Source organism: Elaeis guineensis, chromosome 7 (genome assembly GCF_000442705.2).
Source record: "Elaeis guineensis isolate ETL-2024a chromosome 7, EG11, whole genome shotgun sequence".
Lineage (NCBI taxonomy): Eukaryota > Viridiplantae > Streptophyta > Magnoliopsida > Arecales > Arecaceae > Elaeis > Elaeis guineensis.
The window spans coordinates 103,190,037-103,300,168 of NC_025999.2; the positions used below are offsets into that span (position 1 = coordinate 103,190,037).

General features: G+C 40.1%; 5 protein-coding genes across 13 annotated transcripts; all 5 read left to right on the plus strand.

Moving 5' to 3' along the window:
• The first annotated feature begins 991 nt into the window (after window positions 1-991).
• LOC105047899 (heat shock 70 kDa protein 14) lies at window positions 992-10,219 on the plus strand. The gene is made up of 10 exons (XM_010927026.4): window positions 992-1,131; window positions 1,493-2,707; window positions 4,126-4,353; window positions 4,464-4,559; window positions 4,656-4,880; window positions 7,633-7,827; window positions 7,916-8,062; window positions 8,142-8,291; window positions 8,800-8,930; window positions 9,465-10,219. Exons 2-10 carry the CDS (start codon window positions 1,538-1,540, stop codon window positions 9,676-9,678), a joined length of 2,556 nt encoding a protein of 851 aa, XP_010925328.1. The 5' UTR covers window positions 992-1,131; window positions 1,493-1,537; the 3' UTR covers window positions 9,679-10,219.
• A 21,672-nt stretch (window positions 10,220-31,891) lies between these two features.
• LOC105047898 (FCS-Like Zinc finger 10) lies at window positions 31,892-36,759 on the plus strand. Of its 4 annotated transcripts, none has more exons than XM_010927025.4 (5): window positions 31,892-32,039; window positions 32,212-32,678; window positions 33,368-34,513; window positions 34,654-34,862; window positions 36,384-36,759. In XM_010927025.4, the coding sequence occupies exons 3-4, from the start codon at window positions 33,414-33,416 to the stop codon at window positions 34,802-34,804; spliced, it is 1,251 nt and encodes a 416-aa protein (XP_010925327.1). In that variant the 5' UTR covers window positions 31,892-32,039; window positions 32,212-32,678; window positions 33,368-33,413; the 3' UTR covers window positions 34,805-34,862; window positions 36,384-36,759. The 4 variants fall into 4 exon arrangements, with proteins under 4 accessions (XP_010925327.1, XP_073116692.1, XP_029121254.1 ...); XM_073260591.1 differs by lacking the exons at window positions 31,892-32,039; window positions 32,212-32,678 and adding exons at window positions 33,120-33,265; window positions 34,954-36,154; XM_029265421.2 differs by lacking the exons at window positions 31,892-32,039; window positions 32,212-32,678 and adding an exon at window positions 33,120-33,265 and having other exon boundaries at window positions 34,654-36,154.
• A 7,361-nt stretch (window positions 36,760-44,120) lies between these two features.
• Window positions 44,121-63,350, plus strand: LOC105047897 (coatomer subunit beta'-1). Of its 5 annotated transcripts, none has more exons than XR_832526.4 (26): window positions 44,121-44,368; window positions 44,652-44,672; window positions 44,810-44,871; window positions 45,013-45,067; window positions 48,773-48,809; window positions 48,888-49,213; window positions 49,321-49,452; window positions 49,536-49,684; window positions 53,219-53,287; window positions 53,457-53,607; window positions 53,697-53,762; window positions 54,573-54,761; window positions 55,615-55,755; window positions 55,861-55,935; window positions 56,176-56,352; window positions 56,457-56,548; window positions 56,631-56,747; window positions 57,232-57,346; window positions 57,474-57,545; window positions 58,056-58,252; window positions 58,354-58,447; window positions 58,664-58,770; window positions 61,135-61,267; window positions 61,442-61,631; window positions 62,416-62,483; window positions 63,047-63,302. XR_832526.4 is itself a non-coding variant. In XM_010927021.4 (26 exons), exons 1-25 carry the CDS (start codon window positions 44,366-44,368, stop codon window positions 62,433-62,435), a joined length of 2,715 nt encoding a protein of 904 aa, XP_010925323.1. In that variant the 5' UTR covers window positions 44,121-44,365; the 3' UTR covers window positions 62,436-62,483; window positions 63,047-63,350. The 5 variants fall into 5 exon arrangements, 2 of the variants coding, with proteins under 2 accessions (XP_010925323.1, XP_010925324.1); XR_832527.4 differs by having other exon boundaries at window positions 61,442-61,602; window positions 63,047-63,193; XR_832528.4 differs by having other exon boundaries at window positions 61,442-61,608; window positions 63,047-63,190.
• Window positions 63,351-69,873: 6,523 nt separating this feature from the next.
• On the plus strand, window positions 69,874-72,688 carry LOC140851015 (leucine-rich repeat extensin-like protein 4). Its single transcript, XM_073260593.1, has one exon. The coding sequence runs from the start codon at window positions 70,171-70,173 to the stop codon at window positions 72,226-72,228; it is 2,058 nt and encodes a 685-aa protein (XP_073116694.1). The 5' UTR covers window positions 69,874-70,170; the 3' UTR covers window positions 72,229-72,688.
• Window positions 72,689-78,227: 5,539 nt separating this feature from the next.
• On the plus strand, window positions 78,228-83,271 carry LOC105047896 (nuclear pore complex protein NUP50B). 2 transcript variants are annotated; one of them, XM_073260594.1, is made up of 3 exons: window positions 78,228-78,428; window positions 80,432-80,688; window positions 81,613-83,271. In XM_073260594.1, exon 3 carries the CDS (start codon window positions 81,690-81,692, stop codon window positions 83,013-83,015), a length of 1,326 nt encoding a protein of 441 aa, XP_073116695.1. In that variant the 5' UTR covers window positions 78,228-78,428; window positions 80,432-80,688; window positions 81,613-81,689; the 3' UTR covers window positions 83,016-83,271. The 2 variants fall into 2 exon arrangements, with proteins under 2 accessions (XP_073116695.1, XP_010925322.1); XM_010927020.4 differs by lacking the exon at window positions 80,432-80,688 and having other exon boundaries at window positions 78,231-78,428.
• The last annotated feature ends 26,861 nt before the right edge of the window (window positions 83,272-110,132 follow it).

Sequence of the window (110,132 nt, forward strand, 5' to 3'; positions counted from 1 at the left end):
TGCTGTGGCTGGCCCTGAAAGGCCGTGTCGGGTCTGGATCGTGGGTCACCAAACCTCTAGCCTAGCTCGGCCTTTAGAATTGGGCCATGCAATGCATGGCCTGCCAAAGGCCTGTCTATAGTGTTTGGCAGGCCGTACTAGGCACTGCCCAAGCTATCCATATCATTTTTATCTTAAAAAAATATAAGAATGTGAATAATTTGAACGTCGAGAAAGTTGATAAATTTTTTTAGAATATTTATTTTAAAAACAAATCCTTAGCTTTTTTTTCATGCTTCAATTCCAACATTCAGATGTTCCCAAGACATGATAGGATTGCATGTTTCATATGAAAGAATGACTGATCATAGTGTGCAACTTCAACCGTTAGATCCCGTTTAGCACAGCTCACAAAGCACTCCGAACTCCCCCTTCCATCCATTTGCACAGCTCTGAAGCGGCCATTGCGCGATCCAACGGTTTATTTGCATGAACGAGGATGAATTCTTCTTTCGAGAGAAAAATACAATCCCTGGCCTTTGAAGACTCGATGACGGAGTTCATACATGCTTTCAGATGCGCGCCTTGCATCCTCAAGTCAGTCACGTGTGACCCCGCAAGCGTGTGTAGCGTGCACCCAATCTAATCTTAGATTTATTTATTTATTTATTTTTGTTCAAATCGTAGATCTTTCTGGAACCGAAATGCATTTTCCAGAGCCCTCCACCCGCTTCGCCAATGCCAGGATCAACCCCGCCTCTGCAAAGCGAAGGGTAAACAATCGAGCATTTCAACCGTCCATCTGCTGCACCCTAAGTCATTCAACGATCACCATCGTTGTCGTAGGATTATCCAAATGAACGGTTTGGATCGATCAAACAGCCATCGGCCCATTTGTACGCCGTCACTATACGATTGAATTTCTGTATCGGACTCGCACGGCTTCACTTGGGTCTGTTATACCGCCCCAGGCGCTTGCATCCGAGGGTTCTAGAAAAAGCCACGCTTCCCACGCCTATATTTATCCGTGTCCGCCCGACGCTAGGAAAACCTAAGACGAAATAGGAAGGGAGTATTTAACAGAGGTTGGATCCAGAGCGCTCAAACAGACTTGGGAACCTCTTGGCGTCGGAGCTTCGAGGCTTCCGAAAGGTACGCGATATCGTCTCCCCTCCAGATCTGTTCGGTTTTTCCTCTCCAAAACCCTTTTTTTCTTGTGGCCATCGGATCGATCGAGACTTAGAACCCTAATATGTGCGCGTCGATTCTGTTCGCTGTTGTACAGCTCCTTTTTTTTTTTTTGTTAAATCTTTATGAAGGCTTAGATCTCGTGGAGCACTCTCTCCGCCGATCTTCCGTTTTTTTAGGAGTATATTGCAACGTTAATTCCATAATTGGATTAAAAGATATCATTTTCGCGGGCGTTTATTATTCCATTCTTTGCTTTGGGCGAAATCTTTAGCTTTTGAGGGATGGTATGATCAAGATTTTCTTCTATTTTATTGATGCTCAGATCTCCTCGTTGGCGCACCGGAGATAGTGTTAAATCCGGGAAAAGATGAGCGTTGTCGGTTTCGATGTCGGAAATGAGAGCTGCATTGTTGCAGTCGCTCGGCAACGCGGCATCGATGTGGTTCTCAATGATGAATCCAAGCGAGAGACTCCAGCGATCGTGTGCTTCGGTGAGAAGCAGCGGTTCATTGGGACTGCTGGAGCCGCATCCTCTATGATGAATCCCAAGAACTCTATCTCCCAGATAAAGCGTCTGGTGGGCCGGAAATTCTCTGATCCCGAGCTCCAGAGGGACCTGCAGTCCCTCCCCTTCTTGGTGACCGAAGGTGCTGACGGGTTCCCTCTGATCCATGCTAGGTACCTCGGGGAACAAAGGACCTTTACTCCGACCCAAGTTCTTGCAATGGTTCTTTCTAATCTGAAGAGCATCGCCGAGAAGAATCTTAGTGCGGCGGTTGTGGATTGCTGCATTGGTATCCCGGTATATTTTACTGATCTTCAGAGAAGGGCTGTTTTGGATGCTGCTGCTATTGCCGGATTGCGTCCTCTCCGGTTGTTCCATGAGACCACGGCAACTGCTTTGGCATATGGTATCTACAAGACAGACTTGCCCGAGAATGACCAGCTCAATGTGGCGTTTGTTGACGTTGGTCATGCAAGCATGCAGGTCTGCATTGCCGGCTATAAGAAGGGGCAGCTGAAGATTTTGGCCCATGCTTATGATCGGTGTCTTGGTGGGAGAGATTTTGATGAGGCCCTCTTTAAGCACTTTGCTTCTAAATTCAAGGAGGAGTACAAGATTGATGTTTACCAGAATGCTCGTGCCTGCCTTAGACTCAGGACAGCATGCGAGAAGCTGAAGAAGATGCTGAGTGCAAACCCTGAGGCACCGCTGAATATTGAGTGCTTGATGGATGAAAAGGATGTGAGGGGTTTCATTAAGAGGGAGGAGTTTGAGCAGATCAGCATCCCAATATTGCAGCGGGTCAAGGGACCATTGGAGAAGGCACTTCTGGAAACTGGGCTGAGCACGGAAAGTATTCATGCAGTTGAGGTTGTTGGATCAGGGTCTCGTGTTCCAGCTATTATTAAGATATTGACGGAGTTTTTTGGAAAGGAGCCTAGACGTACCATGAATGCGAGTGAATGTGTTGCCCGGGGTTGTGCCCTTCAATGTGCCATTCTCAGCCCCACATTCAAAGTGCGGGAATTTCAGGTATCATTAGTTTTTTTCTTTTTCTTTTGGTTGATGCATTTCATGTATATTTCTTGCTGTGAGGTATTTGGTAGAGGTCATGCTTGGGGCTTCATACAGAGTATAAATTTTCATATCCCTTTAACTTGATGAAGCTGTGGTTTTAGTAGTAAAGCATCAAAAATTATCCTTGCATGTCAGGCCTTGACATTTTATGCATTTACAAAAGCAATTTTTTTATTTCTGTCCATGCACTGTAAAATTCTAGTTTTGTTATCTGTAAGTGCACGTGAGTTGGTGGTAGAGTTGATTAATCAATAACTGATGTATAATATCTGCTTTTTTTGTTGTTGGAGTTTATATCCTGTTACTTGTGTAGAAGTTAAGCCTGGAATTCAAATTGGTCCAATTGGAACTTTTATGCTACCTTGAGGAACTTCTCGTAGTTATTATTCATCGGGTTCAATGGGCAATAGCCTAGAAGGGATGCCAACCTTTTTCTTTTCAGGAGTTAGCAATGATTCATTTCTTGGCTTTTGCAAGATTCATCTGATAGATGGACATTATTTCATGCATACCTCAAAGTCTTTTCTTTTCTACTGTAAAGATATTTGATTTTGGCTTTGAAAAATTAGCTAGATGTCAAAGGAAAAGTCGTTTTATACTTCAAATTCTTTAATGCCTGAAAGCCTATCCTCTTTTGATCAGTTGTGGACCTATTCAAGATAAAGACTTATTGAGGCAGGGTGAGTCCACGCTTAGCAACATTAAATGAAGAAACCAGCTAAAATTAACTTACATTTCAAGGATACGATGTTACCATGGTATGCATATGTTTCTAGATTTATTATAATTGCTGTATAGAATGAGATTCCTAGTGAGCTCCACATGGGTATTTTATTGCCCAAGTCATCTTCTGCATGTAATAAATAACCTAAATTAGTTTGCTTGTGATCATCTGTATATTTCTCTGTGCATCTTAGGTGAGTTCATATTTTTCGTACTTAAGACTGTTTTGGTGTGCTCTGCGTGGCCTAATTTGCTTATTTCAACTATTGGTGTAGTCAATTACTTTCATATCTAACAGTGAAATATCAGTTAATGGGAAATATTGCAACATTCTCCTATGATGTGAAAGGCAAATGTATTTTGTCTCTTGTCATGTCTATGAGCATTTTTCAATAGGGTTATTTTTTTTTCTAATATTATTTCTAATACCTAGAACCATGATCCAATGCTGCAGTTTGATTGCTAGTGCGATGCTTCTATTTATGTTTATTTTAAATTATGTTGTTTAGGAGTTTAGTCATTTCCTTTTGTTTTACTACTTATTGCTGTTTTCTTCCTAGAATGTACTGACTGAACCATGTCTTATTTGTTGTTTCTTCATACAAATATATAATAATAATTATAATATTTGAATCTATCCATGTGTGAAGGTTCATGACAGCTTTCCTTTCCCAATTGCCTTGTCATGGAAAGGATCTGCCCCAGACTCGCAGAATAGTGCAACAGAAAACCAGCAGAGTTCAATTGTATTTCCAAAAGGGAATCCAATTCCCAGTGTCAAAGCACTGACATTCTACAGATCTAGTACGTTTACAGTTGATGTGATGTTTGCCGATGTGGGTGATTTGCAAGTTCCAGCAAAGATTAGTGCATGCACGGTAACCAATGTTTATTGTCATTCATTTATATGATTGTCATATTTTCCAAATAATATGCTCATAAAGCTGGCCTTCTGCTGTTAATGACAATCATGGATTCTGTGGGACAGATTGGCCCTTTTCAATCCAGCAAAGATGAGCGTGCTAAATTGAAAGTTAAAGTTCGCCTAAATATCCATGGGATTCTGACTATTGAGTCAGCAACTGTAAGTCTGCAGGAAGTCATACATATTTATCTAAATTTTATTGTCTTCTTCCCCTATTTAACTCCAAGCTCTGAAAGATAAACTTGTGTTGTGCAGATGTTGGAGGAGGAAGAAGTTGAAGTTCCAGTATCAGCTGCAATGGAGCCTCCAAAGGAGGCTACCAAGATGGAGACAGATGAAACAAGTGACTCGTCCAGAACTGAAGCCGATGTAAATATGCAGGATGCTAAAACTGCAGCAACAGATAACTCTGGTTCTGGGGTCGAAAATGGTGCGCCTGAGGCTGAGGGAAAACCTGCGCAGATGGAAACTGATGCTAAGGTTTGTAAATCATCGGCTACTTGTTTTTTCAATATGCTATGGCTTGGATTGGAACTTTGCACTGAAGTTATGTTATGCTTCCTTACCCCATTTGAATGAATTTTCATTTGAGAGTTGGAACAACATATTTATAGAGGGCGGGACTTGGTGCAATGTAAAGTTGCTTCATTGTGACTTGGGTGTCATGGGCTCGAAACACTAAAACAGCCTCTCTGCATGAGTAAGGCTGCATACATGGGATCCTCTCCATACCCTAATGTTGGGAGCTTCCTACACTTGGATACCCTTTTTTTCTGGATTGACATATTTATAATTTTACCATGCACACCCTAGGTGGAGTTTGTTGCCTTATCTGCTATTTTCGAAGATAGAATTGTTCTTTACAAGTTTTGAACTGACAGATGCTATTCTTCTGTTCTTTGGTTTCATGTTGGCTGAGGAAAAAAACCTGTCCCATCTAGGGATATCTATGGTTATAGGATTGAGGTTGGGCGTAATGTGTTTCTTGTTTTGTTGAGGATTTTTGCCAAGAAATTGATTGTTGACTTGGCTTGCAGAAATATTTGGAAAGTTCTTTGTTCTAGTGTTTGTTTTGAGCTTGTCAATGTTTAATCTATTGAAGGTTGTAATTTTGCCTATGTAAGCTTTCTTACATTGTGCTTCCTTGTTGTCCGTGGCAACTTGGTCTTTTCTAAATGGCACTTACCTCAGCTTTTCTTGCTGGCTTTTCTTGCTTAGCATGCCATCTCATTTGGCCATTGGTTGCCTTTTCTGACATTCTGAGTCGTTCAGTTTTTATTTTTATTTTTATTTTATTTTATTTTATTGGGTCACTGTCATTTTTTCATGGGAAATTTGCACAGCCATTTAAGTTGATATTGTCTCCTGTAGATCTATCTTTATGCCTGTGATAAAATGTACATAGTCCCCTGCCATACCTTCTTCTGCTATTAGCCATCACCTACAGCCTCCACGAACACAAAATGTCTTTTACTGAGAACAAAAAAATTTGACAACCACTAGTTGTCACTGACCCCCGTTTTCACTTGTCACCTTGTGCTGGGAACAAAATATAATTGTTTATCTTTACGTAAACCTTTGAAAGAAGAGGAAAAAAGGATGTAGAGACAGAAAACTATTGTGAATTGTGGTTCGACTCTTCTCCTAGTTTTGATCCTTTTTGGTGGCTCTATGTTTGGATTAATTATCCTTTTGTTCTTCTGGATGCAACTCTGGTGATCTTTTTGGTTTTGACTGAATTATGTAGCAGGTTTTGTGGTTTGTTTCCATCGTAAAAAAAAAAAAACACATCCAGAAGTCTCTACTTTTGTTTTTTTCACTAGTAAATGACTATATGGTAGGTATACCTGGCTGTGGCACATGCATTGCACACGAGAAGAATGGATGGGGTTGGGATGGGAGGATGTGTTTTATTTGGTTTAGTAATCATTATTGTTTCTCATGGATGGTTAATTGGTTGGATGCCATCCTTACTGTTATTGTACGAGCTTTCCCTCCTTGTTTGTGGTGCATGATTTCTTTCTGATAGATCAGCTGTGCAATAATTGTTATTATAAAGAAAGTTTACCATGAGTTGTTGATACAGAACTATTGTATTTTTTTTTTTTTCTTGGTCGAGTCTGATACTAACTTCATGGCTAATTGATTGTACAGATCATCTATGATAATTGTATAAATCACCATAGTAACTAAATTGTATATGGGCTATTCATGAGTTTTTGCAAGGGCTTTATACAGCAGCATGGCACACTATATAACATTCTTTTCTCTTTGCATATTTTTTAAATCTCGCATAAATTTGCAATTAGCTTTTCATGGTGATTGCATATTCTCAATATTTTCATCTTTTATTTGAGAGGCAAACGGGATGTTAGCAATATCTATTATTCTTTCCGCAAATAAATTTTACATTATACAACTTTTTTTAAACCACCTCCATTCGTCACGGAACATGTTGACATTTATATGTTATATTGGCGAAAAGCTTGTTTCTTGTGATTAGTTGACAAAACAATCTCTGCATGCCTTTCTTAGCATGTCCTTTTTAATCTTTTCTTACCCAACAGAACTAAAAATGTTTTCAGGATCTTTACCCACACTTATAATTTAGGATCATTAAATGTAAATTACAATGATTAAATTGCATCATCTTGGAGCTCATAGTTAAGGATTCTGAATGATGCATTATATTTTACTATTTATTTATTTTAATGTTTCCCGTACAACACAAAAGTTGTGTGATTGAATTGAAATGAGCTAGCAATTGGTATTTTTGTGGATTTTTTTCAACTCATGCTTTATAAATGTTAGGAAATTCCTATGTTCCTAGTGGGATAGAAACATGAAGTGGATCTCCTGGCCTGTTCCTATCTTATAATGCACTTTTATATGTATTTTTTTATGACTCTTCTTCAGTGAGTTTGTTGTATTAGTTCTTAACAAATATGAAGATTGTATCTTACTTGTTGTCTCTGTTGACATCTGATGGAAGTCTCTTCTCTTCCTATGGTTGAAAATATATATTTCTTCTCTGATGGTGATCTACCAGATGCTGTAATCCCTAATAAAAAAATTTAGCTGGCAGAAACAGTAAGAAACATTATTTGGGGTGCTATATCCATATATTTTACAACAGCTTTTGTATATTACATGTTTTTTTTTTTTTTTTTCCATGTGGTGCAAAAACATATCTGAAGGATCATGAATTGTTCGTATAATGTTGGGCCTTCAGGTTGAGGTTCCAAAAAAGAAGGTGAAGAAAACAAATGTTCCAGTTTCTGTACTGGTTTATGGTGGAGTGTCGGCCGAAGATTTGCAAAAAGCAGTTGAGAAGGAGTTTGAAATGGCTCTTCAAGACAGGGTAATGGAAGAAACCAAAGACAAAAAGAATGCTGTTGAAGCATACGTTTACGACATGCGAAACAAGGTTCCAGTCATGCATCATAAACCTTGTGTTGTATTATTGTATTAATCTGCAAGGTCTGATCTCATTAGTTCCACATTTTTGTTTTCAGCTTTATGAAAAGTATCAGGATTTCGTGACAGCAACAGAGAAGGATGAGCTTATTGCAAAGCTTCAGGAGGTCGAGGACTGGTTGTATGAAGATGGTGAGGATGAGACAAAGGGTGTTTATGTTGCTAAGCTTGAGGAACTCAAAAAGGTGATTTATTATTCTATCTTGGTTTGGTTCTGTCAACCTGAGATTTTGAGTGCTTCTGATTTGGGCTGTCTGAGTGCAGCAAGGCGACCCTATTGAAGAACGGTACAAGGAGTGGACAGAGAGAGGTCCTATCATTGATCAACTTGTCTACTGTATCAATAGTTTTAGAGAGGCCGCCTTGTCCAAAGATCCTAAATTCGATCACATTGACATAGCAGATAAGCAGAAGGTATGATGCTACCTTGTACCCCACACCCCCCCCCCCCCCTGGCCTGATTTTTATGTTTATTTCTGTCAGTGAAAGTTGCTCCATTGTACTCCCCTTCTCTCTCTTTTTTTTTTTCTCCACCCGTTTGTGGTCCTTCACTATCAACATTCCACTGGAAAATATCCTTTTATTAGAATCATCCATTTATGTGCATGTGGTGCATGTGGTTTGTCCTCCTTGCATGTTTTTTCAATGGGCATACTCGACTGGTATTTTGTTTCCCTCTAGTTCTTAGCTTCCAAGAGTTTTCATTACCTCCAATATTGTGCATGCCGTAACACAAGCTTAGCATCCAACTGTTTAACATACTTGCAGCATTTATATCTGGCATATACTGCATATTTAATGCATCTCTTCCTTTTCCTGCGGTTGCTTTAGTTGAATTTGATAGAACAATGGTTGCTGTAATTCGTTTGTATATTGTGGAAATCTTGCAGTCATGTGCTTATTTGTTAAACATTTAATATAGGTCGTTAATGAATGTGCTGAAGCAGAAGCCTGGTTAAGCGAGAAAAAGCAGCAGCAGGATGCCTTGCCCAAACATGCCACTCCTGTTCTTCTTTCTGCAGATTTGAAGAGAAAGGCTGAAACGCTGGACAGGTAATAATTTAGGGCATTGGGTATTGCTTTTTTTCCCCCACTTTTGAAAACCTAAGATTTTTTGGGTAAAATTTTTAATAGTTTTGGTAGGAATTATTATCGTAGGAGGGTTGAATGGAGAGAGAGGAATAGTAGTAGTTTTCCGCAAATGCCATCTTCAGCATTGATCTCTACATTGTATTTCACTAATTTGAGAGACAAAAACAACAATGAAACAAAACAGGCCGCTAGTATATTTTGTCTGGTTGTGCGTGTGAATATTATTGAAATTAAAATTGATAATAAAATGACTGTTCCTTGGTAACTCCTTTGATGGAATCTTTGGCAACTTGATGTAGCAAAGATCATCTGAACACTGCTTTCAACTTCTTTGGCAACTTGATCTAGCAAAAATCATCTGAATCCTCCTTTCAACTTTTAGCTGCATGGTGCATTAAGATTTGGCGCTCATGTCTCCATTTTGTGGTACACAAATTTACCATCTCAAGTTTGTCATGTATTGTTGGCTAACTGTATAAGAAATTGCTTGCACAGGTTTTGCAGGCCGATAATGACAAAGCCAAGGCCGCCTCCAGCCAAGCCGCAGACCCCACCTCCAGCTGAGACACCAGCACAACCTGAAGCCACCGAGCAGGAGCCTCAAGGAGATGGTGCGCACATGGCTGATGAAAGTGGTCAGGCAGTGCCAACTGTGCCCGAGCCAATGGATACGGACAAATCAGAGGGTGTCACAGATCCTGGAGCATGAAAAACATTGTGGTCCTGTGGTTTGCATTACATAGAAGCTATGCTCGTCTTGTCTCAGTTCTGTTGTTTTCTTTTACAGTCTTGCTCTGGAATAGGTGAGAAGGTCAGGGATTTCTCCATAGGTGATTGAATATTTGTGTTTTAATATTTGAATCCACTCCCATTTTGTATTAGAGAGGCAAAATCCAGTTTTTGGAAAGTGGTTTACGGGAGGAAGGGAATTACATGCTGATGGATTTCGTTTCTCTATTGTTCGGGGGACAAAAATTCCGGCTTTTTCTTGGTCAGGACACATGGGCGTCTCCGTTTCGATCCACTTCAGTTGTCCGAAGTGGGTCTCAAATGTGTGGAGAATCTGGAGATGCAATTCAGGAGTCTCTTTTCCAACGCGTCATTTGTTGTGTTTCTAATAGTTCTCTTGGTAGACAATCTGAGTCCAGGAAGGTCGTATCGGCTGTATTCCTGCCATTACCAGTATTGTCTATGTTGGCTGACGTTTGTGCTGTTCTGCTGCAAGTCATACCGTTTTTCAGTTTGCGTAAGTTTCACTTTGTTGTTTATGATCTTTATTTTAACAGATAACTATGATGCGTGTGCTGGTAAGTCGCAGTTGCATGGTACTGCAGACAGGATGAGGTTGTGATTGGCCGGAAGTGTTCATCCGGTTGCGAGTCCTTTGCTTATCATAATTCTCTCTATTAGACGATAACTGGGCTTTCAGCCTGTTTGGTTTTTTCGGTGTATTTATCGATGGATTGGGGTGGGGGTGGTATGAGATTGGGGAGGCTTCAGCTGGGCCATTGCTACACTGCTGGTAAGTGGAAGGAGGTCTGATACCCGTGGCAATTGGATGTTGCACTCGATGAACTCTGGGCATGTTGGAGTCGGAAGTCCTGAGCAATGACATCTCTACTTGGTGAAGACTTGGAAGTATGACGCCATTTCAAGGCTTGAAGAGCGGACCTCTAAGCTAAAAGCGCAAGGGCAGGCGACTGAGCTAATGTTGAGGTACGGTGCTATTTAGATTTTAATCAAGAATCATCTGGGCAACTGCTGGGATGGTGTTATTTGGAATTTGATAGGATAGACATCTCTAATATCTTTCAAGCAATGATCCTTATGAAGCCTTGCAGGTCTGATTTGCTTGGTTGCTTTACTGTGATTTGGGTTGGGCCGGGCTTCATATTTTTCTCGGCTGATTTAGCTTTGGCCTCAGACTTGCGTGCTTATCCTCGCGTTTTTTGAGCCCCATATTTCGAGTTTGAAAATTGGATTTTCATCATTCATCATTTTTGTGTGAAGGTTATTTCATTTTTTTTAGAAAGATAAGACGGACGCTTCACAAAATTCATGCATTTTTTTTTATTTTCCATACCTCTGTGATCCATTTAATCCATAAATGAATAAATGTACATTATTTTTACCATGCAAAATAGAATAATTTATTTCAAAATAAAAATAAAGTTATTTAATCCGGACTAGCTTATTTTACCTTTGCAGTTTTTTTTTTTGGTAAATGATGGATTGTTAAAGCAATTTGAGGAACGTATGGATAGAGCAAGCGACTGCAGGCTTAATCGTCTAGTTGGTTTCACGAACAAGTTTTCATATTTTTTTCTCTTTTCCTGGCCTATATTGTGTTTTAAGGCACTTTTTAGAAGCAATTTTTTCGTCTGGCCCATTTTAAAAATAAACTAAAAATCCAAGTACAATTTTCGATTGGGCGAACTGCAATATTAATTTAACCAATCTTCCGAAAAAAATTAGATAAAAATCGGAATAAATAGACTATCTAGTTTATGTTGAGTTGATTATAATCACAAAAATGGTACCAATCCACTCTTTTGGCACGACATAGCCCGTGGAACAATGAGCCTTCATTTAACCACTGAATCATGATACCAATGTGATCAACCCCAGACCCGCATAGAATCTTTCAAGTCCGGTACGTTGTAATTTTGAAAAGATATCGCCTTGTAGGCACTAATCTCAATGCACAATAATGAATATAAAGTTGATAATTCCACTAACTTAATTTAAAATAAAGGGGAAAAAAATTCCACCTTTCTCAACTACGTCTGGATTCGACCAACATCACTGTTTCATATGCTTTTAAGCAACATTTTTTGCCATGTAATCTGCGCAAAGCACGGCCAAAGCTACTTTTGAATTATTGATTCCATCCATTTGCGAACTTCTCCTTGGCCTAAAAAGGTTATCTATATTATTGCAATTTTACTTTCCAATACATATTTGACGAGTCATCCGCTATTTAATACCGAATACTTGCAACTCATCGATTAATTATGTTTCTTGTCTACAGCTATAGTTGGTCCCAACTTGCACAAACTGGACATCTTGACATTGTTTGAATACCATCATTAATTACCTGCAAATAATTTGTCCAAAAATGCTGTGACAACTTGGAAATGTAACTCAAAAAGACAATTATTTAGCTGGTGTGTGGTATTCTCGGTGGTCCCTTTGCATTTGCATTATGAATTGCACTATATATTGAAGAAGCAAAGTGAAAGATGGAAGACAATTGAGTGGCTCTTTTGGGTGGTTTTTTGGAGTTAGCATAACATTGCTCTAATTTGCATACCTGGTGAGGTGGAGTATGAAGAAGACTCTGATTTAAGAAAATAATACCAACCAAGAAAGAGCGAGGGAACTTGTGACCCTTAAATTTGAGGGATAATATTATTTACGTCATATTCTTCAAATTGTACGCTCTAAATTCACCATCACACACCATTCATATCACATCTGCACCATCTGCAGCATAGCTCACACTCGCACCATTAAAAGGCTTGGAAGAGGCCATTAAGAAAATCATTGGAGCCACTTCGATCGCTTGGAAGAGTATAATTATTTTGCCTGTCTAGTATTTATGTATCTTTGATAGTTCTTTTCAATTATCATTTCGATTTTTTTCTTTTACTAGGTCTCAAATTATTCATCATCATAGCTACAATGTTAGATTTATGTCGTGGGAACAAACGCCTTGCGCATGTGCCCTTGACCCTTCTTGCACATCAAAAGATGCGTGGCTCTTCCAGTAACCTAGCCATGCCCCCCAACATGGGCAATTGGACCATTTGTACATCATTTAAAGAGGGCTTGTTTACTTGTAGGTTTATATAATTCAATGGAACTGTATCTTTGGAGATTTTAGGAAGAAAATTTAAATTCTTCTGGTGTTGATTCGATCTGAATTTTTTTTTTTAAAGTAAAATGGATTTGAAATTAATACAAAATAGATACATCTGTGTGAATCGAAAGACAAATTATTAAAGAACTAAATAAAAAGATTAGTTGAAAAAACTCATAATGTAGATCCCATATGGTTCGCCACATAAGATCTGATTTTTTTTCTTCTTTTAAAAAAAATCAATCAACATAGCGTATGCTAGTGCACTTGACATATTTTTATTCTTTTTTTTTTCAATTAATAATGCATTTGCATGAAATGATTATTATCGGCCGAGGAAGTAGGTTAGTCCGGCCAAAGCTTTAGACCACCCAACAAATAAAGGAGATTGGGCAGCTCATCATTAGATTGTTTTAGATCATGAAAATAGGGATATTGGGGATGGATTGAGCAAGTCCGGACAAGGGGATCACATAAGATATTCTTAGAGATCAAAGTGGGAGAATCAGGAGTTTTATGGACTCTAAAGTGAACGCAAGCAACGCAAAAATAGGGAGACACCGAGCATCTCTTTGCATTATTTTATGATGGGAGATGTTTGAGAGCATTGCCCAATGAGAGCTCAGTCTGTCTGGAATGATTCGAATCATGCCATCTTTTCCTGAGGGGTCCGACTCTACATTGAGAGCTAGTTGGACTGCTGGCCCGCCGTGTGTGGTTCCCTCGATAACGAGGTTGTTTGGTTCCTTTTTCCTTTTTTTTCTTGTTTTGCAAAGAGATGTCCCCTTGATCGCAAATTCTAAATAAAAATTATTTAATTGAGTTTAAATTTAAAAATAACTATCCACTTAAGTTTAAAAAAAAAAATTCTCTTCATTTGAAACATAACTTAAAAGCAACTATCCAAATAAGATGAAATAACCTAATTACTCTTGTAATTATAAAGCAATACTACACTATTATAAAGTAATACTATACTATTATGCATTATAATAAAAGTAACACTACACTATTATAAAATTATACCATACTATTATAAAGCAATACTGCATTGTTATAAAATAATATTATAATAAAAAAAAACTACACTATTATAATATAACTAGTCCTGCACCCGTGCGATGCACGAAAATTAGGATAAAAAAATTATAAATGATAATAAAAATAATAATATATTTATTAAATTATATAAAATAAAGATGAAATATAGTTAAAAATAAATAATAAATAATAAATAATAAAATTAAAATCATATAAAAAATTAAAGAATGAAAAAGAAGATCCATGTCTCCAATGTTAAAAAATACCAATATATTCCTATGTTTCAGAAAGTATTTCTTATTGTTTTAAGTCTCCAATACAAAGACAAATAGACATTTTTAGGTTCAGTATCTATCATTTAATTCTCTATGAGCAATTAAGCAAAAAGAAAAGATCTAATGGGGAAAGAAAACAGTGTTTATGCCCGATAGCTATTGTAAAGCAAAAATGAAAGATCCAATGAACATCACTACAAAAGAATAAATAATTAAGCAATTATTTGGAAGAAACAAAAGTAAAAAAAGGCAAGTCCTTTAATAGAAAATATTATCATTTTATGTTTAAAAAAAAAAATAAAGACACTCTAATAACAAAATCCTTCATGTTGCACCTCAATCTTTTTCTTACTTAATGAATTTTTTCTATTTGATACAATTAGAGGATAATTCAGTAGCCGAGCCTCTTGATAGGAGTAAGTTTCTTAAGAGGGATTATACCACTCTCATTTTTATCCTGTTCAGAAAAAAAGTCTGAAATAATTTTAGAATTTCACATACTAATTAATCATTTTGTCGTATATAGAAAAGATCTCAGACATAATGATAATAAATTAATTTTATTTCTAATTCAATAAGTAAGCACTATCAAATCTTATTAAGACTATTTTCATTTTCGAAATCATCATCAAAACTCTAAGACTATTTCTGCTCAGCATAATCTTGTTACAAAAAATAAAATAATTGAATATAAAAATTAATAATAATATGATGATTAAATAGATAAGCATGCAAAAATTATAATTATATAAGCAGAAAAAAATAATATTGTATCGAGGAAGAATAAAAAGCAGCACTAAAGCAATACAGTTAAAGATAAAAAAAATTAATAATAAATAACAAAATTAAACTCATATAAGAAAAGAAAATGAAGAAAAAACAAAAGATAAAAAATAAAATTGATTGTAGTTAAAAGGGCAAGTCATCTGAGCCTGATGTGTTCAAATCCTTTATACAACTCATGCTTTTAGTGTAACATGCACTTTCACCTGCAATGAATATAGATAATATATGCTTTCAAAAATAAAATTGTATTCGAGACATGCTATTTTTTTAGTGATTCAATTTTTTTATAATAATTATTTTTATTAATGAAGTCATAATAATAGGACCATTAGGATCTTTTTTAAGGAAGCAGCATCCACAGCTAATTTATCTCATAGGCACTATTTCACCTTAATTTTTCTGTTTGGAAGCAATACTCATTCATAATTCAGAATATATATTTCTAGGCAGATAACAAATTCTCATTTTGAAATACTTACCCCAAGCCTTCAATCTCAAGTTTTTTTTTTTTTTTGATTTTTCATCTTTTGTTTTATCTTCAATGTCTCCTATCCCAGTAGGCAAACCAATAGCATCTGAAACCATATGTAACTACATAAATTTTAAATATTATTATCATAATAGACAGATATGATTAGCATAACAATAATAAATACATAGATCCCATTATATATATCAATTAAATAAAAATATTTTTTTTGCTGGCATTTGAAGCAATATCTTCAAAAGACATGAATTAGTAGCAAGTAAGGGGAATCTTGAGATCTTCACATGGATGAACAATGGTTTTATATTGGAAGTTAATTTTGTAACAATTCATTGTAATTCTGAAATTTTCAGATAGGACTAACTAAATAATGATTTAGCATATATACATGGCCTTCAGTTAGCAAGGACTTAAACTTATAAATCAATATACTCTTCACACTTGCATGAATTTTCTCACCCTAATGAAGTAGTTAAAATGATTAACATAATAGAAGTTAAACCATATATACACAATGATAGAAATACATCAGATCGAATAGAAAAGATAAGAAAAAGAGAGAGAGGCTAGGGGTGTTAATCCGGGCAACATTGCTGATAGTTTATTAAAAACACTAATTTAACAATACTAAATCTTAGTAATTACTTAACAATTCATCAAAAAGCATAAGCAAGTATAGTATATAACTTGAATCAAAGATGAGAAACTTAAACACTATAACAAATTATTAGAGGGAAGGTCAGGCAGCGTGTGGGGGTGGGGGTGATGGTGTGAAGGCATGCAGAAAATCTCTAATGCAAGAAACTAATTAGAAAGAAATACTCAAGTTTTATATAACATTTTAAATAGTATCCACTGTTCTTAGGATGTGAGTTAGTACCACAGCTCCATTGATCAACAAAATTTCAAATTTACTCAAAATCTAATTGTGCCAATGAGGCAATGACTAGATTATTAAAACTTCATCAATACTTATAGTTTACTGTGTCCTTCGTGATCTAGATTTTTAGCATGAATATAATGAGTACAAAATTATCAGTATTTCTAATTGACTTAAGGGTGTTAACCCACACAATATTCATAATAGTTCATTAAAAACACTGATTTAACAATACTAAAATTTAAGTAGTTACTTATTAATTCATCCAAAAGCACTATTTCAAGGATGCATTCTTCCTTTTCATATTAGAATGGAATGGAACCTCCTATAATCTTATTATTCTAACCTTAATCTTCTATGGTTTATCAGCAGTAGATATATTCTTGATATGATGAATTTTTTGGGTCATCATCGACACTATAATTTTGCCAAGGGATCACCGACATTGGTAATAAAATTCTTGTGTGGTTCTCAAATATTGCCAAGGGATCAGCTTTATAGTTTTAAAGAATAATTTCAAATTTTAAAATATGATTGTTAAAAAAAATTAAATTTTAAATGTTGGTTGATGGGTTAGTAGAGGAGAATTTTAAATTGAGAGGATAATTTTTTTTAAGCTGGGATTTTATTGAGATTATATTTTTAGAAGAAAACAGATGGTAAGACTACTACCTGTAAGGAGCTGGGGAAGGAGTTAGAGATCGATACCTCGATGACCTACCGCCATCTCAGATCATGCCCGTAACCCAGCAGATTCATAAATCTATCCACACTGTACCTCGATCTCCGCCATATGTGCAGAAGAGAAAAAAATAAAAAAATAAAACTCACAAAACTCGTGCATACTTGCCCCTAGAAAAATAGAGATTTAAAGGAGGAGGATTAAAGATAGAATTATAAATTCAATATTAAAACCCTAACCATAACACCTATGAGTTAGAGAAATCAAATCGTCAAAGATGAAATCTGAAGTAGTAAAGAAGCGAAAAGCATGAGACAAAGGTGTTGAGAGAAAGAATGCTAATCAGATTGATATTGATCATTGGAAGGTTGCGTCGGAGGTTTCTCCACGCCTAATAGCCATCTCAAGAGACGGTCTATTTACTGATGAGTGAACCCTCATCTATTTCGAATCCAACGGTTCTCATAAAATCCCTCTTACTATCTTCATAATACCCTCGTCTTCGCACCACATTGGATTCGCACCCGATTTGGATTTTGAAAAAAAAATTTAAATCTGATACGAATATATAATTCAATATAATTTTAATATATTTTTTAATTATAATAATTTTATATTATTTAAATGTATTCGATTTGATCTAATTTTAAATTTTAATATTGGTTGATGGTTTGGTAGAAAGAAAAATTAAATTTTAAATTAAAGAATCAGATTTCAAATGATCAAATTTAAAGAGAGGATAAATTTTTTTTTTTTCAATTGAGATTATATTATTATTTATATGTATCCGATCTGATTTGATTTTAAAATTTAATATTGGTTGATGGGTTGGTAGAGAAAAATTTTAAATTTTAAATTAAGGAGTCAGATTTCAAACGATGAGATTTAAAGAGAGGATTAAATCTTCTTTTTTTTTTTTCAGTTGAGATTTTATTAAGATTATATTTCAAACGATGACACATGACAGATTCACAGCCATCATACCTTTATTTTTATATAATAGATTGATGCTACCTTATTGTAAAAGAATACTGTATTAATATAATATAATAAAGTAACACATATTATTATAAAGAAATACTACACTAATATAATATAATACTACCTTATTGTAAAGAAATACTATACTAATATAATACAATAAAGCAATACTATATTATTATAAAGAAATACTGTACTAATATAATATAATACTATCTTATTATAAAAGAATACTGTACTATGATAATGTAATATTGCAGTATTTTAAAGGATATAAGGATAATTTCAGTAAAAATGGATAGTTATTTTTAACTTATATTTGAAATGGATAACTATTTTTACATAAAACTCGTTTAGAAAACAATTTTTAAGTTGAAAACAGAGTTGGAGATTTATCTCTAGTTCTCTATTTTAAATATACACCTTAAATCGATTTATTTTAATAATTGAATGATTGCAGGTAGCATACGAGAAGTGGTAGTTATATGTGAATATGAACGGAACCTTCACTTTTTTATTATTTTAATACAAATATTATTTAAAAGATCTTATAGATGGAAATTATTGGTTAGAATATGTCCATCAGCTCAGCGGTAGAATAATTTAAGTTTTTGCTATGGTGCTCTGAAGGGCAGTTATGTCATTTTTCAGTTAAAAAAATTGTAATCGTCCAATTAAGAAAGGATGGCAAGAGTTGTTTTATCAAAAATTTTTCATAGCCAGTCACAATCATGGCCAGTGCAGGTAATTTTTTCAAAATCCAATGGCATTTTCAAATTTGAAATGGTTGGTGCGGTAATTGTTGAGAACGATAGAGGCATTTTCAAACTCATCTTCTTCCTCATTTTTCGATCATTTTCAAATCCACTTTCTTTCTTATTTCCTGATCCATTGTGGAAACCTTGAACGCACATGAGGCAGGAGGCTGCACAAGTCGCCGATGCAGGGGGTGTGCAAAAGCGGCGAGCATCGAAGAGGGCCCCAAGAGGGGTAGGGGATGGGGTGGGGGGCCGCAGAAGTCACTGATGCCCAAAGGGATGTATGGTCGAGGAATCGTGGGCATACGGATCGAGGAGGGACATAGAAGCAATTGGTGCCGAGGCATGGGCTGGGGGGTGGGGGGTAGAAGCCACCAACGCCAGGGCATGACTCGAGGGAGGGGGGGTGCAAAAGCCATTGATGCTGACAGGAGGGGGCATGTGGTGGGGGAACCCTTGGCGTGCATGGCCGACGGCGGAGGAGCTGCAGGCACTGTGGAAGTGGAGGCCGCATGAGAATATGAGAAAATAATAATAATAATAATAATAATAATAATAATAATAATAATAAAATATTATTTTTTTTAAAGACCGTCAATGTGGAAAGGCTGCTGGGATGTCGTAGATGAGGGGAGGGGGCGGCGAAAGAATATGGGGCACTAAAGTGATCAGGGAATAGTGAGGGATGTCATGAAAAAAAAATTAAAAAAAATAATCCTACGGATTATCGATTGATAACATATTGAGATGAATTTTTTTAAATTAATTTTACATAATTAATAGCTAAAATATCTCTTAATTTTTTATAACATATATTTAAGAAGTACCGTAACATAACCCAACAATCTAACTACAAAAGCATATGCGTGGGAGGGAAAGGAAGCAATACACGTTGCGTTATGTGTATCTTTTTGTGGTTCAATTGGTCCACCACTAAGCTGGTAGAGTGGATCCGATGCAACAAAGATTTCACCCTTGAAACGTGAATGCTTTGCATATATCAAGCAGCGACCGATTGAAAGGTTCGGTCCAACCTCTATCCTCATTCGTCTTGAACATAGAATAGGAATTTTAGCCATGAAAAAATTAAAATAGACAGAGATAACTATTCTATTTCATTCCTTTTTTTTTTTTTTTTGGCTGAAACTTCTTCATTCTTTCTAATTCTAGCCAAAATGTATCAGAGCTAACCATATTTTCGCTTATGTCAAAAGACAATAAAAAAAGGAGCGAGAACAAAGAAAGCCCTCTCTCAATGAATACTACTGTTTCTTCTCCTCCTTGATTGTTATTCATAGCTAGTCCCCTTGTATGTTCTTATTTTCTAAAATTTCTTTGCAGAAGTAGGACCGACATCCGACTGTGTTCCAGTTTATTCATGAACTACTCGTTTATGGCTGTATTTGCTTCGACAATAAGAAAAAGTCGAACAGGGACAGTTTTTAAATAGTTACCCGGTAAGTTCATTCATCTTTTTGTTTGGTCTTTATCTTATTAGAATTGCTTTAGGCTGCGACTGTATTTAATATAAGAAAAAAAGGGGCCAGACTTAAATAATGGCATTATGTCACAAATAACCGGTGATAGTTTTTCTTGAGAATAATTATACTTGGCATGAGCAAAATTGAATGAAATATTTATTTACAAAAATGATACTTGTAAGATACATAGGAATATAATGTGGGGAAAGATAATGAAAATCAAAGTATAATTTGATGATAATAAAAAATAACAATAATAAAAAATAAAAAAATAAAAAATATTATTAAATAATATATTAAATAATTATCGATTATGTTGTTATCAAATCTCACTAACATGTTTATACGGAGACATCCAATCTTTTTGATTTGATGTAGGAAATATTTATTTTTATCTTTATTGATATATCTATATATTTTTTTAATTTTATATAACTATATAATTTATATTTTTTACTCTATATTTATATAAATTATCAAAGAATTTTATAGTTATTTCATTATCCAATCCATTTCAAATAATAATTATACCAAGAAAAATATTTGATAATTTTGGAATCTTTTTTTTTTTTTAAATTCTTCTTGTACTGTGCGGGTATTTTACTTGGTACCTCATGTAAAACAATCACGAGTCGATGGTTATTTACTTGATTGATCGCGCGATATTGCAATTAGTTATGGACTCGATCCAACTGCCAATGGAAGGACGGTGCAACCTTGAAACTCCTCGAGTCGTCTGCTCATGGGACCACGTGAATAGGATCCAATGTATTCCACCGCCGTGTGACGCTCAAGGAGCTTTCTTACTGCATAACCGCGAGTAATAATTTATACTCTTTTATAATACAAAAAAAAATTTATTATCAAAAAAAAAAATTAGAGATCAAGAGATCCGATGGTAATAAGAAAAGAGGGCATTATTACTAATGAGTGGAAAGAGACTCTTAGTTACATGAAAAGAGCCTATTCTTCTCCGAATATGTTATTTTTAAATTAAAATATAAATAAATAAAATTATATATTTTATAGATCAAAATAGATAATAACTCATATATCAAATCATGTGCTTTTTATCGTAATATTAATGGCCATGTCAACATAAAAATAACAGTAAAGGTTGTGCCCATGATCATTATTATTGGGTTGGATCCTCGTCGCCTAGTCGATTAATTTTTTTTCTCACTTTCTGACCAACTAAGAGCGTCGTATCGACCAAATTTCTGTGGCCTAGTCTGATTTAGATCGACAAGTTTTATCCTAATAGACCCTTTACCGACTGAGATCGATGATACTTGACCGACTAGAGGCAACACACTTAATCAAGTCGGCACCAAGCCGATCCGATTCGACGTGCCGCCTATGATGAGGTATAATATTCGACATATGGCTGACTACTTACTCGGCGCTCTATCGACTATGGGAATCAACAACTAGGTGACATTATTCGACGGGCGTCAGCCGAATAGCTGAACGTCAGGTGTGGACGTCATGCCACCTCATCGGATCACATCAAGTTATGTCATTTAGGAGTCATACCCTGGACGGCTGGCTGTGCGCTATGATGGAAAACCACGAGATCATTAATTACACCCCATACACAATAAAATTCACCGTTACGGCCACCTGTGCGTTGAAGAAAAGGCATGTCCGCCGTCAAGACCATTTAAAGATGTCCCATGCGGCTCCGTATGATGGGATATGATCGAAATGACCTCCTTTCCTTCCGTCTTTGACCTTGCTCCCTCTATAAGTAGAGGTAAGAAGGGACCCCCAATAGATACGCACGCATAAAAATACAAAGCCAAAACTCTGCCTCTCTTGCTCCTCCATCTATTGTGCTAGAAACTGATTTGAGCATCGAAAAATTCTTTTCGAAATAACCTCCAGTGGAGACTTATCTTGTAGATCCTATTGCCACTTCTGAACGCTGCCAACCAATCCTTCCGTCCGATTATAGTTGATCCGATCTCTGTCCAGTTTTTAGTTCAACAGATCGTGAGCTCTTCGCTCTCATCTTCGGCCCTCTCGATTATACCTTCTCTTCGATGGTGAGCATCTTCTTTCGATTTTTCACGGTTTGATGTTCAAATACAACGATTCAGCTCCAGTCGACTATCCCACTAAAGATATGCCGCAACAATTATCTAATTATATGTTACTAGAAGATACGTCCATGACTACTATCTAATTTATACATCCCGCTCATCATTATTAATTAAATAAAAAAGGACAGGGGATCTTCAGTTGAGTTTCTCTTATTCTATAGCTCCAATTCTCTCACACTTCTCTCTCTTTTTCACAGTTCTTTTAATTTTGATTGGCTGGAGGATCGCAGGATTTCCATCCAAAAAAAAAAAATATTCGGCAAAAAGCCTTCCTTTCAGATCCTGCGATCGACTGAGGAGCAACGGCAATCTTATCGGTGTGTCAGCAACCATACATCCGCCGTGTTACCAGTCCACCATGCCATACGTGGACGATCGATATTGGAAGTTCCACTTACCTGCAGATGCTTGTACGAGCGATGGATGCTGCTACGTGTGAATGACCCATTGAAAAAAAAAAGGATCAGCAGCGGAGGGGAGAGAAGCATGCTTTACCTTGTTAGTGCGGACCAGTACCACTTGATGGTATCTTCCTTCCTTGTGAGGGGTCGCAGAGTGCTTATATTATTGCAGTGCAAGGTAGATTTTCAAATAAAGCAACAGAATTTTATTAAAAACAATAAATAATATTAAATTACTCTTAAATGTCCTTGTGCGCTGAAGAGGACTCCGAGACCGAGCGCGATCTGTTCGAAAATCCCAGCAAAATCCATTTAAAAACTATTTTTACTGCCGCTCATTTTACCGTTGCCCGCGCGAGTCCATTACGAACTTTCCAGTATTTGTTTTAATTTTATATGCATGTCATATTTATATTCCACCCCGCCATGAGTGTATCGAGCGGAGGTACAGCGGTACAAAATTGTATCACAAGTTCAGAAAGTATCCAATTAATTAAGAGTTAAGATATAATTAATAACAAATAATTTAGTCATATTAGTATTAAAGTATTTATTTACTTTAATATTTTTATATTAAAGCATATGAAATAAACATAATAGCATAGCAGAAACGAGTTAAGCGGCTGATAGTAAAGTGAACATATAGCGCCGTTCGACTAGAATCCCTGTCCTGGTTGTGACTACTTTTGTTTGCCAAACATGGTATCGTAAAGTTTACTATTACTATTTTGTAAATGATAAGTTTTAATACTTTGTAGAACGGTGTCAAGGCTCGGTAAAGAAAAGTGTTACCGTATCTTTCCGTAAGAAGCGTTCCAGGCGTCGGCGCGCTGCGGCGACTGCGACGTGAGAGCAATGTACGTTTGCTGGAGCCCGCGATGCTGCCCGGCCGTCGATGAGCCGGCTAACCGTCAGGGAATCTCCATGTTGGACCGTCGGATTGCCTAGAGATGTGAACCCGAAATCATAAAAGCTGAGTCACGCTAAACTGGACTTATATTATAATAATATAAAGGACGGTAGAAATTAAAGAACGGGTCCCGTTCAACTTTAACCCCGTCCGGGTTAAATCGCAGCTCGTGGCTTAACTGCAGGGAGATGGCGACGCGAAATAATGAGATGACGGAAAGAGAACGACGTTTGCTTCCCATGGCGGCGCGCAGCGCAACACGCAGTAAACCGTCCAACCGAGCGGTTTTGACCGTTAATATTCGGTTAGAACCAGGGACGGTCGGTTGGAAGGCAAGGGCGGTGGCGCGCGGACGCAAAGTCGGGGGGCGAGGTATGGTTTGGGGCGCCTACAGGATTATGAAAGGTTACGCGGCCATCAATTTAAAGATGCCATTGATCCCATATCATACGTAAAATATGATGCAAAATTTGCACTAATACAATGATATTAATACATGATTTACAAATGTTACTCTAGAATCACGAGATGTGATGAAAGAAATTAGTGGCATTATTTTTTCAGCTAATAATAGAGGGAGAATTTAATTTGCTAGCAGCTTACTTTGTTAGTGATGAATTATGCGCATGGCCACGGATCTTGTGCACATGATCCATGGATGAATGGTCTGCTTCTCTATAAAAATATTTAAAAATAATTTTTAAATTAAAGAGTGCTGAATCTCCGATTTCAAAAAAATTTTGGTACATATAAGATGATTTTGATCATTTTTACCTAGTTCTATTTCTTGGAATGTAAGATTTGGATATTTTTTCATGGGACTGCTAGTACTTTGTTGTTTGATGTGCTACTTCTTAAGCTCCTTTCATTTTCTAAAAATATTTTACCATTTATTTATCTACTGTAATCTCTTGTTAATGTTTCCCGATGTAATAATGCATATGTTGTTAGGCATCTCCCTGCTATTATGCTGTATTGGATTCAAATGATAAATAGTATTATTCCAATTTGCACCAGATTTGTACATAAATTTTTTTGGATCAATAAACAAGTAAATCAAATACCTTAAGATTGCTTGGTTGTTAGTAATTTTTAAATAGTTGGACAATTGTGAAACCATACATTATATTTGATTATGATATTAAGAAATTTTATGCCTTATAAATCAGGTTCTGAATATTAAAATCTTCAAAAATTAGATTCAAATTTTGATTTTATCATTATAATAAAAAAAACTATTATCCATCGCTCTCTCTGTTTGTGGTGTCAGATGAGCATTTTTTTTTTAATTTTAGATAAATAATAAGAATATCTTTTCGATTTTAGCTCAATTTTATTTATTACTCTTTGATTTTAAAAATTGTCACACTAGCTATTCAAGTTTTTAAGATATTCCAAATTCATTCTGCTATGCCCACCAAAAAATAATATTAATTTATCATTTCAATGGACGAAAATAACCTTTGCTTATATAGGGAGTTATTAGCGAAGAAATGATAGAGGTGGAGGCAGCCGCTGTAGAAGGAAAGGATAGGATTATGGAGATTGGTAAAGAGGAGAAGGATGGTGTTGTAGGCCTCATATATAGGATTGAAAGAGAAAAAGGATGATGAAGGAGATGAGGGAAAGGAGGGCTTGCCAGTAACGAAGGAGTAGAGTTGGAGAAAATCATCGAGGAGGACAGCTTATGGTTGGGATTGGAGGAGGACGACGATAAGGAGAGGGGTGTGAGGAGGAAAAAGAGGAGAGGAAAAGAGATTTTACTAGCGAGATGCAGACTATTACTATAATATATAAATTTTAGTATGTGAAAGTAAATAATACTTTTACCTTTGCTCGAGTATAAATCGAAAAACCCATAAAGTAAGGGACGCCTAATGCAAAATATGTTTCTTCTTAAACTATTTATAAAAAATATTTTTGAAGGACATGAAGGTAGTAAGGTACTTCCCACGGAGAGATAGATATGAAAAATATTGTATGGATAAATTTGTCAAATTTAAGAAAAATATTGAGTCGAGTAAACCAAGATAATATCGCATAGCATTTTTAACATGAGTAGATCGGAAATCTAGCTTCTATTTTGATAAATCATTTGTGCCCTTGCATATTTTTAAGCATTGGCATGAATTCATATAGATAAACTTGAATTCGACTTTGACAGAAATACCACGTACGAGAAGGGTAAGCATGTTGAGCATATCAACTGCACAAATTATTTATTGTATTATTTTGAGTTCCAACTCTGCTTGCATTACAACAATTTCTAATTCATGGAGCATCTAATATAATCTTATTTATAAAAGATAAAATTTAATGAATAGAGTTGGAAAGAAACATCGCATAGATCATAAAAAGGAATGCAGTGCAAATGGAAGGATATCTCTTTATTTAATGGTTATTGCAAAGATCATGATCGATATTACATATTATTGCTGTGAAGCTTCAGAGGAAAGAAAGCGAGATCGGTAAAGAATCAAGCTGGAGTTCTATAATAGGTCAAGTTGGCAAAGTTTGCTGGTGATCCTGCAAAAAAAGTTCTAAAATCAGTAAGAGACCCTTCAATGCTTAAGTCAATCAGAGTCTGAAAATAGATAGTAAAAAAAAAGGAGAAGAAAGAGTGAAGAGAGAGTAAGATGAAGTGGAGAGAACTCGAATTATCTTCAGTGAAAGAACTGGAGAGAGTTCAGCAAAGTTTTGACTTTATGAGTTATGATTTATCATCTGAAAAGATCCCTGCCCCTCTTTTTATAGAGGAGTTTGCTAGACTGTTAGGCCATTGAGAGAATTTGTTAGACCGTTAATAACCATCTGATTTGAAGGATCTTATTTTTTAGATGGTTATGGATAATCCATCTTATTTATTATAATAGAATAGCCAGCTGTAGGGGGATCGTGAATTATTTCACATGAAGAACAGCTGTAACATAGCTGGCAAATAATCGATTTGAAATCTTATTGACTAAGAGGGCGGTCGGTCAAATCCGACGTACTTTTGATATGATCTGAGCAGCGGACCGACTGTCATAATATCAGATTAGCAACAATCCGATTTGGTTTAAAGAGTGTTGGTGAGTCCTCAAGTTAACCAATATGATGTGATAAGTAATCCACAGATTGATAAGATGCTGATCTCTTCTAATGCTGGCATATGATCAAAGATCGGTTAGATGTACCAATACATTATCCTCCACTTTTCAACTTCGAAGTGATATTTTTCATATCAAGTGTGGAAGGTAGACCAAGAGATGTTCTCTTACCTCTATCGCTGACAATAAATATGTCGTATAGCAGTTGCAGTAGTATTAATTTTTTCTAATATGAAATGATATGCCGCTTTTCGAAAATGATTCATCAAAACCCTTGACAATTATGAGGGCTTGAAAATTTAGAAGATCATCATTATCTGAGAGGCAACACTCCGAATACTCAAACGCTTACTCACCACTTGTCAATATGCCATTGGCTGTTGTAGCTATCATATGGATAAGACCTACATGGCTTAATCGGGAGAGAGGTGCGCCAAATAGTCTTTTTTTTAGAATCACTGGATTAGCACTAGATGTTATCGATCTAACGGTAATAGAAATTAATCTGAGCCGTAGACCACTTCTATAAATAAGCTAAAACTTTGTCTCGATAGTTACTTCACTAATTGCTATATGGAAGTGCTGCTGAGATTTTTCCAAAGAGTTCTTCAGCCATTACTATCATCGGTATTGTCAGAATTAGAGAAGAGAACCCTCTTAGGGTCACAGGAATCGGAGAAGGAAGCCTTCAATACTAGCAAAATAAGAGAAAAAAGTCCTCATCCTCATTTCTTAGGTAGGTTTTCAGTTCTTCTCTCTTTCTCTATATTTTTAGGATTTTAGGTTTTCTATCTATATTCCCATTCCTTTCTATAGATTTTTTTTTTCTTTTCACTTATTTTCTTTCCTTTAGCCCATTTTCTTCTTCTTTTCCATATTTTCTTCATAAAAATGTCTTCTGGCAGTAGCAAGATGAGGAAAAAAATAAGTCGGGATGATCGCGTACTTTAGTCAATCTAGTCCCAAATCGAGCTTGAGATGACAAGTTCACCTCGAGCAACCATTGAGGTTAGTATCTCAGATCGGGATGATCCAGAATCTTCAATTCTGAAGTTTTTAGATTATTTCGATCCTGATACCGAGCAATCTGTTTTAACAGAATCTGATTTTCAAGAACTTAGAAAAAAATGCCAAATCTCTGAAGATTTTCAATTGATAGTTCTAACTCAGTTTTTGACTAATATTGCGGTCCAGGGGTCGGATGGCTCGGATGGATGGGTTAACTCCACTTTAGTATATGTGAGGTATTGTTCGTTTTGGCTCATGACTATCTTTGAACTTCAGTAAGCCTTAGGCTTTGGAGCCTCACTGTTGCGATCAAAAAATCTGATGGCTCAAATAGTTGGGTTAACTCTATTCCTGTGTATGTGAGGTATTGTCTACTTTGACTCATCTTTGGGCTTGAGTAGGCTTTAGTCATTTAAAGCCTCATAATTTTATCTTTTAAAAGGCATCTTACGAGGATGAGAAGATTTCAATCCATATAAGCCATACTCCGTTTTAACTCACAACCGATGTGATCTAAAGATGCCCTCTTTACACCACAACACATACTATGAATAGTTGATGGTACATTCCATTTCCATCTGATTTGGTAATATACCATATATAATGGATCGCATATACTATATATAGCTGATTGTATGTACTATGCATGGCTGCTAGTTATACATATGTAGAGGCCTTTATTCTTGCAAGAACACAGCAAGTTTCTCTCCTTAAAAATTTTTCTTTTGCTATCACCTCTTTGTATTCTCTTTTTGATATTATCAAAGATTAATTCACTAAAATTATCATGGTGTCATAGCAACTAGCATGTGGCTGTCTTAGATCCAAATTTCTTTTGTTTGAGCATTGCTTTATACTTCTGTCATCTGATTGCTAGTCTGATTTGTATTTTGCTTTAGTCATCATCTCATTAACCATTAGAATTTTTGGGTAAAACATTAGCTATTAGTTTCATTCAACTCCCAGGTGTGATCTATGTTTTATTTCTCAAGATCTTTTTGCTAGCTTTGGTGGGATAAAATTGGAGACCATATCTATTAAGTTCAATGAAAAAAATTACTCACTTTGGGAATTTTTATTGATTTTTGTTGAAGGCAAGGATCTTTTTGGAATCCTTGGTAGAACTATTTGAGAAAGTGATGACCAAAAAAAAGCTTGGAAGACAAAAAATGCTAGAGTTTTAGAACCAAGGGTTTTGAATTTAGTTGAGAAAGGTATTGTCTCTAGCTCGACACCATTTAAAATAATTTATGTAATCTGGGGAAGAAAATTTACCCTTAAACAAATCAAACTAGGTAATGTGAAATAGAATTTGAAATTACAAAATTCAATCAAGATGATATGGATATTTAGTCTTTTTATTCTGAACTCTTGGGATTATGGACCGAACAAGACATGATATCTAATAGCCTTGTAATAAATCTTGCCTTTGAAGAACTCAAGAAGAAAGAGATCCAAATGTGTTGTAATTTCTTGTGAAACTTCGTCGGCCAACATAATAAATCAATGTGTCTGATCTCAAATCTATTTTGACCGAACTTTTTTGGAAAAAAACCTGGCAGTGCACCTAAGAAATGTTAGATGCAATGACCAATATTGTAAGTATTGTATTTCTTACCACTCATCGCATGTCTCAACCAAAATAAATGAATGGAGATTTTTGAAGAAAGAAATCTGCTGAGTTCTTGCTCATTCATAAGGGTAAGTATCCCTATATATACACATCTCGACAGCTATAAATGACACGTGCAATCCTCTATATGTAGCTTATACAATCAGCTATAATGGTATATGCAATCCATTATTCATGGTATATAAAATCAGCTATAAATGGAATGCATTATCAACTATTCATAGCATATAGTATTGGTTATAATCTTTGCAATCATCACCAAATCTATAGATATCCATGCATTTACATGTTTGGCTTTGTTGACTACTTATGGAATTTGGTGTATCATGTTAATAATCAACACTTCTTCATGATGATAATATGAGTGTCATTCGAATTGCTACCAATCTTATGCATTATGGACGTGCAAAAAAAATGCATAGAGATGGACTGTCATTACATGTGGAAACTTGTACAAGATAAAACTCTCATCTCTCTCATATGTCCTATTATGATTAAATTGTAGATCTCTCCACCAAATCTGTACACAAGCACATTTGCTTATTTAGTAGGCAAATTAATCCTAGTATCAATTTGAAAGAGGATGCAAATGGAAGGATATCTATTATTTGACAATCATTGCAAAGATCATGGCCAATAATACATACCATGAATAGTTGATGATATATTCCATGTATTGCTTATTGTATATACCATATGTTGGTGTTATGGACAAGGGGTCTGATCTCCTCACGGTTTTGCTTTTTAAAAAGAGCCCCACGTGAGGTATTGTTCACTTTGGCTCATGATCATCTTTGGGCTTCAGTGAACTTTAAGCTTCAATGAACCTTGATCATTTAGAGCCTCACGGTTTTGTCCTTTAAAAAGCACCTCACGTGGGAGAGAAGATTTTAATTTATATAAGCCATACTCTAATCGATGTGAGACTAAAGAAATCCTCTCTATATTACAACACCATATATAACAAATTTTATACACATTATGTATGGCTGATTGCATATGCCTTGTATAATCGATTGTATATATCATATATAGAGAATTACTTCTACTATATATAGCTGCAAAGATATGTATATATAGGGTGCATACCCCGTGAATGAGCAAAAAAACTCACCAAATTTCTGTTTCTAAAAATTTTTCTTTAATTATATCTCTCTATTCACTTTATATTATCAAAGTTTGTTAAAGTCATCACAATGAATGCATCCCAGTAAGATAGAAAGGAACACGAATGATATGTAAGAAAAATATCTTACATAGAAAGTTCCTCGAATTCATGTCACCTTGGTGGAACAATCGATGGTCCAACCAAACCTTCGTGTTGCACCAAATTTCTTTCGAGTCATACCACGTCTGTCCTGTCTTGCAGCGGCATTAGGCAGCCATCAACTCTCAGAAGTAAATTACAAAACTATCGATCTGTCGTCGAGGGGAAAATAAAAAAAAGAACGGAAAGGAACCGAGAAACAAACGTGAATGCATGATGGTAAATTAGGTTGTCGCGCATCAAGTTGAAGGTTTGCCAACTCGCCTCGATTAGATCGGGAAGGTGGACGACCCCGCTACTAAACCCTTCCTATTACTGGCAAAATAAAAAAAATCTTTATATACCACCTATGGTGTGTAGAAGAAATACAACATCTTATTTGATTGGCCACGTAGCCAATACTTTCTAACGTTCATTTAATTTTTATAATTTTTTTTTATTTAAAATTTTAAATAATAAAAATATCTCATCTTTTTTATAAAAATTATGTCATTTTATGATCATATTATGATATTTTACGATTAAATTATGACTTCTCATTCATAATTTGTTCACAGAGAATAAAAAAATATTTTTTTATTTAAAAATTTTATAAATTTTTAATAATAAAAATATTTTTTTTATATATTTTTTAAAAAATTTATAAATTTATACCTGTAAGAAGTTATAATTTAATCGCAAGATGTTCTAATTTAATTTCATGAAGCCATAATTTTTTTAGAACATAAAAAATATTTTAATCATTCAAAATTTTAAATAAAAAAATAAAATTATAAATATTAAATATATTATTAAATATATATTAGAAAGTGATGAATATATGTCCTAAAATGATTGGATGGTAAGTTCTATGCCATTTTAATTACACCGGTGCACATCAAGTTTTTTCAAAAAAAAAAAAAAAAAAAAAAAACCCTACTCTAAGGTAGTGGATGCGCGTAAATTGGGCCTGGGCCCACCCGGTCAGCCATCGCTGATTCGCTGTCCTCAAAAAAGGAGCGGGGCCGAGCCTTTTCTTTCCACTCGGCCCCACCATCAACCAAGTATCCGCACCGTTCGGCTCCCTGGGCCATACGGGATTGGACCGTTTCTGATCCACTACCATCAGTTCGGCTTCAATCGATGATTTGGTGCCGTTAATCCGTGGATGGTCCATCCACTGAACGGTGATGGTGATGCTTAGCATCGAATGCTGATCGGGGAGGCCATCACCGTGCAGCTGCTTGGTTTTAAATTCTGAGGAATCGTTTCCCCACTCATGCGCACTCTGATGATCTCGTTTCTTACGTCCGTTTTCCCCCGGTAACGGAGCAAGGCACCGAGGCCCTCCACCGCCGACTCCTTTGATCATTTTTGGTGCATCGATGATCCGCATCGCGAACAAAATGGGGCTGAATCATTTCACTGCCACCATCACCAAACTGGTATTGGGTTTCCGTTCTGTTAGTTTAGTGTATACGGCTCCCGAAATATCGTGGAGTACAAAGAAGGGGTACACCCAACCCATGGACTAATTTTGAGCATTTTGTACTTACCAACCTTATTCTATACGTATGACTTTGTTCATTTTTTGATTTTTACATGTATTTCTGACAGTCATAAATAGGAGGAGTATTTCGCCACGCTGCCACCGTGATTTGGATGCATGCAACCAAACAAAAGAAAAGAAACCAATAGGGGAGAGAGAGAGAGGTAAAGAGAGGGGAAGGGGGAGAGTAGTGTTGTGTAAGCTTCGTACCTTTGTCAACCTAGTTTTACCGCACCTGGCTCTCTTGAGGGGCATCTTCTCGGATAGAGAGAGGAGGAGGAGGAAGGAGGAGGAGGAGAGAAGGCAAAGGTGGGTTCTCTGTTCCACCTTCTGGTCTCGGTGGTGCCAGCCCCCCTTTCTTTCATGACGTCCATGGGCTCTTGTCATATGGCCCCTCAGATTTAGCCTTGGAAACCCGTGAAATCTTCTCTTTTCCCTGTTCCCTTGTCCATTTATTCAATGATTTAAGGCCTCTTTTTTAATCCATTTGTGGAGGTTCTGCTTCCGGGTTCCATCTGGCTTTTGGAGGCATCAGGTTTGTTTCCTTTATTTTTCCCCTTCCTCCTCTTATTTTTTGTTTGTTTACTAGTTTTTTTAAAGGAACGTTTGTTTACTTTTTTTTTTTCCTTTGATCCTACGGTTTCTTAGTTTTTATGTGTCAAAATCGTGCCTTTACTCATGAAGTCATGTTGCCCTCTGGGTGATACGATCTTGAGCCTCTCTTTTTTTGATGCATCTATTCTCATTTTCCTGCCGTTAACGCATGTCTTTGGATGAACTGACCGTCAATTCCTCTGTTATCTACTTGCATGTATGGCCTCAGTGGCATTACAAGTCTCTTTTTGATGTCTACATTTGTTCAAATATCTCAATCCATCTTCTTCTTTTAGAACCACTTGTTTTTTTTGTTGTTATTCAATGTCTTTTCCGCGCATTCATGGAGTTCTTTTCTGATGTTTAAATTTATTACATCATGTTGGTTTCTTTCGTTGTCCCTTGTTAAATATAAGTCATCATCTAAACATACCTCTACATATGCGATCGTTGGTGACCGAATCTTTATATCGACTTACTCTTCTATATCATGTTTATGTGGACAGTCTCAATTCGTAATCTTTATCTGTGAGGCGATGGGCATTTTTCCTTCTTTCGTTCCTTTTAATCGATGTAATATTTCTTATGTTCTAATATTTTCTTTGCACTTTTTTTTTTTTTGAGGTACAGGAATCTTTTGTTCCCTAGGTGGGAGGAGGGAAGGAACTTCGAGAAAATGCTGAGGAAGAGGAGCAGGCCAGTGCAGAGCGAGCAAAGCAAAGGCCTCCTGATGCCTGATTCAGCCTCGGACTCCAGCTTCTCCGCCAATGGTGCGGTGCAAAAGGCCAGGAGCGCCTCCTTCTTCAGTGTCCCTGGCCTCTTTGTGGGGTTGAGCACCAAGGTCTTGCCAGATTCTGAGTCAGCCAAGAGCCCGACCTCTCCCTTGGACTCCAAGGTCTTTTCCAATCGGGGCAGCTCCTTTGTTAGGTCCCCAAGATCACCAGGTCCTGAGGGGCAGCCAAGGAGCTGGCACTGCAGCAAGGTGGGCCTTGGTCTGGTGGATTCTCTAAACGACGAGTCCAAGGCTGGTGGGAAGGTGCTGGGGTTCTCTGAGAGCAGCAGCATATTACTTGGGTCACGGATGAGGATTAATATCCCGACCCCCAAAACCCTCCTGGATGGTGGCATCAGAGACGAGCTTCTAGGAGCAGTTACTCCCAAATCTCTCCCTGAGAACGTCGGGACTTGCACAAAACCTGGCATTGGATTGCCTTCCTCTCGATTTTGCTGCTCGAAACTGGCCATAGGATCCAAAGGAGCTGAATTAGAGCCCGGGGAATTTGGAAAAATTCGATGTTGGTCAATCGATATCGGTAGCTCATCACTTCGGCCGACTCTTTTTATGTACCATAATCGCAGGTCCGGTTCTGAAATTTTCCCATCCGATTCGAAGAACTCTAAATTGGATTCTCCTGCATTAGTTCGAAAAGCCACCAATTTTGACAACTTTTCGGGGTCTCTCCCGATGTCCTTTGGCTCATCTCGTGGATTCATGGCTTCTCTGTCGGCGAGTGAGATCGAGCTGTCGGAGGACTATACCTGCATTATTTCACATGGTCCTAACCCTAAGACAACTCATATTTTTGGGGATTGCATTCTTGAAAGCCACAGAATTCCGTCACCAGATTCTATGAATAAGCTTGGAAAAGAAGGGGGAGGCTCTTCCTGGCTGGTTGAGTGCCCTGAGGATTCACCACCCTGCGCCTCCAATGATTTTTTGAGCAACTGTTTCTCCTGCAAGAAGAAATTAGAGGGGAAAGACATCTTCATGTACAGGTTAGCTTCAGATTTCATTAATATGTTACTATACTTTTTTAAGCATTGAGTAGTTTCTTCTTTCGCATGATCATGAGACTAACTGCCTCTTTCAGGAGGATTAGCTGCTATCAGTTTCTAAATTCTTCTATGTATTTCAGAGGTGAGAAAGCATTCTGTAGCTGTGATTGTCGTAATAAGGAAATTTTGATCGAAGAGGAAATGGAGAAGCCGGCGACTGATTCTTCCGATTCTCCTTGTTCATCCTTCCATGAGGAGATATTCATGGCTGGGATGGCTGTGGCCTCATAGGCTGGAGGATTGATTGATGAGTCCCAACCCATCGATCTGTGAGTGATGAGATTCCAAGGTAAACAATTTTACTGAATGTTTTGTGTGGGGGTCTTGGTGGCCATGGGTGATCACTATGTACATTCATCTGTTTGCTGATTTTGTTTCAGCCCTCATGGTGATGCTGGTGGGTTGTGGCTGGAAATTGCCGTCTTTTTTCTTTTCCCCTTCTATTGCCAGATATCAGCATTAATGGATAAACTTTGCATTCTCTTATAATTTTGATCACTATTAAATCATGGCACCAATAATAGGCTACCAGTTTTATGATAACTACCAATTCAAAATGGAAGGGCAGTTTTTTCTGATCACTACCAGAAAACTCCCGTATAACTTCAAACTCCCTTAAGAAAAGACTTACGTTTCTTTCAAAAAATTCTGGAGAACTCATCAAAAGACTTAGATAGTGGAAGGGGTATTTGGGCTTGTGATCTAGAGGGTGTTTTCCCATCTGGGTGATTGATTACACTCCTGACCACCAGGGACACCAAGAATTTGTGATTCAATTTTTCTATCAAAAATAAAGGAATTTCTGCGCTTCAAGATGTAATTCTAATCTTTATTTGTTTACAATCACAAAGGGTGGTAGCCACTGCACGGGCTCCCCATTTTTCCCCTTCTCTTCCTTCCCTTGCAGCAGTTAATGTATAATCTTCATGAACTTTATAAGTTAATGAATATGAGCCTATCTTATATAATTTATTTGCTTATATTGTGCTTGTTATTCATTGTTAGATATTGTCTTTTCATTGAAACATTGATGGAATTATTCAAAGCATGGATTGCTTCATTTAGGTGCGGATTCCATGGTATCATAAACCATTTGTTTACTTTTTACTGAAAATATAGACTTCATGGTAGCATCGACCATTTCAGAAGAGATGGAATCCGTAGTTATTTCTGATCTCTCTCTCTCTCTCTCTCTGTGTGTGTGTCTCTGCCTTATATTAGAACCGAACTGTCTTAATAATCTCTACGTCTCCTCTACATCTCTACTATGTGCAACTAGATCTTTCCCTGTGGTTCCCCCAGTTTAACGCAACTAGCATGTCCTGTAAATGCGATTCTGCTAAATTCTTGTATTAGAGAATGACAAGATCCTTTAGCATGGTGGTTCTAAGTTGTCAGAAAACCCAAAACTTGCTGCTTGGTGATCTGAACGGATGAGCTCCATTAACTTATGCTGCTTGGAGAGACTTTTGAAACATGACGAGGAATAATCCCCTTCCCTAGAACTCTTGAATGGCACCATCTTCAATCAAACTGTATATCGGTTATTTCTGAGGTTCTTCCATCTCTTTCGGTGTCCAGGTACCCTCCTATCATCTGTTTGCGTCTTCACGTTGGTTTAAAACTGCTATCATTTAGCTTCATGTTGGGGATCCAGTTATTGGAGCTCCATTCTCTGATGCTCTGCTGATCCTACATCCTTTCTTTACTTCGTACTCTTAAATGGTGCTTTGCTCCATTTGTGGTTTTTTTATACAATTGTCATGGCTCTATGAAACTTTTTCTCTGACATTTTCCTTTTGGATGGAAGGACTTGTGCTTGAATAGTGCTGAAGTAAAGGTTTCGTAACGCTGCGTCTGATGAAAGCATTCTTAGCATGGATCAACCGAGCTTTCTTATTTACATGTGACCGAGAGACGGTCAGCGAAGTTAATGATGGATGAGATCATTTTAATTTCAGATCTGAAGAAGGATGGACTGTAATTTTGGCCATTCCTTTTATTGCACACTTCTGAATGAATATATTCCTTGCAAACAAAATACAGAACATCCATCTCATGTTTCCATTGGCGGTGATTGCAGTGAGCTTGGTCAGCCCTCTGTGTGTAGCTTTCTCCTTGCCCAACACACACACAATTGGTATTATAAAATTTTGTGTAATAAGGAAAGATGGTGATTTTTGCAACTGTGTTCTTGTTGTGCAACATCGTAAACTGCTCCTGCTATATTGGCATATCATGCATGAAGTATTTAGATATTATCCTAAAGTTGCTGTCCATCCAAGTCTCCATCCTGATGGTTGATACATTCTAAGCACCGAGTTCTGCATCCAAGCACATCTATGAGCACTCTGCTGAGAGGCACAAATTGTTGTTTCTTGATAACCAAGCAATAAAAGTTGCCATCCTGATGTCCATCATTCAAATAAACGGGCAGGAGCCAGAGTGTGCTACCCTGAAACTTGTGCTCTTAGCTCTCCTTCCAAATCCCCCCCTCCCTTCAGACACAAGCAAATTATGTTTCGATGTCCTTCACCTTCAGATACGTATGCCAAGCCTCTATTTCTCTTATTTTTCTTCTTCCTTGGTACATATCTAATACTTCTTTGGATGTACATATCTTTCTTGATAAAACTTGGGTGTCTATGCCTCATTTTCAATCAAAAAAAAAAAAAAAAACTGATAGGCCTTACGGTTTTCTACCCGCATTCTCCATCTAAGCAAACCAACCATTGGTGTTTCGAAGGATATGTTAAGGCCATCGACAGGCAACCCAAACATACTAACTGGTTAGTGATAATTACAGAATTCCAACTGATCAGCATATTCATATCTTTTAGATGCCGTGTCTTAGGCTGCTGGCAAGCATCCTGGGCTCTTCCACCTTTGGCATACGTACCTGCCAAACTAGTTTAGAAAAATGGCATGCATTACTTGAGAAGCCATCTGGGAGCCAACCGTTGACTCCCTTCAAATTAAAACCGGGAGTCCAATCCGTGAGTCTTTCGGACGGATATTGATGGCGCCGATACAACGCTTGGATCGCAACGGCACCTTAGCCAGTTTTCTCGTTAAATCGTTGTCTGACAAGATGTTTCAAGGCAACTTGTTGCACCCTCTTCGCTTCTCTCTCTCTGGACAAACTAATTTGTTGTGATGTGATACGCTTTAACGTCTATTTTAGATTGTGCAAGTCGTGAACTAGGAAAAGATTTGCGATTCTGATCGCAGAAAGTTTTCCTAATCGAGATATCTGACAGATTTTATTGGCTTTGCAGCTCAAGCGAATACTTATTTATTTATTTATTGATAAATATGAGAGGCTGAAGGTCCCCCAAGCTCAAGCCAATATCTACTGCACGAGTGGTCAGTTTCTTTTGTTTTTTTTTCCCAAAAAAAGAAAACTTGACCCTTCGAACCTATTAAAAACAGGAATGATGCTTTCAGGAAGTGACGCGAAACAACTCGGGGTGCTCTCTTTTTTTTTTTTTTCGGTAGGGCGGGTTGCTCTCTGCTAACGCTAAGCAAGACAGATGAAGCGAATCCCTTCCGAACTAGCATCTCATTTCAATGAGACGTTGATTTGACCTTTTGGTTCATGGAATTATCTTACCACCTTGTGCGTTCCTATGTTTCGTTTAAGACGTATTAGTGAGTTAGATGAAAGGATTACCTGAAAGTGAAATCTCCATGGCTACAAAATCGAGATAAATAAGATACATTATAGTTTATCTTCTTCATACAAAGTATCGTCAGTTTTGTCAGATTGACTTTGGAATCGATTATATGTTTATCCTTCTATTAGATTTTAAACTTTTGAATCAATATGACAAAAGCTAAGGTACTTTTATACAAAGTATGGATTTCTCAAAAGTTAGAGAAAAAAAGATGGTGACTTCTTTTGTCCAGCTTAGGTTTCTAATTTCTGCTGCGACTTTTTTAGAACTTCTAGACTTACAAGTCAAGACATACAAATGTATGTTTAGTCCCATATCAATTATGCGTTAAGACAATCTTCCATATTTGTATAAGATCAAAAAATTTAAATAATATTATCTAATTATTTTCTCTAGATAAGATCTTTGGTTATCATAGATGAAAGTAAAGCAAACCCATTCCATAGCCCTTAAGTATTTCGTTCTACAATAGTGCACCAACAAAGAAACAAAGAAAGAAAATGGTGCAGCCATTATTCTTTCATGAATTAAACCATTCTTGACACCGAATCTTAATTTCAACACCCTTGATGGGCATCTCTCTCATTTCAGTTTTTCAGTGAAACGGTGGTGGTTTGCCATTGGTTTGCTCGCAAAAGGAAATATATCTCATGTGGAGACCCACCTTGTGAGCACATGAAGCCCACAAAGGTGATGTGTGATAATGTGGGATGGTCAGGTCCAGGCTCGGAATTGGACCAGTTCTGATTAAGGGATGGGCCCATCTCTCTTCTTAGTGAACCTGGAACGAGTCATACCAGGTGCCATTATCTCTCCAATCCAGAACTTCATGGAAGACTGGGCCCCATTTAACTTGAGGTTTAAGGATGAAATGGTCGTTGGCGACGTGGCGTCAATTGCGAGAGACCAATCATCAACAGCACATGACCTAACTTGGTGGTTGGTGGGTCTCCTCGCTACATTCAAATAGAGTCTAGAACTTGCTGGTCTTAGATGATTGTCGTCAGGTTTAGTTGGATTGTTGGTTCAGATCCACTTGTGGGAGATCTAAACCCTTATTTGCGGCGTATGACTGATAAAAGGTTCACATATAGGGCATGGGAGTGACAAGGCCCACAACTTGATCTGGCGAGATACAGATCCATCTGTGACTAGGGCCGGTAAAATATGATCCGATTCATTACTCGATTCATGTTTAATCTGCCATCAATAAGTTTGGATTTAAGCTAAAGGAGTTTGGGTCTTAAATAGGTCAACCTATTTAATTCATTTAATATTTGGATCGAATTTGGATTTTAGGTATCTAATCCATTTAATCCATTTAATATTCATATCGATTTGAGTCAGATAATCCATTTAATTTGTTTAAAACTTATTTAACCTGTTTCTGACTCATTTAGCCCGACCTGTTTAACCTGTTTAAAACCTACTTAACATATTTCTGACCCATTTAATCCAACCTGTTTAATCTGTTTAATCTAATTTGATCTATTTAATAAATGGATTAAATAGATCGGATCAGATTACTTATTTAATAAACAGATTTGGTTCAAATCTGAATTTTTGACCCATTTAATAAACAGATCGGATTTGAGTTGATAATTTTCTGATCCGATCCGCATTGATCCGATCCATATATGATCCGACCCAATTGCCAACCCTATCTGTGACCCAATCAGTGCCTGATTCGGAGAAAGGAGATAGGGGAATGGATATTTTAGCTACTTCAGCATTTTTGGTGCAAGAAAGCGCTGAAGCTTAAACCATCAGCCCAAAGGACGAAGGCAAGAATAGGGTGGAGATTATCATCCTCAACAATGGTAAAGCTGCCTGCCAATGCTTGAGTGGCTAAAAAATCTGCTATCTAATTGGCTTCCCAAAATATATGAGATGACAAGAAAATCTTTTGAGTGCATTTCCAATCGATTATGTTATGCAGCGGCGGATGATTTTTGCCTCCAGCAACCTGAAATTGGTTTATCTGCATGATAATAGTCGAGGAATCACCCTCAATACACATTTACATATATCGTCTGAAAGAAAGATCCTGCAACATTAAGATCCAACAAACTCCCACCAGCTTGACGTAGGCAGCAAAAGCTTGTCACTGGCTCTCAATAACCGGCCATCATGATCACTAATTATAAATATGTAGCTGCTGTATTATTTGTTACCGCACCATCAAAATTGATTTTGAATACTCCAAGAGAGCAGGGGCAGCCATGAAACAGATTTAGTGCTACATTGGTTCTTTGTTCAAATACAAAAAGCCATCCTAGTTCCAACTGACCAAAGTACTGAAAAACATATCAATGTGGCGCTTCATAATATTGGCAAAAGGCAAGTAAACACGCCTTAACCGAAGAGCAAGTAGCAACTTCTGGCCCAATTTAAATCCTGAACAATTTCTAGCGCAACCTGGAGTGAACCTTGATTAAATGGCAGCTTTTATTGTAGCCTAAGGCCAACATGCTTGGCCACCACCCGTGCTTGACTTCGTGTGCCACGCATCGATCGGTAGATTCAGGTTCCAGACTTGACCTATAAACGTGCAAGACTATTGTTAACCAAATGTGCAAAATATTGCCCAACTCTATGATCACTGTGGACTTCCATCACATTTTATGCTTTATGTGTTCAGGTAATCAGAAAAGAGAGTTTTGTTATGAACTTAATTTGAGTAGTACATGTTCATGAACCAATCACATTATGCCTTTGCGCGTGTATGATATATTGTTATCTTGCTTTATAAATTTGCCATTAGAGGCATTTTTGGCATTCTTTGTTCTTGTCTTCCCTCTCCTCCTCATTTTTACCCCTTTATTTAATGGTGGGGGAAAGTGAAGAGGGTATGCCAAAAAAAAAAAGAAAAGAAAAGAAAAGAAAAAGGAATGAGGAAGAATGCATGCTTTCTACCTCTAGGTTGTTTGAAGATGGAATTTGTATTTTATGTACGAAAGAAAAATTCACCTTTCTTCACATGAATCCACTATTAGGTCGTATAATAGTTACTTCAAGATCTATACAGATGATGAATAAAAGAGTTTAGAGTACTTTGAGTCTTGTGTAGAGCATGATCCAATGACTAATGTTTTCAAAAAAGATCAATCATTCTTTTCGTAAGAAAGATACAATCTGAATCAATTGTTTATGATGAAATATGCAAAATTTAACTTTAGATAATGATCCAATAAGAGGAATAACTAGGACTTTGATATCGAATTTATATTTGTATTCCATGTTAATTGCAAGTTCAATTGCATGAATATATATATATATATATATATATATATATATATAAAAGAATCTCTTCCAACCAATGGACTATACGTGCCGCATGTTGATAAAGCACAGGCTATTGATAGATTTGATGTACTTTGTTGCTTTACCATTTGATGCAGTGGATATTTTGTTTGATCTTGATAATGATCGACATAGATCCATTTTGATAGTGTCCGATCTCATTCATTTTAGATATGAATGGACCGAAAACTTGAGAATATTAGTGGCAGTTATGCCCACTCGATCATTATTATATGTTTAAAACGATTATAACTGTGAGGTTACATAGATAACTGTTGCCATGTAATTAAATACTATTACTGCACCTCCCGTCTATATTGATAATAGGTACCAAAATTCCTCTATAAATGGAAATGAGTAAGGGCTATTAGATAGATCATTTGGCTGCTCTCTCATACTTTCTCTCTTTGATTTTTAATCATCTTTTAAGATGGCTTGCTAATCGAGAAGTTGCAACAATCACAAGGTTGAGTCCTTGCCACACATCGGGAGAAGACCGATCTCACCATTGTCTCGGCCTCATCAATATTCTCAACAAGACCTCAAAGTTCAGCAGCAACAGCATCTATTCAAAATCATCTCTATAGTCCCAAAATTAATGTCTATTATTTCACAGTAATGTTGCCCTCTTTTTTTTTTATTTTTGGGTAGAAGTAATGTTGCCGTCTTTGTTGATGAAGAGGAAGTGCCTAAAGGTTGATACACATAAATTGGGCAACACATGGCACGCATAATTTGCCAGAAGGATCAACGCACTAATTAGTTATCTTCAAGTGCTACTTTGGGCGTCCTACAATATGGTAAAGGGCTGGTCTGAAGTTTTAGTATAGATGACTACCATGTCGTACTATTGCCTATTGCTGCTTTCTCAAGGGCCACCAAAATGGCGCTGCCAGATCAATCTCGAACATACCTTTTTAACAATTCTAGTTGCGAGTCCTCAAGACTTCACTGACGTCACAAGTGCTTAAACGGTGTCTGGAACACCTTTTTTTTTTTTTTTTTTTTTCTTTTTTTCAGAATAGTTGTCTTAGAATACATTAATGTTGAGTCCTCATAGGTAAGCTCATATGGATTGTCACTACGTTTCTCTTTTTTCCTTTTTGGACCAAGTGCATAAGGAATAGAAAAGGGCCGCAACATTTGCCACTTGCTGTCAACAACTGATCATTATGATCTTTAATTAAAAAGCCAGCAGCTGCTTTAGCAGGAACAATTGAAGCATCATCGAAGTTAATTTTTAACATTCCTAAGAAAAGGGGTTGCCCCCACACCTGAATAGTAGAATAGAAAACCAACCGTGTATTTTTTTTTTTTTTTTAGAAAAACCAACCTTTGTATTTACAGCATCTTAGTACTTCACTAGAGTATTAAAAAAAGAAGAAGGAAGGAATAAAATTCTTATTATGCTTCATAATATCACATAGTAAGCTTTTCCGATTAGCTAATTTAAAGGAAGAATAGTAACATGAAAAACACATTCATTATATGTTATTACATAAGCCATGCCACACTTGCAGCCATGAGTTAATTCTCATTCTCTATCTAGCCATCAGATAGATAATCTTTCAAAATTATCAAAAAATAAGGATCAAATTCAATTTGCACATATAGCTGCCACCAATACTTTAGCTACATATGTATCTAAAATAATGGCATGTTTGTAATTTTCAGTATAGTATCCACATACATCGTAAGATTTTTTAGCATAATTCTCTCCATGCATGCTAGGCTTTTATATGGCTAAGATGTTATTGCCATCCAAAGATTCATCGTATCTTTTACATGAAAAAATAATTTTATTTTTTATAATTTTAATTGTTACATCGTGCTGTGGATAAATGAAAGTCATATGTCAGATTGTTTTAAAATATATATAAAATATGGCCTAATGATTGATATTAAAAAAAAAAATCAATCATCCTTTTTTGTCCGGAAGATGCAACTCGATCCTTGCACCTTCGTAGGAACATTTAGTTTCCATATCCACCGAAAACTATAAAGAGAGAACTGTTGAAGCCGGCTGGTGCAGCAGCCCGTGCATCCCTTTTACGTAGATCCGAGAGAATCTATTATTGCCCCAGGACAGCTGACCAGAGTACAAGCCTTGCGCAAGTCACCCTATTTAAGATCCCGTATCTACATGTAATCTAGCCAGCTTAAAAGATTCTCCATACAATTGATATACGTACTTGCAAAGCAAGTCACCTTGCATGGGCTGGGGTCAATTTCTGTGCGAATTTTTTCTACCAAAAAAAAGAAGATCTCTGTGCGAATTTCTGCTCCATTTTCCTCGTAGACAGAATGACACGCGATCGGAGAAGACTCATATCGTTTGCTGTCTAAGTTTAGTTTATGATGTTCCGAGGAACATCCGATTGAAATCTCGAGTCAACAAGTCGGCACGGGGGGCACTTTCTGTAATTTGAGATGGACTCCCTGTGTTTTATTGTTATTATAATCATTATTATTTTTGATGAGATCCATCTTTTATTTTTATTTGTTTATAACCAATTTCTCTCTCTCTCTCTCTCTCTATATATATATATGTATACAATTTTTTTTACGCAGAGGGCCGGCCCATCCCTGGCTCTGGAAGCCAAACCTATCTCCTCGACCGCACCCTCCTCTCATTCTTTTTCTGCTCTCTGCCATCATCGTCGCGATTCTGTTTTGGAGAAGATTCACCGGATATCGACTCTCCCTCGTTGCCGTTCCCTGCTCTCCCAAGCCCTATATTTCTAGGGTTACGGCTTCTTGATCCGCGGATTTCTCCACTGCCCGGCGGTCGCACGCGGTTTCAGCCTGAAACATGGTAGGCTTTTCCGATCTTTCTCTGTTCAATCGTTATTCTCAGTCGGAATGACGGTAGATCTGGCGCAAGATTTCTTTGATTCGAAGTTAACAGCTAAGTAGATATTTTTTATTGCTCGAATTCCCTGTGGTCATACCGAGATTTGTTGCATTACCGATGTCAGACTCAATTGATGAGTTTTTGTTCGTTAGGATTTTGAATTTTCGCGAGATCTGAGTTTTTTCTGGATGCTGATCGACTTTTCTTTCTTTTTTCTTATCTGTTCCCGTGGCAATGCTTGCAGCCTCTCAGACTAGAAATCAAGGTACTTCTCTCAGACGCCAGTGAAATTTTCGATGAATATTGCTTGGATCTTATGTTTTCTCTGGTTTCTTCGTTGAAATCTCTCTAATTCTTGAATTCTTTTTATGTCAAATTTGCTTTCAATGATCTTTGTATCAGAGGAAACTTGCACAAAGGTCAGAAAGAGTAAAATCTGTAGATCTACATCCAACAGAGCCATGGTAATCTGATTCTTGGTTTGATTTGTTGTAAATGTGTTTTAAACATACCTGCAATTGCCTTTTCTAATATCCAAGCACTGAGATTATGCAGGAATTCAGTGGATATGAATATAAAATCATGCATTGTTCTTTTTGCTGCAGGATTTTGACGAGTCTTTATTCCGGAAGTGTCTGCATCTGGAACTATCAATCTCAGGCAAGTAACTGGTTCCCAATAAGTTCTCTAAAACCATGATTTTTTTTCGGAACTATGATTTATTTAGAAGGATCATCCTTTGCTACATGCATTCAATACTAAAAACAAGTTATTGAACAAATGTATTGCACGAACAGTTTAGATAGTCTACGACATTGATTAAACCTTACATCTTTCTACCTATGAATAGTTAATCCTTGTCATCATTATGCTGGAATCCATGCCTCTTGTATTACTAATTTGGATTAATTAGATTAAATGTCATACTGATTAGGAATTAATCGTTATCAGTTGTATCACATAAAAAAGATTGCTTTTGATGATGGTTAACTTTGATTCTATTGTTTTATTTCATGTTTTAGTAATCAGGAAAAATGGATTCAAATCTCTTCATGAGAGGGAGTGATGCATAACATTTCAATTCACTTCTTGAGTAGGAGTATGAGATTTGCTACTGTATTGCATGATGCTAAGATTGGATAAGTTGGACATGGTAGGTTTGGCAGTCTGGCTTTAGGGAATGTAGGATTCTGATTGTATTTCATGAGTAATTTCTGCTGATGCTTTGAAGTCATCTTCCAATAAAATCAGTTGGGTGGTCTCAATAGCCATGTTGTAAATGCATATGTTTTGTTCAAGATCCTAAAAATGTTTGTCTTTTTAGAGTTTGAGGGGCCTGACTCACATTTATGGGGAAGATAATACTGGTATTTGTGAGAATAAGAAAGTTAGAGAAACTGATCACGTGCTGTGACATGGTCAAGCAATGTTGTTTGGAACAAGTGTAAGAGGACGTAGGAACCATAACTTATTGCATACATCAAGTTTGCTGGTGCTAGCTCTCCGTGCTCTCTCTTAAGGATTCATGTTCCTTTTTTGCAGGATTTTTGTGCACACTAAATTTATGTTTCTCTGTGTGATGATAGATTTCCGACTCATGGAGCAAATCCATATGGACATTCCAAGCTTTTGGCATCTAGTTAAGGATTGGGAGGGGACTAGGCTTTTCGGTGGATGGTTCTATGGCTATTGGAGAATGATGATTGGTTGCATAGTGGCTTGGTAGAATGGACTGGAGTGGTGGAAAAGATGTTAGCAACAAATATTTCCTTCCTAGGGCTCCACACTTTGTAATCATGTGCACACATGCAAGCTCATGCTTCTAGATGCTTTCATTTTCATAAAGCATATGTCATAGGCGTCATATTGCTAGTGAGACTACATTTGCTCCATTTCCTGAACCAATCTTTTAAAATACATACACAAGCATCATAAATTATAACCATAAAGTAAGTCTGCTTTTTCAATTTTTAATCTTAGTTTTGTGCTTCCTTGCTGCTCCACACGGGCACAGATGCACACACACCAAAAAAAAAAAAAAAAAAAAAAACACCACTAGGAAAAAAGTGAGGGATGCTCTGTTTATGTGGTTAAATGGATGATATTGTTACTTACAATTTCCTTTTATAAAACATAAGACTTTTGTTATCAATTTTTCCTTGAAGCTTGAAGTATTCTTGGCCAGCCAGGTTGTAAGTACTAAAGGTAATTGACATGGTAGATGGAGCATTTAGTGGAAGTTTGGGGCCACTAGAGAGGCATTGGAGAACTGGTGGATATGTTGTAGCTTCTTAGCAATTTGAGTAACATATGGTTCAAGACTACAATAGGTGGAAAGTCCATTTTAATGCAACAACATTGGAAAAAGGCTCATGGGGCAAGTATGTTGCTTAGATTTTTTTATTTTTGGTATACTTTATTGCAATGAAGATGCCATTGAATACCAAATCAAGAAAATGCTCAAGCACTAGCTAAAATTATGAATCAATGGCAAGGGGAGCATAATGTGGCGAATGCAAGCAATCGGAAAATAATAGATTAAGATGAAGCAGAGGGTGTTGGGCCTTGAAGTGGTTCTCCATGCATAAGAATAAGTTTGGTTGCATGTGACATTCTTCTTGCAAGTCCAATTATTTAAATTGCTATAAGCAAGATCTGCTAGACTGGTACTGGGACTCGTGATGGTTGGTGACTAGTTCAATATGATATGGTACCATAACAGGATGTACGGGAATAGGAGAGGGAAGGGGGGGAGGGGCTTGGGTATCGATTAACATGCTTGGTGTCGATCAACATCGAAGAGGAGGGAGACGAGCTGCAAGCGAGTGAGCGAGACAAGTAAGCAACAACACATGCGGTGGTGCTTTGAAGCTCCGATGGTGGCGGAACATGGGAAGAGAGGGGGGAGGGCAGAGAATGGAGGGTTGGGGGCATTGGGAGGGGGGAGGCTATAAGTATGGTAATCTTATGCAACTCCAACCTAAAAAAGCATTTCAAGTGCTGCAATTTGATTTATGTCTGGACGACGACGACGACAACAACAAAAAAAAAAAAAAAAGAAAAAGAAAAAAAAAAGAAAAAGAAGAAGAAACTTGAGATTGAGTTTCAGGTTGAGTTTTGGTCACTGAGGGCAATTACAGACATTTAGATAACTGCATTCAGCATGTTATCTGATTTATTGGCATCATTAGATGCTAGCCAAATTAAAAAAAAAAAAAAAACTCAAGATCAAAGCTTACGACTGATGCACATCACAAACATCTAAATTTGCTTCGTGGCATGAAGTGTGTAATGTAACATCAGTGTAGGATTCTGAATAAGCACCTTGGACAAGCTATCACCTGGTTTTTGGTACTCGTGCCCCATTGCACTAGGCATAAAGGTAACAGAGGTTAGGCCAAAATTGCGAAGCTATCTAGAAGTTGGAGGTGTGAGAATAAAGAAATGGCTTCTTTGATGTAACCATCTTCGAGTAGATTTGGTGATCTACCTAATGCCATTTAATGTTGAATGAAGGTGAGTGGGTTGAATCATCCAATGTCCGTTGCTGTAAGTGGGTTGTGAAAAATCACTGTCATCAAGTTAGGCTTCCGAATGATGGTCAACAATGTGTGCAACTGTGCTCCAGCAGCACTGACTCTGCTGCATAATATGGACAGTGGGATGATAGCCATGCTAGTCATTAAGGAGGAGGACCTATAAAAGCAAACAAAACACACCACCCAGGCATTATGAAAACTAGAAGTGAAATTCACAAGTAGGAGTTGAATGCTTTTACATACATTTGTGGCTTTGATGTATATAATGCAATCCTTGACATAGCTATATAATATGGACGAATTCCTTAGTTTGTTGCTAGGGCCTATAATTAGATTTCACATGTTTCTCTTCATTTATTTGTACATACATGTGTGCATGCATGCTTGCAGACAGATATGCATAATTCCATATTTAAAGTCATTAAGAAGAAGGACCTATAAAATCAGAAAAAAAACACCACCCAGGCATTATAAAAACTAGAAGTGAAATCCACAAGTGGGAGCTAAATACTTTTACGTACTTTTGTGGCTTTGATGTATATAATGCTCCTTGACATGGCTATATAATATGGACGAACTCCTTAGTTTGTTGCTACGGCCTATAATTAGGTTTCACATGCTTGTCTCCATTTATTTGTACGTACATGTGTGCATGCATGCTTGCAGACAGATATGCATAATTACATATTTAAATTATGATCTGGTTTAGATCCTTTTTCATGAGTGTGTAAGTTTGAGATATAGAATTTTGTGCAATTGTTTGTTGGACACCTAACTTTCTTTGCTGGACTGATCAAGTTTATTACATTTGCTGATTCATTTTCAGACTATGGTAAAATCTTTTGAGGTCACAGAATTGCCTGGTATGCTACTCTATACTTCACCCTCTGTACTTTTGCTAGAGTTGGCAATAGATTTTAATGTGGTTGTTAAATTCTCAGTGCGATCAGCAAAATTTATAGCACGCAAACAGTGGGTCGTGGCTGGGGCAGATGATATGTTTATCCGGGTGTACAATTATAATACAATGGACAAGGTTAAAGTGTTTGAGGCACATACAGACTACATCAGGTGTGTGGCTGTCCACCCAACCCTTCCATATGTTTTATCATCATCTGATGACATGTTGATAAAGCTTTGGGACTGGGAGAAGGGTTGGATGTGTACTCAAATTTTTGAGGGACATTCCCACTATGTGATGCAAGTCACTTTTAATCCAAAAGACACCAATACATTTGCAAGTGCCTCCCTCGATCGCACAGTAAAGGTGTTGCTGAATTATCTTTTGATTGGTGGCATAAATTCTACTGTTGGTTTATGGCAATCCATTTCTCCTTTTTGATCATTTGGCCTCTCTTAAAAATGACTTTCCAGATCTGGAATCTTGGTTCTCCAGACCCAAATTTTACTCTAGATGCTCATTTGAAGGGAGTGAATTGCGTTGATTACTTTACTGGTGGTGATAGGCCATACTTGATTACCGGTTCAGATGATCACACTGCAAAGGTCTGCCTCCTGATTATTTGTTGCATAGTTATTCTATTTCTTTTCTTCTATATCTTGCTGTTCATAAATTTTATGAATTTCAGGTCTGGGATTACCAAACCAAAAGTTGTGTTCAAACACTTGAAGGTCATACCCACAATGTTTCAGCTGTCTGTTTTCATCCTGAGCTTCCTATAATCATTACAGGTTCAGAGGATGGAACTCTTCGTATATGGCATGCAACTACATACAGGTTTGTTCTTCCTTAACTTGATCTAAATCATTTGTGCATTTGTGGCAGTAAGGTTCTTTTCACTCATCCACATGAATTCTGAAGTCATAATTTTTTACTTATGTGCATTTCAACTTGTTTTTATAGCATTTTAGAGAATTTATTTGTGTAGATGATGTAGGATAACATTTACTAGCTGGCACCATCTACTGTGCAATCAATAGGCTAGACAATTTCTTTCTCTTAAATCTAAAAGATAGCATATCAGTTCATTCCATCAATTTTTGTGAATCAGTACTTCTTATTGTTCTTTCTTTTTCTTGATGAACCAAGTGCAACTGCAGGGTTTCCCTTGTAATCTGATTATGTTCAGATTCTTCTTACATCTGTTGTTCCTTGTTTGTTCTGAATTCTCTTTGTTTCGAACAGCAATATTGAAATCTACTTTGTAGATGAAATACTCTATGGTGGAATGCATAACTTCTAGAACAGTGAAATACACACCATGTTGTTTACACTTATCTATTCTAAAATACAACTCATATGATGTTCTATCTTTAAAAATAAATGAAAGATTCATCTGACAGTTTGGCCCTTTATTTGTATAAGTTGATGGCTGCCCACAACCTTTCCTTCAGGAGTGCGACTGACATAAGCATTTTATATGGGGAACCAATTGAAAATACAGTTAAAGCCAGCAAGGTTGTGGATTGCGATATGGTTGGGACACTGAGTATAGAAATAGATGAAACTTATATGAATAGGATTGTAATGAAGGCTAGGATCCTACTGAAAGATGAGGTGTAAGAAAGGGGTGGGAGATAACTCTGAGATATAGGTGTTGTTGTAGATTGTGCGTCCACTGCATGTTCTAAAATGTCTACTCATTGGTGTGGATCCTTTGTATCTCAGAGATCCGTTCTGTTGCATTGACAGTAAAGTGTAGTATCTTCTTTTTCCAATAGATAATGGTTATGACTTGATCAATTTGGTCTAAATGTTCCTGTATCTATGGAATTGCACATATAGTTAAGACTATTGGTGCCCCTTTGGAGGTCTGTAAAGCAATTTTGAGTTTTCATTTCCAACATGACACATTTCTTCCATTTCACTTTGTTTGGGAATCTCTCTTAGGAATCTGTCTTGCCTTTGTTTATAAGCACACAAATGGTTGAGGAATGTAAATCTGTGGTTGTTTTTCCTTATACTACTTTGTTCAGTTTTGTTTCTTCATGTGCATGCTTTCTAAAACCAGTTTTTAATTATTTTGGAGTTTGTTTTGCTTCTACAAAATAATGATTTTGTATGCATTAATATGAAATTGGAGGAAATAACTTGGATGCATTTTGGGGAAAATGCTCATTCTAAGTAAAAATATGTACATGAAAGCAGAATTGTTGCCTGTAGTAATCAAAGAAACTATGCAGTGAAATAATGATATCTGGAGATGAGTCTTGGTGGAAAATATCACAAATTAGAGATGTCTTGGAAGACAGTTTGTTGTTTTTGTATCAGATTGAGGTTTTGCGCTCCAAGTCTGTGTAGATGACCTTGGCATGTGAAGGTCTGTCTGAGACAAACTCTTAACTAGAATTGGTCTTGTGAAGTTATTATTAAGGTGACTTTCATGGCTACAACTTTATCTCCAATAGGTGAGGAAGAGCGGTGGGGGGAGGGGGTGGTTAGTTCTTGGGCTTTGGACGATTAGGTTGTCCCAAGGGATTATGGATTGTTGTTTCTCTCTAAATCGCAGCAGCAAAAGTAATATTGTAAGGACATGATATACTGTAGGTGACTTGCTGGATGTTTGAATAATTTTAAAAGAAAATGGTGTATAAATTTTCCTAACCTCTAATGAAGCTATTGATGTGGATCAAGATTTCGTCTAGAAACTCAACTTTTTGGTATATAAAGAAGTTGATTAGATGGGTTCTGCCTTATTCTAGATTTATTGTTAGTAACATGGTCAGGAAGGTGCCTTTTTTTCTTGAACTGGGATGAGAGAAGCTTAGTCTAACTCAGGTTGAGGGCCCGTTTTGATCCCAGGTCACTGTTATCTAACTCCCAGTGACTTTGCCAATTGGCACACCCTCAACATGGCAAGAAGTTGGCTTGGTGGAAATGCCATTTTTTTATCCAATGTCAATATTCAATGCTTGGGAAAATAGGTTCATCAAATTTATGCATGTGGGTCATCCTTTTTCTGTTGTGAAAAGTTAGTTCTCCCTCCATGAAAAGTTACCATCCCGAATAGTCCTCTTAAATTTGCAAAGCTGTATTTAAAGTGAAATTTTTTATTTTCAAAGTTTTACTCGAATATTTGAGTCTTCTTCATTTCAAAAACTTGAGCAGATTGTGTTTTTTGCTATTAAGACTGCTCTTTGCTGTCAATGTGTTAGATGGATATTACTTCCAATCAAGGTTCATTGAACCAGCAGTGGAGGTTGTACCTATTGGCAACTAGTTCGGTTTACCATACTGTTTTGCGGCATACCAAAACAGGGAGAGCCAGAGAGGAAGGAAGAGGGGGGGTGGGGGGGAGGGCTCGAATAGCTGTTATCATCATTGTCAGGGGGGGGAAGAGGGGAGGGATGAAGCGAAGTAGGGGCGACCAGGCGAGCTTATATACCAAACTGAAGCCTTGAACCACACTGGTAACAAACTGGCCGGTTCGGCATGGTGCGGCTAACTTTGCTCCCAATTGAATTGTTTACGAAATGGTTGTTTCCAGCATCAAGTTTTTTTTGTGGCTTTGGAATAATAGTGCCCATTCTTCTGCCAACTTTCCTTGAGCCAACATTATCTGGAAATGATGATATGCATTCTGGATATGATTATTTATCCTGTCATATCTGAAATAAAGCAAATTTCTCACTTTATTAAGTCTTCCACACTGCTTTGTTGTAATGGTTACTGGGGAAGAGCCAATGCGGACTGCTCTACGGGCAAGAGGTGTTACCTGGTAAAGATTGCAGGTCCATCTTCAGTCTTGGAATCCTCAGAAACAGATGTTGAGGTATCAATAATTGCAGATAGAACTCATGTTTCCGATTCCCTGCTGGCTTTAGCTTGCTGATTGCTTAGGGAGGGTGAGCATTATCAGGCTGGCAATTTTACAATTTTGTGCAGGGATGTTTTAAGCACTTTTAGCTTACCTGACTGTGTAATTATAAATCAGTAATTCAGTATACAAGCAGATCAATCTGTAGTCTCCAGAATTTATGGGAATCAACAGGAACCAAGCTGTTTGTACAGCCAGGATATCAAGAAACCAGGGTACAGCCATTTTGGGATCATGTGTTTCTGTCATGTCCTCTGCCTTCTTCACTACATTACATATGCATGCAAAGCATACATCTTGTAGCTATGCTTGAACCATATCGTGAACTTCACCCAGACTAACTGATGGTTATTACTTTATTCATTTGCTCCAATAAGTCATCAATCTTATTTTTGTTTCATATATTATTAGGTGTTATTGTTTGATAGGATGACATTAAAATTTTGGTGGATCTTCAGTTGGAGATATACTCAATTTTTTTAATACTTTTACAGACTGGAGAACACGTTAAATTATGGCCTTGAACGAGTTTGGGCTGTTGGTTACATGAAAGGATCAAGGAGGTAAAAAAGCTGTCCTTTATTTTACTTTTTAATTTTCTTTTTATTATTTATGAGTATAGATATTTTGTTGCTGATTCCGAGTTTATTTGAAATGTGATAGTAATGAGCAGTTAGTATGATTCTTGGTTCTTTCTTCTTGCTTAGATGTGGCATTGGTTTTGTTTTTTAGGGTTGTAATTGGATATGATGAAGGAACCATTATGATAAAACTTGGTCGTGAAGAACCAGTTGCCAGTATGGATAGCAGTGGGAAAATTATATGGGCAAAGCATAATGAAATACAGACAGTGAATATCAAGACTGTTGGAGCAGATTTTGAGGTTAGTTAGCCCTGATCTGCTATCAAGAAAGTCAAGAAACTTTCTATGAAAATTAATTTGAAGGTTAGGGAACTTTTTCTACCTGTCAGGTCACAGATGGTGAAAGACTGCCTTTAGCTGTGAAGGAATTGGGAAGCTGTGATCTCTACCCACAAGTAAGTTTATTTAAATGTGATCGGTTGCATCTGCATCTGCTATGGTTTCATGGTTGACTCTATGCTGTGCTCTACCTATGTAGCCTTCCTGGTTGCATGGTGCATGCATGTGCTTGTGGATGTGCATGCATGTGCATGTGTTCCAACTAATGCACTGGATGACATATAGAAGAATTCCATACTCCACTATTTGTCTACAGAAACTAGAGCAAATAAAATAGTATTTGTTAAGTGCCCAAAAAAATCTATGATATTTGATTTACTGGCCTTGTCTTGCCTTGCAGTGAGACATATCTTGGAGAATAATTCTTCAGGCTTTACTTTAGAGGTGTATGATTGGTTTTGGACTAATTGTTAATCTGTTATTATCTCCAGATATCTTGGGCTTTATCTGTTTTTTGTCTTGTCCAATTATTTAATGGATTAAAACTTTAATATATTTTAGCTATCACTTCCCTCAAACTATTAGTTAATTAGATTATGGAGGTCACCAAGAAGAGGAAAGTGATGCTCTAAAAGTTTTTGGAACTTGAAGTTTACATATGCTGAATAAAAATGTTGGGGAAGTGCAACTTGCAAAGAATGGATGAACTTTGATTCTGTGATTTAGGCATATTGATCTTTACCATATATAAATGCTCTGTTTTGGGAAATTAAGTAATCATTTCTTTTACCAGAAAATATTGTTTGTGATTTGCTTTATGCCATTTGATGCAATATTGTTGGGTTATGTAGTTTCTAGTTTTTGAATTGCTCCTGCTTCCAGTAAGCAACCATTGATCAAAGTTGTTTCTCTTTTTGTTTGTTCAGAGCTTAAAACATAATCCAAATGGGAGATTTGTTGTTGTTTGTGGAGATGGGGAATACATAATATATACTGCATTGGCATGGAGAAATAGATCCTTTGGATCTGCTTTGGAATTTGTCTGGTCATCTGATGGAGAATATGCGATCAGGGAAAGTACATCAAGAATAAAGATTTTCAGTAAAACATTCCAGGTTTGTTTCTACATCTATTTATCTCTGTTCATTTTTTGGGGATCAATTGGCTTCCTTCCACTTTCTAGCACCAGCCCTTATGTACTTTTTTTTTTTTTGAAAAAAATATTGGAACAATATTTAAATAATTTAATTGGATGATTTTTTTCATATAGTAAGTCTAAAGGCCTTACTAGATTGATTATCAGATTGATTGTTTTTTTTACGCATGAGAAACTAGTGTTTAGATTTTGCATCCCACAGACCCATTAAACTTCTGCTCTCTCTTTTGCAGCTCAAAGTTATGTTTTTGGTATTCCAATTGTTGATGTATGGATAGCCCATGTCGAAAGGAACTGTTACTTTCCATGGTTGATATTGCAATTTGTTGACATATGGATAGTCCATTGTTAGGAGGAACCAAAGAACCATTACTTGCTGGGGTTTCTGTATATCCTGATTGTTCGTAGATGATCTGCTGTAAATGGTTGTGTGCTTCTATTATGTTTTAATTATAATTGTAATCATTGTTTTACTACTGTAAGAGATGTTCCTGGATACTTCATTGATTATCATGAGCACTTTATGCTGGCTATTCATGCTTTCCAATTATGTGGCTTCTGAATTTTTTGGAGCTAAAGATTATAGAAATTCGGAAGCCGATGCTTTGTAATATGTCTGCCATCGATGTCAAGTGCATGCTAACAGTCATGAACAAAAAATTGTATTTTGTAGATGTCTTTTCGTTTTGTCATCAGATGCTTGTGTTTTGTCATCATTATGATAGTCTCCAGTAATGGATTAGAGCCACCAGAAAATTGTCTTATGACAACTTGGAACTTGAACTGAGCTTGAAGGCTATGACATCTTTCAGGAGAAAAAAAGTATCCGACCAACCTTTTCAGCAGAGCGTATCTTTGGAGGGACATTACTGGCAATGTGCTCAAATGACTTCATTTGCTTTTATGATTGGGCAGAGTGCAGATTAATACGTCGGATTGATGTGAATGTTAAAGTGAGTTTATTCTTTATTCCCAAAATTGTGTAGATATTGTCATGCTTCAGCTAGATTTCCATCATATTTTTATTCTTTATTGTTTGTCATGGTTATGTTTTGCAGAATATTTATTGGGCTGATAGTGGTGACCTAGTGGCGATTGCTAGTGATACATCATTTTACATCCTAAAATACAATGTAAGTTAGCAGACTCATTGATCCTTTTTTTATGTTCTATTGTTGCCTCTTTTTTTTGTAAAATGTGTTATCATTGCATGATTTCATTTAGGTACCTCTGCTTTGTAATTTTTCCCAGGAACATGTTCATATAGATTTGATATTTGCATGTATTATTTTTAATCAAGACATTTGTATGTTTTATTGTGTGCATATATGTCGTTAATGGTAATTTTGAAAAAGTTGATCTGTTTCCTGCAGAGAGAGATTGTTTCTTCCTATCTAGAATCTGGAAAGCCAGTGGATGAGCAAGGTGTGGAGGATGCATTTGAGCTTCTTCATGAAGTAAATGAGCGGGTCCGAACGGGGATATGGGTTGGAGACTGCTTTATTTACAATAATTCTTCTTGGCGACTAAATTATTGTGTTGGAGGGGAGGTAAATATTTGACCTTTCACTTCAAATTCAGTTTTTGGTGCTTATTCATATTGCAGGCTTGTTGATTCTTGGAGTTATGTGATTATCTGTTTTGTTGAATGTAGGTCACCACAATGTTTCACTTGGATCGGCCTATGTACTTGTTGGGATATCTTGCTAATCAAAGCCGGGTGTATCTTATTGACAAGGAATTCAAGTGAGTTCACTTGAGAGACTCTCATAATCTTCTGTCATCCCCAGCGGTGATTTGTTGTGGCTAATAATTTCTTCTGTTGCAGTGTTATGGGCTACACCTTGCTTCTCAGTTTGATTGAGTACAAAACTCTAGTGATGCGTGGGGATCTGGATCGTGCAAAAGAAATCTTGCCATCGATACCGAAGGAACACCATAACAGGTACATCCTTGTCTCTATTTAATAGGTCAGTATTGCACTTGTTAGACTTAATCTCTTGTGGCCTGTAATTCTGACAGAATGTAAATTGACCAATAAGAAGTCAGTGTTGTTAAATTAACTTAGTTCAGATTATCAAATTGGCTCTTTTCATGGTTGAATTTCATTCTTATGCTTGGGTGTCTTCTCTGAGATTGTTGATTTATGGATCAACAAAAGGCTTTGAACTCTCACGTCCGCCTCTTCATCATACAAAAGACATGATATTCTGGAGTTTCTGTTTCTTTTTTCCCATAAGAAAGTACAGAAGAGTAGACATGGGGGTGGTCTTTTCTGTATGGTTCTTACTGTCCTGTTATTTGTCTTATTTAGATAGTTTTTGTCTCTTTTTGCTTTCCTAATCTTGATTGTGGAATTCTTCTTCATTTCCTTTAATACTACAGCCACTCACTAAGCTTCCCTTGGACCGTATCTCATGATTTGCCAGTGTGGCTCGTTTCTTGGAGTCTCGGGATATGCTGGATGATGCTCTTGAAGTAGCTACAGATCCTAATTACAGATTTGATCTAGCTGTACAGCTTGGAAGATTAGAGGTTGCAAAGGTAAGCATTAGTAATCACAGAAACAGATGATGGACATACAGATTTTGCTCATCTTCATTCTACCTTTGAATAATTTTTTCCTTGTAGTCATTTGTTTCCCATCTGAGGACAGAAATTTGTTTTGCAGGCAATTGCTATTGAAGTACAAAGTGAGTCTAAGTGGAAGCAGTTGGGAGAACTAGCTTTGTCTACCGGGAAGGTATAGTAAGAACTTTTAAGTAAACAATAATTGGTTTTTTGTATTTAAAAATTAAAAATGCCATTTAGTATACACTAAATGACTTGTCAGTCTTTCGAAAAAGGCATGATTTAAGCATTAAATATCAATATAGTCCACAAGGGAGGCTTCAAGATGAAGTTCTGAAAATGCTGAAGACTTTGAATAAATAATTAGAAAAGATGATAATGGAAAGAAATATGATTTGAAACATGAAAGATAAATAAGATAAATGATTGCATCACGAATTAGATATCGCAGTTTTTTAAGTATGGTCATGAAATGCTAATATATACATATTCTGGTTTAATTGTGATGAATTTCAGCTTGCTGGTTTTGTTTTGATATTTCTGTTAATATGTAACAGCAGTTGGTGGGGTGGGAGAATATAACCTTTCTGAAATCAAGTCTGTTGTCCTGGACAGCCTGCTAGAAAGGAACATAAATGGAGTGATATCTTGTAGTTGATGATTATTTTGCATTTTTATGCAGTTAGAAATGGCTGAAGAGTGTCTATCACATGCTATGGATTTCAGTGGCTTATTGCTTCTTTACTCAGCCCTTGGAGATGCTGAAGGGATAACAAAACTTGCATCTCTTGCTAAAGAGCAAGGGAAGAATAATGTTGCTTTCCTTTGTCTATTTATGCTAGGTAAATTGGAGGATTGCCTTCAATTGTTGGTGGAGAGGTACTTGTGGTTAATAAACCATGCCCTTTCCTTTTTTCTGAGTATCATTTTTTTTTAGAGGGTGAGATGATGCTGTGGCCACTGTTTTTCATTCTTTACAGTAATCGTATACCAGAAGCTGCACTGATGGCACGTTCCTATCTTCCAAGCAAAGTCTCTGAGATTGTAGGAGTATGGAAAAAGGATCTCAATAAGGTATTTTTTTTTGTTTGTTCCTTTAAGCTTTGCTCAAAATAGGATCATAGATTTGCTAAAAATGTGTGAAAGTGAGCAAGACTAAGAACCACTGTCATTTTTTATTTTCAGTTGATTTATGCTAAATCATCTCTGTTTTGTTCAATGTTCTTCCTTTCTTTTTGACACCATCTAAAAGATCTTTCCTTTTTTGCTACTAATTTGCCTTGAATGAAGAGCAACCCAAAAGCTGCAGAATCGTTGGCTGATCCTGAAGAATTCCCTAATTTATTCGAGGATTGGCAAGTTGCTCTCGCTGTCGAATCAAATCTTGCCCAGGAAAGGTACTTGTTATGCGATTCTTTTTCTTTAGATGGTTTTATTTTTGTGCATACAGCTATTGTGCAGAACCTTTCATGCCTTGATTTTCTGCTAACGTTCGAAGTGCCTTGTGATCCCGTAACTAAGATGTTCCTGTGTCGTTAGGAATTCATATCATTTGATCAGAAATCAGGCAAAATCTTTTAAGTAAATGGTAGCTGTGGTAGGTATGAAGCATTGGTTTTTTTGTCCTTGACCCGCTTGAGTTACCTAGGTGCATTAGAAAATAATTGGATAAAAATGGAAAAACAAGAAATTGCAGGGGGTGAAGGACTAGGACCAGCCTTGGAAATATGATATAAGTGGGATATGATTGAAGATATGGGCAAGATTTTAGGTTGGCTGTAATTAAATATAAAGCTTAATCTAGGTAGTGTCTGTTGAGGACTTTTTAAGCTGTTACAGCTCTCCCTCTGTAGTTCATTTCTGATCTTCTGCTCATGTACTTAGGCATCCCAGCTGCCGGCTACTCACTTTCTAGAACTGTTATGGTTTACATTAGATAGTAAATTTGAAACTCAGTTCTAATAGGAGAGTAGATAAAAATGGAGTGCGAAGTCTTTATTTGGTCATGGAACTTCTTCCATTGATATTCTTCTCGCTTGCCTTAATTTTTCTCTCTATTTGATCAATTAACTTAAAATGAATTTGATGGCATTAGAGGAACCAACGAGGACTCGATATATAGAAGGTTTTCTTTTATTTAAAGCCAATTCCTTCATGGCACCTTCAATGACATAACTTATATTAACAACTGGCTGTAATACTTATGATTTGTTTGTGAGGTCATTGTTACATTTTTTCTTCCAGTGTTTTTCATAGTACTCTCTATCTTGTTATGCTTGTGCTCCTAGTTTTGTTATGCATCAGTTGGAAATCATGACATCTATGACATGAATTGTCGTAGATGCCATGATTTCTTTTGCATCAGTTGGATGCCTCCTTTATTTACTGCTTCCTTGGTTCCAAAAATTTGAACAATAGAAGGCTGCTGTCCAAGTCTTGTTGTTGGATACCTTGACAAAATTTTTCATCTTTTATTGGCAACAAGAATTAGGGATTTAGACTTTCAAAAAAATGTTGTCTTTCTGCAGACTGTCTGTGGGTTTTTTTCATTTGTGTATGTTTACTTTTATTTGTGTTCAATTCATCACAGAATTTGTGTTGTTCGCTTTACATTCTTCAGGCATCTTATTTGAACGAAAACAAAAGGATTATTGAGAATTGGGAAAGAAAAAATAATGAAGTGATGTATGAACTTTATCGATTGAAAGAATGGATGAGGCAACTTATCTTAAACAGCATAAAGACATGATGGACTTATTGCCAAATTGTGTTGAAAATTGAAACCTGTGAGCATGCAAAAGTAAATAGCGTACATCATACCTTTAGAATGTTAACATCCTAAAATTCTGTCAGACATTTGATTGATGTCCTCCATCCTGACTTTTTACAAATATACTGAATTGCATAAGAAATTATGAGAATCATCTTCCAGTATGCAACTACTACAAATTCAAGTCTATGGCATTTCTAACTCGAAGGATAGTTTCAAGGACAATTAATGGGTGACCATATTCAGAACTCCCTTATTATTGGTACAACTTGAGGTGTTGAAAGTTCTAAAAGTGGACATGAAATGTAGTAGAAGTCTTTTCTTTGGGTACGATTTAAGCTAACCTGCCTTTTTGGCCTTGTTGCTAATTCTTATTCGTACCAGATCAAATAACTTTAGTTATCTTTATAAAGGTTTGTACGTTGTTTATTTAAAAAATATAGATATCTCTTATAATCTTCACACTGGCCACGCAAGCCAAAGTTCCTTGCAGGTTGGGAAAAAAAATAAATTAGGAGTCATTTTTTATTTATATCAAACACATCTACAGAAACATCAATCTAAACTAGAATATCCAGTAGTGTTCCAATAGGTGGCTATCTATGCTATCAGCAAGGGGACTGATAACATTTAGGTGAAGGGTGGCATCTTCTTTCTTTCTTTTTTTTTAGAATTTGGCTTCATTGATTTCTTCCCTTCATGATTGGAATCATATAGAAATTTGAGAAACATTATTATGAGGATTCCTGAGTTAATTTCTTCTTGTAAATATTTAGTTTGTTTGGAAACAAAATTTAGACCACAAATTATAACTTTTTTCAATATTAACTCTAAGAATTTGGATACCTCTATTTTTTAGCATAAACTAGTTTTGAACACATGCTGTAATTATAGTAAGTTGCTTGAAACTCAATCTGTTGTGAGCTTATTTTTGTCTGCAGATTAATGCAAACATGTGTTGTTTAATTTGAGTGAATATTCATGAAAGCAGGGGTAATTATCCTCCCGCTGTGGAATATTTAAACTATGCTGAAAGGTCAAATGTCAATCTCGTGGAAGCTTTCAAAAGCATGCAAGTTGATGAAGAGGATGTACCGCTTGAAAATGGAGATTCAGGTCATGAGGTAGGTTGTGCTTATAGATAGTAAATGTGTTTTGTACTCTCTTTTCTTATATATTCTCTGTTCTATTTGATCTTTCCTTGTTTATTCTGTTGGTTTCATTAAATCTGCCTCTTCTCCTCACTGAATCCTACACCTTGCTGCTCTAGATTGTCTAATAGCAAGATTTGTTTGCAGGTGACTGAAGAGAATGGCACGGAGGAAGGCCAAGAAGAAGCGGTTGAAGTTGAAGCTGATGAGTCTACAGATGGTGCAATCCTTGTTAATGGGAATGAGGGTGAGGAAGAGTGGGGTACGAATAATGAAGGAACCCCATCAGCCTAATAGCAATTGGTTGGGCAAGTGTAAAATTCAAATTTTGTATCCGGTGATTAATTGTTTTTCTTTTCTCTTTTTTCCATAGACTCCCGTATGTGTCTAGGATTACTAATATCAGTGCCACTTGTTAGAGAGTAGCAGGTCTCCTGCTCTCATTCCTACTTTTTCAGTTTGCGAAAACAAAACAAGGTCATCCTTCCATCCTGAGGAAAGAATATTGATGGTTGTTGTAGCGTGAAGTACACCGGCCACCAGTTTGCTCGTAAATATGAAAAGTAGCTGTGGAGACTGTGTACTATGATGGAGACTTTTCATATTTAACAACTCTTAGTTCCTAGTAAGAGTTGATGCCCCAAAATAATATGGTAGAATTTGATTTCACTCCTATAATGACATGGCCTTGCAGCGTATTCCCCTTTTTCTAAATTTTGACCTGTCTAGCAGTGGCTTATAATCTTTCTGATGTGAACCTCGTCCAAGTCCTCTTGCCTGAAAATATTTTGTTTCCCCATTGGCTGACTTGCTGCTAGGGTGCTGTCGGTTATGTTCATCACCTTAAAAGAATTTGCAATTTGACATGGTAATATTATTTTCCAAACTAGATTCTGTACATACGTATGGATTCAAGGTTATCACCCATCCTTTCAATGTCTTGTTAATTTTGGTTTTTGACATTGCGGTGCAACCATAATTTTTTCCCAATTTATACGTGTTTTCCTGATATTTAAATTTTGCAACTCCATTACTTAAGACATGGGTATACTTTTTCTATGATGTTTTCCATATTTGTGTATGCTCGCCTTCTCTAACGCTTTTGTTTGTTGATCTTGCAGTGTTAACTCCCCATCAATAGGGACCTTACAAGACAAGAAGTTTCAGAGATCTGTCTCCCCTTCTTGAGGTGATAACTTATCCCCATAGGAGAGAGGAATGAGATTTATCATTTATTTTTTTCTGAGCTAGTGATCCCTTTTCTTTTTTCTTCCCGCAGTAGATGGTATGTCTCTTTCTTATATGTTTTGCTGATTGATGTGTTACCTGGCAGTATCCTATGCCTGGTAGCTTTAGAATATTGACAGTCGTCTATGCTCCAGTATATAAATATTTCTAGCCTGGACTATTCTCCGATGATTTCTTCTGTTCAAAAATAAATATAAAGCAGGGTCACAGAATTTGCACTGAATTGGTGAAATAACTAAGGGTATTGTCTTTCATATTGGTTTGATATTGCAGATTAACTTTCTTGCCTTTACTTCTTGGTGATAAATGCTAAGCTTCATCAAGCACCAAAATGAGACAACTGCCACAATCTTTTCGTCTGCCTGCTGAAAGAGTTTCCTTTTTTCTGAAAATAAATGAATCTAAACAGATTTGATAGATGTTAATTTTTTTGGCATAAATGGACCTCCTTATATATCATCATACAAAATAAGCTTGGGTTGCTCATTTTGACATTTTGATCAGGTTGCTGCAAGGAAAAGTGTATGAGCTATAATTCTCCGGACAGCATATCCAGACCCACGTAAACGGTAATCTAATAATTGGTGTAATGTCGCGGACCGCTGCTTGTTCCATTGGATTCATAGAAGGATAGGGAGAGTCGTAGACGGCTGGCTTTTCTAGGCATCCTTTTTCGTCTGTCCATCAGACAGCTGTATCTCACAAGCTTTCATTTTCCATTTTGTTATTCATTGGGGTTTATATATGTTGTCATTGAATAGGTATTATTGGGAACAATATAGCACCACTGAGTTTTTCTGATCTAAAAGAGATCGATCATGTTTGAGTTACAGATGAGATTTGTAGCCTGATTGCTTCATCTTAAATTAGACTCATCTAATATTATTTTAGGTCTCATAATAAAAAGGAGCAGGTGAGGTTGAGAAGGTTTTGCTGCAAGCTGGCATACGGATGTTTGGGCTAAGGTGGTGGGCCCCTCCCACGCATTAATGATTGGAGGTGGGGCCTATCAAAGAGTTTGATGTTATTGGAGGGCCGTGGCAAAAGAATTAAACCAACCAAAGATTGAAGGGCTCGAGTATTCCCCATGTACATCGCGTCTGTTATCCAATGGCCCATGCGCGAATGAAGGGGGTAGGGTTTTTTTTTTTTTTTTTCAAAGAAATAAAGTAGGTTGTTCACTGCACTGTTTGCTTTTGAACGAATTTGAATAAAGATTGGTCCGTTACTCAAAAAAGAACGCTGTTATCTCTTTTGCTTGGTCGTTCAACTTTGTTTATCACCGTCACATGTATGCCATGCAGGCTAAAAGCCAATATGGTCAACATGACCCTCTCTTTCGCTGTATCTGGTGGGGGTGCCTGCTCATTTTCATTTTCTCAGGAACCTTTTGTGTGACTTGATCCTTGGATCGTAGCAAGAGTTATGCTAGGCCTATTACCGCCTTTAATCCACCGCACGCGAGTCCATGGTCGATTCCCTTGGCCAGCGAGGCGCCGACATGGCTCGTACGAGAAATCTAAGATCGTAGGGTAGCACTACGGCATTAGTTTCTTGGAAACAAATTATAAACTGCTCCGTGGTTGTTCGCAATCCCTAGCCACCGTAGTCTTTGTGAAATGGATTTTTTGTAATACTTACCTGTTATATGATAGACATGCTCGGGATCTCTGCCGTTCAATCAAGTCGGAGCCGTTAGTTTTTTCCTTGCCTGTTCCAATTCTTAAACTAAGCCCCAGTTGTTTCAAATCGAAAAAAGGATGGCTGCAGTGTTCAGAGCTTCGTATATGTGCTGGGAAGGGAATAAGGCCGCAGACCAGGTGGCCAGGCAAGCAAAAGATCAGGATATTTTGCTTAATTATCAGGATTGTACCCATTGGCATTCCGCCACATTTTGTTGGCTAATGCATATGGTGTAATATTGTACCCCGCTGGCTTAATTATCAGAACCCACTTGTGTGTTTTGTACAGTGTAGAATTTTCTTTTGGGCTCTTGCCCATTTGCATATCTCCGCCCCCCAAAGAAAAGAAAATAATAAAAAACCTAAGCTCCAGCCATTTTTGATGGTAGTAGAATTAGATAAGATGGTTCAGATCAAAAGAAGAAATCGATCTTTTTGATGATCACAGGGGGAACCATGGTTTTTAGTGGCTCCAAATCCGACGCAGTGATTGCCATACACGGGTCCAGTCCATCTAACCGGTTCATAGGATTCGGAAATCGGAACGACTGAGAGATAAAGAGTATTAGTAGGACCAAGGACCAACGTAAAAACTGCACTCCATGCAGGAGCCCCACATGTCTTGCCGTTCTCCAGCGCACCTGTTTAGCGCCTCCGTATTGAGCTATCGTATCCTAACGGACGGTTCCGAGTGAAGTGGACACGACAGCGGACTCCGATAATGATGGGTTGGACCGCGTGAATGCATGGCATGGTTGATGACGATGGGTTGGTGGCTTGTGGCGATTGGATCAATGAGTATTTTTTGTAATAATAAAAAAAAAAAATCATTACAAAGATCGTACCATATCAAATACATCATAATTTAATAAAAATATTTATATTTCATCAATTATCATATATTTCATTAATTTTCATGATAACATCTCATGTTAGTCCATTAATTTTTTTATTTTTGATTGATTGTTAGAAATTTGACATGGTATCACCATTGCAACTAATATTTACTCGATCTTAGGTCTCAGATGGTGGGCGACTTGACCAATACGAAAGGTTATGGGTGGATCAAGTTTCGATCACATACGTCGATATTCATATCCGAATCAAAAAATTATTTTTTAAATTTAAAATTAAATCAGAACCTAATGAAATATCTATGCCTATATCTAACGTCAGGAGAAAGTATTGTGGATCGGATTTTAAATTTAGACTATTTTCTAAAATTATCTTGTGCACCCGAAATATCATTACTCATAAAATAAGAAAAACTACCGATATAAAATGGGTGTTTGCATCTATCATTATTTGGACACTATGTTTACTTACTTTAAGCTGCTATAATATTTGCATAAACCTTTTTGGTTTATACTAACATTAATTGCTTGTTCAAAGTTGTTGCATATCACACCGGCCTTTCCCATTTGATTATACCACATGAAGCAAAAATAAAGGGTTGTAGATAAATATAATGTTGACAAAATGGAACAAAAATTATAAGTTATTTTTATTAAGCAAAAAGTACAACATCAATAAATTCATAAATGTATTTGTATAATAACTATATGGAATCACATATCAGTTATAGAACTAATTCGTATAACTGTAAAATCTACATCAAAAGCTGCGGGATGTAAAAACATATTAATGGGAGACTGTAATTCATCTACGAGAAGATGTGGGCAAAGCAAAAATGAGAATACTGGCCGTAGAAAAATCATAGTTAAAAGAAAGATATACATATTTTACTTTTACTTTTATGTCCTAAATGTTCACATAGTTAAAATATATGAAAAATAAAAAATAAGAATCATATTAAACCACAATAAATATATTGCAAAAAGATTGCAAGGGACATAGACATGATTTTAGTAGAACAAGATGGTTGCCTTCTACTTGATTATTTTCTCTTGTGATTATAAAAAAAAATTGATAGATATACAATATGAATACATATATGTAGTTATATGTTCTTATGTACGAGTGCATATATATATATATACACACACACGCGCGCGCGCACGTTTGTGCATATGCAAGTAATCATGTTGCCTTCATGGTTTAGTTATTTAATCTTCAGCTGTTGTTTATTCGATCAATCGAGCTGTTAATACTTCAAAAGGTATAAAAACGGCTGGCGCTGCAGCTGCTTGGGCAGCTTGGGAAGGAAACCACCATCCCCATCCCATTCGTTGGCGGACGGCTCCCAAAACCGTTTTCTATATACTTACTAGAGTCCTTGGTGATGGTAAGACGCGTTAAAAAAATAGGAGAACGGAGTGGACGGTTCCAGATGATAAGAAAACCGGAGGAGGAGGTTGGTATGGACGGAATGTTTGGCATAATAATGGAATGAAACTGCTCCTGGGCATACGAAAGCAGGGACGGAGGAGCACATGATCGACGGACACGTGTCTATTGGAGAGCCAACCACCACCAGCAGTCCTCTAATCTCTCGACAGCCACTATTTACGGCCAGCTGCGAGTGCGGGCGCGTTCCCTTTGGACCAGTTGTCGCGGGAATCCGGATTGGTTGGTGGGTGCCGTCTGGTGCCGGAAAGCTTAGCGACCTCATCTCATCCAGGGGTCTAACTTAGGTTTAATACGCTACGCGGTGGAGGGAGGAGGGATACAGCTCTCTGCCTGCTGGCATTTGGAGGATTCCGCTTTAGTTCGGCCCCATGGCTTCGCTTGACCGCCGCTTCGTTGTCCCGTCTCGAAAGGGTAAGGGTTACCCCTCCTGCCTTTGGTAACCCTCCTCGGTAAGAGAGAGCCCAGATTGGAACCGTTCTTATCGCCTCCAGCCATGTTGAGATAGGTCCGATAAGGTGACCCTTGGATCCGGTCTGTGACACCTTCTGTTAGAGCTTAACGGCTGCAAATTGGTAGCTAGCATGTGCTGGTGATCGAACAATTGAGTCCAATTCTAGGACTTTTTATAGAGCTTCGAATCTTTCCAGTTTTCACCGATTGAAATCGACGGCCAAGGTCCATGCTATATTTACGGAGCATTTCAATAATAACAAAAACAGAATAGCTATTGCAACTTTTGAGAGAATTCCCTTTGTAGGTGACGGCATGTTTGTCTCACTTGCACCATCAAAGTATGTGGGCCGCACAGTTCAGTGCAGGAGGGACAAAAATAGAATGGCCTTGCTTGCAGTTGCACTGCAATTGATCTCTTTCCGACTCTTTTCTTTTTTAAAAGATATTTTGAAATATACATATCTCATAATTTGTGTAAATCCATAAGCAGAATTGGTATTGGTATTTTAATTTTTTAATCCAGAAAATTAGCAGGAAGAACGCATGGTTATAGAGATGGTAACAAAAACTTGTAATATGTAACTTGAATAAAACTTCTAACTAGATGTTTTAAGTAAAAAAACTTCTCATTCAATTTCAAAAATTAACTTTTGAGGGTTTTCTTGGAGCAAAGTAAAAAAATGTATAGTACCATATTAGTATTGCAACAGCTTTTTTATGCTAGATGTTACTGTATCATCACCGACAATGCACTTTTATACGTTATAACTTATTGGAGACCTTTAAAAATACAGTACATAATAGTGTTGCTTGCTGACGTGGGCACCGTTTAAGAGAATGCATGATAGTCAAACTATGTAGAATAACAATATATTAGTTTGAATATGTGCATATTTCTTTGACAACCAAAATAAATATGATTTAAGCGATACTGCATGATAGTCAAAATGTGTGGAATAAAAATGTATGATTTTTGTTTAAATAGTATACATATTTGTTGGATAATATAAATGCATTTTATAAATATTGAAACAAAAGGGTAGCTAGAAGAACTCCGATAGTTATTGCAATGATGGATTAGCTTTTAAAATCAACATAGATTATCCTCTAATTTATTATCAATTAGCATTTTGAAGAGATCGGCTGACAGCCAATAAAAATAAAGATAGGTAAAATGAGTCATACAGCATTTTATTCAAGCTAACTCTTAGTGGCAAACAACTATCTAGGGGGTTTGCATTCTTATCTTATATCATTATTATGTTCGTGATGGACCACAATCGGCAACACTATGAAGTTCTCATTGCCTTGCTACAAGTCAATCTTTCATTGTATGAACACATGTTCTTTTTTCTTGATTCGTACTGCTTCTTACATCATCTCTTGTCACCATTTGCAACATCCTCTTTCATGGAGAATATGAGCTGCACAGCACTAAATGGAACTTTTGTATTTGGACTCTCTTATCGGACAAAGCAACCACCATTTGATCAAAGTTATTATTAGGTGAATCATTTTATTTAATCAGCTTATATTATTCGTAAGAAATAATTTATCAAAGATGGAACCTACATGCATCCCTCAAGCAGGACAGCCGGCTTGGCGGGCCCACAGCATTGATTGGCTGTTAAGCTAACTGAGTTAGACCATTAGGTTGCCGCGGAAAAAAAAAGAAAAAAAAGATCCGCGTTACTGGCATCGGAATACACAAATTTAGCTGGAATTCTGCAACCAGAAATAATTAGATGTATTTTATTCAAGAATTAAATGACCCTTGGAACTCTTCAAGCCAATTAAACTCCGATGCAAAGATCTCAGGTCTTCTACCAAAAAAAAAAAAAAAGAAAAAATCTCAGGACTTGGTTGCGAGCGGTAGATTGGCGCATGAGAAAGCTCATGGATTTTGAAATGGACGCCTGCGATTTGACAATAATCATGTGAACGTTGGAAGCGGGAACCTTCTAGAGGGGATGATCCAACCGTCCGATTTCCTCGGTCGGGGCATGACGTGGCCGAGACCTTTCACGGGGACGCGGTGTGCCAGTGGGCCTAGCTGCCGACGGTCCTGCCGTGCAGGTCGTGACGCGTGGGCCCACTCACATGCTGGATGGCTCTCTCCTCCGCTTTCCCCTACCACGGGCCCACGCCAACTGCCGCCTTCTCCCTTAATTTATTTAGTTTTTCAGAAAAACAAAACGAGAACCCGTCAACATGGCCATCACCATCCATGCCAAATCGCCGGTCCCATCCGTCCATCTGTAGGAATTAATTACAAAATTACATCATACGAGGACAATTTAGTTATCCACATTTTTTTAATTTCTTTTAAGCTGCAGATGAGACTACCACTATCCTCTTTCCGCGTTCCGGGCCCATCTTTGAAATATTTAAGCAGTTAATTCAAGGTTGGGGGACCATCGCTCGATTAAATTAAAGAGAAAACATCGCCGGAGATGGCTTAAGATAACGGGTGGCAGTTCCGGTAGAGTGGTTTTGGGGTTCGTTTATGCCCGGTTCTCTTACCGCCAATTTATTATGCAGCCCCTTGAACAATAAATTTTAATCTCTTCAGAATATTTTTTTTTTAAAAAAAATCTACTTTCGTTATTCCAATCTCCCTCTCGCCGAGTCTGAACGCACATAAAGTTCGTTTGAGGTCACCCGTGGCTCGCTTTATTGTTCTAATTTACAATATAGACATAAGATAAGCAGCGTTCTCCACTTCCAGGGTCGTGTACCAATTCAAACAGTTCATGGCGCTTAAAGTCTCACCGCGAGTGAGCGCATCGCAAAATTTGCATTTTTAAAGCTTAAAAAGATAAAAGGACGAAATAATAAATTCAAAATATCTGTATTCATAAATCATGGAGTTAGAAGCCAGGAATGCAGCAGCTTATTAGTAGGCCGCGCAAAGAAGGAGAGAGAGGGGTGAGATTACAGGACTCGGCAGAGCCGTTCGTAGCATCCCTACCCTTTCAAAACGCTCTCATTGTGGGTGGGCTTTGAGCTGGGACTTAGTTGTCTCTTTGGTCCCTCCAGTGTTTATCCCTCCTTGCTCTCCCCTCAAAAAAACCCGTAGAAGCGGAAAAAAAAAAAAACAAAGCAGCCCACCACTGTACTCATATTCCCTCCTTTTCTTCCCCCATTCTCTGAAACTGCAGCACTTAGGAAGAAGAGGATGAGATGAAGAAAAGCGGCGGATCACAACATCTCCATCTCTTGGTCTTATTTCTCCTCTCTTTTGCTGGCTCGGCGTTCGGATTCTCGAGCCATGGGCTGACGGACGCGGAGGCCGGGCTCATCCGGCAGCGGCAGCTCCTCTACTACCGGGACGAGTTCGGGGACCGGGGGGAGTCCGTGACGGTGGACCCGTCCCTCAACTTCCCCAACTCCCATCTCCGGGACGCCTACATTGCCCTCCAGGCCTGGAAGCTGGCCATCATCTCCGACCCCCTCAACCTCACCGCCAACTGGGTCGGATCCGACGTCTGCAGCTACACCGGCGTCTTCTGCGCTCCGCTCCCCTCCGACCCCCACCTCATCGTCGTCGCCGGCATCGACCTCAACCACGGCGACATCGCCGGCTACCTCCCTGAGGAGCTCGGCCTCCTAACCGACCTCGCCCTCTTCCACATCAACTCCAATCGCTTCTGCGGCACCATCCCCCACAAGTTCGAGTGCCTCCACCTCCTCTTCGAGCTCGATCTCAGCAACAACCGCTTCGCCGGCAAGTTCCCGGACGTCGTCCTCCGCCTCCCTTCCCTCAAGTACCTCGATATCCGGTTCAACGAGTTCGAGGGAGGAGTCCCCAAGGCCCTGTTCGACAAGGATCTCGACGCCATCTTCATCAACCACAACCGCTTCGCCTTTGATATCCCCGACAACCTCGGCAACTCCCCCGTCTCCGTCATCGTCCTCGCCAACAACCGCTTCCGGGGATGCGTCCCGGCCAGCCTCGGCAACATGTCCAAGACCCTCAACGAGATCATCCTTCTCAACAACGGCCTCCGATCTTGCCTCCCTCCCGAGATCGGCCTCCTCAAGGAACTCACCGTCTTCGATGTCAGCTTCAACCAGCTTGTCGGCCCCCTGCCGGACTCCATCGCATGGATGCGCAGCCTCGAGCAGCTGGATGTCGCCCACAACCTCCTCTCCGGCCAGATCCCGGCCGCGATCTGCACTCTGCCCCACCTTCAGAACTTCACCTTCTCTTATAACTTCTTCACAGGAGAGCCGCCGGTGTGCCTGAAGGTGCCGTCCTTCAACGACAGGAGGAACTGCCTGCCCGGCCGGCCGGCGCAGAGATCCGCCGCGCAATGCAAGTCCTTCTTGTCCCATCCAGTGGACTGCAACTCCTTCCGATGCGCGCCGTTCGTGCCGGCGCTCCCTCCCCCGCCGCCTCCTTCGCCTCCGCCTCCAGTTTACTCCCCGCCACCACCATCCCCGCCGCCGCCATCTCCTTCTCCTCCACCACCTTCTCCGCCACCACCGTCTCCGCCCCCGCCGCCGCCTTCCCCACCTCCACCATCTCCGTCTCCGCCACCGCCTTCTCCACCTCCTCCATCCCCATCCCCGCCACCTCCTTCTCCTCCACCGCCTTCGCCACCTCCGCCGGTCTACTGTGTTCCGTCTCCACCACCTCCGCCACCCAACTCGCCGCCGCCCCCGTCGCCGTTCCATTTTCCGCCTCCTCCACCTCCCAGCCCGCATTATTCTCCGCCTCCACCTTACCCGTCTCCGCCGCCTCCGCCACCTAATTCCCCGCCACCACCTCCGATGTTCTCGCCACCTCCACCACCTAATTCACCTCCCCCTCCACCTCCATGTATTGAGCCACCCCCGCCACCATCACCACCTCCGTGCATAGAACCGCCGCCGCCACCTTCTCCACCACCGCCAATACCGGTATACTATACTTCTCCACCACCTCCCTCACCACCGCCGCCATCACCGTCTCCACCTCCACCACCACCAGTCCACTATAAGCCTCCACCATCACCTTCACCTCCACCACCTGTGCCACCTTACCATTATGCATCACCACCACCGCCCTCTCCTCCACCACCCTCAAAGCCATGTGAAACTCCACCACCACCTCCTCCCCCTCCACCCCCTAAACCCTGTGAGACTCCACCATCACCACGGCCATCTTCTCCAGCACCACCACCTCTATACGAAGGCCCATTGCCGCCTGTTATTGGGATCTCATATGCATCGCCTCCTCCTCCTCCGTTCTATTGATTCTTTTGAGAATTGTCCTCCTCACCCTCCTCCCACCCTCCATTGATACAGAAGAAAGTATGTTTTTCGGATTCTCGTCATGCTTGTTGTCTATTGAATCTCCAATGTTTTTGTTCCTCTCGCCACCTCTGCTGTTGACTACCATCCGATGGAGGGTGGAAAGAAGAAAGCAGAAATCACTCAACACAAAGCATTCATCATGGTGATGAAGAAGAGATAGAGAACACATGGAGAAGGGAGGGGCAGGGGATTGGGGGCAAAGCTCTCCATATTAATTATATCTGCATTGTGAATAAATGGCTGAGAGAGAGAGAGACAGAGTAGATGCAAGGAACATCAATGTATAGAGAGCATGAGATTCAAGAACAAGTAGATTAAATTGTGGTATTATCCCCCTTCTACTATACTTTGTTCTTTTCCTTCATTTATATATGGTGATCATTACTTATGAATTCTTCAAGCTCTGTCTTGGTTATCATCCAATCTCATCTTTAATTCTTTTCCTCTTTCAATGCTTTTATTTTCGCTATAATCTTTTATGCAGCCGTTTTCTTCTTGCATAATGAGATAAATTGTTTACTGTTCACCTTAATATTTGTACTCTCCTGCCGTTATTTGCTATTGCGTTGCCGGCCATAGTTATCGTGTGTGTGTTATTTGGGACTTGGAATGGGTTTCTATCTGTTTGTTGACTGGTACTAGACTACTAGTAGTTCGGATCTCTAACCATTACAGGTGGTATGAATTCATGATTCTCTGAAATTTTTAAGCTAATCATGCTTTTAGTGAAGAAAGAAGGCTGGTGATGTAGAGTCATCAAAGAATGAAAAGAGCACAATTTTCCCGGCGAAGAGTCAATGACCGAGTCAAGTAGAAACCGTTTTAACCTGCCACCACATCGAATGGAAGCCGGAAAGCAGGTGGAGACTGCTCTTTCCAAAAAGAAATTGGAATAAAAAAGGTCGGTGAGTTCACTTTTTATTAGGTATAGATTACTTTCCTAGATTCCAGTAAGTCATCGGTAATCCCCTGCAAAGCCTCTGATTTGATTTGAGATTTGGGTTGGTTATGTGGGGCTTAGCTATTGGGATTCATCCATTGGTTGGATCGCGGTCTCTTGCCATATTGATTGAATGCCTGTTGACCGGTCTTCCCTTTTCCCCTATTAGCTGTCAAAATTAGCTGTTTGTTATTTCGGATCCCCTTCCGTTCCATTCTTATCTTCAAATCTTTCTCTAACATTGATTGGAGTTGATCATCGTTGGGAACTCTTGCGGGTCCCTTGGCTTTGGACGGGGCCTCTTCGTTTCTCTTCGTAGCTAACCGACCACATGCTACTAGCTTCTCCTTCTATCGACCATTTCATTATCAGAATATTATTTAAGAATGCGATGGGTTGAAGAAAAACCAAAGAAGCATTGGCGAATTGATGTATCCGATGGGAATCACGGGCAAAAGCTAAAAGCTACTGTGACTTTTTTGTTGCGTTACACTCACGGGTATTTGGAGGCCAGCTAATTAAGGGCCACCATCTTCTGGGTGGTTGAGGTGCGAGAGCCCATCAATTGACTGTCCTTACATGTGAAATTAAATTGGGTTCTTCCGTTCCCACCTTCAAATCGGTTGTCATGGGATTTTAGCGTTGGATGCGACTTGTCAAATTTGTTTGCATTTTGAATCGGTGAGTGCCGAACGGTGATCAGGGTCATTGGTTGTGCTGCTCTTTGGAGAGCTACAGCTTCAAGGAAAGAAAGGACTTTTTCTTATATGGATGGTCAAAAGAAATAAGTTGAATACAAGAAAAGTATTATCAAAGAAAGTGGAATGGAAGCTTAGGATGCTTTTCTTTAGGGATCAAATTGCCTATTTATCAAGCAGATATGGAGAAAATTTAAGAAAAAAAGATAAATTCGGAGGATTTTCTCATTTGTTAATCATTTTGGACTAGTTGGAGCCTTGGCGGAGAAAAAGGATTAGTAAATCATGGAAGAGCAGCATACGATAACCTAGTACTTGCAATGTGGTAGACTTTGTGGAAGGGAAGGACCAGTAGAAATTTCTTGCAGTCGTGGTTATTGTTGTTTTGGATATTTTCAAAGATTTCATGAACTTGTTTGAGTAATTGTAAATGCAAAAGACTCATTTCTTGTTATGGAGGGAGCTTTCTGTCTCTTCTTCCTTCGTTTTTGATCCTTCTCCCTTTTCGGTTTCCTTCTTTCTCTTTTATTTTGTGTGTACCTTCTTTTAATAAATTTGTATGGGCTTTGCCGCTCCCATGTATTCAGTTAAAAATAGAAAACTACTGAGGTCCAGCTATGGTGCCAAAAAACGCAGGTCTATGCTTTATGGTGCGGCTAACGGGGTTGGTGCAAACATGGTAGAGTTCTCTTATAAAGAATTAACCTGTCATCGCACAATAGCAACAAACTTTTGTTTGGGTGAGCAGAAACTTTTCTGCTTCATCTAGTAGTTCTGAAATTCCAGAATGGAGATACAAGTTTAATGGAAGAAGGCGATCATGAGCCTTATGACTTACGGTGACTCACTCTCGTTCCCCACCTGTGTCTTCTTCCTTGGGGAGTGAGATTAATAGGCCCATTGTTTTCCTTTCTTCGTCGATGAGATAAAGTGCTCGGACGTGAAACTAATTTCTAAAAAAATATTTTATCGACTTACCCTCCTCTCCTTTTCTTGTCATCTCAATCCAGCTGCTTGAGAACGAGGATTTGAATGATGGCGATTTATATCCATAAGAGCGGTGGCGTCCCTATGTCATGGTGATAGCGAAAGACCACGAGGCTGTGGACAATAACGTTTTTGGAATAATCGGTGGATAGGGTGCACGCAGCCTCACATCCGTCTCTGGTGAAGAGGAGTGGAGGAGGTTGATGACGATGCCGTACTCCCGGACAATAACGTTTTTGGAGTAATTGGCGAACGAAAGATCACCAGGCTGTGGACCATAACGTTTTTGGAGTAATTGGTGAAGAGGGTGAACGCAGTCTCACTCTTATATCCGCCTTTGGGGGGGAGAGGAGGTGGCGGAGGTTGATGATGATGCCGTAGGTATGGCAGCAGTTGAGTTTCTGGATTTCGATTCAAGATGTTTGAATTCGAAATTTGATTAGAGATCAACTAGGTATTAATATCGAAGCTCCTACTCAACGCGATCAAAAAAAAAAAATTTTTTTTTTGAAATTGGCTCAACTTAACTTGGACATTAATCGATGGCTCGATGTTGAATTTAAATCTTGATTATAATCAAAATATATGGTTAAAAATTTGAAGTTAGATCTCATTTAAAAATATATAAATATTATATTTTGAAACATTGAATTAATAATATATTATAAATATTATTATTATTATATATATATATATATATATATTTTTTTTTTTGATTTGGTTTGTGAGTCTTCCAATCAGGTATTTTACTATTTAAATTTAACTCAAAAAATTATTCGAACTATTCTAACTCGATAATAGTCAAGTTGAATCAAGCTTGACTCGAAGTGGAGCTCGAGCAGTTGCAAACTGTTCACTTCATTGCACCCTCAGTAGAATTGTTAAAAAGAAGGAAGGAGTGAATAATAGGAGCCGATTTGTGAAAATAATAGAATTAAAGAAGGCATAAGAGAAAAAATAATGGACCTCATCTAATTATAGGTTGATATATTCTAATTTTTTTTTTTATGTAAAGGAAACTCTTTGAGAGTCCTCTCAACTTGAATTTTTCTTTATTTTAAGTCTTCTTGGATCTCATAGTAGAGTTGCTATTTATTTTTGAGAGATTTAGTTCGAAGAGAATTGATTGAGAATGAAAAGGGAAAGGAAGTGGAAGTGCCGAAGCTAAGGGATCGAAAGCTAAAATTAAGAAAATGGGAGAATGAAACTAAAAAAATTTGTTTCCATCGAAAGAGGAAAAAAAAATAATAATAGAGATCGGAAGAAAGATAGGTTTCTCTCTCAAGGGGCTACTCACAGCTGCAGGAGGGACCGATCAGCGGTGGAGTTTGATTTTTTTTTTTTAATTGAAAAAATGTGAAGTTTATGCCAAGTGGTATTCTAAGATTGGCTTAAAGAGAGAGTTGCAAAGTAATGCTTGGTTCAAGGAAATGGGATTTTCTTTCCTACATGATGGCTAGGAGTACTCCCCTTTTAACTTTAGGAAGGAAAGTTAGAACTCAAAAATATCAAAGTAGAGTTAGGGCACAGGTGAATAATTAACCCCACATGTTTTACAACCACCCCACACACCCTGTTCCTCGTAGCATTATATTTGTTTTTGATAATTGAAAACTGAAAAGGTACTGAGCATGTTGATTAAGTGTTTGGCGGAAGAGCAATGGATTAAGCTTAGACTTGTCTTTTTTCCAGTGACAATTTAGGCTTGCATTCGCGGTCTATACAGACAGGTGTTTATCTAGATATTAGTTGCCATCTCCAGATTTGGTAGAATTTGACTTAGCTTTGTCATGAATTCTCGAGTACAATAGCACACTAATATGATTTAAAGTTATTAACGGCACATTTAAAGTAAAACCCCCACAAAAAAAACAGGAAAAGAATTTGCAAATTTATTCTTCACATCTTCCATGTCTGCCCTTTTCTGTTGTTGTATTTAATCCCTCAAATCTTGTAACTTATTTTCTTTTTGGTCCTTGAGGTTTATAAGAGTTAAATCGATCTCTTTAACAATGTTGGTTTACCATCTTGTGAATAATTTTATCCTTTGGTCTGCTCTCTCTCCTCAATGCCTAAACTAAACGTCCCTCCCCTCCCCCCCCCCCCCAAAAAAAAGTTGTTCTGGATAATTTCATATAGAAAAGAGATACAGCATATAAGTAGATAAAACTAACCATAGAAGGAATTATGGTTGGACTGTCATCATCTGCCATATCTTCGAAGCACGTATCCGGCCATAGAAAGAATTATGATCGGACCGTCATTATCTGCCATATCTTCGAAGCATGCAGCACGTATGTATGGTAGATTTGGATATGATCAGTCAGATTTAGACTTAGATCTGATCAAATCAAAATTGGACAATAAAAATTTTACATCGATGATCTAAGCCATCGGATATGACTTACAATCTTCAAACTGCGCGCACATAAAAAATCATATAATTTGAAGATCCTTAACTTATGTACCAAGTAATCAAACAATACATTTAATTTAACTTTATTTAGGCTATTCAATTTTTGACCACTTAATGTGTAAGTTAGGAGTCTTTAAATCATATAATTTTTTGCATGCAAACAGTCTTGAAATAGTAGATATCCAACGACTTAGATCATTGATGTAGAATTCTTATTACAAAGTTTTGACTTGATTGGATCGGAGTTTAAATCCAATCGATATTATTCTAGCCTATTTATATATGCATATTTATAAGATATTTTTTCTACACTTGTATGTTATACAAACAAGCATTAAATTTTGGCCAAGGCTTCAGTCCATCGATGATTTCAACAGGGGAAACAATTAAGAGCGCCATGAGTTCAAGGATGCATCGGGATGGTACGGGTCTCCTAGTTGTGCTGATTAAGGATACACAATTGCCATCTACTTATGGCTTTAAAATAAAAGAAAAAAAAAATCCCATTTATATCTGGCTATTTCAACCTCCAAATGGAAGGGAAGGATCGAGGAAGGGGGCTGGAGAAGAGAGGAAAAAAAAAAAAGGAAAAATAGAGAAGCCACCTGGACCTAGGCCTGTACAGGTTTCTGAACGCATCAACAAAAAGCTCGTCCAAGCGCCATAAAATTAATTTGGACCAGCCCGCTTTCTTGTCCAGCCCATTAGCATCATCGTGGCAGCATGGGCGATCCGAGAACATCTAATCTAATCTTATCTAAATCAGAGGCCGGACCGGCCCGACATCTACCGTCTTTGCTTAAACGGCAGAACAGTTAACGGCCGAGATAAGGTACGCGTGGATTAGGGCAAGATGAAGATTATTCGGTTCCCACTCCTCCATTTCTTTAATCTTTTTGTGATATATAGGGGCTTTAAATAGGGAAATATGCATATAAGAAAAATCTAGAGCATCAATCTCCGTCGCTTCAACTCAGAGATTTTTTCTCATTTTTTGGCTATCGCTCTCTCTTAGCTGTCAAGGTTTGAAGGAAGAGGGAAGACAAAACCTAAACCTAACCCTAACCCCAAGGGTCGGTTCCGTCTCTATAGATTTGAGGTAAATCTTTGCCTCCCCCTTGCGCCCCATCCTTATTTTCTTTATCGGCAAAATTTGGATTGATTTTTTTCTTTCTTATTTGGAGTTTATGCCTACAATTTCTTTTCGTAATCAAATGACTGTCAAAGATTCTTCAATCCATAGAAAATCGATATAGATTTTCGCACTTTTGGATGATCTGTTTAAGCCTGTATCTCGATTTGTTGAGAATGAGCTCAAGAATGGGTTGAAACCCCAAGTACTGGAAATCCCAATTGTTGGCATAACTTTCTTTGTTCCAGATATATCTGTCTTGATACTATTTTAGTAATATATGCTAGAATTTTAGCTTGCACTACAGGAAATGACTCTTCGGGGTGAATCCCTCTCTTGATAGATAGGTCGGGCATTCAAGAATCAAAATACTTTTCCTAGTTTTGTTTGCTAAAGTTTTTTCTTTTCTATTGATCATTTGTTTAGAAGTTTCTCGTCCTTCCTTAGATGGCTTTTCTTTTATGCTGGGCATTTCTTGGTCTGAATTTTCTGTTCTTCGTCTATGAATGCTCTAAGTTTCAATGGATCTAGTGAGTTAAGTTTTGGCGAATTTTGCGTAACTTCCACGGTGTTGAGGGATGTTCTTTTGATTTGTTCCCCTTGATCCTGTATTGTTCTCTGGATTTTTTTTGTTTTGTTTTGTTTTTGTTTTGTTTTTGTTTTTTGTTGAGTCCTTGTAGCAGTGCCATTAACACACTATGTTCTTCAACATGGCATCTGAAGATGTAATCCTAATTCCTGCTTCTCAAAAACTGTAGTTAAAAATGAGTCAATAATTATATCTCAATTGGCATATGCAGCTCCTCATTTATCTGTGCAGAACTTTTTGTTTGGTTTTTTCCTTCTTCTCCGTTACGTTCCCACGTGTTTCTTCTTCTTCTTCTTCTTTTTGTTTGAATAGTAAAGTAATATGCCCTGCTTGGGTTTTAATCTGTTGTATGCATATATTTATTTGCGTTTTCATCAGGAAACTAATATTAGGCTGTTTAGTACAGAGACATCATGTGGTCCTACATCATAACAACAACTCTTGCATTGCGAATCACTGAGTTTCTGAAATTTAAATACTATGTAGAGCTTCGTTTAACAAGGCACTGTAGGGTTGTAGCTTGCATTTGTATACCATCAGGGTTGAAAGCTACATAATAATTTTACTTTCATGCAATTCACCTTTTCTTTTCCCTAAATGCATTATCTACCCTCCTGAAAAAATGGGCTTCCTCATTCTTGTACCATACTTGTACTCTGGCAAGCAGCTGTTCCTACAATGTTGGATAGATCCTCCCTCCCTCCCTCTCTCTCTCTCTCTCTCTCTCATAATATTCTTTCTAGCATCTGACAAACAGTGCTTGTATAATGACCAAATATGTATATCGCTTGTCATCAAGAGAGAATAAGTGGAAATTCATGTGACAAACATAGCCTTAGTGAAAACTTTGTTGTTCAGGAAATAGTTATGTGTCCTTTATTAGTTTGTGAAATCACAACATGGATTTTTTATATTGCTATGTTCGTTCTTGTTGCAGCATACTCATGCTTGTTGCGTCCTCTACTTTCCTAGATGCTTTAAATTTGGGGTTTCTACAAGTTTAGGCAATTTACATTTGTGTTACTTGGTTTTTGGCTTACTAGTAATTCAATAGTCCTTCTTTGGTGATTTTCAATAATGGAACATCCATATTTCTGATTTTTTCTCCTAGCTATTAAATCTTTATGAAGAAGAAAGCAAATAGGTTATCCATTGCACATTAGCTATACTCTTTGTTGATCTGGATGGTCACTTTACTTGAGAAAATTTGTCATGATCCAGAAATAGACCATGTAGCAATCGAGGCCATATGTGATCCTTCCATTGCACATCCTGCTTGGCTGCAAAGGATGAAAGTCAATGGGTATAGGTTCTAATAAATGCAGTTTGGCGTTAATTGTCATCTTACCTTAATATTGCTGCTCCTTACATGAACATGCAGGTTACAAGGGCTGAATTACACCTTATGGTTATTCTTCACAAGTATCATTACTAACATATGAGCAGGGAGTCATCTTTGTATTGTCTGTTAGGCTATGAGTTTGCAGTTGGTGAGGGATATATAGTATTTGTATGGGTGATGGGCTCTAACTCAATGAAGCTGTATTGAAAGTAGTCACTATTGCTGTATGGCCTGCCAGTTCTGGTGCTTATGTTGGTGTGAAGGCCAACTCTCCTTCCTGCAGACTCATTTCTGAGGTGAAGACAATATTTCAGACTAGCAGCCGTGGCAGATTCAGTCTTGTCCATAAGAAGTAGCTTAGTCAAGGAAACGCCCTACTGTCAATTATTTGTGCTCTTTTGGAGTGTTCAATTGAGATATATTGATTTACAATCAGATTCATTTCGATCTCCTTAAATTTTTGCAGTAAAAAATGAAATTTATATCCAGTAATCACTTTGGCGTTACAGTTCCAAAAACAAGACTCATAGTCTATCTGGTTTGCTATTACTTGTAAGAATCATGTGGATATACCAGTCAAGATGTATTCCTTCTTCCCGTCAATCATTTATTGTTGTAGTTGATTTTCGTTGTTGTTAATTTTACACCACTTAAGATTAGATGCATCTGTTTTCATTATCTCTCCTCTGTCTAGAGAAAATGGCTGTTGTTGTTTTAACCTGACGCTTTGTTGTACTTGGGTGCCTATTGCATTGACTAAATTTCTCTCTAGTTTCTTTCCATCTTGTTGCTTTATTGGAAGACCTCAGTCTTTGTTAGTGCTTTTTTACGTAAATGTCTTACTAATGATTCCTTCTGTTTCTCACATTTACTTGAAATCCAGTTTCCTTTTCTGCTAAAACTTAAAAAATCCAGTTTATATTACCATTGATCAAAATGAAATAATGCTGCGCATATATTACCGAAACTGCTACCAGTGCTTTGTGCTTTGTAGAACCTGCATGTAGCTGCATAGTTCTTTAAATATTCTCGGTGCATCAAATTCATTTGAGGCACAGATATTTGCATTTTCTTTCCTCGTGTCCATTGCTATATGCCATTTGAAAGGGAAAAAAAAGAAAACATGTCTAGCTTAGTTTTTCTCTAATTGGTTTAGTTCTTATTCTCATTTTGCAATTTTATATCACAAAAGGTGATTTATGGTGGTTCTTATATTGCAGGAGTTATCTTCTACAATCACTACCTTAAGCTTTCATATTTATTTTCATAAGACATTGTCGATATTGTGTTCATCTAAATGGGGGATGCAGAAAGTGCCCTTCCTTTGTCCAAGAAGAGAGTTGCTGGTAGACAAATCTCTAAGGATAATCCTGATCCAGATGATGATGCTCCAGAGCCAGAGACGAGGACTTTCCAAAGAGCCAGTGAGGAAGTGATGGCAACCAGGAGAATTGTCAAGGTTCGGCGCCATCAACCTGCATCATCTACTGGTTCCAATCCTTTTGCTGGTATTTGCTTGGTTCCTCCAACCAATTCCAGTGCAAAGACAACTAGCCCTGCTGACCAGCCTCAAACTGGTGCAGATACAAAAGCCTCAGAAGAACAAAACAGTAATAATGAAAAGACTGGAAAATCTGGTGAAGAAGAAAAGGAAAGTGAAAGTGGATCTGTAGTGAATGAAACAGAGGGGACGGGAGAGAATAACAGAAAGTTAGCAGAAGACATTACTGATGTGTCAGCAGCTAAGAGTGATGAAAAGGTCAAAAGTGATGCGAAAGAAGAGGTAAGTCAACCAGTGGAAATGGGTAAGGAAGTGCAACATGGAGGAAAAGAAGCTGAGAAAGAAGCAGCAGCTGAGGAAGATGGGAAAGAAACTAAGAAAAAGGCTGACGGTGAAACTGAGACAGCAGTTGGAGAAGAAAGTGAGAAAGAAAAGCAGGAAAATGAAGAGAAAGATACCACGGCGCCAGCTGGACCGTTTAGTTCATTTCAACAGTTGTCTAGTAGCCAAAATGCATTTACAGGGCTTGCAGGAACTGGCTTTTCGAAGTCTTCATTTTCCTTTGGTTCAATAGCCAAAGAAGGATCTACATCTGGCACTAGTTCTGGATCTCTTTTTGGGCTTACCAACAATGGTAGTTCTTTCACTTCATGGCTCGGTACTGCACCAGATGCCTCTAAAAGTGGTAGATTTTCCATGCAGGAGGTGCCCATTGAGACAGGTGAAGAGGATGAGAAGGCAGTGTTTGCTGCTGATGCTATATTATACGAGTATTTGGCGGGAGGGTGGAAGGAAAGGGGGAAGGGAGAGCTTAAAGTGAATGTCTCTCTATCTGATTCTGAAAAGGCTAGGCTTATTATGAGGGCTAGGGGCAACTACAGGCTGATCTTGAATGCAAGCCTTTACCCAGACATGTCGTTCACTAGTATGGATAAAAGAGGCATAACTTTTGCTTGTGTGAATAGTGCCGGTGAAGGAAAGAATGCTCTCACCACATTTGCTCTGAAATTCAAGGACAGTAGCATGGTGGAAGAGTTCCGAGGAGTGGTCACGGCACACAAAGGAAAGAAGGACCCTGTACTGAAGACACCTGAGAATTCCCCCAAGGCATCTGATGATTGAAATGGTATATGGCAGTGCGGAAATAATTTCCTTCAAAGAATTGCCTGGGTCTAATGTTGCTGGAACTGCTACTAGAATTTTGGTTGTGATCTCAGTAAGATGTCTCATTTTATGGTTGGGCTTTAAGCTGTAGGGCCGAAACTTAACTACTAAAACTCCAGTCTTTTACAGAACGGTTCATCCTTTTATGTAATTTCTAGAAGAGAACCACAATTATGGTTCCTATTGCAGTGTAGTTGCTCTCAGTTTTTTGTTTTGCCATGGCTCATGATGTTTATTATTTTAAATTTCAAATGGGACCAAAAGTAACACCAGGTATGGTTCTTCTGATGGACTGCATCTCATTGGAAAATTAGGAATTGTATTTGCATGATTTTCTTTATCCTCGAGCATGCCTGGATTTATAAGCCTTGGCATTAGTCTATGATACCTGGGATGATTAACTTAACAGGATAAGTGGTTGGTGCTTTATGTTTTTAAAAGGATCATGTCTCCGACAAAAGGAAGCACTTCCCTATGCTAAAGCAACATTTTTTCTACTTCTGAAGAATAAATACTGTATGATGCTGTATTTGTTGGTATTGTGCCAAATTAATTGTTGTAAGGTATTTAATATCATACCTAACGAAATATTGTGGAATATTGGGGCCAATCTGGTTTTAAGTGCTTTCCAGTCAATTTGGTTTGAGAAGGGTAGTTAAAATAATTTCATTTTACTTGAATGCCTTTCAATATTGGGTGTCCTTTGGTTGGCATTTTGATATTGGGCTGTCCTCCAGTTCGACTCTTTGGTGATCAAGATTTATCTTAGAGCCGAATACAATTCCTGAAACCCTGTCATCTTCCCATGTTCCCTCTGCATACAGACTCTTTCGAAGTTCCACAGAAATTTCAAAGGCTTATTGTCGTGATTAGCGGACGACTCTTTAACTGAGAACTTGATCTCCAGGTTTTAGTATAGGTCCTCTTGGCTGGAAATCAACTCCAATACTTAGTTGGCATTAGGTTGACTCCGGTCATAATCTCCTGCCCAATCTCTTACACTGTTGACCTGGATGACCAAAGCCTATTTTAATGAGAAAGTTCTTGGCGATGAATTTAGTAATATCTTATGTATTTTTATGTTTTGTCGAAGAGAGACGTTGTACCCAAAAAAATCAGGAGAGATGTTGCATGGGCGATTGGTACAACATGCTGTTTGATCCTGTTGCCGTCAATTCTTTCGTCATCTGTTCGTCGAAAATGAGTACCTGCAAAATAAAGTCCGGACTGATCGGAGTTGTCTCCGACGGAGACCCTCCGATGCTTAAGTTAGAGAAGGAGACTGGATAACGGTCAAATGAGAATGGAGATAGAACTCAGCGTATCAAGATTAGCTTATCGAAACTTATTGCCTTACCCCCATTTTATACAGTAGACCGGCGGAACTGTCGGATATGGTCCCGCATTTAGCAGCGTAGAATCACAGGACGATAATCTCGTAGTGGGTTATTAATCTCCGTGGATTATACCGCGGTATCAGTGGAGTAACTGTCTGTGACGGTTATGATATATTTGAATGAGTCGGTCGACTGTGCGTTGGGAGTTGGTTGTCGGTTCATAACTCTGAAATACTGACGGCCGAAGTAGTTTTTTGTCTGTAGAGTCCGAACATCGGCCGCCTACCAATCTTGATTCGATGAGGGGTGTTCGGTTGGTCGATCGAGAATAGTGTCGGTCTGCTCAACCAATATATAGTCGGTAGTCGCTTTCAGGATCGTTCGTTTATTTGATGGGTCAGAGTCGGGTGTCGGTCGGACTGTTTCGAAGATTGATCAGCAAATGGGGGCTAGTCGATTTTCCCCAACAGTTGCCCCCCCATTCATGCGTAGCTACGTGGTCGGTCACTTTGGACGAAAGGAGTGGTTATCTGTCATGTCGAGTCTCGATTTTGTCGCCACATTCTCCGAAATATGGCCGATCATCCCCTTTGTCGTCCTTGAATTGTCGTATTGGTAGAGAGATCTGGTGTCAGGCGTCGTTTGCGGAAGGTGAACTGACACTACTCGTTATATCGGAAAGGCAAACCGGCATCGCATGATTCAACTCTGGCTTGTAGATTCCAGCCACATGTCGTGGCATCATTGGGTCGGAGTTGTTCATACGGATGGAGGTGACGTGGTTCAATCTGGTGCAAGTATGTTGAACCATCAAGTCGGTGATGGGCTTAGATGTTGCCATGCGTCGTCATCTGGCATGGCTTCGGTCTGGCCGCTTTCATCCGATCCGTTGGGCATTCCTCTATATAAAGGGACTCTGTCAGCCAAGTACTCATCCCTCATTTTGTCTTTTTTGGAAAGAGAGCTCCGTTAGAGAGCAGCTTTTGAGTGGAAATCGTCTTTTGTCGCTTTTCTTAGTCCAGATTTTTTGAGTATTTTTTATGAGTGAGGTTATCACAGGGGGTGGTCGGTCGTAGGTTCTGGCCAACGACTCCCTGTCGGACTCGAAGGTTTTTTCGTTATGGGGTCTGATCGTTAGTCGATTTTGGAAGTGGCATCGTGCTTCAGACCGATGTCAGCTTTTTACTCCTGATGCCGATGGTGGGGTTGGCGACCCATTTTTGTGTATCTCGTGTCTCCGTCTCGGCTGCATGATCAAAGTCATTTTTGTGGGTGGACGAAAATCTGAAGCCCGCCCCTAGCTCCTCTTTCGAGGAGGGTGCGGCCGCTGTCCGGGTTTCATCGAGGATGGTTCGGTCGTTGGTCGTACTCTGAAATCCTTTTTTAACTTTAGTTCCCGATCGGGCTTCAACTAGGAGGGTGCGGTCGTTAACCGCATTCTCCATGTAAAAGTGGATCAGACTGCTGATGTGGTTGGTCAAGCTGCATGATCAGCCAACCATCTTCGCGGTCTGACCCGATCCATAGCTCCCAAGCTGGAAGACGAAATTTATCAGAGATGCCGATCCAAGATGGACCTGCCAGTTCTTCGGTGGAATGAAGATTAGTTGGCGCCTTTGGTTTTTCTTTTTGTATGATTGGACTCCGATCCAATTTTGTAACTCCTCTTTTTGATAATAAAAGTTCTTTTCTGAAATACTTTTCTGTGTCATCGAATTTGTAGCGTTTGCTTGTTGATCCGTCTCTGACAGTGGATTGTAGATCCGACTATTTTGCAGACTTTGAAATCTGCTAGTCGTGTAATTCTTGATATATTCAGCTAGGATAATGATGGCAAGTCGAATACCCATGGCCCAGACCTTGGTCGGACTTATACGTCGCGTTATATGTAGAATAATCTTCTGGATGTAGGTCGTTGATCCGACTATTTCACAGACTTTGTGGAATCTGCTAGTCGAGCGGTGTCCGACGTATTTGGTTAAGATAACAATGGCAAGTCGAATATCTGTCATCCATCCTTGGTCGGGCTCATACGTCGCATTATCTAATAAACAGTGGCAAGTCGAATATCTCTCGTTTGGCGGTGACCATGTCAGTATAATTCCAATCCAACCTTGGTCGTCTTGGCATTTTGCTTTTCTTAGTTGATGCTAAGTCGGCAAATTAGCTAGCTGCTTGGATCGCGAGCTGACTGTGGGGGAGCGCAGCTTTTGCAGAGGAGATCTTTATTGCCGATGCTGGCCTTCCATTGATGTTGATAATCCCTCGACCAACCATGGCCGTGTCGGTGTGGTCCCAATCCGACCTTGGTCGTCTTGGCATTTTGCTTTTCTTAGTTGATACTAAGTTGGCAAATTAGCCAGCTACTTCAATGGAGAGCTGACTATAGGGGCAACGCGGCTTTTGTAGAGAGGATCTGCATCGCCGGTGCTGGCCTCCAATTGAAGTTGATAGATCGATTCTTTGGAAAAATCGGTATGTCATCGGTGTCGAGATAGTCGATCTTCTGACTTTTATAGTGAAAGTCGAAGTATATTCGGTGTCGAGATCGTCGATCTTCTGACTTTTACAGTGAAAGTCAAAGTATATTCGGTGTCGCTTTAAAATCACAGTCGGGATGCCGATTTTGCAAGAAGATCGAAATATAGTCGACACCGAAGCAGTTAATTTTTCGAGTGGTTGCATTCAGAAAAAAGTCTTATTAGCTAATTGTCGAAAGAACAACACTGTCGTAGTGAGGAGTTTGAATTCCTCGAACATCATCTTCCAAGGGAGTTATTACATTATGGAGCTGCAGTCGCTTCGTCGACTCCTCGTCGGAAGTTGCCCCTTAGTCCAGCCGTCTGGAGATCATGTTGATGACTCTCGCAGTCGGCTGGGTATTCACAGCTTCCTCAGTCGGCTGGAGTCATCGATCGGCAGGAGGTTGAGTCGGTGGATCCCTCCAATATTTTTTGAGTTAGCCTCATCGAATCAGGGTCTCTGTCTCGTCTCTGAGCTGGATGCATTGTTCGGTATCGTGACCATGATCATGATGGAACCGACAGTACTTATTTCAATCGTGGCCCCTCGACGGCGCTCTCATCTGTGGAGGGTGTCGTAGGTATTCAACTCCTTCGATCTCCATAAGAATCTGTGCACGAGGAGCAGAGAGAGGAGTGTAGGAGTCATATCTGTCGTAGTTCGGCCTCGGACTTTATCGTCGAGGTGAAGTTCGTTCATTGGTAGGTGACCGACTCGATTCAGCTGGAGCTTCTTCTTTCTTTTGTTTCTTCTTATTTTAACCCTTGCCTTCTGTCTGGCATCGGTCAGAAGCTCCTTCATCCGCACGCATGTATTTGTACGTGTGCTTTAGAAATTCAGCATACGTCCGAGGGAGGGTCTTATCCAGTGAGTACGTGAATCGGGACCTCCTTAGACCCCTTTTCATAGTCGATATGGTCATGTCTTCATTGAGGTCCCTGACCTCAAGTGTGGCCGCATTGAATCGAGCAATGAAATCTTGGAGTGTTTTGGTCTCTCCTTGTTTGATCGAAAAGAGACTATCCGAGGTTCATGGTGGCCTCCGACTGGTGCTGAAATAGGTCATGAAGGAATGTTCCAGCCGTTCGAAGGAGTGGATACTTTCCGACCGAAGTCCAGAGTACCAGGCCCGAGCAGCTTTCCGAAGTGTAGCCGAGAAGCCGATGCACAGGAGGGCGTCGGTTGCTCCCTGGATTGTCATGAGAGCCTTGTAGCTCTCGAGGTGATTGATTGGATCAGTGGAACCGTTATAGGGCTCCACATGTGGCATCTTGAATCGAGTCGGGATCGGTTCGTTCAAAATAAGTCGGGAGAGAGGCTGGGTGGTATGGAAATCAAAGTCGTTTGACGATTTATGACCATCTGTCTGGAGCTGGACGAGTCGGCAGTCGATTTTCTTGAACTTACGTTCGTAGTCTTCAAGCTGTCGGTGGTGGAAGACTCCAGGGGTTGATCCTCCCGACGAATTAGAGGCAGACGGTGTTCGCGGTCGCTTCTCCTTCCTTGCTCGATCTAACTGAGAAGGAGAGGGATGCCGTGAATGGTGGGTGGCGCATCGAGATTACCACGAGTGCCGCAGCTCATCTCGTTGAGAGAGCCAAGATCGCCGCTCTGGTGGAGGAGACAGAGATCGTCGCGAATGACAGCGGCTATGCTTGGAAGGCGCTGAATGCACCGCCGGTTGCTTCACCGATGGTTGTGGTGGTTGGGTTTGCTGTTGTTGGAAGCTTTTGACTACCTCCGCAAGGACATTCATTTGTTGCACGATCGTAGCAATCTGAGCGTCCGTGGTAACCACGAGGTGTGGAGAACTGGGCTCTGCTGTCGGAGGTAGGGGAGGGGCCTCTTCCTGATGGGAAGGGTGTCTCACCGATCCGATCGTCGCTGATCGTTGAGATCTGATTTTCGTCATTACGAGTTTCCTTCTTGTTCTTCCTCCTACCTGGCATGTCAATCTGTTGCCGCCAATCTCCTCATCGCTAGTTCGTTGGGAACGAGCACCTACAAAATGAAGTTCACACTGATCGGAGTTGTCTCCGACAGGGATCCTCCGATGCTTAAGTCAGAGAAGGAGACCGGACAACAGTCGAATGAGAATGAAGACAGAGCTCAGCGTATCAAGATTAGCTTATCGAAACTTGTTGCTTTACCTCCTTTTTATAGAGTAGACCATCATAACTATCGGATATGGTCCCGCATTTAACGGCGTAGAGTCACAGGATGATAATCTCGTAGTGGGTTATTAACCATAATCCACGGTATCAGTGGAGTAACCATCCGTAACAGTTATGATATATTTGAATGAGTCGGCCGACTGTGCGTCGGTTGTCAGTTAGTAACTCTGAAATATCGACAGCCGAATTAGTTTATTGTCTGTAGAGTCCGAACATCAACCGCCTATCGATCTTGATTCGGTGAGGGATGTTCGGTTGGTCGGTCGAGAGTAGTGTCGGCCTGCTCAGCCGACATATAGTCAGTAGTCACTTTTAGGATTGTTCGTTTATTTGATGGGTCAGAATCGGATGTCAGTCGGACTGTTTTGGAGATTGATCGGCAAATGGGGATCAATCAATTTTTCTCAATAGATCTATATCCTTAGAACCTTCCCCCGCCCCAAAAGAAGCCCCGCCCCACCCCGCCCGTTTTCATTGTCTAGTTATATAAATAGTCATGTGCCTTTCATCTTACGTATCAGCGACCAAGTGATGATCATACATACTATGTTTGAATTTGACCTCGGTGCATCTAGTCTTATTATTGTTTTGATCACTATTGCTGCTGATCTCTTGGTTGAGTCTAAGGTTGGTGTTGTCAAGGTGAGTTGAGGTCGGTTAAGTAGTTGAAGCAAAAGACAGATCTATAAAAGAAGTCACTCATCAAAAAATTTTTCGATGGAGATGCTCTCACGTTCAAGTCAGCTGTAAATCATAGAACAAAATAAGAGTAGATGATCAGCGGGGCTCAAGACTTATCTAAAGATTCCTTGCTTCTTTCTATTTATAGGGAGAAGTCGGTGGCAGTTTTCAGCCATTTCTACTGACATTGTGCACCGTGATTAGCAATCAGTCAATATAGGAATGACGACCAGCATGATCGCTCATTGATTTTGGACGCTTTATCAGTTAGGCTACGAGTGGATAGGGATTTCGGATGTAACACGTACTGAATAGTATGGGTGGATGTGATCGCAGTTTTAGGTCGTTTACAATCAAAGTAATTAGATTGATAGTAATAGATTAGCGTTAGATGAAGGATCCTAACCTATTTTGCAAGAGACAAATCAAACACTTTTCATGAGATTGCATGAGGAGATATTTAATACTTCATGTAGCTCCAATGGGTTCTGTTGCGGCCAATCGCCTCGTCGTCCGATCGCCGGGGAGCGTGCACCTGCAAAAGGAAGTCCGCACTGACCGGAGGCGGCTCCGACGGGGACCCTCCGACGGTCAAGTCAGAGAGGTGACTGGGCAACAGTGAAATGCAGACAGAGAGCTCTGAGAGGGAGAAAGAGAGAGGAGCGAGCCTGCGTATGTGGGAGAGACGGGCGGATCGACCTTTTGCACTGTTGCCTTCCCCGGTATATATAGTGGAGCACGGTATGGCGCCGTCATTAATGGCGCGGACAAGTGAGGAACTGTCAACTCCCTGTAGGCTGTCAGAGCCGCCGTGAAAACATCATGTCGCCGTGTAGCCGTCTAATCACCAGGGTTGACCCGGCTCTCGGCGGGACAATACCCCTAGGTAACTGTGCCGCGTGTCCGTGTCAGAGCTGACAACGTCTGGCGGCCGTACGGCGGTTGGTGGAGTCGGCCGACCCAAGGTCGGTGGCCAACAGAGTGGCGTCGGGCTCCTCCGTCGGTCGGCGAGCTTCAAGTGGGTCGGCTACCGGACCTCTGGGTTCAGTCGGTCGGTCGGGGATAGACCGTGGAATGGCCGTGGTTAGCCGCTGATGGCGTCCGTTGGCCTGCCGCCCGACTTACGATCGGCCAGTCAGAGTCGTTCGTCGGGCCGTCGGTTAGTCGGTCGGGCCGCTAGCCGGTCGGGCCCTCCGATAGTCGGTCGGTCGGTCGGTCGGGGCCCCGAGGTCGGGCCCTCCGATAGTCGGTCGGTCGGTCGGTGGGTATCCCCCAACAGTTGCCCCCCTCCACTCCTAAGTCGGGTGGAGAGCTGGCCGGTGCCTTCATTCGGGTAGCAAGACCGGACGACTGGGAGTGGATTTGTCGCATGTGCAGATCCGACCGTACCGCCGGCTGATCCGTTGTCTGACACCTCACGAACCCCGAGAGATCCGAACGTCTAGTCGATGCCAGAAGTCGCGCCGGCGTCCGGTGCCGGACGCCGCATCTTGTCGTCGCCAGCCGTCATGTCGGTGTCAGAAGATCGGGTGCCGGACGATACGGCGTCAGTCGATCGGATTATTCGACGCCGATCGTGGGTGAGGCATCCCATCGGGAACGCGGACCGGCGCGGGCGGCCGACTGCGGAGCCAACCCCCGCGCGCCGCGTGTCAAGGTGGTTGGCCGGCGCCCGCTCCGGCATTTAATGCGGGCGGTGCGGGCGTCCCGGGGCGAAGCGCGCCGAATCTTTAGCCAATCGGCGGGCGCCATGCGTCGCGCATCTGGAGGACTTTGGTCGGCGCGGGAGCATCTCGGCCGTCGGTCGGCCCTATATATATAGGACCTCCCGGACCCTGACCCACATTTGCCATTTGCTGGGGAAACTCTGTCCGGGCGATTTCTCGATCGTCGCGGGCAGAGCTCTTCTCTACCTCCGGAGGGTCCATCGGGTTCGTGGTCCTCCTTCCCCTTCTTGCTTTCTTCTCTTCTTTCTCTTCTTTCGGTTCCTGCACAATGACCAGGAAACCGACTCAGGGAGCTCGGTCGGGGAACCCGACCGACGACACCCGATCGGCTCCGGAAGATGAGGCCTCCTCGCTTTCGGGGCCGAACGTCGATCAGCTTCGGGAGCACTATCGCATCCCGGAGCAGTTTCGGCTCTATGCTCCAGGGGCCGGCGGTCGGGTCAACAACCCTCCGCCCGGCGACCTGGCGCTGTATGTTGAGGACCTTCGTGCGGGTCTTCGACTTCCGATTCCGGAGTTCGTCCGGAATCTGCTTGATTACTACGGACTCTGTCCGACGCAACTGGCGCCGAACTCTATCCGGCTAATCATTTCTTTCGCGCTGTTGTGTCAGCTCTTGCCGACCAACCCTCGCGTTTCCCTCTTCCGGGCCTTCTTTGTGCTCCGACCCCACCCTAAAGCCCGAGGGTGGTGGCTCTTCAATCCCCGGAAGGGTCTTGCTTTCATAACCGGTCTTCCATCGTCCATTCATGGATGGAAGAACCAGTTTTTCTTTGTTTCCTCTTCCTCCTCTTGGGGCTTTCCTTCTCGCTGGGGTGTACCCCGAACTGAGGCCAACGACAACAGTCGGGTCGACGTGGACGACCGGGAGGACTTCCACCGACTCAAAGATATGTCGGTCCCGAAGCAGAGGGAGCTTGTTACCGAGCAAGCTCTCTATGATGCTGGCCTGAGTCTGGTCCCCCGAATAGGTATCGTCCGATTCCCCAGCTTTTTCTTTTTATTCGGCTTTAGGGTAGTTCTGGTCCGGCCTCTGACATTGGTAGGTTTTGCAGGGACGCCGCCGAGGATGAGGCCGACCGACGCCGAAATTCGTCATTTTGCCGCCGCGAGGAAGAGGCCAGCGTCGGGGGCTGGCCCTTCGCGTCCTTCCAAGAGACCAGCTCCAGTTCAGCCGACCGTGGAAGCGTCGGCGACCGAGGGGTCGGAGCCAATCATAGCCCTTGCGGCTCCGACCGTCCGAGTCGAGGAGAGGCCGACCGAGGAAGTGGCCGAAGGGGTGTCGGCGGTTTCGCCGCCGCGGGTGGAGCCGGATGTCGTTCGGGAAGCCGAACATCGTCCGGAGGCGTCCGCTGGCGCAACGGGGGGCGCCGGGTCGAACTCCAGCGTCCCATCGCTGCCAGCCCCGTCGGTCGGGGCAGCTGATCGGGGGAAAGCCCCGATGGAGCCCTCGGAGGAGGAGAGATCAATGCCCCCCAGCGCATACTACCCTGAGGGTGCGTCGGCCTTGGCCGACCACAACCTTGCGAGGAGGTTGTGCCAGGGGATCCTCCTCCCTACCGACGTTCAGTCGTTGCGGTCTCGGCAAGTGACCGAAATGTTGTCGCGGTTCTACCCGTCGATGGTGGAGGTAAGCTTCGCGTCACCTTTTACCTTAGAAGAATTTTCGTTTGCCACATAATTCTGACAAGGCTTCTTTCTGTCGGCAGTTGATCTTCACCATGTCCGAGCTGGAGGCCGGATACCGAAGGTTCGGCGACGTTCGGGCAGCCTTCAAGGAAAGGTCGGCAGCGGCCGAGGCCGAGAGAGGGAGACTGGTCGACCAACTGCAGGAGTCGGTCGATCGGGAGGCCAAGTTGACGGACGAGGTCTCCCGGCTCATGGCCGAACTAAGGTCGGCCAAGAAGGAGGCCAAGCACAAAGGTCGGGTCGTGCGTCGTCTTCGGCGCGAACGGGACGGTGCCACCTCCGAACTCCAAGGGGAGCGCGAGCAACTTCGGGCCAGCCTGGGGAAGCTCGCGGAAACCGAAGAGGACTTGTCCATCGCCCAAATCGACGCCGAAATTGCCAGGGCCGAGGCGGAGTTGGCGAGGGAGGAGCTGGCCCATACTGAGGACGAAGTACGGTCGGCGAGGGAGTCGGCCGATCATGCGGTTGAAGACTTCCGGGCCTCCGACCGGTACAAGGAGGAGATGCTCGAGTCGGGCTTCGCCTCCTACCGGGTCGGGTTTGAGGACGGTCGGGATGCCGTCCACGCCTTGTACCCGGAGGTGGACGTCAGCCGAGTCGCGCCGCTACTCGCCGAAGAAGAGGGAACCGAAGAGGAGGCCGACCATCTGTCGGGAGGCGTCATCCCATCGGAGGAAGCCGTCCCAGAGCCGGAGCCGACCGGAGGTCCTTCGCCGACTGAAGGACATCCTTCTGCCGTCGACCCAGCGCCGCTCATGGTCGAGACGCCGATCCTTCCCGATCCTCCGTCGGCCGAAGAGACTATCCAGGACGAATGATCGGTCCAGCCGATTGTCCTCCTTTTATTTCTTCTTGAAAATACATGTAATCGGCTTCGGCCCGACTTTGTAACTTCTTTTAATCAATGAATGAAATTGTCTTCTCTTTTCCTTCTTGTTTGTAATATTTCTTATCGCTGTAATGTCGAACCCTAGTCACCAACTTAGAGAAGTCGTCAACTCGGGTAAGTCGGTAAGACCTAAACGGCTTGCACAGTTCCGAAGTAGCTTGTATCCCGACTTTATGTCGGTTTCCAATAATTGTAGTCGCCACTCGGGCGCGTCTGTTAAGCCGGGAGCCGACCGAACCTGGTAAAGGTTCGGTGGCCGGACCTCCGTAGACGCACTTAGTCGGCCATCATCCGGCGCAGTGTCGGGGGCAGGATAGTAAGTCGGGTCCCCATGCTCTTGCGTCGGGTTTCGTGTCTTTCGACAGACGGTGGCAAGCCGAGTGTCGTTCAGCCGGCCGTAGGTCGGTCGGCGAGTAGTGGGTGCGACTGAGGTCGCATCATGTGATAGACGGTGGTAAGCCGAATATCCCTCGACCGGCCGTAGCCTGGTCGGAAGTCGCGGCAATAGCCGCGTGGGCTTTTAGCCTTTCTTCGGTCGGGGCCCGATCGGCCAGGCGGCCGATGGATTCTGCCCGAAAATTCGGCCGTAGAAGGAGTATAAACTCCCGTCATCGCAGATGCATCGGTCCGTGTAAGCGGCCGATGTGTCGTCGGTGCCAGATCCGCGTCGATGCGTCGGGGCTGAGCGTCGATCGGTAGTCAAAGAGTTAGAACTCCGATTTTTCGAACTGAACTTGTATTCCAACGATTGAATTACAGAATTCACTGGTAATACAGCTTCAAGTTGTCGGCGTTCCAAGTCCGGGGAATGGGCTTCCCCTCAAGGGTCTCCAGCCGGTAAGCCCTCGGCCCGAAGGTGTCAGCAACCTTGTAGGGCCCTTCCCAGTTGGGAGCCAACTTCCCTTGGTCCAAGGGCTTCGACACCTCCGCTTTCCTCAAGACTAGGTCGCCAGGTTTAAAGATCTTTGGTCTGACCTTGGCGTTGTAGTACCGGGCAACCCTCTGTCGGTAGGAGGCCATTCGAATTTGAGCCTCATCTCGCAGTTCGGGGAGAAGATCTAGGTCGGCTCTCCGGCTTTCGGAGTTGTCCGGCTCGCGGTACTGCTCGACCCTCGAAGATGGCAGGCCAATCTCGAGCGGGATCATGGCTTCTGTCCCGTAGGCCATACTGAACGGCGACTCTCCGGTTGGGACGCGGGGGGTCGTTCGGTAAGCCCACAGGACGGAGCCCATCTCGTCGACCCAGAGGCCTTTGGCTTCGTTCAGTCGGGTCTTGAGTCCATGGAGCAGGGTTCGGTTCGTCACCTCAACCTCGCCGTTGGATTGTGGGTGCCCGACTGAAGTTAGTCGATGACGGATGTGGAACCTGGCGCAGAAGTCCTTGAAGTCTTGGTTGTCGAATTGCCGTCCGTTGTCGGTGATGATGGTGTGCGGCAATCCGAACCTGAAGATGATGGACTTTTGGACAAAGTCCTCCATCTTCCGCTCGGTGATCTGCGCCAAGGGCTCGGCCTCGACCCACTTCGTGAAGTAGTCGATGGCGACAACGATGAACTTCCTTTGGCCCGACGCCGGTGGGAAGGGGCCGAGAATATCGACTCCCCACTGAGCGAAGGGCCATGGAGCGACAATGGGAGCGATTTGGCTGGCCGGTTGGCGTTGAATATTGGCATACTTCTGGCACGGCTCACACCTTCGGACCAACTCTGCCGCATCCTTCCTCATGGTCGGCCAGTAGTAGCCCTGTCGCAAGACCTTGAAGGCTAAGGACTTGCCCCCCAAGTGATTCCCACAAATTCCTTCGTGAACCTCTCGGAGGGCGTAGTCAGCGTCGGTCGGTCCCAAGCACCTGAGCAGAGGGAGGGAGAACGACCTCTTGTAGAGTCGGCCGTCCATGATCACATATTGCGACGCCGACCATCGGAGTCGCTTGGCCTCCGCGGGATCTTCGGGACTGGTCCCGTCGGACAGGTACCGGACGATCGGGTCCATCCAACTTGGTTCGGACGTTAGCTGCCGCATTTCTTCGACCCGATCAATGCTCGGCTGTTGGAGATTTTTCGACGAACGTCCGACCCAAAGAATCATAGGCCGACGTTGCCAATCTGGAGAGAGCATCGGCACGGGCGTTCTCCGTCCTGGGGATGTGGGAGATCTCGAAATACTCGAGGCGGGCCACGAGATCCTTTACCTTCTGAAGATACTTGATCATGGTCGGATCTCGCACCTCGAAGTCGCCCTTGACCTGCCCCACGATCAGCTGAGAGTCGGAGAATGCCCGAAGGCTGTCGACGCCCAATTCCTTCGCCATCCTCAAGCCCGCGAGGAGTGCCTCGTATTCGGCTTGATTGTTGGAGGCCTTGAAGTCGAACCGGAGGGCGTATTCGGTGACTACCCCATCCGAATTCGTGAGCAGGAGCCCGGCCCCGCTTCCCTGAGCATTGGAGGCTCCGTCGATGTGAAGTACCCAGGTGGAGATCGGGTCCGGCTCAGAGACCGAATCTCATCCCGGGCCTTCAGCTCCCGACCTCTGGTCGGTCGTCGGGCATTCGGCGATGAAGTCGGCCAAGACCTGAGCCTTCAAGGCAGGCCTCGGTCGGTACTGAATGTCGAACTCGCTAAGCTTCATTGCCCACTTAGCGAGCCGTCCGGATGTGTCGGGTCGGCGCAGTACGGCCCTCAGGGGCTGGTTGGTGAGTACCACGATGGCGTGGGCCTGGAAGTATGGTCGGAGCCGTTGCGCGGATACGGTCAGGGCGAAGACCATCTTTTCCGTCTCCGAGTATCTGGCTTCGGCGTCGTGGAGCACTTTGCTGATGTAGTAGATGGGCTGATGGGTTCGGCACTCGTTTTCCCGAACGAGCACCGAACTGATCGCCTCAGAAGATGTGGCCAAGTAGAGATACAAGGTCTCCCCGATCTGCGGCTTTACGAGCAGCGGCGGGGAAGCCAAGTACCTCTTCAGGTCTTCAAAGGCCTGTTCGCATTCATCCGACCAAGAGAAACCGTTCGCCTGGCGCAGGGTTTTGAAGAACGGGAGGCACCTTTCAGCTGATCGGGAAATGAATCGGCTAAGAGCGACGATTCTCCCGTTCAGTTGTTGGACCTCCTTCTTGGTGTTCGGATGACGCATGTCGAGGATCGCCTTTATCTTCTCAGGGTTTGCCTCGATCCCTCTCTGAGAAACGAGGAATCCGAGGAACTTCCCCGAGGTCACCCCGAAGGCGCATTTGGTCGGGTTGAGCTTCATTCGGTGTCGCCGAAGGGTGCGGAAGGTCTCCTCGAGATCCTGAACATGGTCCGGGATCCGCGTGCTCTTTACCAGCATGTCGTCCACGTATACCTCCATGTTACGCCCAATCTGGTCTTTGAAGACCTTGTTGACGAGTCGCTGGTAGGTGGCGCCGGCGTTCTTCAATCCAAAGGGCATCACCCGATAGCAGTAGAGGCCCTTGGGGGTCACGAACGCGGTGTGCTCCTCGTCTTCAGGCGCCATCCGGATCTGATTGTACCGACGAAGGCGTCCATGAAGCTGAGCAGTCGAAATCCGGACGTCGCATCCACCAGCTGGTCGATCTTCGGGAGTGGAAAGCTATCCTTCGGGCATGCTCGGTTGAGGTCGGTATAATCGATGCAGATCCTCCATTTCCCGTTGGCCTTCTTGACCATGACGACATTGGCGAGCCAATCGGGATACGTGGATTCCCGAATGAAGCCCGCCTCGAGCAGTTTGTCCACTTCTTCGTCAATGGCCTTCTGCCTCTCTGGGGCGAAGGACCTTTTCTTCTGCCTCACCGGCTTCATTGTCGGGTCGATGTTGAGTCGGTGAGTCATTGTTTCCGGAGGGATGCCCGACATATCTGCTGCCGACCATGCGAATACGTCGGCGTTGGCCGTCAGCAGCTCCGCCAGTCGGTGGCGTTCGGCGTCGGGCAATTGAGACCCGATCCAAACTTTTCTGTCGGGATTTTCTCCCACCGGGATCGCCTCGAGCCGCTCGGCCGGCGAACCCCGCTCTTCCTCCTCCCGTTGATCCAGTTTGTCAATTGTCAGGGGACCCTTTGTCTCGTCGCTTTGGGCGGAGATTTGAAAGCATCGTCGGGCGAGCTGTTGATCTCCGCGCATCTCCCCGACTCCGTTTTTAGTCGGAAATCGAACAAGGAGATGGTACGTCGAGACGATCGCCCCGAAGGCGTTCAGTCTGGGTCGCCCGAGTATGGCGTTGTAGGCCGAAGGAACTTGGACGACCGCGGAAAATGAGGGAGGCCATTCTTTGCCGTGGTTCGGTACCGACCGTCACGGGCAGGGTGATTTCTCCTTCTGTCGTGACGGTGTCTCCGGCAAAGCCGATCAAGGGCGTGGAAACCCTACTGAGTCGATCAGTCGGTAGTCGCATTCGGGAGAAGGTCGAGTAAAACAAAATATTTGTCGAACTTCCATTATCAACAAAAATTCATTTTACATCATAATTGGCTATTGTCGCCGACACAACAACAGCGTCGTCGTGGGGAGTCCGGATGCCCTGAACGTCGTCTTCCGAGAAGGTAATCACGTCGTCCGGGCGCGGCTTTTTCGTCGGCTCTCCTCCTGCAGACGTCCCCGGGCCCAGCCGCTTGGAGATCATGTTGATGACTCCAGCCGTCGGCTGGTTAGTCGGTGCCTCTTCAGTCGGCTGGGGGCGTCGATCGGCAGTCGGTCGGGTCGGCGGACCCTTTCGAAACTTGCCGAGATACCCTCGGCGGATGAGATTTTCGATCTCATCCTTCAACTGGATGCATCGCTCGGTGTCGTGGCCGTGGCTCCGATGGAACCGGCAGTACTTCCGATGGTCGAGGCCCTTTGCCTTCAGAGGCGGAGGCCGTCGCAGGTATTCTTTCCCTTCGATCTCCATCAAGATCTGCGCACGGGGAGCGGAGAGAGGAGTGTAGGAGTCATACCTGGGACGCACCGACCTCGGAGTCTGTCGGCGGGGTGATTTTTGGATTGTCGGGGTGGAGAAAGCCGACTACCGACCGGGGGCCTGCTTGGTTCGGCGGGCTCCCGACCTTTTCTTCGCTTCTCCTTCGGACCCCTGGGCTCGACCAGGCGTCGGTCGGACGCTCCTTCATCCGCGCGCATATACTTGTATGCGCGCTCCAGTAGCTCGGCGTATGTTCGGGGGAGGGTCTTGTCCAGAGAATAAGTAAATCGGGACGACCTCAGGCCCTGCTTCATGGCTGAAACCGCCATGTCTTCGTTGAGGTCCCGGACCTCGAGCGTGGCCGCGTTGAATCGCGCCACGAAGTGCCGGAGTGCCTCGTTTTCCCCCTGCTTGAGGGAGAAAAGGCTATCCGACGTTCGCGGCGGCTTTCGGCTAGTGCTGAAATGGGCCACGAACGAGTGCTCGAGCTGCGCGAAGGAATGGATACTGCCCGATCGAAGACCGGAGTACCAAGCCCTGGCAGCCTTGCGAAGTGTGCGGGGAAGCCGATGCAAAACAGAGCGTCGGTTGCCCCTTGAATCGTCATGAGAGCTTTGTAGCTCTCGAGGTGGTCGACTGGGTCGGCGGAGCCGTCGTATGGCTCTACGTTCGGCATTTTGAACCGACTGGGAATCGGCTCATCGAGGACCAGTCGAGAGAGAGGCTGGGCGGTCTGGAAGTCGACGTCGTTCGAAGACTTCTGGCCGTCCATTTGCAGTTGGGCGAGCCGGCGGTCGATCTCCTCGAACCGTCGCTCGTAGTCGTCCGCTCGTCGATGCTGGGAGACCCCAGGAGTGGAGCCTCCGGAGACTCTGAAGGAGAGGCCGACGGTGTGCGCGGCCGCTTTTCCTTCCTCGCCCGTTCCAACGGGGAAGGAGAGGGCCGCTGGGACCGTCGGTCGTCGCGCCGAGGTCGACCCTCCTCCTCCCGTGGGAGCGCTGTTGGGAGTGCTCGCCTGGAGGCGGCAGGGGTCGGCGCGACCGTCGGCGGCTGCTCCTGGAAGGCATAGGTCGGGCCGCCGGTTGTTGCTGGAGGCTTTTGACTGCGTCGGTCAGTACGGTCATCTGCCGTACAATGGCCGCAATCTGCGCCTCCGTAGTCACTGCAGGGCGCGGAGAGCTAGGCTCCGCCGCCGGTGTGGTGGAGAGGCCTCTTCCCGGCGGGAAGAACGCCTTGCCGACCCAGTGATTCTCGATCGTTGAGCTCTTGTCTTTGTCATGCTGTCCCCTACCTGGCGCGCCAATCTGTTGCGGCCAATCGCCTCGTCGTCCGATCGCCGGGGAGCGTGCACCTGCAAAAGGAAGTCCGCACTGACCGGAGGCGGCTCCGGCGGGACCCTCCGACGGTCAAGTCAGAGAGGTGACTGGACAACAGTGAAATGCAGACAGAGAGCTCTGAGAGGGAGAAAGAGAGAGGAGCAAGCCTGCGTATGTGGGAGAGACGGGCGGATCGACATCCTTTGCACTGTTGCCTTCCCCGGTATATATAGTGGAGCACGGTATGGCGCCTCATTAATGGCGCGGACAAGTGAGGAACTGTCAACTCACTGTAGGCTGTCAGAGCCGCCGTGAAAATCATGTCGCCGTGTAGCCGTCTAATCACCAGGGTTGACCCGGCTCTCGGCGGGACAATGCCCCTAGGTAACTGTGCGCGTGTCCGTGTCAGAGCTGACAACGTCTGGCGGCCGTACGGTGGTTGGTGGAGTCGGCCGACCCAAGGTCGGTGGCCAGCAGAGTGGCGTCGGACTCCTCCGTCGGTCGGCGAGCTTCATGTGGGTCGGCTACCGGACCTCTGGGTTAGTCGGTCGGGAATGGACCGTGGAATGGCCGCAGTTAGCCGCTGATGGCGTCCGTCGGCCTGTCGCCCGACTACGATCGGCCAGTCAGAGTCGTCGTCGGGCCGTTGGTTAGTCGGTCGGGCTGCAGCCGGTCGGGCCCTCCGATAGTCGGTCGGGTCGGTCGGTCGCCGCCAGCCGGTCGGGCCCTCCGATAGTCGGTCGGATCGGTCCGCCAGCCGGTCGGGCCCTCCGATAGTCGGTCGGTCGGTCGGTGGGTATCCCCCAACACTTCTTATATTTTATTAATCTATTCTATCATCAATAAAAGAAATTTTCTTTTCTTTTTTCCAATGATAGCAACTCTTCAACATCCTAAAAAAAGCTAACCTTCCCTATACTTACGAAGGCTTAATTGCTTATAATGACAGTAGTTTTTTTTTTTTTTTGGTAGAATTATAATGACAGTAGTTAATAAATAGTGAGACTAGGAATAAAGATGTAATTACTTTCTCTAGGCAGAATCCCTGAGCAAGTCGTCCTTACTTCTCAGATTCTGAATGGAACAATATCAACAGCTTTTCACAAAAGTACAAGCTAGTAAATCTAGATTCTGACTATATGAATTATCTCGGCTAATACTGCTATTCTTAAGTTACCACATAAGTTCAAAATCCTTCCAAATTGATTCCAGAAGGGGCTGTAAAATGACTTCACCCCAAGGGTCTTGCTCCTCACCAATTTAGATTTCAAATTCCTTCCCTTTTATTTGGTCCAATCTATATACATACAATCCATTCAAGCAGATGGGAAGCATGGACGAAAATGAAGAGATTTGTGAACTGGATGATGCTATAGGGTGCAGATTTAGTGCACAAGAAATTAAGGTTCCCTTGGAATGTACCTTTTTTTTTTTTCCCCTTTTTAAGTTGGATCCAAAATTAGTTAACAAAATATAGGATGGTCATGGAATGAATTGTTGGACCCAATTTATATATATATATATCTAGTCAAGCTAACCATACCGATAAAAGGATCACCAATTGGTTCATGGTTGGTCGATAATCCTACATAAAGAATAGATTGATGAGTTTATTGAACCAGGTTTTAATCCAGCATGCTTGATCTAAAGTACTAGTGTAGAGTATGGATATGGCTAGAACAAGCATGTACACAATCACATAATTGATCTCTCTTGCAAGAATTCTCTTGCAGCATCTTTTAGTTGGATTGTTACCACAGCCTGCTAGGAATGTTAACCTCCTTGTACATTGTTGGCACCCCTTTCCTCATTGCACGGATTAGGGGGTGGGTTAACAATGGAGATTGTAAAGCTTATATTCCATATTCTTTTTTTTTCATTTTTTGCTTGAAAGCAGCCATTAGTATAGATAAATAATAATCTTAAGAGATATGATGTTGACTCATGAGCGTAACAATGATGACCCATACTGCAATCTTGTCTGGAACTTTTGTCTAGATAAGAATAATTAATGATGTTGAGAATTGTTGGAACTTTTATTCATAAAATTATTGAGAGTTACGTGATAACAAGCACTTGCAGGTACAAGAAGTCACCTATAGATTAATATTACTAAGATAGGGATTTGCAGTTGCCACCCTCACCATCCATATGATCACAGGCAACATAGCGGTATCCAAGAAATTGTTTTTAAGAGTCAGAGATGAACTTGGGAGAATATTATTTTGAAAGTCTTATGCTGGCTTCATGACCATGGTCAAGCTTGATCCAGTTATCCTAGTAATAAAAAAATCAATGTAAATATACCATCAATTACAATGTCATCTTATAGGTATAATGCTTGTTATTTGACAATGAAACATATATCAATTTTCTAGCCTTTATTTTATTTTATCTTATTTTGGAGTAGTGTCAAGTGGTCTTTATATAAGGTACATGTACATATAATATATACTGCGGATTTACTGCTTTTTGTAATTCTGACATGATCAAACTTGTTGACCACAATTTACTAGGTCTTGATGTATAGTGTAGTTCCACATCAGTAAAATATTAGGTGAAGTTACATGTTTCGAGATCCATGATATGTTTCTATTATTCTATAACCAAGTGCTTGATAATACATGATAGGCATTATTATTTAATGATATATGTCTCGAAAGCAAAAGTTAATAAATGGAACAATTTATATATTATTCATAGTAACTATTGCAATTGTTCCAAATGATTATAATTTAATGTTGTCAAAATCTCAAACAAAACCATTTTATGTATAATTGTGTATTTGATCCTTCTATGCTTTTTTCTTCTTTTTCTAAACAAGCCAAAGTTCATTTGATCCACTAATATATGAAAAATGACAAGTTTAGAGAGACTGAAGAGATAAAGTTTGATAGATTTCTCACCAACCAATCCGACATAGAGTGACTACCTATGTAATATCAATTTTTTCTTTTTCATCAAGCTTTAAAGATTGTAGTCTGGTTGTTGTATCCCTTCTCTATAAGGGTGAAGGTTTTGGATTTGAGTTTGAGGAGTGTTGTTTCTGGCATGTCCAACTAGAAATAACTCTAGTTGGTGCTACTCCCATTGTTATTGTTATTATTATTATTTTTTGCTTTAGAAAGAAGAAAGATAGAACTTCTATCCAAATTACGTAGAGAAGATACTTCAAATGATGGCTGCTATGCTCCTCAACTACCACTTTAAGGGAAGCCCATATTGCCCAATCTTATTGCTTCTGAGGAAGGAGCTAGCTTTTGTCTTGGGCTAGCATATTTCTACAAATATCCTCCTTATACAAGAAGTCATGCACTCGCTCTGAAGGCTAGGCTCCTTGAACTAAAAGTTTAATGATGTTAAAAATTGATATGGAAAATGCTTTTGATAGAATTCACTGGCCCTTTATATTCCAAGTTATGAAGCAACTTGGATTTCATCCAAAATACATTCAATGGGTCTTTACTTGTGTGGCTAATCTTCACTTTGCCATTCTTGTTTATGGCTGACCTATTGGTTGGTTCACCTTTTCAAGGGGTTTAAGATAAAGGTGCCCTCTTTCCCTCTATTTATTTATTTTTTGTCTTTGAGGCCTTCTTTAGATTTTTGCAATATGCTGTCCAATGTAGCATGCTAAAAGCTTTCAAGCTTAGACGAGGTCCTATAATTTCTCACATCTTCTTCATTGATGATTGTATTCTTATCTCAAAAACTGCTATTCGTGATCATCTGTCTAAAAGCAATTATTGAATCTTATTGTATACTCTCTAGTTAGGTAGTTAATTTTTCTAAATCCCATATGATCTTCAGTTCTTCCACCTCTCCCAATACATAAAATCTCAAGTTTGCAATCTTTTTAAAGTGCGATGGAAATAATCCACCTTGAATTATCTTGGAGTGCCTATGGCTGGTGTTTCTCGTCTTCTTGGACTTCAACCTTCTAATGGAGAAGGTGCGGAGCAGGATTGCTGGATGGAAATGGAAAGCACTATCCTTTGTAGGTAAAGGTACACTTCTTCAATTAGTATTTTCATCTCTTTTGCTTTATTGTATGTCTTCCATTCACATTCTTATTGCTATTCTTATAAGTTTGGAAAAAAAAAACTTTGTACTTTCCTCCGGGGCCACTCCACTGACAAGAAGAAGCTTCACCTGATCTCTTGGGAGGCTATTTGCAAATCATATTTTCTTGATCACCATATACTGAACCAATTCATCAAGTTGTTAGATTTTATGTTTTGTGTCTATGTTAACTGCTTCTAGGCTGATATTTTGTGTAATGAATTCTTCCTAAATCTCATTATCATAGCATGGGACAATGGTTGTGGTTCAAGCTGTGCTAATCTGATAAAGGGCCAGGCTTAGCTATGTGCCAATCTCCACTCTTCGGTCCTTGATAATTGCCAGTGCATCTTTGCCCAGAGATATATAGCTTAATTTCTCATTTGGTTCAATCTTCATTAATTCAATGGTCTCCTGCCAAACATCACTCTTATAATAATAATGCCTTATATCTGAAATGGTTATACTAACACTATGATCCCTACATTGCGTGGGTTACATCCTTTTCCATTAACTTGTAGATGGTCCCAAAGCAGAATTTATTTTTAACATGTTTGTCTGTGCCTATTTTTCAATCAATTTCCAGACTTCAAGCACCATTGCAGCGGGGTCGCAACTTAGGATGCTCTTAATACATTTGCTAAGTTTCACTTCTATCTTCAGTTCTGTCTTGTCATTATCAACTTGGCTAGCTCTACGGTGTGGTGTTTGGAGCAAGCCTTTATCTATGGTTTCATTATACTTCAAATATGTTTGCAGTTATGGACAAGGTCTCTCTATTATGATACCATATCTTTATCCTCTACCAGCTTATGTCTTATGCTTGCAATAATCTTTTACTTTCAATAGTCAGTTTAGATGATGCTGCATAATTCAGGGGCCCTGTGTTTGAGTTGAATTTTAGGTATTTCATGCTAGCATCTAAGCATCAGCCTGGAGCATTGTGTTTGATGTTTAAGATGTTATATGCGGAATTAAAATTCAAAGATTTTTTAACCATTTTTGACCATTACAAATATTTAGTATATATTAAACATTTTTATTATCATGATTCTTGTTGGAAAAATTTGATCATTTTTTTGACCGTTGGAGGAGAGTTATTGGGCGGACTTTTTTGGATGGTAATGGGTTTTAATGAACTTGTGTGGGGGTTAAACCTTTGGATGCCTATAAAAAGAGCCCTCTACTGGCTCATTGAAAATCATCCTCATCTTCTTCTATCTCAAGTAGCTCGAGAATAAGGAGCTACTTCATCCTCTAAATATCTCTTCTATATCTTCCTCTTTTCCTTCTTATTTGGGTGATTTTTGATCAACTGTGAGTTCACAAGGATGTGCCAAAGTTACAGCACCTCTAGTAAATCGGATCCATTATATCTTGGAGGAAAACTGAGCCTGAAGCCCATGCTGAAAAGCACATGGCTGGAATTTCTTTAAAGGTCAAAGCCTAACATGCATCGGATCCTATCAAGCCAGTGATCGGACTGTTTATCAGTAATCTAATAACAAGTCATTATCATTTTCTTTTACCCTTAAGATTCCAACGCTCTTTAGAGAAATTCTTTAAGTTGTCTTGTTATCCTATGGCTACTATAGAAGATAATTCTCTCAAATCTGAAAAATTTAACGGCTATTTCTTTAAAAAATGGCAAAGCCGGATGATGTATTGGCTTACTACCTTAGACCTTTACTATATGGTCATGAAGGATACTCCTGTTATGGAGAAGGTCCTATCCATGAGAATCAAGAGTCATATTTGACCAAGTTTCTCCATGATCATGACTATATTTGTCATGGTCACATTCTAAACTATCTATTTGATTCTCTTTATGATGTTTTCATTAACACAAGGACTTCGAAAGAACTTTGAAAATTCTTAGAAAGAAAATATGATAAAGAAGGTGTAGGATTGGAAATATATATTGATCAATATTTTGATTATAAAATGGTTGATAGCTGTCCAATGCTTGAGCAAGTTCATGGACTATAGAATCTTGCTCAAGGGATCATTGCCAAAAGAATCCACCTTGATAAATGGCTACAAGTTTCTGCTATTATTAATAAGTTTTCCTCTTCATGGAAGAATTTTCAACTTTCTCTCGTATATAAGAGAGAAGATTTGAGTCTAGATGATCTAATGGTCTCTATTCAAATAAAGAAAAAACATAGATCTCTAGATATAAAGACCTCTAAAGATGACATGGCTGCTAATGTCAATATCGTCGAGAAATAAAATAAATATAAAAATAAAAAGAAGAACCAAAATCTACCTAAACCTAAGATTCATAAGAAAAAAAAGGGTATGTTATGTCTATGGCAAACAAGAACACTTTGCAAAATAATACCGGTACAGGAAGGATAAGGTGAAAGGTTATACCCAAATACCTACCGCCCATCAAGTTCAAGCCAATATTGTGACATCCGGTTCAAGCTAGACCAATGACAAATTTATAATCTTGTACCCTGAAATTAATGTGGCTATTTCTCCTATCGATTGGTAGATTGATATGGATGCAAATATTCTCTTTATGACTTATCAGAACATAAAATTTGGGAGTATAACTATAGGCAATGGTATGGTTGTAAAACTACCGGGAGAAGGAAGAATGAACCTCAAATTCACTTCTGAAAAAGTAATTTTCTTACACAATATACAACACATACCGCATGTGCGGAAGAACCTTTTAGTTGGTCATTATTGATCTAGTTAGGTTACAAGTTGATCTTTGAATCAAATAAAGTTGTGCTCCTAAAAGAATAAGAATTTATTGAAAAAGATTATGTATTAGATGGACTCTTTAAATTTAATGTAATTTTTATTTTCATACATAAAATAAAGATAGTTCTTCCTTTGCTTATAATGTTATGCATGATAACATTTGGCATAATAGATTAGGTTATGAGAATAAAAATACCATAAAATGCATGATGAATTTAGATTTGATTTCAAAAATTAATATTGATTTTTTAAATAAATATGAAGTCTATGTGCAAGCTAAACAAACTCATAAACCTTTTAAACATGCTTTAAGAAATACACCAATATTGGAATTAATCCATAGTGATATATGTGATACAAACAATATGTTGACAAGAGATGAAAAATATATTTTATTATTTTTATAGATGATTTTTCAAAAAATTATCATGTCTATTTGACTAAAATAAAAGATGATGCTTTGGATAAATTTAAACTTTATAAATCTAAGGTAAAAAATTAAATAAAAAAAATTAAAATCTTGAGTTCTGATAGAGGTGGAGAATACACCTCTATTGAGTTTAATGTCTTCTAGAAAACCATGAATATAATTCATGAAATTACTGTTCCTTATGCTCTCCAACTTAATGGAGTTGCAAAAAGGAAGAATCGAACTTTTCTTGACATGATAAATGCCGTATTGGCTAGTTTTGGCCTTTCCAATAATTTGTGAGGGACGCATTGTTAACAGCCTATAAAATTTTAATTTGAGTTTCCTATAAGAATTTCGATGAATCTCCTTACAGATGTGAAAATGTCGAAAGCCTAATCTTAACTTTCTTAGAGTGTGGGGTGTCTTATGAAAGTAGGAGTACCACCTACTAAGACAAAAAAGTTAGGATCTAAAATATTTGATTATGTGTTTATAGGCTATGCACAACATAGTATAGCTTATAGATTTTTAATAATAAATCTTGAAATAAATGGATTTGATAATAATATTATAATTGAATCTGAAGAAGTTACTTTCTTTAAAAATATCTATCATTTGAAAGATAAAATTAATCAAATACCTAAAGACTTATCTACTCTACCCTCTGGAGCGCTAGAGATGAATTAACATCCAACTCTATAGAATCTAAGAGAAGTAAAAGAGATAAAATTGAAAAGAACTTTGATGATGATTTTATCACTTTCCTTATGGAAGATGGTCTATTAATCTATAAAGATGATCTATTCTCTATAGATGCTAAACTTTGGCTCAAAACCATAGAGAGTGAAATGAACTCAATAATTAAGAATAAAATTTGGATTCTAAAAGAATTACCTCCTGAAAATAAATCTATAGGATGCAAAAAGATTTTAAAAAAAAATAAATTTAGATGGCATAGTAAATTAAGTATAAGACTAGACTTATAGCTAAAAGGTATACATAAAAAGAAAGATTTGACTATTTTGACACCTATGCCCCTGTTACTAGAATTATCACTATCCAAGTACTTCTAGCACTAGCATCCACATATAATCTTAATATACATCAGATGGATGTTGAAACTATTTTTTAAATAGTGAGTTAGAAGAAAAAATATATATGGATCAGCTTGAAGGATTTGTAGTTCTTGAACAAGAGAAAAAAGTGTGTAAACTAGTTTCAGCCTTTTATGGTCTTAAACAAGCCTCTAAGCAATGGCATGAGGAATTTGATAAAACTATGACAATCTTTGATTTCAATGTTAGTGAAACAAATAAATATATGTATTGTAAAATCCATAATAGCCAAATAGTAATTCTTTGCTTGTATAAATGATATCCTAATATGAGCTCTAATACTGAAATTATAATTGAAATCAAATAATTTTTATCTAAGCACTCTGACATAAAAGACTTATGTGTTACAAATGTTATACTAGGATCAGATTAATAAATCCTTTAATAACCTTGAGATCTCTCAATCATACTATATTGAGAAAGTTTTAAAATGTTTATCATCCTGATTGCAAATCTGTTAGTATTCCCTATGATCCTAGTATAAATTTGAGAAAAATGAGAAGGATGGAATCTCACAATTAAAATATGCTCAATAATTGGCTATTTGAGACATCTAACAATAATTCTAGACCTGATATAGTATATGTGGTGGAAGACTTGGTAGATATTCCAGTTGTCTTAACCGAGCTCATTGAAGTGCACTCCAACATAAGACATCCAGCACTTCAATCAACATAACTGCAGTGTGTCTGCTATTACAGAATTTTGGCATCTACTGCTAGCTAAACTATTTTCATTATGTTACTGTACTTCAGACATCATCAAGATGCACACCTCTCTGATTATGCTGCTTTCTTTTGTATTGTCTTACACACACAGCAAATATGTTCCTGAGGGTCATTTGGAGCTCTGTAGTAGGACAACCCTTTGAATCTTGTAATTTTGAGTTAGGAGTCCCTTCTATGCTTTGTTACTTATATACTATTATCTCTTTTCCTGTCTTGGCTTCTGTTGCTTCTGAGGTTGTTTCAGGTTCTGAAGATTGATTTCATTTTATTTTGGTTGAAATACTCCATATACCATCATACCTCTGATGCATTTATTTAACGAATAGCCTCGACTCCTCTTCTTTACTAAAAAATAAAAAATAAAAGATCGCCATCTATCAAATAGTGTGTAAATTAAGGGCAGAGAGTATTATAATAAAAGCAAAGTAATGGACTATTAGAAATGATTCTTCAATGAGATAGACTTGATTAAGCCATCAAAGTGTCCGAAGCATAGTGGGCCTATAACCCACAGGTCTCAAGATCGAATCTTAGCTTCTGATATAATATGCTAGATAATAATAAATAGTACAAAATGATAGCATATGAAAAATTGATTATGTTACTGTCATATGACATCCACCATTGGATAGCATACTATGATCTTTATTTATATTTCTCTTTGTTTTATTTTTTAGCATATTTAGAATAACTGCCTAAGCATCATAGACAACCATTATACAACAGTAGGACAGTAGTTATCGAATATTTTATATTATATGTAATATAGGATCAATCCCTTCACATGCCAAGTGAAGGAGAGGA

What these genes read in the sequence shown, in the direction of transcription:
- LOC140851015 (XM_073260593.1), top strand. Translation starts at nt 70,171, where the DNA reads ATGAAGAAAAGCGGCGGATCACAACATCTCCATCTCTTGGTCTTATTT.
- LOC105047898 (XM_029265421.2), top strand. Translation starts at nt 33,228, where the DNA reads ATGTTTATGTGGACAGTCTCAATTCGTAATCTTTATCT. An exon ending in TCAATTCGTAATCTTTATCT is followed by an intron (nt 33,266 to 33,367) that starts GTGAGGCGATGG and finishes TTTGAGGTACAG; the next exon opens with GAATCTTTTGTTCCCTAGGT. An exon ending in AAAGACATCTTCATGTACAG is followed by an intron (nt 34,514 to 34,653) that starts GTTAGCTTCAGA and finishes TATGTATTTCAG; the next exon opens with AGGTGAGAAAGCATTCTGTA.
- LOC105047897 (XM_010927021.4), top strand. An exon ending in CAGATGATCACACTGCAAAG is followed by an intron (nt 49,453 to 49,535) that starts GTCTGCCTCCTG and finishes TATGAATTTCAG; the next exon opens with GTCTGGGATTACCAAACCAA. An exon ending in CTTATTGACAAGGAATTCAA is followed by an intron (nt 56,549 to 56,630) that starts GTGAGTTCACTT and finishes CTTCTGTTGCAG; the next exon opens with TGTTATGGGCTACACCTTGC.
- LOC105047899 (XM_010927026.4), top strand. Translation starts at nt 1,538, where the DNA reads ATGAGCGTTGTCGGTTTCGATGTCGGAAATGAGAGCTGCATTGTTGCA. An exon ending in TCAAAGTGCGGGAATTTCAG is followed by an intron (nt 2,708 to 4,125) that starts GTATCATTAGTT and finishes CCATGTGTGAAG; the next exon opens with GTTCATGACAGCTTTCCTTT. An exon ending in TTTACGACATGCGAAACAAG is followed by an intron (nt 7,828 to 7,915) that starts GTTCCAGTCATG and finishes TTTTGTTTTCAG; the next exon opens with CTTTATGAAAAGTATCAGGA.
- LOC105047896 (XM_073260594.1), top strand. Translation starts at nt 81,690, where the DNA reads ATGGGGGATGCAGAAAGTGCCCTTCCTTTGTCCAAGAAGAGAGTTGCT.